This window comes from Vipera ursinii, assembly GCF_947247035.1.
Source record: "Vipera ursinii genome assembly, chromosome: 1".
Classification (NCBI taxonomy): domain Eukaryota; kingdom Metazoa; phylum Chordata; class Lepidosauria; order Squamata; family Viperidae; genus Vipera; species Vipera ursinii.
The window spans coordinates 349329104-349473282 of record NC_139512.1 but is presented as its reverse complement, the minus strand read 5'-3'; the positions used below and the strand labels follow the sequence as shown (position 1 = coordinate 349473282).

Here is a 144179-nt window from a genome sequence, read left to right as displayed (position 1 = left end):
ACTTGAAGGCCTGTCACCAAGAGAACAGGGTTGACTTATTCTCCAAAGCTCCAGAGGGTAGGAAAAAAAAGCAATGGATGGAAACTAATCAAGGAGAGATCTAACCTAGAACTAAGGAGAAATTTCATCACAGTGAAAACAATGGATCAATAGAACACTTGTCTCCTGGAGTTGTGGGTGTTCTGTTGCTGGAGGTTTTAAAGATAAGATTGGACAACCATTTGCACTAGAAGGTCCCTTCCAACTCTATGATTCTGTGATTCTGAGATTCTGCAGCCCTGTCCTAGAGGATAAGAGGCAACCACCGCATGATCTCTTGATTGGTCAGTTGAGGAACCGATTTCAGCAAAACCCATTTATTACCTGTGCTGCAGAAATCACCAGAGATGGTACCAAGAGATATTCTGTGCTTGCTAAAGAAAACTAGTTGGGTTACTTCAAGCTATTTGTCTCCAGGATGAATGGACTCCTTTGTGTCTTTCTTTTATTTTAGGGACAACCTGGATATCTCAAACCTTGCAAAAGGAAATTATGACACCATCCATAATCCTCGAAACCGCCCTACCCCCGACTGGACTGAAATGCCAATATCCTTGCCAATAAAGTGAAGACAAACAAAATGTAAACATGTCAATCCTGTGCCTTTGGTCGTGCCACCCAAGGCTAGATAGGAAGGGGCAAAGGGTGCAGCTAAAACGGATTACCCTTATCACTTAACCATGAGCCAGCAGTGTGCAGCAGCAGCCAAAAAAGCAAATACAATCCTGGGTTATATAAATTAGTGCAGGTTCGCATCCCACCAGGCTCAAGGTTGACTCAGCCTTCCATCCTTCTGAGGTAGGTAAAATGAGGACCCAGATTGTTGGGGGCAATAAGCTGACTTTGTAATAATGCCGCTTGGGCCCCCCCCCCAAAAGCCCTAATAAGCAGGCATATACATAGAATGAAGGCTACTGCTAAGCACATTGGTTTGTGCTTAAATTGTAAGCCGCCCTGACTCTTCGGAGAAGGGCGGGATATAAATGGGATTAAAAATAAAATAAAAAATAAAAAAAACAGAGGCATAGAATCAAGATTATGTGAAGTATTAGTACCACTTTATAAAAACCCTAGTAAGACCACACCTGGAATACTGCAGCCAATTTTGGTCACCATATCACAAAAAAGATGTTAAGAGTTTGGAAAAAAATCAGAGAAGAGCAACTAAGATAATACAAAGACCTGGAGACTAAAACATATGAAGAATGGCTTCAGGACTTGGGTTTGGATATCTAAAGAAAAGAAGAAATAGGGGAGACATGATAGAAGTATTCCAGTATTTGAGGGGCTGCCACAAAGATGAGGGGGTCACGTTATTCTCTAAAGCACAAGAGGGCAGGACAAGAAAAAATAGTTGGAAACTGATCGAAGAGAGAAGCAACCTTGAATTAAGGAGAAACTTCTTGACAGTGAGGACAATCAACCAGTGGAACAGCTTGCCTCCAGAAATTGTGGGCGCTCCATCACTCAAGATTTTAAAGAAGAAGCTAGACAGTGACTTGTCTAAGATGGTTTAGGTTCTCCTGCTTAAGCAGAGGGCTGGACTAGAAGACCTCCAAGGTCCCTTCCAGCTCTATTCTATTCTATTTATCTTGGAAGAACTCCAAGATCTCTTTAGTAAAAGTAAGTCCAACTGCAGTTTAGTTCATACATTGTTATAACCATGATACGTTGAATGAGACACAACCATATTACACAGCCCACAATGGCTGGGCTTGTGCAAACATAATTACAGAATTGCAGAATTGGAAGAGTCTCAAATCAAATAGTAGTAGTAGTAGTAGTAGTAGTAGTAGTAAAAGTTGGAAGGGACCTTGGAGGTCATCTAATCCAACCTCCTGCTCAGGCAGGAAACCCTAAACCATTTCGGACAAATTGCTGTCCAGTCTCTTCTTAAAAACTTCCAGTGTTGGAGCATTCACAGATTCTGGAGGCAGGTTGTTCCACTGGTTAATTGTTATAACTGTCAGGAAGTTTCTCCTTAGTTCTAGGTTGCTTCTCTCTTTGATTAGTTTCCATCCGTTGCTTCTTGTCCTGCCTGCCTGGCTCTTCTCTGTACTCTTTCTAGAGTCTCAACATCTTTTTTACATCGTGGTGACCAAAACTGGATGCAGTATTCCAAGTGTGGCCTTACCAAGGCATTGTAAAGTGGTATTAATAGTTCACGTGATCTTAATTCTATCCCTCTGTTAATGCAGATTAACACTGTGTTGGCTTTTTTGGCAGCTGCAGCGCACTGCTGGCTCATATTTCATTTCATTGCCCTTAAATTTCTCCCAAACTGGCACAGGACAGAATTGTCCAAGGAGAAGGATACAAAAAAAATATCTAGATGGTGGCTGTGTGATAAAAACCCTACTCCTTTTTTGTATAGAAGGAGGGAGAATATTATTACATTGGGTATAAAATTATACCTGCTAAACAAACATTTCTCTCTCTCCTTAACACAAGAAAGCTGGGTGGGCCATCAAATAAAACTGAATCAGGGGAAATTCAGAAAAAAAACACAGCCCAACAAATGGGATTATTTATTGCCTGATATCTATGATATTCAAATGACATGCTACCCATATTGTGGCTTGTCTTATCATGTTCTCCAAACACAATCATTTTGTGACTTGGTGGGAGACAGTTAATCACGATCACAGGAGTGTGTGCAGGATATGGTAAAATATGTCAAGATCGTAGTTGCGATAGTGTGATTGAAGCTCTATTTTTTATGTCTGTTGAGTTTTTTAAAACCACAACCGGGTGAACACCCTTGTACAATCAGAAATTAGAATGTTCTCCTTGGATAATCAGTATCATGTGTAGAAAGACAGCACACACAGAGGGAGAAAAAGAAATATTTGGGGGAATATTAAAAAAGGCAGAATATTATATTTCTCCAAAGGAATAATAAAAAAAAAGCTTAGACAAAACTAGCCCCCAGAAACCAACCCGCCTCTCCCTGCTCCAAGCAGAAACCAGCTTTTAGAAATGCAGATTTAGTAATCCCATTCAGAAAGACTGGAGCCAGGAAGCTTGGAGCTGATAGGATTAGAAAGACAAAGACCCCAAAAAATCTACATCCCTCACCCAAAGTCTAAAGACATGACCTTTAGGAGGATTAACCCACCACCATCAGAATACCAAAAAGGTATTCTGAACCTCACACTGAACCTCAGATCAAAGTTCATGCCACAGGAACAGGAACAACTCCAAACACAAAAGCCCACCACTCCCAGCTCCATGTGGTCAGCTGCCCCAGAGCCACGCTTCTGTCTGGTTCTGCAACTCAGTAAAGAACCTTCTTTCCAAATAGCCTCCATTTTATTTATTCTTGGCTTGGACTGGACCCCGATGAAGATTTTTCTTTCAACACATGTATGCCTTAGTACCCAAATGAATCAGAAGTTTACACTTAAGGTGTCATTAGTCCCCCATGAAATTGATGTAAAGGCAGAAGCACCTGTAAATTAAATGTGCAGGTAGTCCTTGTCTTACAACCACAATTAGGAGGAGAATTTCCATTGCTAAGCAAGTCAGTTGTTAAGTGGGCCACACTCAATTTGACTACCGTTTTGCCATGGTTATTAAACGGATCACTGCAGTTGTGAATTGTGGTCATTAAACAAATCTGGCTTCCCCATTGGTTTTGCTTGTCGGAAGCAGACTGAGAGGGTTGGAAATGTGATCCCGGAATGCTGCAACCATGATAAATTCATGCTGGCTGCCAAGCACCCAAATTTTGGCCGTGAGACCATGGGGAAGCTGCAAGTGCAAGACTGGTTGCAAGTCCCTTTTTTCAGTGCTTTGTAACTTTGAATGGTTGCTAAATGAATGGTTGTAAGTCAAGGACTAGCAACATTATCTATATTGCTGCAGTTATTTTTTGTATCTCCTTTCACGGTGCAAGACTGGGCAGGAGGTAGCATTTCTGGATGCCACTAGTAATAGTTCTGACACCTATCAGGCCATTTCAATGTTTTTGCTATTGTTTTCAAAAGAAAAATAAATTATCATCAGCATCTAGGTTTTATATAATACAGGCAATCCTCAACTTATGACCTACCCGGAACAAGGGAGTTACAACCTGGTTCCACAGTTCTAATGGCCATCACCCCTCCGCAATCAGATGACCGCATTTTGGGCACTTAGCAACACGGTTGCATTTAAAGAGCCCTGGTGACGCAGTGGCTAGAATGCAGCACTGCAGGCTGACTCAGCCCACAGCCAGCAGTTCGATTCTCACTAGCTCAAGGTTGACTAAGCCTTCCATCCCTCCAAGGTCAGTAAAATGAGGACCCAGATTGTTGGGGGCAAATATGCTAACTCTGTACATGGCTTAAAGAGGGCTGTGAAGCAGTATATAAGTTTAAGTACTCATGCTATTGCTATTGTTATTTAGGGCTGATGGCAGTGTACCCTGGTCATGTGATCAACTTTTGCCACCTTCTGACAAGCAATTTATAAACCAGATTCACTGAACAACCGTGTTACTAACTTAACCACTGCAGTGCTTCACTTAACAAGAGTGGCGAGCAAGATCGTAAAATGGGGCAAAGCTCACTTAAGAACTGTCCCACTTAGCAACAGGAATTTGGGGCTCAATGGGGTTCGTAAGTCAAGGACTACCTGTATGTTGTTGCTAGCATGGCTAAGTAACTGGGTCTTGCCCAGAACTCCCCAATTTATGTCCTTATGATTTAATCCCTATTTGAATTGCCTACGTTTAATGCTTTTTAATTGTGCTTTATTGTCACTGTTTGTCATCTCTCTCGATCACCACTTGGTGGGAAGATGGAATAGACATATAAATCAAAAAAGCAGACGCATAAGATTTAAACTCCTTTGGGTGCTGTTCTAATGCTGCAGGCCGAGGAGGAAAGCGGGCCTTGCCATCTGGTTTAAATTCCATCACAAAAGGGATAATTGAGATAGACTTTTATCAAGGAACTCAAGCAGGTTAGATCCACAACCATTCATTTCTCCAGGCCCCCCAAAAAAGCTGTCCGTGGAGGGAACATTAATATATCACGGAAGAAGCTGTACATTTTCAATGCCACGCGCATGCCGGGCCTCTGAGAATAAATACCATCAGTCTTTATTTTGGGGCTATTCCAGCTTAGTTTTATCATCATAATGGATTGGAAGCATCAAAGTCAGCGGTCTTAATACAGAAAAAGAATTTGGAAAAACGTCTTCTCTTGGGCATTCATGCAGCCGTTCTGCTTAAAACTAGACTGAACACCTCTTTTTTTGTCAAAAGCCAGGGTATCGAGGATGGTTTAGCAAGCTATCCGCAATGATGTATTTATTTATTTGTTTGTTTGTTTTATCCACTTAGGTTGCTCCTGGAAATACAGGTTGGTGAGGGATGGTTGAACCCAACAATGCAGCAAAGTATCTTTCTGAAAGAAATTTAAAAAGAATTCCAATATGTTCAGATCTTAAATCCAATCTCTCAGAATTTTCTAACCTTCCAGAGAGAGCTAGAAGTGTTAATACCACTGTATAAAGCCTTGGTAAGACCAAACTTGAATATTGCATCTGGTTTTGGTCGGCACGATGTAAAGAAGATGTTGAGATTCTAGAACGAGTGCAGAGAAGAGCAACAAAGATGATTAGGGGACTGGAGGATAAAACGTATGAAGAACGGTTGCTGGAATTGGGTATGTCTAGTTTAACGAAGAGAAGGGCGATGGGGGACATGATAGCAGTGTTCCAATATCTCAGGGGCTGCCCCAAAGAAGAGGGAGTCAAGCTATTCTCCAAAGCGCCTGAAAGCAGGACAAGAAGCAACGGATGGAAACTAATCAAGGAGAGAAGCAACCTAGAACTAAGGAGAAATTTCCTGACAGTTAGAACAATTAACCAGTGGAACAACCTGTCTCCAGAAGCTGTGAATGCTCCAACACTGGAAGTTTTTAAGAAGAGACTGGACAGCCATTTGTCTGAAATGGTATAGGGTTTCCTGCCTGAGCAAGGGTTAGACTAGAAGACCTCCAAGGACCCTTCCAATTCTGTTATTCTGTTAAGCAAATTAGATAGATCCCTAGTAGTCAGGTCAGAGACCAGGGTACATGGTTGCACTTGTGAATGATCCATGGGACTTATTACATTCACTCACCCACTTCTCACTTCCTAACTGGATTACAGTAATGCATTCTGGAGGCTGAAACATATAAAGAACGGTTGCTGGAATAGGGTATGTCCAGTTTAATGAAGAGAAGGACGAGGAGTGACATGATAGCAGTGTTCCAATATCTCAGGGGCTGCCCCAAAGAAGAGGGAGTCAAGCTATTCTCCAAAGCGCCTGAAGGCAGGACAAGAAGCAACAGATGGAAACTCATAAAAGAGAGAAGCAATCTAGAACTAAGGAGAAACTTCCTGACAGTTAGAACAATTAACCGGTGGAACAACCTGCCTCCAGAAGCTGTGAATGCTCCAACACTGGAAGTTTTTAAGAAGAGACGGGACAGCCATTTGCCTGAAATGGTATAGGGTTTCCTGCCTGAGTAGGAGGTTGGACTAGATGACCTCCAAATTACCTTCCAATATTATATTATTATTATTACCATCATCATCATCACCACCACCATCATTATCATTATTATTGTTCTCCAAGGACCTGCCCCTGTAGAACATTCAGAAGCTACATCTGGTACAGAACATAGCTTCCCAAGCTATAAGGGGATATATCTATGGATATATCATGATGACCTCACTGCTTAAGGAGATGTACTGACTGCTGGCCAGTTTCCTGGTGTTATTCAAGGTGCTGCTGACCGTCACATTCAAAGTTCTGCATGGCTTTAGATTCGATCATCTGAGAAACCACCATCCCATATTTATCTGCCCATCCAACCAATCAAAGAGGATCAATTCCTTCCAGGTCTTATCCCAACATGGTTGCCATCTGGTGGGGCTCCATCTCATGTGGAAGGAATAGACAGCTTAATTGTCTGAAGGGTTGTGCAAGCACATGATTGCTTGTTTTTATTTTTTAATTTTGATTAGTCCTTTTTTTGCGTCTTTTTCTTTTTATTGCTGTTCTTTATTTTACAACAACATTATTGGGTACCTAGTCCTAGACCCTTCCAAGATTGGGTAGCATAATAAACAAACACAAATAAATCCAGGTTTTCCTTCAAATGATGCCAGTTATGTCTAAGCGGTGATTTTAAAAAATGTTTAAAATTAAAACCATCCTTTTCTTCCAATTAAAGCCAACCAACTGCTTGCAGAAAGGTAAAAATTAAGATATAATTTGGTAGAAAAGACAAAATACAGCACAACCACATTACAGCTGTCCATATTAAATAGATTCTTCCTATATTAAAGGTAAATTTAATAGGTTCTTTGTATGAAAGCAGAAACCCAATCATTTTTTTTCTTAAATAAGGTCAAGCTGTAATTTACCCACTGAGCTAGTTCTGAAGCCTGCCAGAAACTGATTTTTCCCCAAAGAATATAAAAGCTGGGCTTTATACGGTTGATTCAAGCTATATTATGAGCATGCAAAAGAAAGAAAAGTTTAGTTTCAAAGACATCAGCAGACAAAATACAGAGTCCAAAATAAAAATAACTACATGATTACTTCCACTCAGTGCAGGAAATGTTGGACCTTCTTAAATATCATCTCAAGCTGCATAGAAAATGGCTTTGAAATGAAATTAAAAAGAAATTAAAAAGCTATTTGTGATAGGTGAAAGAATTTTGCTATAGGAAGGCAGAGAGAGGGCACTGCTTATGTCTTAATTCCAGAGACGAATGTAAGAAGAGTCCTACAGAATTATACCACATGTTTGGGTACCTAGTAACCCATCACCAACTATGGGAAGGCATCGCCAAAAATAAAAAGAGGGCACCTTACTGTATAACAAGGATGACAACCTGAATTCATTGCTGGAAATTTAGAACTGTAATTTAAATACAAGGATCCCTCTCTTTAGGATAGAAATTTGTGTTCAGATGATCTGCATTCCATTTTGTGGACCAATTGTGGCCCTTCTAGATTCTCAGGGTTCTTCTCATAGTCATTCATTCCTTAATTACTGTCAGTCTTGTAAGAGAGGGGAGGGGAGGGGAGGGGAAGGGAAGGGAAGGGAAGGGAAGAGAAGAGAAGAGAAGAGAGGAGAGGAGAGGAGAGGAGAGGAGAGGAGAGGAGAGGAGAGGAGAGGAGAGGAGAGGAGAGGAGAGGAGAGGAGAGGAGAGGAGAGGAGAAGAGGAGAGGAGAAGAGAAGAGAAGAGAAGAGAAGAGAAGAGAAGAGAAGAGAAGAGAAGAGAAGAGAAGAGAAGAGAAGAGAGGAGAGGAGAGGAGAGGAGAGGAGAGGAGAGGAGAGGAGAGGAGAGGAGAAGAGAGGAGAAGAGAAGAGAAGAGAAGAGAAGAGAAGAGAAGAGAAGAGAAGAGAAGAGAAGAGAAGAGATGGTGAGGCGAGGCGAGAGGAGACAAGACAAGACAAGACAAGACAAGATAAGATAAGGAAAGGAAAGGAAAGGCAAGATAAGATAACCTTTATTGTCATTTTTAACGGCACACATTAAAAATGAAATTCTGTTGTCCCTGACAATACTGCAGACCCTGATTAAGCAGCGCTTCTATGCCATGATAGAAGGAAGTGAACTTCCACTAATCTTTTCTTCCATCCCCACCACTCTCTGTACCGCCTTCCTATCCAAAGCAGTATCATCATCGTAACTGAGTCCATCCACTTTGCTGCTGGTTCTCCTCTTCTCTTTCCCGGTGACTTTGCTTATGAGAAGGTCACGAAAGGTGATCACTTGACCCCGGGACACTGTAACCGTCATAAATACAGACCCACTGCCAAGCATCTGAATTTTGATCCCATGACCACAGGGATGCCGCAACTGTCCTAAGTGTGTAAAACACACAAGCCCCCTTTTTAAGTGCCACTGTAACTTTGAATGGTGACTAAACAACGGTTGTAAAGTCAAGGATTGTCTATAAATGTGGCCGTATTGATCAGATCTTCCTTCTGGCACACATGTTTTTAAAAAGCATGTATGGGTTTTCTCAGGGCACAAACCAATTCTGAAAAAAAATAAATCCTCAAGGTATCATTAGGAGAGCAACTGTGGCTTGCACCATTGAAGTTGAGAGTCGCAGATGGGCCAGTCATTTTGGGGAAAGAAAGTTCGAGAAAGTTCTGGATGAAAAAAAGCTCCAGATACTTTGAGGCTCTTCCGTTGTTTCCCAACCCTCTGTGTTCGCTTGCGTTTTTCCCACAAATGGAGTCGTGTGGCATCCAACCTCGCCCTCTCCATTATCTACATCAGCGTGACCAATTGCTCAGAAAAATAATCATGGCATTTAATAAAATAAAAATACCCCCTATTCCATTTTCCCTGCAGCTCCTGGCTGTACTTCTCCTTAATAACAGCACTCACTGAACATTTGTCAGATGCAAAGCGGAGCTGAGTACGAGAGCAAGCAGAGAACAAGACTCTGCAGACCTACCAGCCAATCAATCTTAAGAAGTTGCTAAGTGAGAGATGGGATATAATGTAAGCCATTATTTCTTCCTTATGCATGAAAATGAATTATTCAGTAAAGATTTAGACTCCTTTTTATTACCATGTTGAATTTATGCTGCATACAAACCGTAAAGGCAGACTGGAAATTGCTTTGTGCGCCTTCCCTCTCCTGCTGCTGAGCTTGGCCAAGGCTTACTCTTCCTTTGCACCTGGCTGAGTGCCTTGCCAGGATTAGGGAGGGTCTGCAAGGGGGGGGGGGTGTAAAAAAAATCAAGATGGTGGCTACCACCAAGCAATCTAAGACCCTCCCTCTTTTACAGGGGTTTGATCCCTTCCCTCACAGGCACATCCGCAGAATTGTGGGCCACTCCCTTACTACAACCAGAACGAGATTAAGCCCTACACACCCGAGTACCTGCTCACTCCTCTCCGGGGATCGATGCCTGTTTTTATCTGACACTACTGATTTTTGTTTTCTTTTCATTGTGTTTTCATTATGGATGGATCACTGAGTTTGCATTCTTCTGTATCCAGTGAAATAAAACAACAGTATTTTCCAAGCTGACCTAACTTAATTTTTTTTTAAAAAAAAGAAAATCATTAAAGTTTATTATGATAAAAATATAAAATGAAACAAAAGTTAGAAAGCTAAGAGAAGAAAGAAGAAGGGTGGAAAGAAAGAAAGAAAGAAAGAAAGAAAGAAAGAAAGAAAGGAAGGAAGGAAGGAAGGAAGGAAGGAAGGAAGGAAGGAAGGAAGGAAGGAAGGAAGGGACTTTCAATTTTCTTCAGTGCAATAGAATAAAAAAAAAGAATTAGAACCCCAACCTTTTGCTTTATATTTCTAAACATTTCAGGTGTTTAGAAATCACTTTAACCATCCATTCTTCAACTGTGGGAACAAGCTGACCCAAATGTCTGACCCCACGCCTGGGTGGAAATCCTCTCAGGATATTACAAGTGAAGAGTCCTTCAGTAAAACTGGCTTATGCATTATGGTTTAAGGTTTGAGCTGTGGTCTGAACCCAGCTGATGGTAGCTCACTCAATAAATCACAATGAAGGCTGTTTTTTTTACTAATGCAACTATGGACTCAGGACTGGGGTCAAAGTGTGAGAAATGTGGAGAAAGTCTCAAGAAATTTCTAGAGACTTATATTTTAGAAGGATATTTTGGGTCTAGATTGGCCCAGTGCCCCACTATTTAATGCAGCTTGAATTTGCAGCAAAAATTGGTCAAGTAGAGCAGGGGATTTACCTCAGCTTTGAGATGAATCAAAGCATCACAGAATCAAAAAATGGTTCAAAGTAATATTCAGCAAACTTTGCACCTTCTTGGAAAGAAAAATCTGCCTCAGTTAGCCATTTGTAGCAATTAAGGTAGAGTTGGGTGTAAATTTGCTGAGAAAAATTTCCCCTTTCCTCAACCCAATCCTTCCATTCCTTTCTTTTTCCTCACAACCTTTGAATGACCAATACTCTGTACAGTGGTCTTGTGTTAATAACATCACTGTACAGGTAGTCCTCGACTTATGACCACAACTGGAATTGTACTCTTATTGTTTTAACTAGGGCAACTGTTTAATCTCTTTTTAATGTTTGTATTTGGTATTTTATTCTGCCCTGTGAACCGCCCTGAGTCCTCAGGGAGAAGGGCGGTATATAAATGTTATTAAATTAAAATTAAAATTAAAATTAAAATTAATTAAATTAAAAAACTGAGCCTGAAATTTCTGTTGCTAAGCAAGACATTTGTAAAGTGAGTTTTGCCCCATTTAACGACCTTTTTTTGCTACAGTTGCTAAGTGAATCACTGCAGTGGCAAGTTCATAACATCATAACATGGATGTTAAGTGAATCTGGCTTCCCCATTGACTTTTCTTTACAGAGGTTTGCAAAAGGGGATCATCACGTGATCCTGTACACCGCAACCGTCATAAATATGAGTCGGTTGCCAAGCACCTGAATTTTGATCATATGACCGTGGGATGGCTGCAATCGTCATAAGCGTGAAAAGCGGTCGTAAGTCACTTTTTTCAGTGTCATTGTCATTTCAAGTGATCACTAAATGAACTGTTGTAAGATGAGGACTATCTGTGTGAAGGTGCCAGGGCATCTCTTTTGAAGCTCTTTCCTTGATTGGCAGGAAGAATGTAGAATAATCCTGGTGAGGCCCCTGCCTCCAAGTCCCTAGGCTTCTTCATCTCTTTCTTTCTCCTCAGACCCCCGCAAAGCTTCTTGATAGCCATAAAGAGCCAGGAAAATCTGACTGGAGAGATATTTAAAATGCCGGTAAAGTGAAATAATAAAATCAAATAAATCAAATTCCTTATTGTGCCTGGGCATGCCAACTGAGCTAGGACATAAATCCTGGTTTTCAAACCACAGTGTCTGGATTCCTCCGTTTTATTAAACTAAACACGCATAATGGCTTAAGAGTAGCTTTATTAGGCTGGAGTCCATGTCGTTTGGCAGTTGTCCTTTTGGGGAGGGGGCAGAGGTTATTTCCAACCAAACAGACATCTTTCTGTCCTGAATATTCATAAAACATCTGTGTCAGACTATTGTGACACACACACACACACACACACACACACACACACACACGTTGCCCAGGGATAATTAATCAAAGTTTTAGTTCATTATGTAAAAGTGCAACCAGCTCTGAGTTTTCCAGATTCTTTCTGGTAAGTTGGGACCTGCACATCAATTGTTAAGCAATTTACTCATTAAGTAAGTCATTGTGTGATTGCACCCAATTTTGCAACCTTTTTGCCACGGTCTTTAAGCAAATCATGCAGTTGTTAAGTGAATCTGGCTTACCCCATTGACTTTGTTTGTAAGCCACTTTCTTTGGCACTGTTGTTACTTCAAATTGCTGTTAAACAAATGGTCATAAACTGAGGACTACCTTCAAGCAGTATCCTGAAGAACTGTAGAGATAGAATAGAATAAAGTAGAGTAGAGTAGAGTAGAGTAGAGTAGAGTAGAGTAGAGTAGAGTAGAGTAGAGTAGGACAGGACAGGACAGGACAGGACAGGACAGAACAGAACAGAACAGAACAGAATAGAGCTGGAAGGGACCTTGGAGGTCTTCTAGTCCAGCCCCCTGCTCAAGCAGGAGAACCTGTACCATCTCTTTGAGAACCTAATGGGGCTTTGTGAGAGACTAAGGCAAGAAGAAAAAAAGACCACTCGAATTCAGCCAATCTTTGATCACTCCAATTTTGGGGTTGTGGGAATCTTTTTTTTTAACTAACAAGTTAAAAGTTTGAAAACTTTGGCTATCATCAGACTTTCTAGAGAATGGAAGGGGAACACACAATGTTTCTATGAATGTAACCTTACAATTAAGCTTACTTCCCTTTTCTACCTTTGCAACTGGAAAATAGTTGCAATGGATTAGTGAAAAAACAATAACCACATTTACAGGTAATTCTCTATTTATGACCACAACTGAGTCCATAACTTCCATTCCTAAGCAAGATAGCTGTTAAGTGAGTTTTGCCCCATTTTATGACCTTTCTTGCTATACTTAAGTGAATCGTAGCAGTTGAGACTAGACTAGACTAGATTAGACTAGACTAGACTAGACTAGACTAGACTAGACTAGAACAGAACAGAACAGAATAGAACAGAATGGAGCTGGCAGGGACCTTGGGGGTCTTCTATCTCCAGCCCCCTGCTCAATCTGGCTTCCAGATTGACTCTGCTTGTCCAAAGGTCGCAAAGGGTGATCACATGACTCTGGGACACTGAAATCATCATAAATATGAGCCAGTTCCCAAGCATCTGAAATTTCTATGTTGATCAAATGACCATGGGGGATGCTGCAACAATCATAAGTATGAAAAACCGTCATAAATCACTTTGTTCAATGTGCTGAAACTTTGAACAATTCCTAAACTAATGGTTGTTGGTCCAAGACTAGCAGTATTATTGACTGGAAACCCTTATGGTCTTTTTGTTGAAAAAAGAAAAACGATGATTAGAAAGAAATACTTGGAATACTTGCAGCCGATTTTGGTCAACATATCAGAAAAAAGATGTTGTGTGTCTGGAAAAAATTCAGAGAAGAAAGAGCAACTAAGATGATACAAAGGCCTGGAGACTAAAACATACAAAGAACGGCTGCGGGACTTGGGTTTGGCTAGCCTAAAGAAAAGAAGAAATATATTTATATTTATTAAATTTTTATACCGCCCTTCTCCCAAAGGACTCAGGGCGGTGTACAATAAATATCAAAATATACATACAAAAGTTAAAAAAGAATTAAATAATTATGCCCAATATAAAACAATGATTAAAACAATGTTAAAACCAAATCCAAACCCCAACCCCATCAGACCAGGCCGGATTGTTCAAATAAATAAGTTTAAATAGGGGAGACATGATAGCAGTCCTCCAGTATCTGAGGGGCTGCCACAAGGCAGAGGGGGCCAGGTTGTTCACCAGAGCACCAGAGGGAAGGACGAGAAACAATGGTTGGAAACCAATCAAAGAGAGAAGCAACCTGGAATTAAGAAGAAACTTCCTGACAGTGAGGACAATCAACCAGTGGAACAGTTTGCCCCCAGAAATTGTGGGTGCTCCATCACTGGAGGTTTTTAAGAGGAGACAGGACAGTCACTTGTCTGAGAGGGTATAGGTTCTCCTGCTGGACTAGAAGACCTCCAAGGTCCCTTCCAGTTCTATTCTATTCTATTCTATTCTATTCTATTCTATTCTATTCTATTCTATTCTATTCTATTCTATTCTATTCTATTCTATTCTATTCTATTCTATTCTATTCTATTATTCTATTCTATTCTATTCCATTCCATTCCATTCCATTCCATTCCATTCCATTCCATTCCATTCCATTCTATTCTATTCTATTCTATTCTATTCTATTCTATTCTATTCTATTCTATTCTATTCTATTCTATTCTATTCTATTCTATGGAAAGACTATGGATTTTTTTTTAAATGTTAACTTGAGAGAGAGGCTAGCATATAAATGTACTTGCAACTGCTAAGAATGGAAACCGCTTCTTTATAATTTTTTTTCTTTTCTTTCTCTTTGCACCTGTTTTCATTTATTACTTTTTTACTTTTTTCTTTCAATATTTCTATTATTTTTATTCTCTTAAAATGTTTTATCTAGGGGCAGTGCTTTCTTTCTAAAAGAAAAAGGTGCCGGAACTCACACATGTCATACAACCCGCCTTGCCTACCCTACAAGGTTCCATCCAAAAAAGGTGCCGGAACTCCGTTCTGAGCGTTCTATGAGAAAAAAAGCCCTGTCTAGGGGTAATCTTTTGCTCCTGGAGCGGCTTGCTAGTTGATTTGGCTATTTGAAGGGTGCAAAAATTTATTTCCAAGAATTTTTCTAGGAACTAAGGGACTTGTCACTCTTCTGAGACAGAATATTTAAGCTTGTCTGGTATTAATCCAGGCTTTTTTAAAAAGATGTATTTACATGTTGCCTGTTTCATTACAGTAGATCATATTCCAATGAATCCCACCAAAAAGGTAATTTGGTATTCAGAATAAGTCTGTTCTGTCTGAATGCCAACACAGAGTTTGTTATTAAATCTGAACTGATGAAGTTTCTTTTGAATCAAACTTAGCTTGGTATATTATGGACACACCATGCATTTTTCTCGGCAATAGTAAAAAAATAGTTTGCCATAACCTTCCTTGACAGTTTTCTTACCTTTTTAGTCTACCACTTGTCTTTCTGATATTAGTGTTGATTTGTCATCCAAGGAAAACAAGGTCTGTCTCTGGTTTGGTTTTTTTGAAGTCAGTCAAAGCAGTCTAGGGATTGCTATCTGGGTGGGCCTTGCAGTTGATACCTAGGTTTAAAATGAATTAACAAGCTGTGTGAATTTTAAAAATAATCCATTTGTTATATGTATTCTTGAAAACCACTGAATGTATAATATGGTTTTGATCACTGTTGTGTATTAGGTTTTGGGAAACAGCTATTCACATGTTTGAACTCTAACAGTTCTGGTGGGAGTTTTAGTGGCAGGATTGTTAGGTTCAATCTAATTGGCTGAACGAACGTATATAAGCTTGCTTGTAATCCCTAACCCCTCAGTACTGCTAATGACTGCTAATAAAACATCAGTTTGTTTGTACTCATCTGCCTGGCGTCTTCTCTACGTGGCAGAACCCAATAATGTTAATGTTAATGTTAATTTTATTTATATACCGCCCTTCTCCCGAAGGACTCAGGGCGGTGAACAGGGCACATATAAAATACAGGATACAAAAGTTAAAAAAGAATTAAATACAAGGCCCAAGCTAAAACAATAAATAATAATATAAGAACCACAATAAAATCCCAACCCATCCCCCATCAGGCCAGGCTGGCTTGTTCGAATAAATAGGTCTTCAGATCGCGTCGGAAGGAGCGAAGGTCGGGCGCCGTCCAGAGCTCAACCGGCAACCGATTCCATAAGTCCGGGGCGCCCACAGAGAAGGCCCTCCCCCTGGGGGCCACCAGACAACATTCTCTGACAGGTGGCACTACTTAATAGTGGCGACAAAGGTGGGATCCTGCTTCGCCTGAGAGCTGAAGTCACGTGCTGGAGGAAAGAGGCATCTTTCCCCCCCCCCTTTCTATCGGCCAGCTAGTTCAGCACACTAGCGGCCTCATGCTCAGACAACCCATCTGAGTTGGCAGAGCAGGATCCAAGACCAGAAGAAAGAAGATGCCAAAAGTCGGCCAGCCTTGCGAATTCGACATTCGCCACCCCGAACAGTGGCCATTGCACCTCGGACAAATAGAGAATTACTTGCAGGCGAACCAGATCGCAGAGGACGGCTTGAAAGCAGCGATACTACTCTGCATAAGCGGGCCTGCAACATTCGACCTGGCCGAAAGCTTATTCACCCCAACACCCATAGAAACTGTCTCATTCGTTCAGACGTCCAAACCCAGTAAGCTGGAAGAAACAGTACACCACGAGGCCGTCTCTTACAACGAGAATGAAGAAGAGGAAACAGAAGTGGACGAGATTCGGAAAAAGACAGAGCCACGAGAACGTGGACGCGAGCACAGAGAGAGCAACCAGAAGGCCGTTTTCTTCTCAAGGTGTGGGGGCTGCGGCGGCAACCATGCAAGAATGAACTGCAAGTTCCGGTCGGCCACATGTTGGGCCTGCGGTTGAACGGGACACATCGTGACAGTTTGCCAAAGTCGTTTCAGGGACAGCCAACACAAACTACAATGGGGAAACTCGCCAAGGAAAGGTACCCGGGCTCATAGCCCGAACAGTGTGGGATTTTGTGAAAGCTGAAGGGCTATTTGCTGAACCGGGGCCCACCACCCCTTAAAACCTAAGTTAAAACTTGAAATTCATCTTCAAGGCATTCCTTGTAAGATGGAGATAGATTCTGGATCTGCGGTTTCGATTATTTCATACAAGACCTTTAAATTTGTGTGCGGCCGCAGTAAGCAGTGGGCTAAATTGAGACCCTCTAGCATTGTGTTAACTGATTTTCAAAATGCCCAGGTCAAAACTAAGGAGGAGGCTACACTATCTGTTAAATTCAAAAGGTTTCAGGGGCACCTGGATGTTGTTGTGGTCAAAGGCCAAAGGACTAGCCTAATAGGATTAGACTGGTTTGATGCGTTAGGAATAGCAATCACTGGCATAAACCGTACTCAGGAGGTTAACATCGAATCTGTGTGTGAAGAATTCACAGATGTATTCGATTCCAAGCTTGGTAGATACACTGGGCCCCCTATCTCATTTAAGTTGGACCCGAACGTCTTGCCTATCAGAGTTAAACACAGGAGAGTCCCGTTCGCACTTAAACATAAGATTGAAGCTGAGTTGGATAAATTAGTAGAACAGGGGTTGCTGCAGCCCGTTGAGGGGGGGAATGGAAGACTCCTATAGTCACCCCATTCAAATTGAAAGGAGAAATTCGTATCTGCGCTGATTACAAGTGTACCCTGGAAAAAGCCCTTAATCAGCATGCTTACCTGGTCCCCATGGTCAGCCATGTGCTTGCTTCCCTACAAGGTGGTGCCATTTTTGCAAAGCTCGATCTTGCATAGGCGTACCAGCAGCTGCCTGTTAGCCAGGCTACCTTGGCTGTGCAGACCATAGTAACTCACAGTTCGGCGTGAGTGTGGCACCTGGGATTTTTCAAGAGGTAATGGAACGTACTCTAAAGGGCATTCCGGGCGTCTGCCCATATTTTGACAATGTTTTAATTGCGGGGGAAACCGAGGAAATCTTAGCAAATAGACTCAGAGCTGTGTTAAACAGATTTCACTCAACAGGTCTCAAGCTGAAAAGAGACAAATGTAAAATTGGGGTCACTTCTACAGAGTTTTTAGGATTCAGAATTGATGACAGTGGAATTCACCCTGCAGAGTCAAAAGTCAAGGCAATTAAATTGGCCCCCAGCCCTAAAAACAAGGCAGAGCTTCAGGCATTTTTAGGGTTATTAAATTTTTACCACTCATTTTTGCCTAACAAGGCTGAAATAGCTGAGCCACTTCACAGGCTGCTGGATAAAAAAGTCGCATGGAAGTGGACCACTTTACATGAGAAGAGTTTTCAAAAACTTAAAAGCCTTTTATCTGACAAATCCACTGTCACCCACTATATTGAATCCAAGTCTGTCTGCATCGCTTGTGAGGCTTCCCCTTATGGAGTGGGAGCTGTTTTAAGTCATCTGGGTAGGAATGGGGAACAAGTCCCCATCACGTATTACTCAAGAACCCTATCAAAGGCTGAGAGGAATTATGCTCAGATAGACAAGGAAGCTTTGGCTATTGTTGCTGGGGTCAAAAAATTCCATGATTACCTGTATGGTAGGAATTTCACTGTGTTTACTGACCATAAGCCTCTCTTAGGTTTATTCACAACTGACAAGCAAACCCCTCACATACTCTCACCAAGGATGCTTAGATGGTCCATATTTTTATCTTATAGCTTTAAAATAATTCACAAACCTGGGAAAGAAATGGGCCATGCTGACGGCCTAAGTAGGCTTCCCTTACAATCTATTGATCCAGATCCAGCCCCTGCTGCTCAAATACTGTCCATTCAAGAGTTACCAGAATTTCCCCTTCACACAGGGGACGTAATGGCTGAAACTGCTTCAGATAAGATTCTGAGCAGAGTTCTATCTTGGGTTTTCACAGGGTGGCAAGACAAAAGTCCGGGTCCTGAATTCCAAGCTTATTTTTTAAGAAGGCATGAGTTATCAGCTCACAAAGGGTGTTTACTATGGGGAAATAGGGTTATCATACCATCTGTCTTAAGAGATAGGGTACTACAGTCTCTACATGAGGGACACCCTGGCATAGTGCACATGAAAGCGTTAGCCAGGAGCTACTTGTGGTGGCCTGGGTTAGACAAGGCTGTTGAAGAGCAGGTACATGGGTGTTATATTTGTCAAAGGTCTAGACCCGAGATGCCTCAGGCACCTGTTCACAGATGGGAGCCAACAAACACGCCCTGGTCCAGAGTCCATATCGATTACGCTGGCCCATTTCAGGGGCAGCTCTTTCTAATTGTTGTTGATAGTCATTCAAAATGGCTGGAAGTTGTTCCAGTCTCTAGCATGACTTCGGCCAAAACAATCCAGGTACTCAGGAAACTTTTTGCCACTCATGGGCTTCCTGATGTCATAGTTTATGATAATGGGACTCAATTTACCGCTGCTGAATTTCAGGCCTTCCTGAGAGTAAACATGATTAGACACACCACTTCCGTGCCCTTCCACCCATCGTCCAACGGTCAAGCAGAATGGATGGTGAGAACAACCAAAGACTCACTAAAGCGCATCATCACAGGTGACTGGCATCACAGGCTCACAGACTTCTTACTTTGCCAGCACTCCACACCTTGTACTTCCACGGGGAAAAGCCCTGCGGAGTTGCGCTGGGGCAAATGCCTCATCACCAAACTGGACAGACTACACCCTGATAGAGTGGCACCCGATGCTGCTCAACCCAAGCCCCCAAGGGGACTTCAACCAGGTGACATTGTCTGAGCCAGGGAGGGCGTCTAGTGAGACGGCACATAGATCAATTAAGGAAACGATTTCCAGAACGGTCACTAAGCGTAAGTGACAATCCCTCACATAGCTCTCAAGCTGACACACAGGTTAGCTCCTATGCACCCTACCAGCAATTTCAGCAGTCAGTTGAGTTCCAGCCTGAGGAGGATCCAGAGGAGGCAAAGGTGCAACAGGAACCCCTGCAACAAGTGGATCAACCCATTATCTCGGACCACTGTGCTGATCCTTTGTCAGGACCTGACTCTGGGGTGGGCCTACCAGACACAACCAGCCAGAGAAATTCTTTGGAGTCTCCAACTGAGAGGGACACTGGGTCATGGGGCATTCCAAATGAGTTGGTACACTACAAGGTGAAGGAACCACAGAGACATTCCTCACGCTCTCATAGGCCACCTGCCTATCTCAATGATTATGTGGTCAATTAGAGAAAGAAGTATGTAAAGAATTCTAGTAGGAAAAACATGCCTCTTGTTTTTTTGGATTTTGTTAATTTATCTGTATATTTAATTTTGTAAGGGAACTTACAGGAGAAGTCTATTCATAGACTCATACTGGGTCATTGTGTACCACTTGTCAGTACAAGGATACTGGCAGAACAGCAGAACGGTCTGTTGTGATCTTACAGGCAGCAACCCATAAATACACGTCCGAGAAGGTCGTGTTTGACAAAACCTCTACCTTGAGTGAGGTCAATCACTTAACCAAATACAGGGAAGCTCATAATCCCTGAAAATGGGTGATAAAGATATTACCTTGAGTGGGATCAATCACTCAGAATTAATGTTGGTGGTTGGGAGTGAGTTTTATAATCTTGAGAAAAGATTATAGAAGAATATAACCCTGAATGGGGGCAGTCATTCATTGTATAAAGTTTTAAGTGTAAGATGCCAAAGTTGGAGTGTTATAAAGTATACTGTCTGATCCTTGATAGGGGAAAGGGGTGTTGTGTATTAGGTTTTGGGAAACAGCTATCCACATGTTTGAACTCTAACAGTTCTGGCGGGAGTTTTAGTGGCGGGATTGTTAGGTTCAATCTAATTGGCTGAACAAACGTATATAAGCTTGCTTGTAATCCCTAACCCCTCAGTACTGCTAATGACTGCTAATAAAACGTCAGTTTGTTTGTACTCATCTGCCTGGCGTCTTCTCTATGTGGCAGAACCCAATACTTAATAATCACCATATTATAAAAAAGATGTTGAAACTCTGGAAAGAGAGCAGAAAAAAGCAACAAAGATGATTACGGAGCGGGAAGCTAAAACATCTGAAGAACTGTTGCAGGAATTGGGTATTAATCTAGTGAAAAGATGGACTAGGGGTAACATGTTAGCAGTATTCCAATATTTGAGGGACTGCCACAAAGAAGAAGGGGTCAATTTAGTCTCCAAAGGACCAGAAGGCAAGACAAGAAACAATTTATAGAAGCTAATCAAAGAGAGAAGCAACCTAAAACTAAGGAGAAATTTCCCAACAATGAGAACCATCACCAGTGGAATGACTTGCCTCCAGATATTGTGGGTGCTCCATCACTGGAGGCTTTTAAAAAGAGACAAGACAGCCATTTGTCTCAAATGGTAGGGTCTTCTGCTTGAGCAAGGAGTTGGACTAGAAGACCTTCAAGGTCCCTTCCAACTCTATTATTCTGTTATCCTGTGGTGTGTACTGTAATCTTACAGTTTGCCCTAAGGTTTTGATCTTCCAGTTGTCTGCTCTCTGGATGTCAAATACAACAGACAAAATTTTAGGTTGGATTTTACACACACATACCCTCCAGTCTAAAATAAAAGTGTTGTTCCTGAAGCAGGCCAAATAATTGATGTAATTTCTGTCATTTGCACAATTTGTGGAATAAAGTAATTGACATTTTTATGTTTTTTGCATCGTATGGACTTAAATGGATGCAAATGATGGAGCAGCACCAATTTGGATGTAAAAGGGGGCTTTAATAATGCCCTTTCCCTCCTAATGATTTGTTAAATCAAGATTTCACTATATACGTAATAAAAGCTGCCAAATTATTTCAGAGCACCCAAACTAAACAGTCCAAATATCACCTACCATTTCTAGCCTGCTTTCATCTTCATGGCTTTATTCTGACAAGTTTAGAATCTCAAAATTCAAAATGGACTAAAAGGATGGCCACTGTAATGGGGTTTTTTTTAAAGCATTGCTGGACCAGAGGGACCACAACTGCAGCTCCATCCCCTGTTTTCCATTAGCCTATTACTTGACAGAGCCCAAAATAGTTGCTAAAGCCAAAATCTAGCAGGAAAAAAAAAGGCCACCTTACCAGACAAGGATATCGATCTAAATGTATTTGCTTGTTGCTTCTTAGAACAATAATGGCAGTTTGCAGGAGATTATAGGTATCCTTTTGATTTTTCTGGGTAAACAAACAAGTCCAGGAAAACAAAAAGTTACTTGCTACCCAGAGAGACAATATTTGCAGAACAGGAGAACTTGTTAGCTGAAGTTGAAGCAGGATGAGCACTTCACAACAATTAATTACCACTTTACAGCCGGAAGGAAAAAGTCCATCAGGAGTGACAATAACTTGCTATTTTCCTGGCCATGAAATCTGCAAGTCAAAGGTGAGGAAATAGCTGCACACTGCAGAGTGATAAAGCTGTGCTGGAGAGCAGGTCTATGGATGCAACATAGCAGTACAATAAGAAGCCCTGGCATCAGATATTTTGGAAGCCAGAATAGCTAGTAATTTCTGTATCCCTGCGCTTCAAATTGGAAGAATATGCTGAAATGCAAAAACCGACTGAGCGGATGTGATTTTTGCATCCTGCTATGAAAATATAAGGGTCAGAGAATGAACTGTCCCAATATGTTTGGCAAGCAGCACTCAGTGATGGGAAAGTAATTAGAATGGAAAAGAACAACTAGAACTGAATAGGAGGGGAGGCAGCATGTTGTAGGGGCATGAAATTTGTGGGCACCCTTGTAATCTTGATGTGGAGGTCATGAATTGCATCCAGCTAGAGGAGGAGGAGGAGGAGGAGGAGGAGGAGGAGGAGGAGGAGCAGGAGCAGGAGCAGGAGCAGGAGGAGGACAGAAAACCTGCAAACATCCAACCAACTAATGACATCAGTGAAGGGGACACCAAGTTCAGGGCTTAAGAAGACAGCCCATGCCCCCTTAGATGGCTAACAGGATGGGAACCATATAGTTCTCAAGGGGGACGCCCATTCCAGAAAACCACAACTTTCACAACTTTCTATGCTCTGTCAACAGACAAATTATGATAACAGATGACAAATGCCTTTTGTTTCTGAGAAAAATGTAGGATACAGATTTAACAGGTAAATAAATCTATACATTTTTTTTACAAAAAAACTACCATTACTCTTGGGCTGGGTTCACATATACCCGAAGACTGTATTTGATAGTATGTACGTATGTACGTACGTACGTATCTACCTATCTATCATCCATCTATCTATCTATCTATCTATCTATCTATCTATCTATCTATCTATCTATCTATCTATTTATCTAATTTATTGGCTGGGTTCCTTCTTCACCCATATACAATCACAGCCACCCATTGTTTTTGACCCAGTAGTACAAAGCCAAGTATAATGGCTTCTTAAACATAGTTCATGATCCACATGGTATGCAAACTGAATCAATTGTGGTTTATTGTAATCTGTTGTCTGATTGGCTGACTATCCAGTGACACAGTAATGGCACTAGAGTAGTTTGGTCTTCAGCCAGCATGCATGTGTGGGAAGTCAGCTCCCATCAGAATACCAGAAAGGCACACTCAGACTCAGGTTAAAAGTTTATGACACAGGACATAGCCTCAAACAGAAACAGGAAGCAGCTCCAAACAAAAGGCTCCAGAGCAGACATGTTAAACACAAGGCCCGGGGGCCGGATGCGGCCTGCAAAGTGGTTTCATGTGGCCCGCGAAGCCATCCTGGAAACAGTGAGGGAACGGCCCCCGCTGCCTTGGCCCTGGCCCAGAGACCCTCCTTCTGCCAGAGACCCTCAGATCTGTCCCACTCCTGCCCAGGCCCCCATAGGCACCCTTGATGCGAACGATGTAGAGCTGGCCACGCCCACCCAGTAGGCCATATGCACTCTAGCCACGCCCACCCAGTAGGCCACGCCCACCCTGGCCATACCCACCCGGCCCCCTGAGGGCAACCGCAATGCTGATGCGGCCCTCAATGAAATTGAGTTTGACACCCCTGCTCCAGAGGATATAAAAACCCACTCCCTACATGTGTTCAGTCCTTTTTCCCCTCTTTTCTGTCAGCCATCTTCCTGTCTGTTTCTTCTCTTCAATAAACTACAACCTTCTTCCTAAATCAGTCGCCATGTTTGTTCCCAGCTTGGACTGAACCACGAGGAAGATTTTTCTTCCAACACCTGGCTGAGGAATTCTGGAAGTTGAAGTCCACAAGTCATAAAAGGGCCAACATTGAAGACCCCTGATTTAAGATATCTTTAAAAGTGACAGCATAAGAGACATCAGGTTTGGGGCAGGTATAATAGGGACAATGGTAGTTGCTTCTTGCCAGGGGGGGCCTTCTCCCATTTTCACCCCAGTTTAGGCTGGTGAGAATGGTGGAGGAGGCAAAAAAAAAATCTTGCTGCTGAAATTCAACTATTTTGCCACCCAACTAATGGGAGTTGCTGACCAGGGCTTCTGAAGATCACCAGATTCAAGAAGATTTAAAACCTCATCCTGATAAAGTAGAATTGTATTCCCTTTTCAGGCTTCTCTTTCAGAAACGCAGGAAACAAGGATTGTAAAATCAAATAAAGTCATTCAGAATGCCGTACTCAGTTCAGGCTATAATTCGAAATAAGTCCTGAATATTTTGGAGGGTGTAGACTTGCCTCAGAAGCACAGATGAGAACATCCAGGAGAATTCTGCAAACAGCTAAATTTACTTTCCGGTGATGAAAGTTTGAGCTATATTTGTTGAAAAACAGTTCTTGAGATCAAAGTCCTGTTTAATCCACTCTCTTCCCAAAGAGGAAACTGGAAGGGTGACAGTATTCTTGTATTCTTCTAATGCAACTCCATTAACAAGAGCATGTTGCTTTGATGCTAAAGGTGTCATGATGTTTTATCTCCCTTCCACCATCAAGTTGCTTCTTCTCCTTTTTAAAGGCTGTAGGCCCATCATGATATCTTCGGGACACGCATTTTCAAATATACATTTTGCGCTATGAAACCACGTAATCTGCAGCAGGTAGTCGGGTTTGACTCAATGCTGATTTATCTGCTGGCTGCATGCTTCTCCCTCCAAGTGTTCCATATAAATAAATGCAGATTTAGGTCACCACTCAATCCTGGCATTTGTGTAAGTTTGGACATTTTTTTCACAGCCATACTTTTCTTGTGGGGGTTGTTGCTGTAAGGCAGGGGTCTTTAAATGTGGCCACTTTAAGACTTGTGGACTTCAAGTCCCAGAATTCCTCAGCCAAGCCAAGTTTGAGGACCCAGATTGTTGGGAGCAATAAGCTGACTTTGTAATAATGCCGCTTGGGGTGTGTGTGAAAGCCCTAACAAGCAGGCATATACATAGAATAAAGGCTACTGCTAAGCTTGTAAGCCGTCCTGAGTCTTCGGAGAAGGGCGGGATATAAATGTAACCAAAAAAAAAAAAGTTTGAAGGCCCCTGCTCTAAGGATAAAATAAGGGAAGAATCTCGTTTTTTCTTCTTGGGTCATCTTAGAACGAAGAGGGGAAATGAAAAAAAAGAGAGAAGAAAACAATAAATAAATATGTTCTTTTAATCCAAAAAATGCATGTTTTATTTCAACAGACACAAAGTCCTTTTGATGGGGAACTTCCAATTTGCATGAAAAGGTTAAATCTGATACATCCGCAAAGTTTATAATGCAGAGCGTATTTTCCCAGAAGTCCTATACATACAGTCCTCAAGTTACATTCGTTTAGTGACCATTTGAAGTTACAATGGTGCTGGAAAAAGTGACATATGGGTGGTTCTCACACTGACGATTGTCACAGCCTCCCCATTGTCACATGAACAAAAATCAGGTGCTTGGCAAGTAGCATGTATTTATGACGAGTGCAGCCTCCTGGGGTCACCCGTTTGCCATTTGCGACTTTCCCAGCTGACTTCCAACAAACAAAATCAATAGGAGAGGCCAGATTCTCTTAACAACCATCCAATTCACTTAGCAACTGTGGTGATTCACTTAACGACTGCACCAAGAATGTCACAACATTGGGTGTGATTCACTAAACCATTGTGTCACTTTAGTGACAGGAGTTCTAGGCTCAGCTATGGCTGCAAGTCAATGACTACCTACAGCAGGGGTCTTCAAACTTGGCCCTTTTATGACTTGTGGACTTCAACTCCCAGAATTCCTCAGCCAGGCATGCTGGCTGAGGAATTCTGGGAGTTGAAGTCCACAAGTCATAAAAGGGCCAAGTTTGAAGATCCCTGACCTATAGACAGCAGTGGAGTAACTTGTAGCTAAGCTGAGGTGGAATTGCAGCTTGAACGTTTTTCGGTCTAGCAGAAAGTTCTAGTTGCTTGTTGGCCTCTCTGTTCTTGGAATGACTTTGTAGGAGTTTTGACACTTGGGGGAGATGAGAGCAGAATTATTATTTATATGTTGCTGTTCGGGGTGGACGGAGAAGAGGAAAGCTTGGGGTGAGAAGGGAAGAAGGATTAATGAATCATGCAATAATTTTTTTTCACATAAGGGGGGGAGAGAGAAAACCCCCAATATATCATGTTTTTAGCTCCTTTTCAGAGTGGAGTATCCCATTTGTGAAGAAATAGCTTTGGAGATTTGTGTGTGTTTGTTTGTACACACACTTTTTCTTCTTCTTTTTTACACGCGGAGCATATTTATATATAAATAGGCCTGTAAGAATCGTAGATTAAAGAATCTATTCATCCAAAAAAAGAGTTATGTTCCTGTCATCCTGCATAATGGCTGCCTGGTTCAGAAAGAAAAATGCCTTTTATGAAGATGTGCCAAGTGTCACATGACAAAGGCATTAGCCAAGGCTTCTCTCTGAAATTTCGGAGCTGTTTTCTAAATCTGTCCTGTGAAATTGAGTAAAGGGAGATTGACTTCCCCATTGAGAAAAAACTATAGCAATAACAGACCTTGACGTTTTCCCCAAAATCAGCAACCTGAAGATACGTGGACTTCAATTCCCAGAATTCCCCAGCCAGCCATGGGAATTCTGGGAGTTGAAGTCCACGTATCTTCAGATTGTTGAGGTTGAGAACATTGATCTATATGCAGCCTCCGACTTCCTCTGTATGCCTGTTTCCCAGGAATATCATAAAATTAATCCTGATTATTGCACACCATAAAAGTGGTCCCATTAAATGCTCTTTAGTTACCCATCCTCCCTTTTAAATATTTAATATAGGGATAGATACTCTTCTGGACCACAAGTGCACCTGGAAATGGAGAAGGATTGATGGGTGGTTTTCATAAATGGCTGATGATGGAGGGCGTTGCAGCAATATATCTTTAAATTTTAAAATACTGTACATAACACTACATAATAAAGTTTGGTTTGGGCACTTCCTGAAGGGATTGCACACAGAAATGTGTCTGCAGACAAGTAGCAGTTTAATCGTATTTTAACGCAGTAAATACAAGTAGATTGCTGCACCCCTTGGATTTACCTACAACGTGAACTATGGTTTTACAAATCATTCTTTTTCTCTTCTTTTTCCTTTTCCTCGACTATTTCTTCCCTTCTTCCTGCATTTCTTCCTCCTCTTCACCTCCTTCTGTTCTTCTTCCCCTCTTCCTCCTGTTTTCCTTCTGTTCTTCTTCTTCCCCTCCTCCTCCTCTTCTTCTTCTCCCTTCTTCTTTTCCTCCTCTCCCTCCTCCTCCTCCTGCTCCTCCTCTTCTTCTCCCTTTTTCCCCCTTTCTCCTCCTTCCCCTCTGTTAAGTCGTGGGCTCTTGGGTGCAGGAAGGAAGACACGAGGCTGAGTACAAGATAACACATGCTTTATTCTTGCCAGAACTGTACTGGAACTTGGGCTGCAACCAGCCACAATATATAGTCTAGCCCCTAGGCGGCAGCCGATAGGTTTGAACCCACTCTTGCCGCCTGGGGCTAGCCAATTGCAGGACAAGAGGCAGCTAGTCTGGGTTGCTGGAGAGCCGTTAGCTGCTCCAGCAACGCACGTGGTGTAACACCACAAGCCCAATACATAACACCCTCCATTCTCCTCTCCTTCACTTCTTTCTCCTACTTTTCCTCCTCTTCCTTTTCCTTCTCCTCTTCCTCCTCTTTCCTCCTCTTTCTCCTTCTCTTCTTCCCTTCCGCCTTTTCTTCCTCTTCCTCCTTCTCCCTTCTCTTGTTCTTCCTCCTCCTCTCCTCCTCCTCCTGGTGGCTGATTTTCTGGTTTGTTCTTTCTATTTTTTATTTACTTACTTACCTCTTTGATTTCTACAGCTGCCCAACTCAACCAAGTGACTCTGGTTATGTTGGTCTAACATTATTCCATCAGCTCTCAGCATCCAGTCAAATAAATAGTTAAAATATAAAAGCTCCCTCTCCTGCAGTTTTTGAACTGTTAAATATTTCTTTCTCAATCCGATTTAATTAATTACCTTGGCCCAGTGCAGTTGACCAAATACTGAGCAGCTTAGAGAGCTGCTGCCTTTGAGCTGTCTTTTCATTTGAAGTTCCTATTTGCTATTTCTGTGTTACACTCCTTGAGTTTAGAAAAGACTCAAACAGCAGCCAGCAATGCTCTGAATTGCAGCCACCTCTCGTCCTGTGATCCATATCTTGTTTTACAGTTGCATCTCCTTTGATAGAGGGACTAAACCCAGGGAAAAATGAATTACCTGCTGAAACTGAAAGACCATATAGACCAACACAGCCCAATCAAGATATTCTCCCCACGCCCTGAAAATTATCTTTCCCCATATTCCTTCAAAGATTTCAGACATAATTCTTTGAGAAAGCAGGGCCTGTCTTTTGTTCTTTTGTTTGGAGAGAAGAAGAAACAAAACTTTTAACTGTAATGACCAAAATTCTGGTCTCACCCGACTCGCCTTAGCCAACGAGGCAGAACAGGAGGCTTGATTTGATAAAGCGATGAATATAAAATTTGGAACGCCGGGGTGATGCTGATAGAGGGACCGGTGAAGGCAGGGCATGAGATGGGAATACAGGGGAAACAGCTGTGCTCAAGGAGAGACATATGAGGTGTTAGGGGAAAACAGAAGGTCATCATGATCCATGAAAGTCTCCAAGAAATAATGACTGTAAGAAAAAAGAGCAGAATTGCTGAGGAGACCAGATGTTTCTACACCAAGACAATGATAGAACAGTAATTACCGAAAGACAGAGCATCCTTCAGATTCACAGAGCGGTAGAAGGAAAGAGATGCATGGCAGGAAGCTGAGGCCAAACAGCCCATAATAAGCACATATCCTGGCTATTTATTTCACAAGCAACAAGTCACCCGGGGAAAACAAAACATATATATATATATATATATATATATATATATATATATATATATATATATATATATATATATATATATATATATATATATATATATATATATATATATATATATATATATATATATATTTAACCTAAATGGCAATGTTACTAGGTTAATATTGTTACTACAGGTAGTTCTTGACTTACGACCATAACTGTCCCCAAAATTCCTGTTGTTAAGTGAGACATTTGTTAAGTGAGTTTTGCCCCCATTTTACAACCTTTCTAGCCATAAGTTGGCTAGCTGATAAGTTAGTAAATTGGTTGTTAAGTGAATCTGACTTCCCCATTGATTTTGCTTGTCAAAAGGTGGCAAGAAGGGATCACCTGACCTTGGGACACAGCAACAAATCATAAGTATGAACCAGCTGCCAAGCCTCTGAATTTTGATCACATGATCACGGGGATGCTACAAAGGTTGTATCTGTGAAAAACAGCCATAAGTCACTTTTTTCAGTGCCATTGTAACTTTGCAGTCACTAAACGAATTGTTGTACCTTGAGGACTACTTGTACAGTATCAAAAGTCCTGTGAAACCTAATCAGTGGGTGGGTACATGTCGCCCTCATCATTTTGGATCTGGTGTGATTTTTTTATATAGGTAGTCCTCAACTTAACGACCATAAATGGGAGCAGGATTTCCATTGCTAAACAATGCAAGTGAGTTGCACCTCACTCTACACTCTTTTTTTGCCAGGGTTGTTAAGTGAATAAGTGTAGTTGTTAAGTGAGTCACGCTGTTGTTCAGCGAATCCGGCTTCCCCCATTGACTTTGCTTATCGGAAGCTGGCTGGGAAGGTTGCAAAGGATGAGCGTGTGTTCCTAGGACGCTGTAACCATTGTAAATACACAACAGTTGCCAAATGCCTGAATTCTGATAACATGACTGCAGGGGATGCTGTGATGGTGGCAAGTCACTTTTTCCCCAGGCCGTTGTAACTCTGAATGGTCGCTAAATGAATGGTTGTAGGTTGAGGAATACCTGTAAGTCAAACCATGAGTGAATCCACTCTGTACCCCCAGCTGTCAAAAAGCTTATTTAGCTTTGCTTCGCCACATTGAATAACACTCATCCATTCTTGTTTACAAACATGGATTTTAATTTAGCACCATTTATATATTTACAATTAAATGTTTATCTTGTTTTCCTATTTGGTCCAGTACTCAGGGTAGCTTGCAACAATTTAAAAAAATGAGACTAAAATTAACAGACATTAAAAGGACAAAATTAAAACTAGTCATCACTACTGCTTAGTTTTTAAGGTGTTTTTAACCATCTTCCTGAATGACCCTGACAAGGGTGGCCCGCACAACAAACCATAGTTAAGTGAACTGTGGCTTAACACAATTAAACTGGATTCGTCAGGACAGATTTCCAAACTGGGCCATTTCCTACATCCTTCTGTTACAGAGAATAAACATCATTTTTCACTCCTGAGGAAAGATGAGGATCACATATGAGGAAAGCAGAAAACTGGGATTAAGTCTGCTTTCTCCTTTAAAAGCCAGTACAGAATCTTGTGCTAATCTTTCTGTTAAGGTTGGTCTCATAGTCAGCCAGATGTTTGGACTGGATATGGCATTTTGTCCACCTATCAAGTCTTTCCCAAGATCCTGGGACAGGCAGTTGTCGTTTGATGGCATTAAAACTATTGTCTCAAGATGTCAGCTGTTCCTGGTACAGCTAGCTTACTGTCAAGTTTCTGACGTATGGGCTTTTCAATTGAGTGGTGGTGATTTTGTCTCTGCCAATAATATTCCAGTGGTGCACCAGATATTTGGAATTGCATCAAGGGTGCCTATTACTATTGGTACAATTTTTGCTTTCTTTTGCTGCAGTCATTGCACTTCTAATTGCAGATTTTATAGTCTGTGCAAATAGAAGTAGAAAGACTGTGGCAAAAGGAATCAAACAAAGGACCTTGGGTAAAATTACAAAACTTCTGGAGTACCAATTTAGATTATTATTATTATTACTATTTTAGTTTTATCCTGTCTTTTCCTCTCAAGCAGCAAACATACCTAATACTCCTGCCTCCCCCTATTTTCCCACAACTACAACCTTGCAAAGTGAGTTGGGCTGAGAGAGAGAGAGAGTGACTGGCTCAAAGTCACCACCACCACCACCCCGGCTTTCATGCTTAAGGCAGGATTAGAATTCACAGTCTGTTGATTGGCCCCAAATCACCCAGCCAGTTTTCATGCCTCAGTTTCCTGATTTCTAGACCAACACCTTCACTACTACACCAAAGAAATGATACTGGATACATCATTCCCATCGACCAAATTCTTTCCTTCATGGTGTAGGATGAAGGAGGGATCACCTGGTTACCTACGTTCCATCTCTATTCTGCTACTTTTCTATACATAAAAGGGTTAGGGCCAGTGGTGGGATTCAGCCGGTTTGTACCAGTTCTGCAGAATCGGTAGCTAATTTTTTGTTGCCCAGGCCCAGAATGGACTTCCGGAAGTGGCACCCACACAGAAAACCAGTTGTTCACATATCTGAATCCCACCACTGGTTAGGGCTGAAATAACCAGAGAGTCCTCTCATCGGGATTATCCACGCCTGTTACCCACAGGCAAGATTTCAGGGACTTTGCAAAGTTCTCCATCCTTTTGTTAAAGATATTTAAATACAGTACATTACTGCCTGTGGTTCATGTCTTACTCTCCCTGTTCTTGACTGCCTTTTATTCAGTTTTTGCCACTTAACTATTTTGGATATTTGTTGATGTTTAATAAATAAGCATCCAGCTCTGTTTTTCCTAGCTGCATGGGAAAAGCACCTGGGCTTGCTCTGATTTGGAAATAGGGACTGGCTGGGAATGCACTGATGCAAACAAACTGGAAATTATTCACCATAATTTTTCCAACACCACATTGTACTTTTCATGCTCAAATAGATTTTCATGCTGGCTGTTTGAAAAGGAGAAATTAAACCCAACCATTTCTTGAAGTCCACTTTGCTTTGAAAGAGATTTCTCCTGTGGCTTAATAAAGAAATGATTGGATACCCACAAATCTGCTGAAGAAAACAGAAGGAAATTTGGTTCTTGGATGAAAACACTGCATTAAGAAGCTAAGGGCCATTAGCCCAATATGCTAAGCCTGGCTTAGGCCAAAAGTTACATATAAGCCTAGATTAATGACTATGTGCCATCAAATCCATGCCAACTCTTAGCAAGAAAACCGGTTTTCTCCAGAATGATTGGGAGAACTTAGTCTACAGTCGCATCATCACCATTATAATTGAATCCAACTCTTCTCCTGCTGATCAACCTCTTCTTCCCTTTGTCTGGAGCTGGGTAAAGATAAAGGCTTCCCCTGTCCAGTTGTGTTTGACGCTAGGGGGGCAGTGCTCATCCTTGTTTCTTAACCGAGGGAACCAGGTTTGTCCGAAGACATTTCTATGGTCATGTGGCCAGCATGATTATACACTGAGATGCATGGAACACGGTTACCTTCCCATCAAAGTGGTACCTATTTATCTACTTGCATTTGCATGCTTTCAAACTACTAGGTGAGCAAGGAATGGGAGCTCACCCCATTGTGGACCGCTCGGGTTTCAAACTCAGATGGTCAGTTTTCCAGCTGACGAGCTCAGCATCTTTAACCGCTGAGTCATCATGCCCCCTGGAGATGGGTAAAATTGCAGAGTAAGTGCAGTCCCTTCTGTTTATCTTAGCTTCACAAGGCATCTGATGCTAAACATTTATCCCTTTCTTCGGTCAAATTGTGTTATGTGAACCACTGAAAAGGAGTAAAAGACGATGAGCCAAAGATGTCAGAGACATGAGATAAGAAATGGAAATATCGATAAATCTAGATGGCACCAACACCATTTGCTGTTCCCCTAACTCAATGTTTCTCAACCTCAGCAACATTAAGCTACGTGGACTTCAACTCCCAGAACTCATGCTGGCTGGGAGAAGTCTAGGAGTTGAAGTCTTTTCAATCACAATATTTTTCCAGCCAATCTTTATTTTTAGAAACATATTCTAGTGATAATATAAAATCAACAACACACTTTTCAAATTGCAGCATAGAAACATATGACACACTCCTGAGATCAAACATCTGAAGTGGCTGGATTGAAGCTGAATGTTGGAATCAAGAAATAAATTAAATAATGTAAATTTAGTCCATGTCTGTTGGTGGACAAGGGAAGAAAGAGACAGACAAGAACCAGTTTGGACCAGTGGCCTAGAAATCAGGACACTGTGTTCTAGTCCTGCCTTAGGCACGAAAGCCAGCTGGATAACTTTGGGTCAATCACTAGGAGACTGTGAGTTCTAGTCCCACCTTAGGCATGAAAGCCTGTCACTCTGAGCCCAACCCACCTCATAAGGTTGTTGCTATGGGGAAAATAGGTGGAGGAAGGAATATTAGGTATGTTCACTACCTTAAGTTAAAAATAATGAAGGCAGGATATAAATAAATACATACAGTGAATGAATAAATGTACAAGGTCACAATACATGAAGTTTTCAATGATTTCTGTTGTGAAAATAATCCAAACCACCCCATCACAGGACCCCTAAAAAGCAGGACAATATTTGATTTTAAGGTTATGCCTGCTAGAAAAAGAAGACATGTAACTAACCGTAGCCAAGGAGGCTTCCAAAGTAAGCTTCCTTACCCGGCTGGAAGTTTTCATATCTTCACTCCTTGCAAAGTTGGTCAAGTACAAGGTCTCCATGTTTCTCATTTGAAGGAGAGGGACAAAATGAATTGTTTTGCCTGCGTAAGGGGAAAACAATAGTGGCTGGCTGGGGGACAGACGGAACGCTGCCTTTGTAAGCAACAACCAATATTTGCTTGCACTGCTTAATCAAAGGAAACTGGTACATTGATTTAAGACCTTTAAAATATCCTGTCTATCGAGCAAGTGCAATATTTGCTTTATCTTGATTAATTCATCAATTAAAAGCAGGGCACAATCTGCTTCAGGGGACAAAAGGATTGGTCAAGGGACAGAAAACAAAGCCAAAGGAAGGGCTTATTTTTAACCAGGAATTGAGAGTAATGCCGGGTTAATCAAACAACAGCTTACTCCTGGCATTTTCAAAACATGTGTTATGTGCTAGACATAAAATATGTTGGTTGATTTCTTCCAATAAGTAAAAGTGCAAGGAGCTTTTGGGAAAAAGTGTGGTTGTCTGAATATATAAGGCGCCTGAATAGATTATTATATCAGGTTGTGGAATTGGGTGGGATTAGATCCAACCGAGTTGGAACAGGCCAGGATAGAACAACTCTCCCGGGGTGCTTTGGCTTCGGACCCTGTCTGGAGCCAAATAAAGGTCGAAGCCAGAGGGAATGTTTGGGGGTATCACAAGCTTATAAGGAGAGTGCAGGCAACTGAGGGAGTGGAAGAGGCTAAGGAGGCGACAGCCGAGTTGCTGGTAGGATGGCCCTTAGGCCCAGGAGTGGGAAAGGTGAAGTAGGAGGAGGATCGGTTAACAACGATGCAAGCCCAGATACTGGATTTAACTAACATAATGGCTTCCTGGACAGTAATGGGTGGCCCATCCCCGAACGGAGGCCAGGTTGGGCCAACTGATGGGGGGATGAGCCCGTCTGCCTTGGTTAATAATTCAACAAGACAAGTGATCTGTGTGCACGTACAAAACCATACAGAAGATCCGGGAACCCAGTGCAGTCGGGAATGTCAAGGGCCCCAATGAGGGAGCTAGCTGGTGCCTGGTGATATCAGTCAGCCCCAACAAGAGAGGGTTCCCTTGGAAACCCTCATCAGAAATGGGAGTGACGGGAGTACCCGCTTTAGTGAGACATCTCCATCCCCTTGAATTGACAGAAGCTGGAGCTATGGGACCCCAACAACAGTCTTTGAAGAATCAGGTGCAGGCCGTTGAACCAAACATTGGGTTTCCCACCACTGGGGCTCCTCGGCAGCTGGTGGGCCCTTCTCCAATGGTGTCAGTGCAGGTGGAAGGTATTTACACTAAGGCCTTTCTGGATTTGGGTGCGCAAGTCACATTATTGTATAGGGATTTTTATGACAAATATTTGACATACATGCCCATACAGGAATGTGGTGATCTGAAGATCTGTGGTATTGGGACTGAGAAATTTCCCTATGATGGATATTTACCCATACGGCTGACGTTTGGGCCTTTTATACGGAGACATTTGATACTCTGGCTATTGTGTGCATTCACCCCCCCAGGAGTTAATCAGGGTTCATTGATTGTGAGGACGAACGCCAGTTTGGTTAGGCGGTTACTCACCCCAGTTGTTCCCTTGGGGAATGACCCGATAGCAAGGGATGTTCACACTGTGCTGCAGACAGTATGTCAGAGTTTGGTGCGGGAGCATCAGGCCCCTGCAGAGGGGTTGGGGTGGTTATGGAAATTGGATAGGGAAAAGAGGATAATACAACCAGGGGAAGTGGTGTGTCTGAGGGCTTCTGTTAAGTTAGATTGGGAACAGCCTGGTCTGTATCTCATTCTTGAACGTGGCCCTAAGGGACAGAATGGTGGAGTGGAATTAATTCCAGAGGTAATCTCCATGGGGGTTTTACAGCAGGCAAAAGGGCGGATCTCGGTTGGGGTTCAGAATACAATGGGCATCCCTGTAAGGCTGAGGGATCGGATGTTGTTGGGACAGATGAGCATAGCTACTCCAATTGGATGGTAAGCGAGAGACTGAGGGGGAGGTTTCGATGGATCAGTTCTATCCCAAGAATACACAGCTTTCTCCTAAGTGGCGGGAGAGAGCAAGAGACCAGCTTTGGAAGTGGAAATGTTTATTCTCAAGACATAATTTTGATGTGGGGTGTGCTAGGAGTGCCCAGCATGTAATCCAACTGAGGGAGGATAAACCTTTCAAGGAGAGATCTCGGCGGATACCCTTAAGTGACCTGGATGATCTTGGGGAGCATCTAGTAGAGCTGAAAAAGACTGGGGTCATTAGGGAATCCTGAAGTCCTTATGCTTACCCTATAGTGGTGGTCTGGAAGAACGAGTCCCTGAGGATGTGTATAGGTTACCGCACTCTTAACTGGAGGACTATCCCTGATCAGTATACAATCCCTCAGATTAGAGGATGCCCTGCAGTGTTTGTCAGGGGCGAAGTGGTTTAGTATGCTGGATTTAAGGAGTGGTTACCATCAGGTCCCCATGCATCTGGAGGACAGGGAGAAAACCACGTTCATCTGCCCACTGGGGTTTTACGAATTTAATTGAATGCCCCAGGGGCTGTCAGGGGCTCCAACAACTTTTCAAAGGCTCGTGGAATGGACAGTGGGGGATATGAACCTGATAGAGGTGTTGGTTTACCTAGATGATATTATTGTCTTTGGTGAGACCCTTGAACAGCATGAGGAGCATTTGGAGAAGGTATTGACAAAGCTCCATGAGGAACAGCTGAAACTGTCATTGAAATGCCAATTCTACCAACCATCTGTCACTTATTTAGGTCATGTTGTCTCGGTCGAGGGGGTGGCAACAAACCCTGCCAAGCTTGAGGCAGTTGTTTCTTGGCCCAGGCCCAGAATGTAGCTGAATTGCAATCATTTTGGGGATTTTGTTCACATTACCGGAGGTTTGTGGAAGGGTTTGTGAAGATAGCTCGCCCGCTCAATGAGTTGTTAAAGAATGAAGAAGTAGAGGAAGTGGTGGGTTGTTCGAATCTGATCCATAAAACCAAGAGACCCACGAAGTCTCAGATATCTATTCATGCAGAATGGACCGAGCAAGCTTTTGACCAATTGAAGTGGAGGCTTACAAACACCCCAGTCCTGGCTTATGCCAACCCTAATCAACCGTATGAATTACATGTGAACGCTAGTCGGGACAGCCTTGGGGGGAGGTTGTTATATCAGGAACATGATCAACAGTTGAAGCCCGTTGCATATATCAGCAGCCCAGGAAAAAGAATTATCCCACTCACAAGCTGGAATTTTTGGCACTCAAGTGGACGATTGTGGATAAATTGAAAGATTATTTGTATGGGGCAGAGTTTGAGGTTAAGACAGATGATAATCCACTCACATACTTGCTCACTACCACTAAACTTGATGCCACGGGGTGTAAGGAACACGGATGCAAATGCTTTGTCAAGGAGGCCCCAGGATTCAGAGGCAGGTGTCAGAGTGGATACAATTGCCCCCTGATGGCATTCAAGCACTGTATCGAGGGGGTTGAGCATCGAGCTATGGGAGCAATTGGGGCTGAATTGGTGGGGGTTACTACTGCAGGTGTTCCCAAATTATACTGTAATGGCATGCAGGTCAGAGGGGAGGGGAGGTTTGCCCTAAGAAAGATCTGAGGAGGGACCAGGTGGAAGATCCCCTCTGTGGCCTGGTCAAAAGAGCTTTGGGAAGTGGTCAGCAGGAGGTTCCACTTGCTGATTCGTCGAGAGGAACCCAAGTGCCGTACAAGGAGTGGGATCGCTTACAGCTTCGCAGTGGAGTGGTTTATCAGAGGTGCCCTTCAGATGGGCCTGAAAAAAGGTGGCAACTTTTGCTTCCAGAGAAACACAGAGAAGCAGTGTTGATTGCGCTACACGACGAGCACAGGCATATGGAGCTGGAAAACACTCTTAAGTTAGTAATGGATCGATTCTACTGGCCCTGCATGAAGAAGGAAGTCTGGGACTATTGTAGATGTTGTCTGCGTTGAGTTCAGAGAAAAACCCTACCTTCAAGGACTGCGCTGATGGGCCATTTGCAAAGTTATGGGCCCTTGGATTTTGTTCGCCTTGATTTTCTTTGCCTGGAACCGGATGTAAGTGGTCGTATTGGTCATGACTTCCCAACAAAAGATCAGCGCACTGTTACGGTAGCCAAAATATTGTTGGAGACGTTTTTTGTATATTATGGGCTACCTCAGTGCATACATTCCGACCAAGGGAGGGACTTTGAAAGCAGGCTTGTTAAGCAACTACTGGGCTTACTGGGCATTCAGAAGTCCTGTACCACCCTGTATCATCCACAAGGAGATCCGCAGTCTGAGAGGTTTAATCGTACTCTTTTGGATATGTTGGGGACACTCACTGAAGAACAGAAGCAACACTGGACGCAACATATGTCTACCGTCGTGCATGTGTATAATAGCATGACGAATAATACCACCAGGTATTCCGCGTATCGAATGATGTTTGGTAGGGAAGCCCGCCTGCCAGTAGACATAGTCTTTGGCACCTCAATAGATGAGACCTCAGTTAGGTCACATCGTAATTATGTAGATAGATTGAGGAAGAATTCGAAGGAGGCTTAAGAAAAGGCCGCAGAGACCGCAGGGGTTCAAGAATGGTGAAATAAGAGGAACTATGATCTGAAAGTGAGAGTTCAGGATTTGCAGTCTGGTGATCGGGTGCTGTTAAGGAATTTGGGTCCCTCTGGGAATCACAAACTGGCAGATCGGTGGGGTCCCCAGTTGTGTGTTGTTAATGAGAAGCTGCCGGGACTACCAGTGTATCAGATAAGACCAGAGGGAAGCTCAGGGCCTTTGAATGTGTGGCATCGGAACCATTTATTGCCCTTGAATGAGACAGTACGAGTCACCCAGCCAGTCATCGCAGCTGAGCCCCATATAGTGGGATGAAGGTTAGGAACTAGGGCAAAACCCGATCTGTCTGTAGGAAGGGAAACGGAAGACTCTAAAGAAGAAGAGAGTATAGGTTGGTTGTGGTCATCGGGGGATATTGGGATCACACCCCCCCACTGTGGGTAGTGAGGTGGAATTAGAACAGTCTGGGTCTGACATTTCTGAACCCATGCCTAAAACTTGTGAAGGGGAGAGGACTCCTCAAAGATTTGAGGTAGGGGATCAGCCTGGGGGATTATTGGGACAGGAGGGGTCATTGACCCCAGAGATCACAGAGTTAGGGGAGCCGTTAGAGATGGATCGGGGTACTTCACATGGTCCATGATCACCAGCGTTAGAGGAGTCACCAGGGTACTTCCGGGGGTGGGGAGTTACGGGGAGATGGCGCCCTTGATATTGCTGAGCTTTAAGTGCAGAGACCAAGGCAGGTGATATGCCCGGTGAAGAGATTAACATATGATGCCCCGGGCCATAGCAGAGAGAGAGAGAATGATGCTTACTTGTAATGAAGGTTGATTTGCTTCTGGATAATATAGATGCTTGGCAGAAAGTTCCCTATTCTTTCGGGGACCAAAGAAACTGCTTAGGTGGGGGGAGTGTGTAGCAGGGCTGGCTGAAAGGCTTTGCAGGAGCCTGTCTGAGGAAAGTTGCTGCCAGTTTTGGGCGTGGATCAGGCAGAAGGAAAGAAAAAGGAGGAAAGAAAATGGGTGGGGGTGGTTGTTGTTGCTGTTGAGAGAGACCAGATGAAGTCGAAGAGGGATTTGAGGTTTTAGGTGGTCCCTTTCTGTGAAGAAGGAGAGAGTGAGAGAGAGTGAGAAGGTGGAATTTTACTGCTTTCTTTTGCAGGGCAGATATCCTGACGGAGGCAAGAGAAACAGTGAGGAGAGAGAAAGTTGCTGGGGTTGCTAAATTCAGATTTTTAACAATAAAGGAAAGGGGGGAGACTGACAAGACCTGAGACTGTGAGCGACAACGGAAGAGAAGGAGAGGCTGGTCATTACTGCTTTGGAGACTAGCGGCCATCCGAACTTTGATTATTGTTACTTGTGCAAGTTATAGACATTGTGGGAGTTGCCTTTGCGGGGCAAGCTGTTGCTGCAGAATGCTGACTACCTTCATTCGTGTTCCTATCACTGCCTGGAGCCGGGGTTTTCCCCACCCCACTTGTTTCCAAATGGTCACTGTGAAAACATTGACCATTGCTGCTATGACTGCCTGGGGCTGTTAAACACCATCACGCATTGACTATTGGGGCTAGGGGTTGGTCATCTTTGTTCCCTTTGATGATGAGAGTCTGCCACCTCCTCACTTCGTGTGAGCTTCTGCTAGAAAAGACACTTTGCTAATACCTTGAGAGTGCAGCTGCAGAGCATGATGGAGGGGAGCAGGATTGGGAGGGACTGGGCTTTGGCGGCCTCTGAGGAGGTAACGCTACATATCTATCTATCTATCTATCTATCTATCTATCTATCTATCTATCTATCTATCTATCTATCTATCATCTCTCTCTCTCTCTCTCTCTCTCTCTCTCTCTCTCTCTCTCTCTCTCTCTCTCTCGATATAGATATAGATATAGATATAGATACGCAGAACAGACTGCTTTATTTTTGGTAGACCGAGTGCTCCACCCAACACGTATCTATATCTATATCTGTATCTGTATCTGTATCTGTATCTGTATCTGTATCTGTATCTGTATCTGTATCTGTATCTGTATCTGTATCTATCTGTCAGGACCCACCCCAAACCACGTCTTAGGAAGACAAAACTCTTGGAGCCAATTCTAGTCCAAAAGGAATCTTTACTATGACATGCTTGGCTGTGGGAATACAAGACAGGATCTAATATTGTTCTACAAATTGAAGAGTTCCCTGTTCAACCCCCATTCCCTAACCCCATTTGGTCAGCCCCCCATCATTTACCTCATGTCATCCCTTTCGTGGGAAAAAGGAACTTTGGATTTTTATGGTTATTGCTCTTTTCCTTACAAATTCAAAAGGAGACACAAGCCAGATGCCACCTACCCTAACCCTCCCTTTTGTTCCCCCAGTTCAAAAGGCTTCTCTGAATCTTTGAAATGCCTAAGGCAGGCTGAATCCACATTCGTTCCTTCCTCCTCAGGAGATGGCAGAATCCATGGAATAATGTTTTAAACATACATTTATGAATATGATATAAATGGATTCTGACAATATCTATATCTATATCTATATATCATCTATATCATCCATATCTATATCTATATCATCTATATCTATATCATCTATATCATCCATATCTATCTCTATCTCTATCTCTATATCTGTCTATCTGTCTGTGTATTATATGAATATAACATAGTATATTTTTCCACCTAGCTGGGATGCTCCCTTCTCCTTGTCTTCTTAGCTGACACGTATAAATCAAGCCAGCCTATACATGTCACAGTGCAAAATTGGGGTGATGCATTATGCCTTCACAGCATCAATAGCTTCCCAACAAGCAGAGTTTCTGTCAGTGTCAAAACACAGGGAGGCAAAAAAACTCCTAGAATCTGCCCTGTGTCTGAGATATAACTATGCTGGAGACAGAAAGGAAAAAGGCACCCGTTAATTTATCCTTACTGTTATTTTATGACATTTTGAAAGCATCAGAATGCAAGATCTTTTTGAGTGTTTGATGTCTGTGTGTGTCTTTTGAAAAGCATAAATGCAGCCGGTTGGCCTTTCCCAGCAGAGGGAAAGAATATAGGTACTCCTCGATGTACAGACATTCATTTAGTGACTGTTCAAAGTTATGACGGTGCTGAAAAAGTGACTTACAATTAGTCCTTGCATTTACACATCATAGCATCCCCACATCAGGTGATCAAAATTGGCATCTGGCATGCGTTTACATGTATTTACAGCAGTTGGCAACGGGTTTGTATATTCACTGGCCAACGTTGCCAGTAGGTTTTGCAAAGAGTTGTCAATTGCTTATTGTGAAATATTATTTTATTGCATCTTTCTGCTATGGCTACCTTGACCATGTGCCTTTTATTACAAAGGACAGTCCTTTCTTTCAGAAAGCTGCCCTTTAGATTTCTTTATTTTCCAACAGCTCACTTTTGCCCTTTATTTTGGTCTTTTAACTTTTTGCCATACAAAGGGTGCCACTTCATGTGCAGTCATGTAATTCATCAGTTCACTCAATGCATAGAAACCGAGTGGCCTTTTCAAAATAAATTTATATTTAGGTAGTCCTCAACTTGCAACCACAATTTCCATTGCTAAGCAAGGCAGTTGTTAAGTGAGACATGCCTGATTTTACGCCCTTTTTAAAGCCACGGTTGTTAAGGGAGTCAGTGCATTCATTAAGGGAATCATGTGGTCGTTTAGCGAATTGATTTTGCTTGCAGAAAGCCAGCTGGGAAAGTCTCAAATGGCACTTTTCAGCAAAACCATGCCCATAGTGGACAACGGGTTCACAATTCTGACTGCCACATTTGAGGAGAAGGAGGAGGAGGAGGAGGAGAGGGAGAAGGAGGAGAAGGAGAACGCTGCAGTCATTACTTAATGACAGCAGCCAAAAATGTCATAAAATGATTCTGGAATGTTGCAACTGTCATAAATAACTTGCCAATGGCCAAATCCCCAAATTTTGAACACCTGACTGTGGAGATGCTGTGACGATTGTAAATGTGAGCCCCAGTTATGTTATTTTTTCCCACGCATTGAAATTTCAAACGTTGCTAAATGAATGGTGGTTAAGTCGAGGACCTTAGATATTTTTGTTAGAGCATGCGTTTTTGTAAAGCTTTTCTTGGCATGGCTTTTGAGTTTCCCTTTGTTAAACAAAGTTAAAAATATATAAACTTTTTTTTAATCCTTAGAATTTCTTTCATATTTGCCCTTTTTTCAGCTTTCTTCTTTATCCTTTCCAAGAAAATATAGTCACTGAGGTAACAGCAGATCCTGAACTGGCACTTTCCAGCCCCACTGAGATGTGTTGAGGAATCCCCACAAGAGCATTCAGCCAAAAAGGTTTGCCCTTTCTTGGCTTGTAACGTAGCATGTTGTGTGAACCCACTTGGACTTAGCTACCAGAAATGCTTCAACTACAGTATGGCTGATTCTGAGGTAGGCCTCCATTGCTCATTCCAATGGACCCAGCTGACTGGAGCATGAAATTTTTGCTCTCCTCTGTATCTTTCATCGATATTCAAGATTTAGCAGCATTCTGAAGGTTTTTTCCCCCCATTTCTTCCATGTTTCTGAGGACATAATACCTTAAGTTAAGGAGAATTAAATTAAGGAGAAACTTCCTAGCAGTGAGGACAATTAACCAGTGGAATAGCTTGCCTTCAGAAATCGTGGGTGCTCCATCACTGGAGGTTTTTAAGAAGAGACTAGACCAGAGTTGTCAAACTTGACATGTCACGTGATGTGTCCCGACCTATCACGACTTTTTCTCCACAACAACCCTGTAAAGTGGACTAAGTGGACTAAGAGAGAATGACTGGCCCAATGTCACCCAGCTGGATTTCATAGCTAAGATGGGATTAGAACTCGCAGTCTCCCGTTTTCGACCCTGGTGCCCTAATTGCTAGACCATACTGTTTTTAGGCAACTATGATCATTTTTGAGTTACAGGAGAACTGTCTAATTTGAAGTCCCTTCCCCTCTACACAGGAGTGTCTGCAGGAAGAGAGTCAAAACAGTCAAAATGGCTGCCACAGCCAATTTAGTTGAAGCTCTGTCACTTTTTTCATGCACAGGGGCACCCATAAGAAAAGGCAGAGCTCCAGATTGCCTTTTCTGCTCACCCTGCATGGGTACACCACACTCTCAGTACAAGATGTCCTGCCCCTTGATGCATTTGTGGGTCCATTGGTGGATTTCAAAAATAGTTTTCAAAATTCCAAAAGAGTTCCACATTTTGCATAAGATATTGTCGTGAAAGCTTTATCACTGGAAGCTTTCAAGAAGAGACTGGATTGCCATCTCTCAGAAATGGTGTAGGGTCTCCTGCTTGGGCAGGGTTGGGGTTGGAATAGATGACCTACAAGGTCCCTTCCAACTCTGTTATTCTAACCTAAGCTAAATATATGTAACAACTTTAAATATTAAACTTTCCTTTAAAAATATTTTCAGTACAACCTGCGAAGGCTACTGAAAGAAATAATATAATCTCCCTTTGATGGACGTCAATCCGCAGTGAGTCGAGGACCAGGTAGTTCTTCTGTGTGGTCTTCTAAATTGACTTCACCCCTTTCTAAGGTAGTGACTTGCAATGTCTAGTAGTCCCAGGCCTGATCCTGCTTAACTCTTTTTGAGGTCAGCCAAGGTCAGCCCGGAAAAGTCTTGGAAAATTAAAATTAAATTAGTGTGAAATAGACAGCTACCACAGAGCAATTTTGCAGTGACAAGGAGCTCGTTTGCTCATCCATCTCTGTCTGTTTCATAATCGCACTCAAGGACAATAGAACAAGATGAAACTGTGCTGCTAAAACCATTGATTTTGGGAAACTACTATCTTCTGTTTCAAAAAGAAAGCCAGATCTTCAGCTTTCCAGATTTGCAGATAGGTGTGTATAAATTAGGCATGGCAATCTAACAGAATAAGAGAGTTGGAAGGGACCTTGGAAGTCTTCTATTCCAGGGCTTTTCAACCAGTGATATGGGTACCACCTGTGGTACATTGGTATCCTAGAAAAGTGGTAGTAGGGGAGGGGAATGATATGAACTGGTGGTACCACTGCAGAAGCCTGAGCGAGAGATGGCTGGAGCTGCAAGGCTGTCAGGGCTCAGCAGAAGAGCCAGGATCAGCGCCAGGCTCCAGCTGGAGCTCGGCACTGATCTTGGCGTTTCTGCTGAGCCCAGAAGAAGCACCGATCAGCTGGAATGTTGCACATCTCCAGGTTCTTGTGATTTACATTCAGATGCTCGGCAACTGATTCATAGTTATGATGGTCACAGTGTCCCAGGGTCATGTGAAATGACCAAAACCTGCTGCAACCACCCAGCAAAGGGGGGGGGGAAATAAAAACCAAACACACCCCACCCCCACCTCACCCCTACTGCCAATCCTCAACAGAAATGCTCACAACAATGAAAACCTCGGACAGGAGGAAGAAGCACCACTGGACAAGCAGGCAGGTGTCCTGCTCAGCTGTGGCTTGGGGGACACTTTTTTCAGTGCCATTGTAACTTCAAACAGTCACTAAGCAAACTGTTGAGGACTACCTGTACTTCATCACTTTTTTTCCTTTTTTTTTTGGTCATCAAGTTTTTGACACCTTGCTAGGCGACTGGTGGTACTCGTATGTTGTTATATCCTAAAAGTGGTACAATGGGTGAAAAAGTTGAAAAGCCCTGTTCTAGTCTGCTCAAGCAGGAAAAATTATACCATTTCAGACAAATGGCTAACCAGCTTCTTCTTAAAAACTTCCAGTGTTGGAGCATCCACAACTTCTGGAGTCAAGCCATTCCACTGGAACTCCATCTATGATTAAATGAATCATGGTTTAGCGAATGAAACCAATCCCATTCCATACCCATGTAACCTCACCCAACACTTCTGCGTATTAGACTGACCCTCAAACTATCTGCTTCATTTCAGCTGTACAAATGCTACAGCATTCATACCAGACCTGGTATGAATGACCCCAGGGTCACATGTGACTAGTTGACTGTCTCTGTATGGCCCGCATGAGGTCAGTTGGAAATTAGAAATCAAATGTAAATAACATTTCCCTGTAATTCTTTAATAGTTTTTTATTTTAGTCCAGAAGCCTAGGAGGTCAGCTGGGGCTTGAAAACAAGTCACTCTGAATCTCTATGGCTACCAAGTTGGGAGAACCAAGGCAGATGAAGTATTTTGGATACTTATGGATTCTTCTAGGGACCATCTGCTCCAAGTTGATGGTCCCTAGAAGTGACTCCACCCACTTATATGAATGGGTGGAAAGATCACACTGAATATTTCACCCATCCCAAGATTTCACTTGAAAAAACTGGTTTCCAGGTGTGGGCCTTCTACTTGCCCATTTTGGAGGACAACATAAACATAGACTCCCTTCTAGTACTGATGATGTTACCTAGTTGGGTCATGAAACGTCTACAAGAAAACAATCAAGCTCAGAGAGCACCACAGTTCAACCCTGAGCTACAAATATCCTCTTCTATGGCAGCAGCTTGGAATATGACCAATATTACAGGGCTGTCCAGTCGAAACAGTCAAGATGGCAACTGTGACAGTGTGACTGAAGCTCTGCCTGTTTTTTATGTCATTAAAAATAGGAAGAGCTTTGGTCATATCATGTTGACTGCCACCTTAACGTTTTGTTATTAGAATTTGAAGACACCCCTGGGTTGATATAATGAACATGTATGATGCAGGGCTTTGCTTTTTTCTATGACCTCCAAGCCACCAAGAATCTTTGGATGGGATGCTCTACAAGTATCTATAAAAACGCATAAAAAATTGAATATTGATCATTGGACAGTTAAGACAAAATAAGGTGAAAAGAATACAGAAGGGCCATTTAAATTTTAATATTTGAGTCATTACACACTGAAACACTCTTAACGTAATTTATCCAAGAATATATATTTGGATATTAAATTTGAAAATTTTGAAAAATCATTTACAAGTCACTCCCTCACTGAATTTTCGTGCTGGAAGCTGGCTGGGAAGGTCAGAAAGGGTGATCCTATGATCCTGAGATACTCCTACCATCGTAAATACATGTTGGTTACCAAGTGCCCAAATTTTGATCATGCAACCGTGGGGATGCTGCAACGGTCATAAGTGTGAGGACCACTTGTAAGTCATATTTTTCAGTGCTGTCATAACTTTGAACGCTCGCTAAATGAATAGTTGTAAGTTGGGACTACCTGTAATTAAGAACCCAATTTTGTTTCCGAGCTGATGAAGAAATGCATTTCAGGATGCTTCACTTACTTTTGTGACACTGGGAAAACTCAGCAAAGAAATATACGGTAGTTTGTTATCTTAGGCTGTATTGCCATCTACTGACTGTTTCCTTTTAGTGCTTTAAATTGTCCACATTCTTCAATTGGAAAGGGTTGTTTAGATCAGAGATTTTGCTACTGTTTTTCACGGCACCTTAAAGTTTGATGAGAACTTGTTGGGCTTCCTTGAAAGACCAAAAAATAAAGTTCACTCAAATCTAGGCAATTTTCTATCATTAGAGTTGTGAAAATCATTTGTGCAGGGCAGAATTTTCTCAACCCTGCTGACTTTAAGATGTCTGGACTTCAACTCCCAGAACTTCCCAGCCAGGCATGTCTGGCTGAGGAATTCTGGGAGTTGAGGTCCAGATGTCTTAAGGTCACCAAGGTTAAGAAACATTGGTGTAGAACAGAGGTCTTGAAATTTGGCCCTTTTATGACTTGTGGACTTCAACTCCCAGAATTCCTCAGCCGGAGTTGAAGTCCACAAGTCATAAAAGGACCAAGTTCGAAGACCCTTGGTGCAGAATCTGATCTCCTGTCAATGCAAATGCAAATCCCAGTATCCATGGTGGATAGCTATCCAGCCTCTGCTTGAAAGTAGAGGAAAGCCCATTTTTTCTCCAGTAATGGATTGTTTTGCTATTCTGTTCTTACTATTAGGATTAACATTTAACATCAGCCTTGCTCTTATTGCAGTCCATGCTTTAGTGTCTTCTGCAATCTCTCCAGCCTTCCACCCTTTAAGTCTGCTTTGTACAATATGTCCACATGGTAACTGAATTAATCCAGTCTCTGCATTGAACAATTAAATTACAGGAAAACGTGTTTTGGAGCTGAATTGATAGGTACAAAGCAGTAAGAGAGCATTATGTATAGGTAGTCCTATAGAACAGCCAGGCTGTTCTCCAGAGCACCTGAGAGCAGGTCCTGACAGTTAGAACAATTAATCAGTGGAACAACCTGCCTCCAGAAGTGGTGAATGCTCCAACACTGGAGGTTTTTAAGAAGAGACTGGACAGCCATTTGTCTGAAATGGTATAGGGTTTCCTGCCTTAGCAGGGGGTTGGACTAGATGACCTCCAAGGTCCCTTCCAACTTTATTATTATTATTATTATTATTATTATTATTATTATTATTATTATTATTATTATTATTATTATTATTATTATTAATTATTATTATTATTATTATTATTTACGGCCACAATTGAGCCCAAAATTTCCATTGCTAAGTGAGACACTCTTAAGTAAGTTTTGCCTTATTTTATAGCCATTTTTGCCACAGTGGTTAAGTGAAGAGGATCACATGACCCCAGGACACTGCAACCATCATAATTTTGAGCCAGTTGCCAAGTGTTCAAATTTTGATCAAGTGACCATGGAGGTGCTGCAATAATTGGGTGAAAAACAGTTATGTCACTTTTTTCAGCGCTGTAATATTAATATTACTCTTGTGCGCAAAAATAGATTTCTGGGCAGGGGTTCTGCTGACCCCCGATTATTCAAATAATTACATTTACATGATCTTACCTTTGATCTCTCTTTGGCTAGAGAGAGACGAAAAAAATACCACTACACTTGTTCTTTCCTTAAGAGAAAATCAGGGCTCTTCTCCAGATGAAGGCTTTATCACAAGGGGCCTCATTGGTTTGACCAAAGCACACTATAATAATTACTTTTATTTTAAAAAGCAGGCAGGATTAAGTCTTGGAAGAGGAACTCTGTATTCACTATGTTTCATTGATTACATGCCATCCAGTCATTGTCAACTCTTAGCAACCACATAAATCAGGGGTCTTCAAACTTGGCAACTTTAAGACTTGTGGACTTCCAGAATTCCTCAGCCAGCCGGCTAAGGAATTCTGGGAGTTGAAGTCCACAAGTCTTGAAGTTGCCAAGTTTGAAGACCCCTGACATAGATTTTTCTCAGTAATGACCTGCTCCCCAACCTGGTCTTTCAGATAGCCTGATGGCACACCCATCATCTCTGTAACTGAGTCCCTCCACTTTCCCACTGGTGGTCCTCTTCTTCTCTCACCTTCTTCCATCATTCCCAGCATTACAGGCTTCTCCAGAGAGCTGGGTCTTCGCAGAGTCCAGAATAGGATAATTTCAATCTGTGCCACAAGTGAGGACTCTGGGTTGATTTCACCCAGTTCCAAATGCTGCTTTTGAGCACCAAACGCCTTGTTTTGTGCACCACACTGATCCCAGCGTGTGAAACCAGGTTGTTTGGAAATCGTTTTTTTGAGGTGGTCTCAACTTGACATCAACCTCGTTCTGAAATCAGCTCACACGCCTTACAGGTCCAAACTGATCCATGTCAGTTGATCAGTTTGTCAACTTGGCTGGACTGGTGTAGGGTTTCCTGCTCAAGGAGGGGGTTGGACTAGCAGACCTCCAAGATCCCTTCCAACTCTGTTATTCTGCCAGTCTCATTTTGCACTTGAAACACATGCTGTGTGCACAACATTGAAAGGGCTGTAGGTTGATCTGGAAAATAATTCCCACGTAGAACTTTTAGTTAGCCTAATCATTTTTGCTTGCTAGGATTTTCTCATATGTGCAAAAGCTCACAATCCAGGTTCTTAAGAGCTTAAACTAGCACCATTTTGGCTATACAGGTAGTCCTCAATTTACAACTATTCCTTTAGCAACCATGTGAAATTACAATGGATGAAAAAGTGACATATGACCGGCCCTCTTATGAATGTCATAACAACCCCCTGGTCATGTGTTCAAAATTCAGGAGCTTGGTTAACTAGTCAATATTTATGACAGTTGCAGCATCCCGGGGTCATGTGATCATCTTTTGAGACTTTCCCAGTTGGCTTCTGACAAGCAAAGTCAATGGGGAAGTTAGATTTGCTTAACAGCCCCTTGATTCACTTAACCACTGCAGTGACTCACTTAACACTTAAGATGGCACAAAATGTAGTAAAATCAGGTCACTTAACAACCATCTTGCTTAATAACAGAAATTCTGGTCCCATTTCTGGTTGTAAGTGGAGAACTAACTATAACGTTCTTTCTAGTCCTTCTCAGCCTTTCCTGATTAACCATTGTCAAGGGTGGGGGAAGCAAAACAAGCAGGAAGGCCTTGTACAAGGGATACCTTTGCTATCTGGATCTTCGCTGAGTCACTTCATGGTAGCCATTTTGTGACTGCATTGACTATGTTACTGTTTACATAATTGTAATGGCTGCATTGCATCATGGATGTTTATGTTGACTGACCTTCTGTACACCCTTGATTGATTGTGGCAATTAAAAAAATCAAAATAAAGACTTAAACTCTATTATTAGGTCACTGTTTCTCAACCTCATCACCTTTAAGATATGTGGATTTCAACTCCCAGAATTCCCCAGCCAGGGAATTTTCACAAAAAGTGAAAAATTAGTTCCCTGAAAAAATTTGGCCAAGTCTTTTAGCCAAGCACCTTAATCATACAAAAGAAATTCATGACACTAGTCCCTCACATTTAGAGGCATTTAATTGCTGAAAATCTTAAAGGTTGACTGATTCACACAATATTTTTTTTTCTACATCTTTTGAGGAAGATTTTGCCATACACGCCATGTTCTATATAAGACCAATATTTCAAAAAATCTGTAATAGAATTGACATACATACAAGACATTTTTACATTTTCTCCCTTTGGTAATAACTCCCAACTCAGCAACCATGTTTTAAATTCATTTATATTTTAATAGTATTAAATTAGCTTAAATTACTTGATTCTTTTTTTTTTAAATTCCACATTTGAAACCAATCTAAAAAGGAGCAAAAAAAAGACGCCACTGCAATATTAATTCCAAATGTTACTCGTTTTTCCCCATTCAGTCAGATCTGTACAGCAAAAAAGCAATAAGAATTTGCTGATTACTCTTCCTACCATACAGCAAGCAGGGGAAAGAATCATGCTATACAAGGGTTAGAATTTTTTTTCACACATTCTAGTGTTTTAAGCTGTGTAACCATACACCCCAAACTATTTTTCTACAGAGGACATTTTGGTATGGAAAAAAAATTCATTTTGTTTGAAGTTCCCTTTTTTAATTCTCCAGTTTTTCTTCTCTTATACAAAATATTACAATGATTTTTATATATATTTACATAGGGTTCTTTTTTTCAAACAGCTAGAAAACAGCGATGTCTTACAATCAGGCTTGGTGAACCATTATTCTTTTCTCTGTGTATTCAACATGACTGGGAATTAAAAAACGCCGCAGCTGTTTTTTAAATTCATTGTTTAAGGTGGTCTGCAAAACGAATATAACCTGATTTCTTGCAAACCAAGCCTTAATTAAAAGTGAAGTCACCATCAAACAAGGGGCATGTGGCCTTACCTAGAACCAAAGGGAAGACAGCTAGCTTTTATGGTAAGAAATATGGATATGCCAATTATTTCAGATGTGCTCCCAAGTTTCAAATATTTTATTAATTTTTTTTTTTCGGTGGGGGGTATTTCTGAATCAAATTTATCTCCTACATTTCAAGTCAGTTTAATGTCGAGGCAGCAGTCACTTTAGGAAATTGAGATACGCTCAACACAGCCAACCTGGTGCAAACCTCTTTGCTCTATTATTACAATTATTATTTTCTTTTTCTTTTTTTTTTAAATAACTTGACATTTGACCAAAGGGGAAGAGCCAAGTTTTAAAGCTGTGGTTTGCTTTGTTTAATGGCTTATGGTACAACTCCCTGCCTTTTCAACAAAATGAGGTATGCAATACAAATTGTGGTTTGTCAGATGAATTCATCACAAATCGCTGGTGGAAATAATGACTGATTTGTGGTTGGGAGGGGAAAAGGGCGGGAAGAAGGACTACAAAATCCTAATTTTGAAACAGTGCCAAAAACAGGAAAGAAAGTCAAAGGGGACAGGGGGGAAAAGAGGAAAGAGCAGTCCAGAAGATGGGTTAAGGGGTTTGCTAGTAGTTTTCTGTGCACTGAGCAAATCCTCTTTCCACCAGTGTTCGGTTGATGGACACCAACTGGAAGAGAAAACAAAGAGAAACATTAGAGAGTGTACTTAGCAATAGCAGAAGTGATCTTGCATACTCAGATACATCTTGGCCAAATGTCTATGGAGATTCTCAATCATCTAGGTCAGGGGTCTTCAAACGTGGTCCTTTTATGACTTGTGGACTTCAACTCCCAGAATTCCTCAGCCAGGCATGCTGGCTGAGGAATTCTGGGAGTTGAAGTCCACAATTCAAAGGGCCACGTTTGAAGAACCCTGATCTAGGTCAATGTTTCTCAACCTAGCAATTTGAAGGTGGGTAGACTTCAAATCCCAGAATTCCCCAGCCAGCATGGCTGACTAGGGAATTTTGGGAGTTGAAGTCCACATGACATCAAGTTGCCAAGACTGAGAAACACTGATCTAGGTCATGGTTGTCCCAAAGGTGCTTTTCCAAAAGGCAACTGGATTCTCTTGGGTTTTTGTATTTTTCCATCCAAGAAGCTTCTTCAGTTCCAACTGGTGGGGAATGGAAGGATTTATATTAAATTAATATCACTGTTCATTAGTTCTCTGAGGCCACTTGAGGGTTTATCCGTACCCTCAAGATGGACCCTCAGAGTGCTGAAGAAGCTTGTTGGATGAATGGCTATCTTATGACCCTGAGGCGCTGCAACCATCATAAATATATGCTGGTTGCCAAGAACCCAAATTTTGATCATGTGACCATGGGGACACTGCAATGGCCATAAATGCAAGAACGGATCATAAGTCACTTTTTTTTAGTGATGCTGTAACTTAAAATGGACATTAAACAGTCATACATCGAGCACTACCTGTAGAAGGGTAATATATCTAATTAAAAGATCTTTTAATTTCAGATTTTGCTCTTTACCCAGTGAAAATTTCTGAATTACTACCAAATTAAAGTTGTTTTGAATTATTGAAATTCTAAAGTACATTTTTATATAATTCAGGAGTATTTTTCAAGCACATATCCAAGAATTATGAAACAATGGGCTGGAATATGTTGCATACAGTAATTAAATCAACAATTAAAGATCTTGATTTGGGGAAGAGGAATAGATTCAAACATGATTCAAATGATAAAACTGGATTTTAACAATATAGACCTATGGATATATCAAGCATGGGAAACAGCAGAAAAATGACACTTTGCAACAGAAAAACATTTGAACTGATTATATGTGTTTACTTGCTGATAATTAATTTCTTTATGAACATAATGAAAGAACTGATCAATATTATTCCCTGTGGTCAAGGTTAAATGTTTGGTTTAAAAAGTGAGATTTTATATCTTTATCTGTTTGTCTGTCTCTCTCTCTCCCTCCCTCCCTCGTTCTTACTTAATGACTTATGACTGACCCACAAAAGGTACTTGCAACCTATTTTTGAAATTCCAACTGCCATCTCCACGACTGGCCCACACTTACCGCCATTTGTAGTGTGACCACGAATTTATGTTTTTTTCCTGAAAACTATCATTTATTTCTAGTTTTCTGCAAAAACACCTCATAGTGAACAACAGGCTCACTTAAAAATGGTGGCAGTCACTTAGGGACAGTGGATCTGCTTAACAGCCACCACAAAAACAGGTTATAAAATTGGGTGAGTCACATGGGTGACCTACGACCATATTGGGCAGACTCCATTCCAGCCATAAGTCGAGGACTACATACATATTGTCTTTTTCTTCTTTCCCAAACATATATGTATTTGCAGTATTTACTGAAAGTCACAGGTTACATTAAGATTGCAATCTTTCATTCAGGTATGTAAACCAACTAGCTTAAAAGTGGCCTGTAATTGAAATCCAAACCCGCAGATCACAATCACTGTATAATTCTATTTTTTAATAAACTTTGTTAGCTGGGAAGGATTCTCCCACCTCCTCCGGTACTATGTTCTGAAATGGTGTTCCCACTGAGACTGCCCTTTTGACACTGGGCAATGTTTTAAAAGAAAATTGCAGCTGGCTTTTTGCATTGAAGCTGAGCTGATGCAGAATTCACTTTGAAGCAAGGAGAGAGCTGGTTTGAATTAAACACAATTTCCTCTTTCAGGGGATTCAGCTATTCGGTTTGTTCTTTTTTTGTTGCAACTGAATAATTGTTTAAATCGCCTTGTCAAACGGATTTTGCCCATCTGGTGCAAACTTCCACAAAAGGCATGCTGAAGAACTCAACCATGTCAGTCAATGAACCATACCTTTGTCAGTTGTAGCTCTCATGCTATGGCACATGCTATGCCCGGGTTATGACTGGCATCTGAATCTCATTCAGGAAAATACTTAAATCCATCTTTATCTTTAACAAATCTTCGAATCCCAAGGTGATTGTGGATTATAATTATTGAAGATGTTTTCAAACTGTTTTTGAGATATTCTATTTTGTTTCTACAAATGGTCCTCGACTTACGACCACAATTGAGAGCAAAATTTCTGTTGCTAAATAAGACAGTTTTTAAGTGAGCTCTGCCCCATCTTATGATCTTTCTTGCCACAGTTGTTATAAGTGGATCACTGCAGTTGTTAAGTGAATCTGGCTTCCCCATTCACTTTGCTTGTCAGAAGGTCGTAAAAGGCAATCACATGACCCTGGGACACTGCAACCATCATAAATGTGAGTCACTTGTCAACCATCTGCATTTTGTTCATGTGACCATGGGGATGCTAAAATGGGCATAAACCAGTTGCAAGTCACATTTTTCAGTGCAGCTGTAACTTTGAACGGTCACTAAATGAACAGTTATAAGTCGAGGACTACCTATACTGGCCAGTTTAAATGAGAGAGTATTTTGGGTATGTGTGTGCATATAACTATCTTAAGTGGAAAGACATTCCAGGTAGTTCTCGCTTACTGTCCACTCACTTAGTGACTGTTCAAAGTTACAACAGCAATGAACAAAAAGATTGGTCCTCAAACTTATGGCTGTTTCAGCATCTCCAGAGTCACATGATCGCCGTTCAGGCACTTTGCAACCAGCTTACTTACAGGACAGCTGCCATGTCCCATGGTCATGTGTTTGGCATCTGTACACAGCTGGCTTTTGACAAGCAAAGTCACTGTGAAGGCCAGCAGGAGGCGATAAGTCAGTTATGGGTTGACTCATATAATAACAGTAGTGATTCACTTAACAACTGCAGAGAAAAGTGACACAATGTCTTGTTTAGTGATCATGTTGCTTAGCAACAGAGTTTCCAGTCTGTGGATGTTATGGGAGGACTTCTCATGTACACATGCAGTCCACAAAATGTGAAGTTTATACTTTAAACAAAGTCTCTCTAGTTGAAATAAAAATTTCCCCTTTCTTTTTGCCTATGCTTAATTGACATGCTCTTCCGCTAAAGAATATTGGTAATTTAAAAAAAATATTACTAAATTTATCTGTTGCAATAAAAATTCCAAGGCAGGCAGCTTTAACACGCTACCAAACCATCCCAAAATCCAGTAGACATACTTAGCAGCTTATTTCATTCCAGAATGAGAAGTTATCAGATCAATAAATAATCTCATTGTAAATAAAAGATTTTGCCTTTTGATGAAAAGCCCATCAAGTTAATGATAGAGAAACTCTCACCTGGAAATACTAATCTCCTTTGCAGAAGAGTCTAAAATCTGGAAATTGCCACTCAATTCCTGCCAAACAGGCCCCATTTGGGGGATGAACAGAAAGTCTTACCTTTGCACCTCCTGTTAAAAGTATTAATTTGTGGCTTTTCTCTGTTTTAGCTTTTGGAATGGGCAGGGATTTGAAAAAAACAAAACCAAACCCCAAATGAAGTCTATCATTCCTGGTGTACAGAACAGATGGGTATTTGTATGCGTGTGCACGAACAACATTTTTTTCCAATCGGGCTGGCCCAGTTGCTTTCCTTTCTTTAATGTTTTGCAAAAAATATAATGGGAAAGAATTCCAAGAAAGAGCCAGGCTCCACCAAAGCAGCTGAGATCCTGAAGAGTGAAACAAAGTTGGCTTACTTTTCCCATATTGCTTGGTGCTGTCTGCATGGATTAAGAAGGCTTGGCACATCCTGGGAAGGGGCTTATAGACTCTGTTGCTGTCCACCCAAAGACACGCAAACTAAAAATGAGACCATCTGTCCATCTAACAAACTGGACTGAGAACTGCAGGGGAAAAAACGGTGGTGTCCACCTGCAGCCTGGATGACTGGAACAAGGCCAACCAAGAGCAGGCAGGATGTTCAACTAAGATTTAACATCTCTCCAAAGTTGTTGTTGTTGTTGTTAGTTGCGAAGTCGTGTCCGACCCATCGTGACCCCATGGACAACGTTCCTCCAGGCCTTCCTGTCCTCTACCATCTTCTGGAGTCCATTTAAGCTCACGCCTCCTGCTTCAGTGACTCCATCCAGTCACCTCGTTCTCTGTCGTCCCCTTCTTCTCTTGCCCTCTCCAAAGTACAAAGTCTAGTTTTTCTATATCTACACAACATCCCCAAAGAACAGCACCCTACTAAGAAGTCTACTAATGCACATTTTACAAAGGATCTCTCCAGCTTTCTGTTCAAATCACCCAGGTCATCATAATGAGTGATTCAATTCTGGGATCACTGTGACACATTAAGGACCCAAAATCGATTTGATAGTCTACATACCTCATCTCCTATCATGCTCCACAGTTGTATTAGCGGCAAGCCCGTTGCACTGTCGTAATTTGTAACCTACAAATAGAGAACTCAGTTAATACCTACCAGCAGTAAATGCATGGTTGTTATTAGGCATGAAGAATCAGGAATGTTCATAAGGCTGCAGCATAGAAGACTTGTTCAAACCTATAATCCTAAACTTACAACCACGACTGAGTTCAAAATTTCTGTTGCTAAGCGAGAAATTTGTTAAGTGACTTTTGCTCCATTTTGCAAGCTTTCCTTGCCCTTGAATCACCGCAGCTGTTAAGTTAGTAACACAGTTGTTAAGTGAATCTGGCTTCCCCATTGACCGTGTGAGGTGGCGGCAAAAGGTGATCGATCTCATGACCCAGGGACACTGCAACCGTCATAAATATGAGTCAGTTGCCACACATCTGAATATTGTTCACGTGACCAGGGGGATGCTGCAACAATCCTAAGTGTCAAAAATGGTCGTAAGTCACTTTTTTTAGTGCCGTTGTAACTTCAAACAGTCACTAAACTATTGTAAGTCAAGGACTACCTGTACACAACAATCTGGTCAACCAAAGTTCAACACTAAATTGGCACCAGATAAGGGTCAATGGAATTTAGGAGGGATTGGACTTGAGAGTTTTTGTGGGATCACAACTAAATTGATGATGCATTTAATCCACCCCTCCAGCTCTGCCTGCTCTTCTCCTACATACAGTTATCCCTTTGAGCTACTATGTTATGTTGCACTATGTTGCAATGGATCGAAAATCTTCCTAGAGCAGGGGTGGGGAATCTTGGCTCTTTTATGACTTGTGGACTTCCACTCCCAGAATTTCTCAGCCAGGCATTCTGGCACAGGAATTCTGGGAGCTGAAGTCCACAAGTCATAAAAGAGCCAAGGTTCCCCACCTTTGTCCTAGAGGTTACTAAAATCTTTTCATCAAGCTCTGGACAAGAATTTGCCTGGCTCACAATTTATTTATTCATCATATTTAAGAACCAGCATCTCTCTCACAGAGAGACTGCGGGTGGTGTACAATAAAATATTAAAAGCATAAAAAAGAGTATATAATAATAAACCTTTATTGTCAAAGTACAACATATAAAGTTTTAAAAAGGCAAAGAGTGTAAAAAAAATGAATTAAAAGGCAGGAGGAGGGCTTGCAGGGCGCTAACCAGCCCCAGGATGTGTGGCTCCTTTGTGTGCCCCAAGTCAGGCCACTTGTTTTTATGTCTTTACAGAAGGACGAGAAGCAACGGATGTAAACTAATCAAGAAGAGAAGCAACCTAGAACTAAGGAGAAACTTCCTCACGTGAGAACAATTAACCAGTGGAACAACCTGCCTCCAGAAGCAGTGAATGCTCCAACACTGGAAGTTTTTAAGAAGAGACTGGACAGCCATTTGTCTGAAATGGTATAGGGTTTCCTGCCTGAGCAGGGGGTTGGACTAGATGACCTCCAAGGTACCTTCCAACATTTATTGTTGTTGTTGTTGATGATGATCATCGCACAGTCAGCCAGAGGTTCAGACTGGAGTTGGAATTTTTGTCTACCTATCGAGTCCTTACCAAGGACCTGGGATAGACAGATGTGGATGCTTGATGGTATTATACATATCGTCGCAGGATGGAAGCAGTTCTTAATAAGGCCGCATTATTTATTATTATTGTTGTTGTTGTTGTTATTGTTATTATTATTATTATTATTAAACCTCACCTCTGGAGGGAGAGCGTTCCACGGCAGAAGGCTCTCTTCCTGGACCCTGCCAGTCAAAATGATTTAACTGACAGGGTCCATAAAAAAACCATCCCTGACTGACTGGGTGGGACAGGCTGATGTAATGGGAGGAAAACGGTTCCTAATCCATAGATAACCTGGCCCCATGCTTTATAGACCACAACCCACTCCTTGAATTGGACCCAGAAGCAAACTTGCACCCAATGCAGTTCGTATAGCAAAGTTGTTACATGCGCCATTCTCTGGGCGTCCAAGATATCCCACAAGGCCCAATTTTGTACCAGCTGAAGCTTCTAGATACTTTTCAAGGGTAAAACACGTTGCCATAGTCCAACCAGGGGTCTTCAAACTTGGTCCTTTTATGACTTGTGGACTTCAACTCCCAGAATTCCTCAGCCAGTGTGCCTGGCTGAGGAATTCTGGAACTTGAAGTCCACAAGTCATAAAAGGACCAAGTTTGAAGACCCCTGGGCCAACCAGTAGATTGTGAAGAATAGCTTATTTATTTGCATCCTGTCTTCATTATTTTTTACAAATAGCTCAAGGCGGCAACCCAAACACACCTTTCTCCTCCTATTTTCCTCACAACAATAACTCCATGTGGTGAATTGGGCTGAGAAAAAGGGACTGGACCAATGTCACCTAGCCGGCTTTCATGGCTAAAGTGGGACTAGAACTCGTGTTCTCCTGCTTTCTAGACTGGCGCCTTAATGACAAGACTAAACTGGCTCTCTTATAAAAGATCAAACTGAATTTGAACAAGCCAAGTGCAGGCTTGATGGTGAATCTATGGCTTGTCAAGTCAAATATTGTTGAACATCAGCACTGAGATATCGGGAAGTTTGGATTCTACAACATCGCCATTTCTCACTAGTTTGACATTCCCTTTCTACTTTGTTAATGGAAGGAAAAAGGATTTCTCACCACAAATGCCAGCTTTTCCCCAGGTTTAATCAGCTCAAAAACAGCTATAAGCAACCCACCTGTAGCTGTTACTCTTACCTCTGCAAGTAAGGGTGTATCCCTGGTCATTTCACTAACAACTGTGTCAGCTTCAGATGAGAAGTTATCATCATCTTTAATAGAAAGGAGGGGAGAGAAAGAATAATTATTCAAAGTGGCCCCTGAATCCAGACCAAAATTAAGCACTCCAGAACCTCTCCTGAACCTTTTTCATTGGGTTATTCCTGCCTTTTCTCGGAAGGCAGGAGCAAAAAAATAAGCAGCTTTTTAAAATTGCTCAAATTATAACTGAGCATGAAAATCCCTGAAGGAAGCACAAAAGGTTTGCATTGAGAATGCTGTACTGTATATACTTGCATGTAAGCCCATTTGTGAATAATCTGCCCCTCGAAATTTTCATCTTTTAATTTTCACAATTGGGCTTTTGTGGATAATCTGGTTTTCATGGCATTTTGGTTAAAAATGCAAGGCTCAGCTTATACACAGATTGGTTTATATGCAAGCAGATGCAGATACTTTTTTAAAAAAAATATCATTATTAATTTATTTAATTTAAAGATAAGCCAAACCCAATTTGGAGGTATATTTTGGTACCTAAAATTCTCAGCTTATCTTCAAGTAAGTATGGTAAATTCCTTAGTTAAGTCTGAGAAGAATCCGAAGTGGGCCCTTCCCATCATTTTCCATCAATGCAATGGTTATGCTGCTTGATTGCCATTTCAAATTTTGTATCCTGTACAGGTAGTCTTTGAGTTACAACCGCAATGAAACTTGCCAATCATAGTTGTAACCCATGATGATCATAAAGCAATCAGTTACATGATCAACCTGATTTTACAACCCAAAGGTGATTTTTCATGAGGCAACTGGAATTTCTTTTTTCCTCTTTGAAGACGTTTCGCTTCCCATCCAAGAAGCTTCTTCAGCTCTGACTGGATGGTGGAGTGGAAGGATTTATACTCCTTGCAGACAGCTGGTCATTTGCATTCCTTTAGAGAGTCGTTGAGGCCACTTGGAGGTTTATCAATGACCTTCTAAAGAATGCAAATTTGCAGGATGTTGCAAATGACCAGCTGTCTGCGAGGAATATACATCCTTCCATTCCCCACCATCCAGTCAGAGCTGAAGAAGAAATCATAAAATGGGGCCAAACTCATTTAATTAGCAACAGAAAATTTGGTCTCAATTGTGGTCATAAGTCGAGGACTACCTGTAATAAAATCCCAAACCACAAAGATAGACACATCCCTCTTATGTTTCTTGGGGGTATTACCTGGAAGTGGCACCACGTTGTCCAAAAGAACCTCAGCTCCTTGGAATGGCAGGGTTACAAAGTCAGATCTTTAAAAAAAAAGAGAGATGAATAAGGAAATTTATTAAAAGAACAAACATACACCCAACTTAAGAATTTCTTGCATTGTGAGAAAGATCTTTATTGCTAATAAGGCAATATAACAGAATTTTGAAAGTCACCCAAGCAATTTTCAAGATCAACTTATACATGACTAAGCTAGAGTTTATTTTTTTAGCTGTTTATTTTTTGTCCAAGATCAAGTCACAGAAATTAAAAATGCAGCACACCACTAATACCTATATAAGAATAGGTACAGGTATTCCTCACTTAACAACCACAATTGGGACCAACAATTTTGTCACTAGGCAATACGGTCATTGAGACATCAGGTAATCATGGCTGGCAATTTTATTGCTGGCTTCTCTATCGATTCTGCTTGTTGAGAGATGGCTGTGAAGCATGCAGACGGCGATCACTTGAGCCGAGGGAGCTGTGACTGTTATAAACGCCTGCCGATTGTGAAGCCTCCGGATCTCAATCCCATCACTGAGCGGGTGATTCAACCAAACTACCCACCAAACTAAAGGCCAACATTTTAATTGCTACACTATATTACAATCACATTTTCCAAATGCTTCTTCCAGACCACTGGTGTTCATCTGTAAGGTAAAGGTAAAGGTAAAAGTTCCCCCGCACATGCGTGCTAGTCGTTTCCGACTCTAGGGGCCGGTGCTCATTTCCGTTTCAAAGCCAAAGAGCCAGCGCTTGTCTGAGGACGTCTCCGTGGCCATGTGGCCAGCATGAGTAGACGCCAAAGGCGCACGGAATGCTGTTACCTTCCCACCATAGTGGTCCCTATTTTTCTACTTGCATTTTTACGTGCTTTCGAACTGCTAGATTGGCAGAAGCTGGGATGAGTAACAGGCGCTCATTCTGTTACGCGGCACTCGGGATTCGACCTGCCAAACTGCCGACCTTCTAATCGACAAGCTCAGCGTCCTAACCCACTGAGCCACTGCGTCCCTAATTTCTTACAGTTAACCCACAAGGACAGCTTGCCTTCAGAAGTTGTGGGTGCTCCATCACTGGAGTTTTTTAAGAAGAGACTGGACAGTCACTTGTCTGAAATGGTATAAGATCTCCTGCTTGAGCAGGGGGCTGGACTAGAACAGGGGTCCCCAACCTGTGGGCCATAGCTCACTACTGGGACGTGGGCTGTTGGCCACTAACACTGTGATGTCACACGGGCGCTAGCGATGCCGTGAGCGTTGTGCAGGCGCTAGCGTCGCCATGAGCACGTGCCCCCCCCACTTGCACCAGTTTCACGTTGGCTCTAGTGATGTCTTGAGTCTTGTGTGGGCGCTAGCATCACAAGCGCACACTCCCTCCACTCGTGCTAGTACTGCGACGTTGCACAGGTGCTGTCACTGTGAGCACAAATCCTCACTCCCGCTAGCATTGCAGCAATGCGTGGTTGCTAGCATCACCTGAGCGTTGCACAGGTGCTTGTGGCCCCGTTGACATCACACACGCAATCGCAGCCCCGTTTGTGCGCTTGCGGCCCAGTTCACGTGGGCACTCGCTCGCATGCTTAAAGGCGCCTCCACCCCCATGCCCCAGCCTGCCAACCCAGAAAGGTTGGGGACCGGTGGACTAGAAGACTTCCACGGTCCCTTCCAGTTCTACTCTATTCTGAAATTCTAGTTCAGGGGTGTCCAACATTGGCCACTGTAACACCTGTACATTTCCACTGCCAGAATTTCCCAGCCAGCTAGCTGGGAGTTGAAGTCCACAGGTCCTAAAGTGGCCAGTGTTGGACACCCCTGAACTAGTTTCAAGTGGAGAATCTGGAAAGAGTCTGCAAGGATGAAACAAGGTCCCATCTATTTCAACATTCATAGAATTCAGGATGCCAACCTCTCGGAGACGAATTCCGGGTCACCTCACCTGATTTGTCTAAGCGTATCAATCTTGACTCGTTCGTATCCACCATAATCCACATATCTGATTTCCACTTCGCTGACATCTTTGAAGTAGCCAACCACTTGTGCCCGCCACCAAGCGCCTTCCACACCCGGTGCGGCACAGACAACGCCAACTGCAGAACAGAAAAATTGGGAACAATTCAGTAGGCAATGCAACAGCTTTGGGGGAAATGAAAAAGTGTGTGTGTGTGTATGTGTGTGTTGTAGGACAGGGGTGGGGAACGATGGTCCTTTTATAACTTGTGCACTTCAACTCCCAGAATTCCTGAGCCAGTTGAAGTCCACAAGTCATAAAGGGGCCATCATTCCCCAGCTCTGCTGTAGAAAAACTGGGTCCACCTTAAGTCCTTCCTTTACTAATAGTCTTTCAAGATACAAGTAGTTCTCGACTTATGACCATAAAGCCTGCCCATTAAGATTTTAAGTCATGATGGTCATAAAGCGAGCCATGGTGGTGCAGTGGTTGGAAGGCAGTATTGCAGACTAATTCCAGTGCCAGTAGTTCGATCCTGACCAGCTCAAGGTTGACTACGCCTTCCATCCTTCTGAGGTCAGTAAAATCAGGACCCAGATTGTTGGGGGCAATATGCTGACTCGGTAAACTGCTTAGAGTGGGCTGTAAAGCACTATGAAGTGGTATATAAGTCTAAGTGCGATTGCTATCATGTGACCAATTTTACAACTTTTTTTTGGAGTGGTTGTCCAACAAATCACTTTAATAGTTAAATAAATCTGTGGTCATTAAGTAAACCCACTGTTTGCTATGGCGTGTTTTGAGTGAAAACTGGAAGCAAATGACAGTTTTGGCCCAGAACAGTGTAAATTACAGTCACATGACTGCAGGACACCTCAAATGAGCCTTGGTGGGGCAGTGGGCTAATGCCTCCTTAAGTAACACCAGCTGCCTGCAATTAGTGCAGGTTCGCATCCCACCAGGCTCAAGGTTGACTCAGCCTTCCATCCTTCCGAGGTAGGTAAAATGAGGACCCAGATTGTTGGGGACAATAAGCTGACTTTGTAATAATGCTGCTTGGGGGGGGGGGCGAAAGCCCTAATAAGCAGGTATATACATAGAATGAAGGCTATTGCTAAGCACATTGATTTGTGCTTTAGATTGTAAGCTGCCCTGAGTCTTCGGAGAAGGGCGGGATATAAATGGGATTTAAAAAAAATGGCCATAAATGCGGGCCAACTGCCAAGGAGCCAAAATGCAATCACATGACCATGGGGGAGCAAATGTTAAAATGAATGAACCTTTATTGTCAAAGTACATGTATACATTGAGATTGGCTGAGCCTCCCTTCATGCCTCCACCACCCCAACTCACAGTGACAACAAACCCACCATCTTGTTACACCATGTGCTAATTGGACACAACACACCAGCCTCGCAAGTCAATCATACACAAAGTTATTTCCCGTTCAAGAGCCTGACAGCCCATGGATAGAAGCCTGTTGGTACTGCTGGCTATACTTCTGTATCTCCTACCTGATGGTAGAGAGTAAAGAGGTACCGTCCAGGGTGTGAGTCATCCCTGAGAATATTCCTCACTCTTCCAAGGCAGCAGGCCTTGGCGAGGTCATCCAGTGGTGTCAGGGGACAGCCCACGATGTCTGTGCTGTGCTCACCACCCTCTGTAATACTTTCCTATCCGCAGCTGTCAGGCCAGCATAACAAACCACAATACAGTGCGAGAGGACACTCTCTATAGTAGACCGGTAAAAGAAGCCCTGGCTGGCTGAGGAATTCTGGGAGTTGAAGTCCACAAGTCTTAAAGTTGCCAAGTTTGAAGATGTTTGAATTATGCCCTTAGGCAAGTTACAGATATGATTACCCCAACGACATGAATCAAAGAAACTGGGACTTGTGTGGGTGGGAATGTTGTGAGTTGTTCCTACCATCCTCAGCCAGCAAAAAGCTAGAAGGCTGAAGAATGATTCTTTTCTGCTTCCATTTTGGTGATAAAACAAACATCATCTCCTTTAGCAATGGCGCAAAGGTGCATGGAGACACTGGCCTGAGGAATTCTGGGAGTTGAAGTCCACAAGTCATAAAAGGGCCACATTTGAAGACCCCTGTCTTAACCACTAGACCAAACTGGCTTTCTTATAATAGCAAAAAGCTAGAAGGCTAAAGAATGATTCTTTTCTGCTTCCATTTTGGTGATAAAACAAACATCATCTCCTTTAGCAATGGCACGAAGGTGCATGGAAACTATATCAGAGAAGACTTACCCTCTACTGGGGTTGGCATCGTAGGAATCCCAGGTTGGGAATAGCAGAGATACATCTGCTGGTCTAGGCTACGAAGGACGTGGAAAGTGGGATGCGTGTGTTGTTGTACAAATAAGTGCCCAGCATTGACTTGATTAACCACAATAACTTCTACTGTAACTCCATCAGGAAGCATGAGCTGCCACAGAAGGATGAAGAGAGATGTATTTCCATGCACAAGTTATGGCATTTAATTTCCAAGCTACAGATTATAACACTGTATAGAAATGAGAGCAGAGTTAAGCAAATTGTACCCTGTGTACTGCATAGACTACAACATCCTAAATTAGCGTAGTAACATGGCTCAAAAGGAAGAGATATGGAACATTGTGTAAATCACTTAAAGGAGACAAAGTTGCTCACACCCCCCAAATACACTGATTTTGTCAAGTTGCCACCTTATGCTTGCTTGTGCTTTGCTGCTATGAGACTGGGATGAATTGTGGGGAGGGGGAATGAAGGAGGGGAATGCTTGGGGAAATGAAAGTAAGTGCCGTATCTCCTCGAGAAGCTGCCTCAAGGTCACTCAGCTGAAAGGAGGAGGGAGTCGCATACCAAACTATGCCCGGAGTAACTATTATGAAAACATCTTGCCTGTACCTAATTGGTTACAGAAAGAATGCAAATAGGATAAATTTGCATACAGGCAAACCGCCACTAAGGAACTCTTTCTGTGTGAATGTGTACGACAGCATGTCCTGCCCATCGGTGTCAGAAATAAACCTCCAAAGTAGCACTGATGATGTTACCTAATTAGGTAATGAAACGTCTACCAAAAAAAAAAAAACCACCAAACTCACAGCACACCAAGGATTCTGCAGTTCAACTCTGAACTGCAAACGTTCTCTTCTATTGGTGCCCCCTTTTTCTCACTTCTTAACAGCTCCCTTTTTTCCCCTCTGTGATAGTTTTATCCCCTCTCTTCCCTCCCACTTAAACAGAACAGGCTGTTCATGCTGCGGGTCTACGCCCTGACAGAGTGTTTCTGAAAATAGGGCAAGGGCTGTGGGTGGCTGGTAAGGACTACAAGTTCCCAACCTCTGCTACGCGCAGGCAACTTTCCCAATCTGCATAACTGCATTAGAACCTGACGGTCAGAAGCTCTCAAGGAAATGGTCATGACACATGAAATCAGGGTTCCAACAGAACCCCAGCTCCTTTAGTATATTTGTCTAACTTTATAAAGTAAAGGTAAAGGTTCCCCCGCACATGCGTGCTAGTCGTTTCCGACTCTAGGGGCCGGTGCTCATCTCCGTTTCAAAGCCGAAGAGCCAGCGCTTGTCCGAGGACGTCTCCGTGGTCATGTGGCCGGCATGACTAGACGCCAAAGGCTCCCGGAACGCTGTTACCTTCCCACCGTAGTGGTCCCTATTTTTCTACTTGCATTTTTACGTGCTTTCGAACTGCTAGGTTGGCAGAAGCTGGGACGAGTAACAGGCGCTCACTCTGTTACGCGGCACTCGGGATTCGACCCGCCAAACTGCCGACCTTCTGATCGACAAGCTCAGTGTCCTAACCTACTGAGCCACCGCGTCCCTTGTCTAACTTTATACATATGTGCAAATCAGCTGGAGATTGTTGTGATGGAGCTTTTCACCTTTTGACAAAAGCTCTGGATTCCACAGATGCTTCCACCTCCAGGAAAGAAGTATCACCAAGAAGATATCAGACTAAGATGCTTCGAAACTGTCATTACAGAGATGTGGCAAGAAAGCAAGGGACCATGTCCTACCTAGTGCAACCCAACAACTGATGAATCAAAGTCCTTCCAAAGTCAGACATTTCTCCAGTTTCACTAAGGGTTTTTGAGTTTGTGCTTACCCAGGAGGTCATGGGGAGGGAATGCAATGGCAACGGTTGGGGTAGTGGAGCATAGATATTGGTGAGACTCAAATCCTTGAACTTCTTTCCAATCAGGGCCAGTGCTTTGTCAACGTTTTGCTGAGAGCCTGGGGGGAAGGAAGGGGAGAAGAAAATACAGATTTTAGAAGATGTTTAGGCACAAAGGAAGAATCACGATAGCCCGCCTCAGGAAGATAGGCAAGATCTGCTCATTTAAGCAAGAGAGGAATGCTTTTGCTTCGTATCTTGTAAAGGAGCAGCCAAGCCAATTTCTATGGGAAAGGAAGAATTCAATCCATCGTATTTACACCAAGCTCAATGGTTTTCCATTTGGACCAGTGTTTCTCCACTCGACAATCTTAAGATGGGTGGACTTCAACTCCCAGAATTCCTAAAACCAGTATAGCTGGCTGGGGAATTCTGGGACTTGAAGTCCACCCATCTTAAAGTTGATGAGGTTAATTAACACGGATCTGGACCATTCTTATCTATAGCAGTAGCAATAGCACTTAGACTTACATACAAGTCCAATAGCGCTTTACATCACTCTCAGGGCAGTTTACAAATGTCTACATATTGCCCGCCCCCCACAACAATCTGAGTTCTCAGTTTACCGACCCTGGAAGGATGGAAGGCTGAGTCAACCTTGAGCCAGTCAGGATCGAACTCTAGGCTGTGGGCAGAGTTTGCCTGCAATACTGCATTCTAACCACTGCGCCACCTCCCCACTCTTCCACAAAGTCTTAATACGAGTGTCACTACATATCCAATCAATGTAGAAGGAAGCACCACAGGAGTGGAGAATTCTCCGATTCAGTAAATCCAAATCAAATGTACCATATTTTAAACTTGGGGTGAAATGTCCATTCCACATAGTCCTCCAGCAGGTTCCACTCACCTTCTATATGACAGATCTGGAAGTCCTGGGTGTGAAGTAGTGTGAAAATGTAGATTTTGGCACCAGAGACTTGCTTCAGGAAGTTCACATATCTCCCTTGTTTGCCTATGAGCCGTCCTACTAAGTGCTACGGGGAAAAGAAAAACGGAAAAAAGAATATAATAAATGGAGAAACACATTTGCAGATGTCTCATTCTGTAGATCAGAAAGGACCAAGTGTATCAACTCTGGAACTACATAAACTGATTTATTTTTCAAATTAATATCCAGAAGCTTTTTGGGAAGCATCGACAGTAGATATTTACACTGTATTATGCCTGGCTGCTATTTTATGTTACTTATACATGTAGTCCTCGACTTATGGCCAGTTGCTTAGCAACAAAGGTTATGACAGAATCTCTAAGAGGTACTTATGACCTCAGCTCCAAAGATCTGATGGCTGCCCACCTAATCACATGATGACATTTCGGATACCTGGCAATTGATCTGCACTTACAGCTACAGTATTTGCAGTGCCCCACAGACACATGACTGCAATTTATATTTTCGGGTTGTTTTTTTACTGCAAACTGGTGTTTACTTATGTTTTTTAGCAAAAACGTCCCATAGCAAACAATAGGTCTGCTTAATGACCACTGGGGAAAAAAAGTTTGTAAAATCAGGTCATGATGACCTCCTTCATGACCGTCATGATTTATAACCTAAAGGGCAGGCTCCATTTACAGTCGTAACTCAAGGACTACATGAGTTGCAGCATTGTTTTTATTTTAAACTGTTAGCCACCCAGAGCCATACATCTGAGTTGGGCAGCCCTACAAATTTAATAAATAAATAAAGCTGGCTTTGCAGCAGTTTACAATGCTAAATAACAATAAAATTGTATACATCTAACAAATAAATAACAACAAAACCTATGAAAACCTTAAAAAGACCTTCAGGAGGATAAGGCAAGTTACAAAAACAGGTTTTCAGATTTCATTAAAAACGAGGGTAAAGAGTGTACATCAATGGGTAGGATATATGCTACACAGGAGCCACCACAGAGAAGGCCCGGACTCTAATTCCAATTGGTGACACCCTTGAATGACTCTTGATTGCTGAGTGAAACTCTTGATGAGTTAATACATGGGAATAATTCCTTTAGGCAGGCTGCCTTTGAGATGTAAACTGATTTATCTATTAAAACAAGCCTCTTGAATTTAGCTTAGAAAAAAATAAGAGTCAGTGCAGTTAAACCACAAGTGGTACCACAAGTTTCTGAGACTCTAGAAAGAGTACAGAGAAGAGCTACAAAGTTGATTAGGGGACTGGAGGCTAAAACATTTAAGGAACGGTGGCTGGAATTGGATATGTCTAGTTCAGGGGTTTTCAAACTTGGCCCTTTTATGACTTGTGGACTTCAACTCCCAGACTTCCTCAGCCAGGCACGCTAGCTGAGGAATTCTGGGAGTTCAAGTCCACAAGTCATAAAAGGGCCAACTTTGAAGACCCCTGGTCTAGTTTAATGAAGAGAAGGACGAGGGGGGACATGATAGCAGTGTTCCAATATCTCAGGGGTTGCCACAAAGAAGAGGGAGTCAAGCTATTCTCCAAAGCACCTGAAGGCAGGACAAGAAGCAACGGATGGAAACTAACCAAGGAGAGAAGCAACCTAGAACTAAGGAAAAACTTCCTGACAGAACAATTAACCAGTGAAACAACCTGCCTCCAGAAGCTGTAGATGCTCCAACACTGGAAGTTCTTAAGAAGAGACTAAACAGCCATTTGTCTGAAATGGTATAGGGTTTCCTGCTTGAGCAGGGGGTTGGGCTAGATGTCCTCCCAGTTAGGGTTGTTGTTGTTGTTTTTATTTAACTAAGCAAAAGTTTGGTCTAGTGATTAAGGCACCTGGCTACAAACCAGAAGACTGTGAGTTCTAGTTCCACCCTAGGTTTGAAAGCTAGTTTGGGTGACTTTGGGTCAATCACCAGGAAACAGTGAGTTCTAGTCCTGCCTTAGATATGGAAATCAGTTTGACTGACTTTGGGGCCTGGCCTTCTCTCTCAGCCCAATCTACCGCAGAGCTCCCCAACCTTTCCAGCTTGGCGGCCCAGAAGGAAAGGAAGTAGTAGGGAAATGTGCGTGCACGTGGCCTGCAAATGGGTGCGCGAACAATGGCGACGCTAGTGCGCATGCATGCACAAGCAGGCCACGAACACCCGTGGCAGTGCTCTGGCGCCTGTGTGCATGCACAAATGGGCTGCAGGCACCCACGTGCATGCGCAAATAGGACACTAGTGCCTGTGTGATGCTGGTGGCGGTGCTAGTGCACCCGCGCATGCACAAACAGGGTTGCTAGGCCTCACACAGTGGCACTACCGCAAATGGGGGGAGCTTGCCAGCTATTCCTGCAGCCCGGTGGCCAACAGGCGACGGCCTGGTACCGGGCCGCAGACCGTAGGTTGGAGATCCCTGCTATAGGGGAACTAGGAGGAGGAAGGAATATTATGTTTACCACCTTGAATTATTTATAAAATAATAAAAGGGAATTAAAAAAAATCTTTAAAAATCTTTAAAAAATCCCCTGCTATTCTTTGGACAACTGCCAATTAAGACAGCTCTTCTACCAGCTTGAGGCCTTCCCAGAAAATACTTTTTTGTGAGGATGAGTACTCTTGTCACAATTCAGGGACAAGGAATACAATGCCAGCGGCTACATTGGCTGGGTTCCATGGTTCTTTTATTAAAATGAATAAAACAAGCTGGCATAGGTAAATGCCCTCCAGTTAAGCTCTACTCCTACGGAGACACACCCATGTAGTTACTCCTGACAAAAGTGGTTTGCCACTGACTCCTCCTCAGAATTTTTTGATTCCAAGTCTGGCTGCGGTTCTAGGATGATCTGGCTAACTCCTCTCTAACTACAGGTAGTCCTCGACTTACAACAGCTTATTTAGTGACCATATGAAGTTGCAACGGCACGTTAAAAAGTGACTTATGGCCATTTTTCACACTTACAACCCTTGCAGCATCCCCATGGTCACATGATCAAAATTCAGATCCTTGGAAACTGACTCATATTTACGACAGTTGCAGTGTCCCCAGGGTCATGTGATCACCTTTTGCCACCTTCTGACCAGCAAAGTCAATGGGGGAACGAGCACTTGATGAAGTTACCCAGTTTGGGTAATGAAACGTCTGCAGGAAAACAAGCAAGCTCAGAGAGCACCAAGGCCCCTCAAGCCAGATTGAGTTAACAACTGTGTTGCTAACTTAACAACTGCAGTGATTCACTTAACAACGGCGAGGAAGATTGTAATATCGGGCAACACTCAGTTAACAAATTTCTCACTTAGCAACAGAAATTTTGGGCTCAGTTGTGGTAGTAAATTGAGTACTAACTGTATTAACCAGTAGAGGCCCTGCAGGTTACAATTATGCAGAGTCACCTTATAGAGGAGATGGGTAGTATGAAAGTTGGAAGGAAGGAAGGAAGGAAGGAAGGAAGGAAGGAAGGAAGGAAGGAAGGAAGGAAGGAAGAAGAAAGAAAGAAAGAAAGAAAGAAAGAAAGAAAGAAAGAAAGAAAGAAAGAAAGAAAGAAAGAAAGAAAGAAAGAAAGAAAGAAAGAAAGAAAGAAAGGTAACTTCCAACCTCATTTTCATATCCAAATATCTCTAGGCACTGAATTTTATTTTTTATTTTATTTTTACTTTAAGGTTTTTTTCTCATTCATATCATACTGCACAGGAAAGAACAATGGTAATTCTCTATTTTGCTAAGAAAACATCATGGAAAGGCGAGATACAAATAGTCCTGAACCTACAACTATTTGTTTAGTGACCGTTCAAAGTTACAACAGCACTGAATGTGATTTATAACCACTTTTCAGAGTTACGAGCGTTACAGCATCCCCACGGTCATGTGATCAAAATTTGAGCTCTTGCCAACCAGCATGCATTTATGACACTTATACTGTCCCGAGGTCGTGATCACCACTTCAAAATTTCCCAGCTGGCTTCCGACAAAGTCAACAGGCAAAGCCAGATTTGCTTAACAATTGCATGATTCAGTTAACAACTTCAGTGATTCACTTAACAGCTGTGGCCAAAAAGGATCTATAATGGCTCAAAACTCACTTAACTACTGCCTTGCTCAACAACGAGAATTTGGGGCTCAATTGTGGTTGTAAGTCAAGGACTAGCTATACCAGGGGTAGGCAACCTTGGCTCTTTTATTACTCGTGGACTTCAACTCCCAGAATTCCTGAGCCAGCATGGTTTCCTACCTTATTCTATACTATTTGCTACTCGGTACACAAAAACCAAATATGCAATGCAGCTACTTTTCATAGTCAGGAAAGCTTCAGTAAGGATAGTGCTTGGATGCAGTTAATGTCGAAATAACATAAACCAGATTTCACACACAATCCTTTAATACCGTATGAGGTTTATGCACCAACCACTGATGCAAAAAGAGGAAGGTGATGGGTTTTGTGGTTATAGTTCAATCCAAAATCAACATCATTCATGCAACACAGGAAGAACATGGAAAGCCTTCCAAAAGCCTTCGCTGGAGGCCGAAGGAAGGAACTGGTATTTCCAAAGGGTGCATGGACAGATAGTAAAGGATTCTAAGTAGATCCAACAAAAATGGAAAATGTATGCTGACACTAGGCCAAACTGGCACTATGTCATAAACTATTTTATGATCACTAATGTCATGAAACATTTTATAAAATTTGTCAAAATTCAATTCCATGGGAGCCTAGGTCCCAATTTTTGGATGCATTCTGTAAATTCTGGAATACTGCATCCAGTTTTGGTCAGCACTATGTAAAAAAGATGTTGAGACTCTGGAAAGGGTACAGAGAAGAGCAACAAAGATGATTGGGGGACTGGAGGCTAAAACATATAGGGAACGGTTGCTGGAATTGTGTATGTCTAGTTTAATGAAGAGAAGGGGGAGGGGTGACATGATAGCAGTGTTCCAATATCTCAGGGGCTGCCACAAAGAAGAGGGAGCCAAGCTATTCTCCAAAGCACTTGAAGGCAGGACAAGAAGCAACGGATGGAAACTAGTCAAGGAGAGAAGCAACCTAGAACTAAGGGGAAACTTCCTGACAGTTAGAACAGTTAACCAGTGGAACAACCTGCCGCCAGAGGTGGTGAAAGCTCCAACACTGGAGGTTTTTAAGAAGAGACTGGACAGACTTCCGGTGGCTCCGCGGCGACGGAGGGAGCCTTCCCGGGCTGCCCGCGGCTTAGCTGGTGTTTTTTCGCCCGAAACAGCGCCGATCAGCTGTTCGGGCGAATCTGAAGCCCCCTCCTCGGGAGAAGAGGAGGAGGTGAGCCCCCAGGTGGGGGTTGAGTTCTCCGGGGCCGCCTGAGCTTGGAGCTTGGGCGGCTGAAGGATTGAACTCCCCCGTAGCCTGGGCTGCTCCCAGCTGGCTAGCGTCTCTGCTCCGGACTTCATGGAGCAGAGCCAGGCGTCTGCGACCATCCCTGCTTGAAGGAGAGACTATGAAAGGGAAAGAGCAGGCAGAGCAGTACAAGAGGGAAAGATGAAGAGATGAAGAAGATTTTATTTTACTCTCAAGCTTGATGGACTTTGCTTAAAACTTAAAGTGAAAGTGCGTCACAATTGTAAGTAAAAGATGGCGGCTAAACCTCCCCCTAGAACTTTTCGGAGTGCTGGAAATTCTCCGGTGCAACAACAATCATTGCTGCAGGCGTTGCATTCTCCTGATGTATTGACATCGAAGGATCTTGAAAAACATACCCAGTTAATTTTGGAGTCAATGGGTGTTAAATTTCTACAGATGGAGGAGAAATTGGAGAAATTGGAGCAGAGAATGGAAGAAAGGATGGAACAGAAACTTAGAGAAATGAAGGTAGACATTTTGTCCTCAGTGCAAAAAGTTGCTAAATGTGTGGAGGTGCTGGATGATCAAGTGCAAGATTTGATTCAAAAGAATGCTTTATTAGAAGCAAAAGTATTGGAAATTGAAGATTTAAAAGACAAAATCGACAGTGAACAGAGCTTGGCTCAATTTTACCAGATGCAGTTTGCTGTGAGAATTAGAGGCCTAAAAGAGAATATTAAGGAAGATTTAAAGCAGCTGGTTTCTGAGGCTTTTGAGGGAGTATTGAACCATCCAGCATCTGAATTAAAACAAGGTATGGACAAAGTGTTTCGTGTGAATTCGTGGATTGCTAAACAGAGAAAGTTGCCTAGAGATGTGGTGGTTTATTTTGTAAAAAGGGAAATTAGAGATGAAGTTATACAAGCTGCCTACGATACCAAAGTTGTGATTGCTGGTCAACAAGTTTTGGTTCTAAAAGAAATTCCTCCAAAGATTTTAAAGAGAAGGAAGGATTTTATATTTCTTGTGCAAGAGCTCAAGCAAAGAGATATAAGGTTCAGATGGGAGATCCCAGCTGGGTTGAGCTTCATGTATGATGGCAAAAGGTACTGTTTGAGTAATGTGAAGCAAGCGCATGATTTTTATAATAATGTCTTGAAAGTAACCCCATCAACACTTCTGGAAGCTGCAGAGGGATCTGGAGAAGGAGAACATCAAGAGGATGAAGATGCACAGATAGACGAGAAGGGTACAGGAGGAGTTCAAGCTGCAACTCTTTTGGATGATCTTAGAGAACAGAGGGTGACGCGTGCTGCCTTAAAACGCTCAAAAAAGGAAAAAAAATAAGATCAGTAGAAATCTATGGAACTTCCACAAAATATTTATAGTTAAGTGGTAGTTGTGTTTTTTTTTTTAAAAAAAAAAAAGTTTTGGGATGCTATGTATGGTAATAGATTTTTTTTTTTTAATTTGGAATTAATGGACAACTTACTACAGAGGAAGAGGAAGAAAGTTTTGTGGGTTAATGTGGGTTAATTTGTGTAAGAACTATTTATTAATGTGCAAATGAGAATATGTTAAGGTAATAGTGAATTGTGGAAGAATATAGATGGGAATGATGCTAGTTTTCTTTTATTTTAGTTTTTTATATATATTTAGTATTATTAAGGATTGGTTTACTATATACAAGCTAGAGAGTGATGGATTTTAGAGTTTATAATTGTTAGTATATGATTGTTTATGATTGCCTTTTAGATATATACCTTGTATTTTGCTCTGGGAAGTCGGGGGGGGGGGGGGGGGGGGAGGGGGGAGGAGGGGAAGTGGAGGGGGGGAGGTAGGGGAGGGAGGAGGGGGAGGGGGAGGGGGGGAGATAGGGGGGAGGTAGGGAGGGGAGGAGGGAGGGGGAAGGTGGGTTTTTTTAAAGGAAAATTGTATTTTATAAAACTTTTCAATAAAAAAAAAAAAAAAAAAAAAGAAGAGACTGGACAGCCATTTGTCTGAAATGGTATAGGGTTTCCTGCCTGAGCAGGGGGTTGGACTAGATGACCTCCAAGGTCCCTTCCAACTATATTATTATTATTATTATTATTATTATTATTATTATTATTATTATTATTATTATTATTATTATTATTATTATTATTTATTTATTTATTTATTTATTTATTTATTTATTTATTTATTTAGCTCATTTCAGATAAAGGTTGTTGACCTATGGCAGGGGTGATTTGCACCATTCTGGTCTTTGTAGATCTAGACCAGGGGTAGGCAACCTTGGATCTTCTATGACTCGTGGACTTCAACTCCCAGAATTCCTGAGCCAGCATGGCTCAGCGTGGAAACCTCTCCCTTCCTCCTCAGCCTGGCTGGCTCAGGAATTCTGGGAGTTGAAGTCCACGAGTCATAAAAGAGCCAAGGTTGCCTACCCTTGCCACATGGTGTACTGTTTTGCCCAGTTAATGGCTATGGCAATCAGGGTTTTAGTAGTATGTAGTATATAGTAGTATATAGATATAAATCATCACACAATATCCTTAATTTCATATGCTAGCAAAACATTGGTTAGGATGATTATTCAACGCAGACTGGAATAGGAGATGACAGAAGCTCAAGATGGCCTTAGAAAAGGTTAAGGAACAAGAGACACAATTGAGAAAATGAGAGAAGAAAAATAAGTCAATATGTGCTTCATCAATTATAGAAAGGTCAACGATTGTGTCAACCATGTCAAGCTGTGGAATGTCCTTAGAAAATGAAGAGCTCAGATCAGCTCATTGTCTGCATGCAAAACCTATCCCCAGGACAGGAATTGAGTTCAGATGGAGATAACGAAACTCCAGTTCTGAAAAGGAGTAAGAGAAGCTGTATATGCTCTCCTTACTTCCTCTACCTTTATGAAGAATATAGGGAAGCTGGAAGAAGATGGGCTGCAGATAGAGGTGAATATTTATAGTTCAGGGTTGAAATGAGGAGGGATCCTGGGTGCTCTCTGAGCTTGGCTGTTTTCTTGCAGACGTTTCATTACCAAAATAGGTAACATCATCAGTGCTGGTAGGGAGTAGGGTTGGCTCTCAATTTTTATTCTAGTGGCTTGCCCTATCAAGTGTTGATGGGAGCGGCCTTGGTGGTTCCTTGGTTGTTTATTGTTAGCTTGTTTGGAAGTCCCTTGATTGACATATTGTTTATTTCTTGATTGCTGGTCTGATGTTTATCTTGGTGTCATGCTCTCTGCTCCACTGAGCTCTGAAGATGGGTTGGTTAAAACTAAAGGAAGATATATCAATGTCCTGGACTATGCTGATGACTCTACAGACAGGTAAGAGAGCCCAGGATGTGCAAGCTGTGGCAATAAACTCAAAGACCACGGTGAAAAGAAAACAGGATTAAGATTACAAGGAAGGAAGACCAAAGTGATGACGTTAGGCCTCAGCCTTAGAACTGACAATGAAAACTGGTAAATGGCTTCTCCCTCTTAGGATCCACTATCAAGAGTACAGGAATCAGCAGACAAGAAATATACCACAAAACTACCATTTGGTACAGCAACCACGAAGGCCTTGGAAAAGACATTCAAATACTGTGATCTGTCTAGATCAGGGCTTTTCAACCAGTGGTACGTGTACCACTAGTGGTACATTGGCACCTGGCAGGCGGTGCACGATCCTGCCTAACCTAGACAAGAGTAGCGGGAGAGGGAACGAGCTAAAGCGGTACAGTGCAGGACTCGCCATGAGAGAGTCCTCAGGAGCTGCTGGGCCAAGACAAAGGCCCCAGGATCGGCACTTCCGGCACACCTGGAAGAGAAAGGAGGAAGGGGGGTGGGGGCAGAGACAGGACAGGCTATAAAAGGAGGCAGTTTTGGCTGGAGAGGTAGAGGGGGGGAAAAAGACTCCAGAGAAAGAGACAGAAGAGAAAAGGCTTTTGTTAGAGAAGCAGTGAGAAGAAAGATGGGGGGGAGGAACGCTTTCTGGAAGAAGTGTGTGTGTGTGTGTGAGAGAGAGGGCAAGGGGCTTTTGCGAGCGAAGGGTGAAAGAAAAAAGAAAAAAAAAGTGAGGGGAAGAAGGGAAAAAGAAAAGGCATTGACTTCTGGCTTTCTCTGTTGCAGTAGAAGGAAACACTAATATTGAACCTCAACTTTGTACTTTTCCGTATTATAAACTAGCCATTTCTATAACAACAAATGAATCTAAGAATAAAAACCAACCCCACCCCCCTTTTTTTCAATCAAGTTTTTGACCCCTTGCTAAGCACTGGTGGTACTCGAATATTGTCATGTCCTAAAAGTGGTACAATCTCTGAAAAGGTTGAAAAGCCCTGGTCTAGACCAGGGGTAGGCAAACTTGGCTCTTTTATGACTCGTGGACTTCAACTCCCAGAATTCCTGAGCCAGCACGGCTCAGCTTGGAAACCTCTCCCTTTCCCCTCAGCGTGGCTGGCTCAGGAATTCTGGGAGTTGAAGTCCACGAGTAATAAAAGATCCAAGGTTGCCTACCCCTGGTCTAGATCTACAAAGACCAGAATTGTGCAAATCACGTTAAAAGTAGTCCTCGACTTACGACATTTGAGCACAAAATTTATGTAGCTAAGCAAGACAGTTAAGTGAATTTCCTCCCAATTTATATCCTTTCTTGCCACAGTTGTTAGGTGAATTACTGCAGCCCTTAACTTAGTCACATGGTTGTCAGAAGCTTGCAAAAGATGACCAAATGACCCCGGGACGCTGCAACCGTCACAAATATGCCAACTGCCAAACGTCCAAATTTTGATCACAGGACCACGTGGATGCTACAGGGGTTGTAAGTATTAAAAACTATAAGAAGGCGGCATACAACAAGGAGGCTTAACATAATAGGCATCATAACAGAGTTGGAAATGACCCTAGGCCTTCTAGTCCAACTCCGTGGACTATTTTATCTTAATAAATTTTATCTTTAACTTTATCTTAATAAAATTCCCATAAAGGTAAATGTCCCAAACCTATCATCCCAGGAAAAGATCCCAGTTTTTAAACCACGTATGAAGACCATCAAGATTAGGAGAATGTGGACACTGGAGGAATAACATTAAAGGGCAAGCACTACGACCAAGAAAATGCATAACTGAAAGAAAAACTGGGAATCCCCATTTAAGCAAAATCAAGACCAGGTAGACGATTTTCTGGACTTTACCTTTGGTATTTGAATTTCCCAGATAACAAGCTCTGCCTTATTGCAGTCTGTTCCCATCTTAGCACTAGGGCAGCTGTCATTCTTGCGGAGAGCACAACCGCTGTCCACCGAGTCCATGCTGTTCACGTCAGAGCCTAAAAAAGAAAGCCAGCCACGTTCCTTCACTTACAGGGTGTTGAAATGCTGGGCAACAGTGCTGCAGCAAACTCAAGGTCTGGTCCTGTCATTCCCACTTTCTCCTTTTACATAAGGAGCTACAGAGATGGGTAGAACAAACTTCTCTAGCCAGGTGATGTCCCGTCAGTTAGTCAGTCAGTCAGTCAGTCAGTCAGTCAGTCAGTCAGTCAGTCAGCCAGCCAGCCAGCCAGCCGGTCAGTATCTGTCTGTATGTATCTATCTATCAATCATCTACCTACCTACCTACCTACCTACCTACCTACCAATCAATCAATCATTGGTAGTCTTCAACTTATGACTGTAGAGGAGCCTGGCCGTTATGGTCATAACTAGTGATGGTTGTAAAGGAGATCGCCACATGACTGGACCCATTTTTCTAACCTTTTTTTTTTTTGCAGTAATTGTTAACCAAATGCCACAGTTGTTCATGTGCAGGGCTTTTCAACCAGTGGTACGGGTACCACCTGTGGTACATTGGCACCTGGCAGGTGCTACGCGACCATCCTAGAAAAATTGGTAGCGGGGGAGGGGAATGAGCTGAACCGGTGGCAGCACCGCACAAGCCTGAGCGAGAGACAGCTGGAGCTGCAGGGCTGTCAGGGCTCAGCGGAAGCGCCAGGATCAGCGCCAGGCTCCAGCTGGAGCTTGGCGCTGATCCTGGTGCTTCTGAGCCCAGAAGAAGCGCCGATCAGCTGGAATGTTGCAACATCTCCAGGGTCTTGTGATTTACATTCAGATGCTTGGCAACTGATTCATATTTATGACGGTCCACCCAGCAGACAGAAGGAATAAAAACCAAACACCCCCCAACCCACCCCTGCTGCTAATCCTCAACAGAAATGCTCACAACAATGAAAACCTCGGACAGGAGGAAAAGCGCCGCCGGGCAGGCAGGCAGGTGTCTTGCTCAGCTGTGGCTTGGGGGGGGCACTTTTTTTCAGTGCCATTGTAACTTTAAACAGTCACTAAGCGAACTGTTGTAAGTCGAGAACTACCTGTACTTCATCACTTTTTTCCTTTTTTTTTTTTTTTTTTGGTCTTCAGGTTTTGACACCTTGCTAGGCAACTGGTGGTACTCGGATGTTGCCATATCCTAAAAGTGGTACAATGGGTGAAAAGGTTGAAAAGCCCTGGTTAAGTGAACCCGTTCTTCCCTATGGACCATTTCTGCAAAAAAAACTGGAAGTAAAAACCGATTTTTAACAAATATACTGTATCTTAAATCGTGATTCTGGAACACTCCAAACAGACATATATGCAGGATGATTGCCAAGCACCCAAGACCAGAGGAGGAAACAATAGTCAGAACTTTGGAACTGGGTCACAAATAAGTTTCTGGGCGGTCTGTCTTAACTTCAGTCATAAATCAAGGACTACCTGTACAGTGACGTATGACCGTTTTTCACACTTATGGTTGTTGCAGCATCCCCATGGTTATGTGATCAAAATTTGAACACTTGGCAACTGGCATGTATTTATGACAGTTGCAATGTCCCAGGGTCATATGACCATCTTTTGTGACCTTCTGACAAGCAAAGTGAATGGGGAAGCCAGATTCACTTAACAACCGAGATACTAACTTAACTGCAGTGATTCACTTAACGACTGTGGCAAGAAAGGTCTTAAAAATGGGACAAAATTCACGTAACAAATATTTCACTTAGCAACAGAAATTTTGGGCTCAATTGCGGTTGTAAGTTGAGGACTATCTGTATAAAGCCAGAGATCTGGAAGGTACTAAGATTCAGAAAGGTGCGAAATAACTTGGATAAGAAGCACAGAGGAACAATTCTTTCTCATCTTACACGGGAATCCAAATTCTCCCCAGGCCAGGCAATCTTTCATGGATCTACCTACCTCACAGGGTTGTCACTGGGGAGAAAAGTGGGGAAAATAGCTACGACTGCTGCCTTGACCTTCTAACTGAAAGGCGAATATAAATCTGATTAAAAAATGCATAGACTTGACCAGTTTGTTCATCCTCCAAAAAGGAACACGTATGGACCCACAAGAACCATTATTTATTAAATTTATACATTGCCCATCTTACTATCCAAAGCAACAAAGGTAGCTTGAGATAGAAAAGACTGACATTCTTCTGATTATTATGAGATGGTAAACTAGTTACTATCTCCATCAAGATCCCCAGTGTTTAAGAACAGTATACTATAAAATTTTCTTTCTTTTTCTTTTTCTTTCTTTTTCTTTCTCTCTCCCTTTCTTCCTTTTTCTTTCTCTTTCTCAACCCTCCCTTCTTTCCTATCTATCTATCTATCTATCATCTATCTATCTATCTATCTATCTATCTATCTATCTATCTATCTATCTATCTATCTATCTATCTATCATCTATCTATATCTATCCATCTATCATCTACCTACCTACCTACCTACCTACCTATCATCTATCTATCATCTATCATCTATCTATCATCTATCTATCTATCATCTATCTATCTATCTATAAATGGATATAAATGGAATTAAAATAAAAATTTTAAAAAATAAATATCTATCTATCTATCATTCACATTTTGAAACTACCCATCTGCCTCACAGAGGATCTCTGGGCAGTGTACAGTAAAATATTAAAACACAAAAAAGTATTAAAAAATCAAAATTTAAAAAGAGACAAGGATGATTAAAAGCCACATTAAAATTAATTAAAAAGTGAAGGGAGGGCTTTCAGATCCATGGTTGCATGTTCTTTTGCACTCCCCAAGCAAGACTGAAAGGTTTGGAGATTGGGGGGCTGTCTCACCTGGGGGGGGCGATATTATGAGCCTTAGGAGGAGAGTTGTGGGGGAAAATTCCATTTTTCCAATTACAACTCCTGAATCCAAGCATCTACCAGTAATTCTCATTGAGGCAGCAGAAATTAGAAAAACTGGTATGTTCCGAAAAGAGCATAGACTTTACATATAGAAAATTCATAGTTTGGGCTGGTCTAAACCCAACTTTAGATGCTGTGCCTGGATTCACATTTCTTATTTTAATTTGTAGACCACCTCACTCCCAATAGTCTTGGTTGGTTTAGTTTTTAGTACTTATCAGTATATATTTGATATATTTATAATAAATTATGTATACAATATTTATATGGAAATTATAGATTTATATTTAGTATAGGTTAGACTGTTAGTAAGTATTCTATTAAACCATGGTTTAATAAATAAACCATACTGACACCATTCCAGCCTGAGCCATAAACTCCAGCTTATAAGCCACAAAAGCTCAGTTCATAATTGTATCAAGCCAAAATTAAATAAACCTAATTATGGCTTTAAAAAACCCCTAGCTATAAAGACAGTCTTTGACTTACAACCATTCATTTAGTGACTGTTCAAAGTTACAGCAGCACTGAAAAAAATGAGTGCCGGATGCCCAAATTATGATCATGTGACCATGGCGATGCTGCGTTGGTCATAAGTGGGATGCCCAATCGTGCATCTCATTTATCAGTGTCACTGTAACTTTGAACGGTCACTAAACAAATGGTCATAAGCCGAGAAATACCTGCAGTTCCAACTTCTCCACTCTCCACACACACACACAATTTGATGTTTGCAATCCAGAATCTGGCTCGAAATGGGTTTGGTTGGATTTTTAATTCTGGCTTCTAAGATTGGTCAGTCTTAACAATATCTATTTTTCATTAAAAGTCCCCAAATCAAAGATGGGTGATTAAAGCCACTCCTTTTTTGTAAAAAAAAAAATCAAAATGGTGGCATATGACTGAAGTTCCTTTTCAATATGCATTTACAACCGGGTGGATTCGACCATCCCATATTTTTTTTGACACATACATATACCCAAATTTCCATTTCCCTACAGATTTATTGGTGCTCAGATCCCAATATTTCAAAAAAAATAAAAAGAAATCTCTCTTAAATAACCACCTTTCCAGGGGTATCCTGAGGAAACTATCCTATCTTTTACCACAGAAAAATAAGAGCAGGCCCTACAGGTAGCCCTTGACTTACAACCACAACTGAGCTCAAAATTTCCATTGCTAAGCAAGACCATTGTTAAGTGAGATTTGCCCCATTTTAAGACCTTTTTTGTCACAGTTGTTAAATGAATCACTGCAGTTTTTAAGGTAGCAACACAGTTGTTAAGTGAATCTGGCTTTCCCATTGCCTTTGCTCATCAGAAGGCCGCAAAATGTGATCCCATGACCCCGGGACACAGCAACCATCACAGATACATAACAGTTGCCAAACATTCAAATTTTCATCATGTGAACATGGGGATGCTGCAATAGTTATGTGAAAAAAGTCATAAGTCACTTGTAATGTACAGTGCCCTTGTAATTTGAATGGTCACTAAGTGAATGGTTGTAAGTTGAGGACTACCTATATTTAGTTAAGATGACAGAGAATCCTCACCTCCTGAGTGGTCTGTATCGGCCTCCGCTGGCCACTGCTGTTCGTGGTTCAGAGGTGGAAAGTCCTCCTTCAGCAGGCCATTGCTGTATGGCACCCGGTTTTCCGCTGACGTGGAGGAAGGTGGCTTCTGGCTCGACACGGACTTGTTCTCTGAGTCTTTGATGGTGGACATGTTCAACAGATCCAGGTGTTGTGGAGGTGGAGATGAAGCACTTTTCAAGAGATCCTCAGCACTAGCCCCATCTTCTGAGGTGCAGGCGCTGCACCCAGAATCTTCCATCACCATGTGACCATCCTCAAACTCCTCCTCATGGTTCGTAGCTGCTGTCACACTGCCAACAGACCGCCTGGTGGGACAACTGGAGTCTCTGAGCCGGTTGTGACTTCGGTTGACCAGTCGGCCGTGTGTCAAACAACTTGAATATGTAGCATGGCGGTTGACGTTCTCCTCCAGGAGGGGAGATACTTCGACAGTAGCAACCTTCTGGTTCACACATTCACCACCCTGGCTGGATTCTGCTTGGCCAACGCCTCCGGTGGACATCTTCTCCCGAGGACTATCCACCCGACTTGCTATTTGGCATATCCTCTCTGACACATCACTGACCGACCCTGATAATACTTCCTCGGTAGCTGCCCGGATGACATTAGAAATGATTTGCATGGCCACCTGCTCAATCTTCTCTACTTCTTGTTTGTCCAAACTAATGGCTCCTATCCTCTCTTTTTCCAGATCACCCTTATACCCAACTTCTCTGCATCCATTGTGCTTCAACATGCTACCAATCTTTGAACTGGACGTCATCCCTTCCTCAACCACCTCCAATCTAGCAGGTTCAACACACTTAGTCGGTGTCCCAATTGCAGTCTCTCCTTCGCCACTATTATTATCACTCCCTTCTTCCATTTCAACAGGATCCTTAGGGATCTCACCCGGAACTTCTTCAATTATCTTTCTGGAGCAGGTGATGGGGAAAGAATCAATAGAGGTGGATGCAGAACACTGGTCTTCTTTCAAAGACCTCTCGGATGAACCGATCTGGACCATCACATCTTTTCTACTGTCCTCCCATTTTTCAGAACCAGGAGCTGCCAACAGCCTTTGGTTTGATGCTTGATTGGAATCAGGCTTTCCTTCATCGGCTACCTCGCCAGTTTGGGAGTCATCAACTTTTTGTACATCCAGAAGAGAGGTCTTGGGCGAAGGGGAACCAAGCACACCTTGAGGCCCCATCACTTCCACTTCTCCACTGTCGTCCTGAAGTGAATCCGGTTGGAGGGTTGGTATTGCCCCAACAGGAAGGTCTTCTCTCGACGTTTCCAAGCTTTGGGCTCTGACTTCTGTCAGAGGTATCTGCCATTCTTGAAAGGGTGAATCGCTGCACTGCTTGTCCTGCAGAAGTGGGGAAAGTTCAGTGTTCGACTGCCCAGTTTTCCAAGAGCTTGGCTCCTGAGGAGGAGAACATTTCTGGCACTCGTCCAAGCTAGGAAGATCTTGCCTGTCGTGGTTACTGACACGCTCCTTTTTACGCGAAGAAAACCACCACCAGCCGATGAGTGCCAGCACTCCGGGAATGGTGAACGGCAGCAAATTGCGGAAGTGTAACGCCATTTCATGCACCCTCAGAAATTAAACCTGAAAAAGAGAGAGGAAAAAGGGCCATAATTAAGATTTCAGTTGTCTAACAATATTTAGAAAAGGGTAGCTTTCCATGTCCTATTCAAACTAACATATTTTCTCAATGTTGGCAGCTTGAAGATGAAGCATAGCTGGCTAGGGAATTCTGGGAATTGAAGTCCATACAGCTTCAAACTGCCAATGTTGAGAAATAGTGACTTAAAAAAGCAAAAAAATAACACACAGCACCATTTCCATCAAGAAGCTCATTCTTTAAATTATGTCTTAATTCCTATCGGTTCTGATAACCATAACAAAAGTCACAGCCATTTGAAGGATTGTTCTTCCATCTAAAAGAAATCTCTAGCCCTGTCTTCTTCAACAAATCTTAGTTAAAACAAGCCACAGCATAACACAAGGTGGTAAGGGACAATGGGGAGGGAGGGAGGGAGAGGGAGAGAGAGGGAAAGAGAGAGAATAATACAGGGTAGTCCTCATTTAGTTGAGACCAGAAACTTGGTCATTAAACGAACGTCACTAAGTGAAACTGAAACTCTGCTTACATCCTCACTTCAGCTTCCTTGAGTTTACAGACCTGCAAAGGTTGTACATGCGAGAATGGTCTATAAAGTTACTTTTTCACTGTTGTAACTGTGAACAAACACTAAATGGGGCATTCGCTAAATGAAGATTCCCTCTACTCTCAAAGTCAAATTCAAAACCATTTTGGTAAGTTAAAAAAATTGGCTGAAAGTAATAAATGTGAAGACAAATATAAATTGCGTTAGAAAACAGTAATCAAAGGCAGGGGGTTACTGAGTTTGGTATCAATACTTAAGGAAGATTAATCAATTGCAAACCGAATATAAGCCAGAAATGGGCGAGACAGCAAAAAAACCATCATTTCCAAATGACAATAAATAACTGTTCAACTCTGTTTTGGCTTCCCACATTCAGTCCTATGTCCGCTTAAAGGAGGATTTAGTGAAACTGCAACAGGTTCAAAGAAAGGAAATCAGGATGATCAGAGGATTATGAACTAAGTCAAAGAGGAGAGACAGACAAAAGTGGGTTTAATTTAACCTTGAGGAATGACTGAAGAAGAACATAATAGGCTCTCTTCAAATACACAACAGGATTTCATATTAGAGGCCCAGACCTTTCTCTTATTCCAGAAGGTAGAATACCGGATAGCAGATTTAAACTATAGGAAGCTAAATTCCAAGACAATATCAGAAAAATCTGAACAATAAAAAGTCCCTGGGAGATGATGGTCTTCTCTTTACTGGACCTGTTCAGATAGAGCAGAGGTGGGGAATTATGGCCCTTTTATGACTTGTGGACTTCAACTCCCAGAATTCCTGAGCCAGCTGTCTCAGGAATTCTGGGAGTTGAAGCCCACAAGTCATAAACGGGCCATAGTTCCCCACCTCTGAGGTAGAGGCTAAACAGACACCTGTTGAGAATGGTTTAATTTGGACAGCTGCACTGAACAGGGGGTTAGACTGGATGACCTCTAGGATCCCTGCCAAAAAACTGCTTCTGTATGCAACAATCTCTTCCTCCCTTGGGACATTAAAATATTTAAATGGACAATCAATGGAATGGCTTGTCTTCCAGAGTAGTGGGTGCTCCATAGCTGGAGGTTTTCAAGAAATGATTGGACAGCCATTTACTCAGGGTGGTATAAGGATTCCTGCCTTGGGCAGGGGGTTGGACTGGAAGATCTCGAGGGTCCCTTCCAGCCCTATCATTCTATGATTCTACAATAAATTTGGAAAAGCTCTGGAGGATACACTCACGGCTTTCCAACAACCGTATTCTTATACAGTTGTCACGATTAAGCACACAGACAAACTGGTCACACGTCAGACTTCCACTTGTAGGAACACATTCACAACTTTGCCATTATGTGAGTGGCAAGCTAGATACGTGCTAACATATCTTCAGAGGCTGCTGACCAGGATCACACCAATTTTACAGTACTAGAAATTCCCCAGAAGCTGAATGACTTGAAGTTGCAAAATTGAGCTGCAGATTTTTTTTTAATAGGATTATTGTTGTGGGGAAAATAGAAGGAGGAAGGAGTACCATGTGTGTTTGCCACCTTAAATTACTTATAAAAATAAAAAAGGCAGGATAAAAACAATCTAAAGAAAACCCAAACCATGCAGAGTAGCACCCTCCAAGATCAAACTCATTTTGTCCTAGAATTGTGCAGCAGCTATAGAATCCTAGGAAAAGATGCAACTTCTCAGCCTTTCAAGGTAGACTAGACTAGGAAAATAAAGGCTAATACTATTTTTATGGAATGGGATGGAATGGAATGGGAATGGCAATGGGAATAGGATTAGGGAATAGGAATAGAACAGAATAATATATAATATGACTAGAATAGAATAGAATAGAATAGAATAGAATAGAATAGAATAGAATAGAATAGAATAGAATAGAATAGAAGAACAAGTGTGATTAGATGCACAAGTAATTTGTCTCCAATAAGCCCTCAGTGTACATGTAAAACAACAAAGTAATAATAAAAAGGACAACAACAACAACAACAACAATAATAATAGAAAGACTGTGGCAAAGGCAAGCAAGGGTGGTACCAATAGTAATAGGCGCCTTGAATGCAATTCCAAAACAACTGGAGCACCACTTGAACACCATTGGCATTGACAAATTCGCCATTAGTCAATTGCAAAAGGCGGCCTTACTAGGAACTGCTTCCATCCTGCAACGATATCTACAATATCATCAAAATCCACATCTGCCTATCCCAGGTCCTTGGTAAGGACTCGATAGGTAGACAAAAATGCCAAATCCAGTCTGAACATCTGGCTGACTGTGCGATGAATTAATAATAATAATAATAATAATAATAATAATAATAATAATAATAATAATAATAATAATAATAATAATATCATCATCATCATCATCATCAATAGAGAAGGTAGTGGAACAGATGAGAAGGATAAGAGTAATACAGCCCTATTACATGGGTAAATGTCCATAGACATAAGACAGTGTTGTGGGAATTAGGTGTTCAGCAGAGTGATGGCAAGAGGGAAAATACTGTCTTTGAGTCTAGTTGTTTTAGCATGCAATGCTAAAGGGAGAGAGTTGAAACAGTTTGTGTCCAGGATGTGAAAGGTCTGTAGAGATTTTCTCAGCCCTCTTTCTGTCCCATGCAGTATATTCTACTCTATACACTATTAGTAGAGGGAAGCAGAAGTAGAATAGAATAGAATCTGGAAGGGATCTTGGAGGTCTTCTTGTCAAACCCCCTACTCAAGCAGGAAACCCTATACCATTTCAGACAAATAGTTGTCCAATCTCTTCTTAAAAACTTGTATTGGAGCATTCACAACTTCTGGAGGCAAGTCGTTCCACTGATAAATTGTTGTCGTTCCACTGATAAATTGTTCTAGGTTGCTTCTCTCTTTGGTTAGTTTCCATCCATTGCTTCTTGTCCTGCCCACAGGGGATACAGAACAGTGTCTAGATCACGGGTGTCAAATTCGATCACGTCATGTGACGTATCGTGATATATCGCGATGCTTTTTGCCTTTGCCGAGTTGGGGTGGGTGTGTCCAGCGTGTGACGCATCCGGCCCACGGGCCACCAATTTGACACCCCTGTTATAGATTTATCCAACGGCTGTAATTGTAATTCTTCCTCCTGCCCCCCCCAAAGCCATTCTCAATGTCTCTTATAAGCATCCTCCAAACCTTCTTTTTCCCTTAAATGTGGATCTTTTCAGATCCTTTGGCTAAGCACCAATATACAGCTTAATCACTCAATCAAGGTTTCGTCCAATGAACATCCCAGAAGGTGTTTTAAGATTGAGATATCTGGGATCTGAACAAGAGGATATTCTCAGCATTTATAATCCCCATCTCCCACCCACCCCTTGCCCCCAGAATAAAATCTGAAGCAGCTGTACACATCCATAATCAAGCTACAAAAACCCTTTAAGAAAGAGAACCAGCTACATCACGAATAGCAAGAAACAGTGGCTGGAGCTGACTGCTTTGAAAATTTTTCCTTTTTTTTTTTTGAAGGAAGGAGGAACGAAAGGATGCCTTAAGGTTGCATCCATAAAGCTGAAGGCACCATTTCACCACTTAAAATTCCTCTCCAAACCAGAGAGAGAGCGAGGAGCTTCATCCTTCAGTCTTTAGAACATTGTCTATCGATAGAAGAGAATATTTTGTAGCTCCGGGTTGAACTGTGGGGTCCTTGGGGCTCTCTGAGCCTGGTGGTTTGCTTGCAGATGTTTCATTACCCACCTAGCATTGATGATGTTAACAAGTTTGGTAATGAAACGTCTGCCAGAAAACCACCAAGCTCAGAGAGCACCAAGGACTCTACAATGTTTTCTATTTCAGTGTTTTTCAAGGATGCCACGGGACTTCGAGGAATCCACCAAAACTTAATGAGGTTCCATGTAGCTATTTTTCCAAGGTACAGTTGGAAAGAAGACTGTGAGTCATTAACCTAGTCCTTCCCAAACAAACTTAGATAAATTACAGGTAGTCCTCAACTTACAACCATTCATTTAGCAACTATTCAAAGTTACAAAGCACTGAAAAAAGTGACTTAGATCCAGTCCTCACACTTACAACCACTGCAGCATCCCCATGGTCACATGATCAAAATTCAGGCAGTTGGTAACCAGTATGTTTTTACAAGGGTCCCAGGGTCATGTAACGGTGATTTGTGATCTTCCCAGTCGGCTTCCAACAAGCAAAGTCAATGGGAAAAACCAGATTTGCTTAACAGTCATGAGATCCACTTAGCCACCGTCATGATTTGCTTAACCATCATGACAAAAAAGGTCAAAAAATCTGGCATGACTCGCTTAATAACTGCCTTGCTTAGCAGAAGAAATTCTGGCTCCAGTTATGGTCATTATTGAGGACTATAGGCATCCAAAATTGGATAAAAATAGATTGCCTTTGGGAAATGGCACATAAGCCCATAATCCACTGCAGCAAGGGCATTTATACTGACTTACAGGTTGCAACGTGTATTAAAACAGCGGTCCCCAATTTTTGCCCTTGGCGGCCTGGCCAGGGGGAGGGAGGGGAACTGGGCTGCACGAGTGGTGGGTCGCAAATACACGGATGCAGACACAACTTGACTTTGCATGCACGCTGACCCACCGCCCTTGTGAAATGAACTGCACGCACATGCACGCCAGTCTGCCTCTCACATGGCCCAGTTCCAAATAGACCATGGTCCGGTAACGGGTCACAATGGGCCTGGGGGCTGGGGACCCCTCTACTAAAATATATTCAAAAATCTCCCAAAGTATTCCTGTTAAGATAAAACCTGAAGAAATTGCCAGTGGTAATTGGTTGAAATGACAGAAAAAATCAGTGATGTTTTTATAACAGAGATAGTCCTCAAGTTATGGTCATTCATTCAGCGGAGGTCTGAAGTTACAATCAGGCACAAAGCCAGCTGGGTGACCTTGGCCCAGTCACTCTCTCCCAGCTTTAGGAAGGAGAAGATAAGAGCAACTCTGCTTTTGAAAGTCTTGCCAAGAAAAAACTCCGGCAACTAGTCCACAAAATGGCCAGGAGTCAACAACCAACTCAAAGGCACATACAGGCAATCCTTGACTTATGACCACAATTGAGCCCAAAATGTCTGTTGCAAGGCAGTTAGTTGAATATTTAAATGAATTTTTACCCCCATTTTACAATCTTCCTTGCCAGAGTTGTTAAGGGAATCACTGCAGTTGTTAAGTTAGTAACACAGTTGCTAAGTGAATCTGGCTTCCCCATTGACTTGGCTTCTCGGAAGGTCACAAAAGGGGATCACGTGACCCCAGGACACCGCAACAATCATAAATACATGCCAACTGCCGAGAGGCCAGATTTTGATCACGTGACCACAGGCATTCTGCAACAGTTGTAAGTGTGAAAAGAGCTATAGCACTTAGACCAGGGGTAGGCAACCTGGGCTCTTTTATGACTTGTGGACTTCAACTCCCAGAATTCCTGAGCCAGCCATGCTGAGGAGAAAAGGAGAGGTTTCCATGTTGAGCCATGCTGGCTGAGGAATTCTGGGAGTTGAAGTCCACAAGTCATAAAAGAGCCAAGGTTGCCTACACCTGACTTAGACTTATATACCGCTTCATAGTGTTTTACTCTAAGCCAGAGTTCCCCAACCTTTCTGACTTTATGGACTGGAGGTGGGGGGAAGGTGTTGGTTGCGTGTGAGCAGCTGGAAAGTACACATGGGCAGCTCTGCGTGAGCAGCAGGCACACACGCCTGCCGCTCACGCAAATGGAGTATGTGCAGATGTGCTTGCCCGCTGCTCACGGAGGTGGAGATTCGTGTGCACGCTCACCGCTTCTGCGGCCCAGTTCTGAACAGCTCACAGCCCAGTAGTGGGCCACAGGCCGGGAGTTGGGGACCCCTGTTCTAAGCATTTCACAGAATCAGCATATTGCCCCCAACAATTTGGGTCCCCATTTTATCGACCTCGTAAAGAGGGAAGGCTGAGTTAATCTCGAACCGGTCAGGATCAAACTCCGGGCAGTCAGAAGAATTTGCCTATCATACTGCATTCTAACCACTGTGCCATCACGGCTCATGAAAAATGGTGGTAAGTCAGCACTTGGCACCAGCAAGATTAGCAAGAATGTTTAAAAATATGTCAGATAGATGTTGGAAATTTAAACATAGGTCAGGCAGGTATTATCATATTTGGTGGACACGTGACAAAATAAAGAACTATTGGAAAAAGATACATACTTGGCTAGAGAAGATGTTGGGAGAACATGTAGATTTTAAACCTGAAATTTTTTTATTGGGTATAATGCCAGAAAACACTAACAAACAAAGCCTACAGTGGCAAAAATTTTATTTGCGCAATATTGGAAAAATGAAGGAATACCATTAGATGAAGAAATAATAAAAAAATACTAGAATGTGCAGAGATGGACAGATTGACTATGAGACTGAAAGAAAAAGAAGAAACAGAATATTACCAAACGGGACATTTTATCGATGGCTAGAGGAAAGAATACAGGATTAGGAATTAAAATATGTGTTAGTGAATGTAAACTCAGACAGCACGTTGGTTGAAAAATTATTATTGTACCGTATTTTCCAGCGTATAAGACGACTGGGTGTATAAGACGACCCCCTACATTTCCTGTTAAATTATAGGGTTTGGGCTATACTCGCCGTATAAGACTACCCCTCTTCCAACGCACACCAAATAAAAATTAAAAAAACATCAGATTTGATTTTAATATGGTAATTTTAATTCAAATGCTTATGACATGCAGGTGCTTAGTAGGAAAACTGTCACTTATAAACATAAGGCTGTTTGTCATCAAACATGTAAACATAAAACAGTGCAAGTGGATTAAACTATAATATAATAATAATAATAATAATAATAATAATAATAATAATAATAATAATAATAATAATAATAATAATAAATAATAATAATAATAATAATAATAATAATAATAATAATAATAATGAGGAGGAGGAGGGGGGGACCTTGGAGGTCATCTAGTCCAACCCCCTGCTAAGGCAGGAAACCCTATACCATTTCAGACAAATGGCTGTCCAGTCTCTTCTTAAAATCTTCCAGTGTTGGAGCATTCACCACTTTTGGAGGCAGGTTGTTCCACTGGTTAATTGTTCTAACTGTCAGGAAGTTTCTCCTTAGTTCTAGGTTGCTTCTCTCCTTGACTAGTTTCCATCCATTGCTTCTTGTCCTGCTTTCAGGTGCTTTGGAGAATAGCTTGACTCCCTCTTCTTTGTGGCAGTCCCTGGGATATTGGATCACTGCTATCATGTCACCCCTCACCCTTCTCTTCGTTAAGCTACACATACCCAATTCCAGCAACCGTTCCCTATTTTCCTAATTCACTTTTCCTAATTCACTCTAAAGCTTTCCCTGCGCAGAGCCTTAAATAACACCAGCTGCCTGCAATTAGTGCAGGTTCACATCCCACCAGGCTCAAGGTTGACTCAGCTTTCCATCCTTCCAAGGTAGGTAAAATGAGGACCCAGATTGTTGGGGGCAATAAGCTGACTTTGTAATAATGCTGCTTGGGGGGGTGAAAGCCCTAATAAACAGACATATACACAGAATGAAGGCTATTGCTAAGCACATTGATTTGTGCTTTAAATTGTAAGCCACCCTGAGTCTTCGGAGAAGGGCGGGATATAAATGGGATTTTTTAAAAAAAAGACCAAATGGGAGATCCGCTCCAGGTTTTCCAGCCAGCCCGCCCAGTTCCTGAGTCAAATGTGTCCTTAGAGCTAAGCCACTGCTCTGGCTGCTGCCTTCCCCACCTGCCTTTCAAGTTGGGATATACTACAGCTGCTCTTCAACTTTAGAAGGAAAGACCCCAGACCCCAGCCTGTAAAAAATCACAGACTGCAGCTTCTTCTCCAATTGGTCCCACTTTCCCTGCGCAGACTAATGAAAGATCCACTCCAGGTTTTCCAGCCAGCCCTGTCCCTAAATTTTCAGCACCCAGTGTATAAGACGACCCCTGACTTTTGAGAAGATTTTCATGGGTTAAAAAGTAGTCTTATACGCCAGAAACTACAGTATGTATGGAAAAACTTTTTTTAAAAAAAGAAAAATGGTCATAAGTCACTTTTCCCAGTGCTGTTGTAACTTCAATCATTAAACGAATATTTCTAATTCAAGGACTATCTGTAAATGTATATATTTATAAATAAATATACAAATATTATTAGTGTGTGCTAAAAATTGCACTGATAAGCTTTTACAATAAAAAATGTTTGGAGACCACGGTTTTAAAACCAAAAGAAAAACATAATTTTGCAGGACAAATTTTTTTCTAACAACTGCACGAAACGGAGAAGGATGTCCAGTGCAGTGCAGTGATTGGCTTATTACAAATTTGCCAGAAGTCAAATCAACGTCGGGAAAATTTAAGTGCTTTGGGAAAGTGTTTTATCAGTTGCATGGTTTTTCAGTTCTGGGCAAATTAAGGCCCATTTCTCCAGATCTACAGTCAAGTCCAAGATGAATTTGAGGAGGTTCAAAGAGCCTTCTGCCCAACAGATACTACTGGTGCACAACTCCCGTTGAGTTATAAAAAGACAAGGCTGGCATTCCTTTCCTTGTGGAGAATAGATGGGGCCCTTTTTTGGAATGTTGGAATAAACAGCTGCCCATTCAGACAGCAGCATGTTGCAGAATGCGCTCCTAGTCCTGGCAACAGACAGCACGTGAACATGTCCAAGGCCATAGAGCTGATTTCTCAAGGTTAGAGAGGAACTCTCTAGGAAGTCTTCACAATCTAGTTCTTTCGTCCAGCTTGTAGAAGGAAGACGCTCACTACAATATGTTCCACACAAACAACTTCCCCGCATGTAGAAAAATAGCAATTCAGGTGGAAGGGTAAAGCTTTCATCCCCATCTGCTAGTTGCCCAGCGTTCAGGGAATTATGATGCCCTCAATTCTGGAATAATTTGAGTGGGATAGCTTAAATACCATTTGCCCTGAGTGAGAATGGGCAATGAATCAACGCTTGTGAAGAGGAAGACAAGCACGCATTATGCCATATTGCGTAAAACCAATATAGGGAGCCCTCGAGGTACGATCACAATTGAGCCCAAAGTTTATGTTGCTAAGTGAAACATTTGTTAAGTGAGTTTTGCCCCATTTTACGACCTTTCTTGCTACAGTTGTTAAGTGAACCACTGCATTTATTAAGTTAGTAACACAGTTGTTAAGTGAGTCTGGCTTCCACATTGACTTTGCTTCTCAAAAGGTTGAATAAGGGGATTACATGACCCTGGGACATTGCAACTGTCATAAATATGAGTCAAATATGTCAAGCATCTGAATTTTGATCAGATGATCGTGGGGATGCTGCAACAGTGTGAAAAAGTCCCTTTTTTCAAGTGCCATTGTAACTTTGAACAGTCACTAAGTGAACTGTTGTAAATTGAGGAGTACCTGTCTATGCATGATGGTACAGGTAGTCATTGGGATCAGAATTTCCGTTGCTAACCTTTAGTCTGAAATGGCAAAGGATCTTCCTGCTTGAATAGGGGGGGTTGGACTGGAAGACCTCCAAGGTCCCTTCCAACTCTTGTTATTCTGTTCCCTCATGGTAGCATGAGAGCAGGAAAAAACTTGGGCTGCTTTAATGAAAGAGTGGGAAAGCAGTTCACTCACACTAGATCCAAACCCTTTTTTCTTCATTTTCAAAGCATACTCGGCCCTAATATTTATGATTTTTTTTAAGAGAACCTAGGATGCCAATCTGACACCGTGGAATGAAAATTAAATTAAAAAAAACAACAACACTTCACAAGCTGAAATAGGTTTAAAGCAAGGAACTTATTAAGGGATGCGGTGGCTCAGTGGGTTAGGACGCTGAGCTTGTCGATCAGAAGGTCGGCAGTTTGGCGGGTCGAATCCCGAGTGCCGCGTAACAGAGTGAGCGCCTGTTACTCGTCCCAGCTTCTGCCAACCTAGCAGTTCGAAAGCACATAAAACCGCAAGTAGAAAAATAAGGACCACTACGGTGGGAAGGTAACAGCGTTCCGTGTGCCTTTGGCGTTTAGTCATGCCGGTCACATGACCACGGAGACATCCTCGGACAAACGCTGGCTCTTCGGCTTTGAAACGGAGATGAGCACCGGCCCCTAGAGTCGGAAACGACTAGCACGCATGTGCGGGGGAACCTTTACCTTTTTTATTGGCATCTACCTGTTCCTTTCAAGTTTTTCTGTGAAACAGAAAGACACAGAAAGTGTAAAGCTGAAAAGCTGCTAAACCACTGATCTTCTACTGTAACTTTGGGCAGCAAAGTTATCTCTGTGAATTTAACAAATGCAGAACTGTTCTGAGATAAAAACAAATGTTCTGAGATAAAACGAATCTTGGAAGTGCAAATTGCTTTCATATGGGATGCAAAGCCATAATTAGCTGGATTGTAGATTAGTGGCTTCAGGCAGTATTTTTCAACCTTGGAACTTTAAAATGTCTGGACTTCAGCTCACAGAATTCTCTAGCTAGCACTTCCAGAAACTTCTGGGAGTTGAAGTCCAAACATTTCAAAGTTGCCAAGCTTCAGTAATGCTGCCTTAAGCCACTCAATCCTGCTTTACAAATCAGAATGGTTGGGTTTAATGACTTAACTAAGCCAAAACCCAACCTTAGTGTGATGAATTCATGCAGTTAAGAAGAGGTTATCATGGGACGGGGTGGGTTTGTTATTATGACTTTAATTTTAAATTTGTACTATGGGCATTGTTTAATCATGTTTTAATAATTTTAACTTTTGTATCTGTCTTTTACGTATTGCCCTGTTAACCGCCCTGAGTCTCTTGAGAGAAGGGCGGTATATAAATTAAATAAATAATAAAAAATAATAATGTCTAGTCCTATACCAATTATTATTTTAATTAAGAACATAAACATATGCTACAGCAAAGTGTTCTTTAAAAACAAATTGGCATCTGAAACTCCAATCTGGTAATAATGGCACAATCATCCAGAAATATATATGACATATAGGTAGCCCTCAACTTATGATGAAAATTGAGCCCTGACTTTTAATCATAAGTCAGGTCACCACGTGACAAGACTCGATTTTATGACTGTTTTCATGATGGCCATTGAGTCATCACAGGTGTTAAGCAAAACATATGGTCATAAGTTTGAATCCAGCTTATCCAATGGGTATTTTTTTTCTTGGAAAACAGCACAAAAATAACAAAACTTGACCATATGACCATGGGATACTCTATCCCAGGGGTAGGCAACGTTGGCTCTTTTATGACTCATGGACTTCAACTCCCAGAATTCCTGAATCAGCATAGCTGACTCAGGAATTCTGGGAGTTGAAGTCCATGAGTCATAAAAGAGCCAACGTTGCCTACCCCGGCTCTATCCCATCATAAATGGAAGCTGGTTGCCAATGACTAAACTGATCATATCAAAATCAGAATAGAGCTTGAAGGGACCTTGGAGGTCTTCTAGTCCAGCCCCCTTCTCAAGCAGAAAACCCTAAACCATTTCAGACAAGTGGTTGTCCAGACTCTTCTTAAAAACCACCAGTGATGAAGCACCCACAACTCCTGGAGGCAAGCTGTGCCACTGGTTAATTGCCCTCTATGTTAGGAAGTTTCTCCTTAATTCCAGGTTGCTTCTCTCTTTGATTAGTATAGCAGATCAATGATGGGGCAGAAGTAACTTTTTTTTTACTCTGTTGTAACTTCAAAAAGTCATTAAATGACCGGTTGTAAATTAAGGACTACCTGCATTACCTTGTAATATGCTCACAAACACAGAATACTGCCAGGTGGCAGCACTAGCCATTCTCAGCCAATCTCAAAAGCTAGCTACCACATGGATGGGAGACCACTAGAAAAATCTCAAGAAAGCAGGTTAAACTGGGCAATAAAATGAAACCATCCATGGAAATGACCATGGAAAGTCACATCCATGTGGTTTCCAAAGAAACCGTAGGAATGTCTCTTTGAAGCCATCAGGAGCTGAACTTGTCTTGAAAGAAGATGGATTTCACTTACTAAAAGCAGAAATCCTGGTTGCTAATAAAGAGGGATTGTTGAGTATGCCAAAGCAAGCTTACTTTCAGAGCTGGAACTTTTTTATCTTCATCTGAAATGACTACAGGCAGTCCTTGACTTACAGCCATTAGTTTAATGAACATTTGAAGTTACAACAGCACTGAGAAAAAATGACTTACAACTGGTCCCTTGCACTTACGATCATCACAACATCCCCATGAACATGTGGTCAACATTTGGGTGCATGGCAACCAGGATGTACGTATGACCGTTGCAGCATCTCGGGGGTCATGTGACCTCCATTTGCAACCTTCCCATAAGCAAAGTCAATTGGGGAGGGAGCTGGATTCATTTAACAACCACATAATTTTTAATTTTAAAGCTGACTTTGTAATAATGCCGCTTGGGGTGTGTGTGAAAGCCCTAATAAGCAGGCATATACATAGAATGAAGGCTACTGCTAAGCTTGTAAGCCGCCCTGAGTCTTCGGAGAAGGGCGGGATATAAATGGAATTAAAATAAATAAATAAATAAATTTTTTATTTTAATTTTTTTAACTTTTGTATCTTGTATTTTTGATATTTATTGCCCTGTACACCGCCCTGAGTCCTTCGGGAGAAGGGCGGTATATAAATCAAATAAATATAAATATAAATATAATTCATTTAATTGGGATGATTCACTTAACGTCTGTGTCCAGAAAGGTCGTAGAACTGATCTCGATTCACTTAACAACCACCTTGCTTAACAACAGAGGTTCGACTCCCAATTGTGATCGTAAATCGAGGACTGCCCGAATGGACAGCTTTAGTAAGCAGAATAAAGAACGTCTCCATCCTTAAAAAGTTGAGAAAAGGAAGAGCCAGGAGGCAGATCTGTCTTAAGTCTGGATAAGAAACAGGATCCTGTTTACTGTAACTAGCTCACAGACATGCGTATACATTCGCAAGCAAGTTATAACGCTGCACTTTGGCAGCACTTTTTGGAATCCTGATGCGGTGGCAGGTAATCTAGCGCTTAAATGAATCTCTCTTTGGCAATCTCAGCCCAGGAAAGCCAGAGGAGGCCTTTGTTGGCCTCTCCTCTTCGGGGGGGGGGGGGATCAAGTTGCAGCTAAATTGTTTAACTCTTCCTCCAAAGCTCTCCCCAGTTAAACCAAACCTAGAAGCTTGGGGGATTCCCTTAAGAAGCACCCTTGCTATTTGGCTTTTATTTCAAAAATGAGATTTAAAAATCCACCCTGACCTGAGTTTTAATTTTTTTTTTTTGCAGAACTTATACAATTAGGTACAAGGTAGTCCTCGAATTACAACTATGCAGTTAGTGATTGTTTGAAGCTAAAACAGAACTAAAAAAAGTGATTCACGGCCATTTTTAACACAACCATTGCAGCTTCCCTGTAATCACACGATCAACAGTCAGATGCTTGGCAACCAATTCATATTTATGACGGTTGCTGTGTGACGGGTTCATGTGATCCCCTTTTGCAACCTTCTGACAAGCGAAGTCAATGGGGATTCACTTTACAACTGTGTTACTAACTTAACAACTACAGTGATTCACTTAACAACTTTGGCAAGAAAGACTGTAAAATTGGGCAAACTCTCTTAACTGTCTCGCTTAGCAACATGCAATTCTGAGCTCAGTTGTGGTCGTAAGTCGAGGACCACCATTAATTGCATGCCGCTAGGAAAAAGCAAACTCTGTAGGAACTTAATCCTTGCATAATCTGGCTAGAACAAGGGACATGGAGTGGAAATGAAGTTACCTTTGTGCACTATCGAATGCCAAGCCTGGTGCAGTATATAAATGAATTAATTTACTTCTTCCCTTGAGTAGAGAGTTGCTTGCCGAGTGGTTTTTTTTTTCCTTACATTTTTCATATCATGACAACAAACTCTCCAAATTTCTAGCTGATGCCAAGCTCGGCACACACTCACTCCGGCAATAAAAGCTGGACCAGCAAGTTTGTGGGGTACCAAGAAATAACTAAATGGGATCCCCAATTTAAAAAAAAAACACTCCAACTCTCACCCAAACATAGCAACAGAATTGCACAATGCAACAGAATTAGAAAGATGCAATTAGGCCGCTAGGCAGCCAGCCTGGTGAAGAAGCACACCGGACAAGAACTGGCAGCTTTAAATCCTAAATCAAGGAGGGGGCAAGGAATCTTTTCCCAAGCTAAAAATAGATAAAAGGCACAGGAGCTGCCTTATAAGCCCACACAGAAGGCCGGTGATTTTGGAAGAGAGAAGCCAACTTGGTAGCCTACCTAGAATTAAAAACAAAACAAAACAGGGTACTTTGATTTAGTCTAAAAAGAAATCCAGCTTAATTAAAAGTTCAGCTTGAGGCTTGGAGTTGGATTCTCACCCTCCTATAACGCAGCTCAGTTTAAAATCTGAAATTCATTTGTCTTATCTTTGATCCTGTAAGAAACATTAGTAAATTCAGCTGGTCAGAAACAGTTTTTCCCAATCTATTCCCCCCTCCCCCAATAAGACTTCAACTCCCAGAGGTCCATAGTAGTTAGTGCTGGCTAGGGATTCTGGCAGTTGAAGTTTAATGCAGGGCTTCTCAACCAGTGGTACGGGTACCACCTGTGGTACATTGGCACCTGGCAGGTGGTACGCAACCATCCTAGAAAATTGGTAGCGGGGGAGGGGAATGAGCTGAACCGGTGGCAGCACCGCACAAGCCTGAGCGAGAGACGGCTGGAGCTGCAGGGCTGTCAGGGCTCAGCAGAAGTGCCAGGATCAGCACCAGGCTCCAGCTGGAGCTCGGCACTCATCTTGGCACTTCTGAGCCCAGAAGCGCCGATCAGCTGGAATGTTGCAGCATCTCCAGGGTCTTGGGATTTACATTCAGATGCTCGACAACTGATTCATATTTATGATGGTCACAGTGTCCCAGGGTCACGTGAAGACAACCAAAACCTGCTGCAACCACCCAGCAGAAGGCGTGGTGGGGTGGGGGAATAAAAACCAAACTCCCCCCCACCCCACCCCCGCTGCCAATCCTCAACAAAAATGCTCACAACAATGAAAACCTCGGACAGGAGGAAGAGCGCCGCCGGGCAGGCAGGCAGGCAGGTGTCTTACTCGGCTGTGGCTTGGGGGGCACTTTTTTCAGTGCCATTGTAACTTCGAACAGTCACTAAGCGAACTGTTGCAAGTCGAGGACTACCTGTACTTCATCACTTCCCTCCCCTTTTTTTTTTGGTCATCAAGTGTTTGACACCTTGCTAGGCGACTGGTGGTACTCGGATGTTGCCATATCCTAAAAGTGGTACAAGGGGTGAAAAGGTTGAAAAACCCGGGCTTAATGGAGCTGAGTAGGAGAAAGCTGACTTGAACAGGAAAGAAGAAACTGAACATAAACAAATCAAGAGAACTGCATAAGGCAGAAATTACAAATTAAAACCCAGCATACTAAAATGTTGACAACCTTTGCATTTGGTTTCCAACTTACCACCGTAGATGAGATTGGAACATTTATTGCTAAGCAATACTGTTAAGTAAGTTGCACCTAATTTTAGGACGTTTCTCCTGTGGTTGTTAAGCAGATCACTGCGGCTGTTAAGTGAATCACAGGGTTGTTGAGTGAACCATGCATTGTTAAGTGAAGCTGGGGGATATGGTTTCCCCCCACTGACTTTGCTTATTCAAGCAAAGACCCCTGGGAAGGTCATAAATGGTGATCACATACCAGGACGCTGCAACCATCATATTGCGTCTGTGTGTGTGTGTGTTCATTAAATGAATGGTTGTAAGTCAATGACTACCTGTACCTTAAAAACATTTCCCCAAAGTAAAATTCTGTACAGTCACTCCATTAACTAAGTTTATACAGCCTTGTAAAAATCATGGAGATGACCTGGAAATGGACACATTCCATTCTCAAAAAAGATCATCTCCATACCTCATAAGACTCATTGCACAGAAGAGCTTGCAAGCAATACTAGATGAAGAGTTTTTTTGGGCAGTGAAAGGAAATCTGCACTCAGTTCCTTCATCCTCTCAGCTGTCTTATGAATGCCACCATTATGATCCTCAAACGATGGCTTACAGTTTCGTTGGTTTCATGAATCCAGCCAAATGGGGTTTGATGAGTAAACTATGGTTTAGAGCAGGGGTCTCTGAACCTGGCAACTTTTAAGAGTTGTGGACTTCAATTACCAGAAGACTGGCTGAGGAATTATGGAGGTTGAAGTCCACAAGTCTTAAAAGTTGCCTAGTTTGGAGACCCCTGCTTTAGACTGAAGTCCTAAAAAGCTTCTACACAGACTATTCATCCACTGAGCCTTGGTGGAGCAGTGGGCTAATGCCTCCTTAAGTAACACCAGCTGCCTGCAATTCTTTCTCATCTTACACTGGAATCCAAATTCTCCCCAGGCCAGGCAATCTTTCATGGATCTACCTACCTCACAGGGTTGTCACTGGGGAGAAAAGTGGGGAAAATAGCTATGACTGCTGCCCTGACCTTCTAACTCAGACATGTCAAACACAAGGCCCGGGGGCCGGATCCGGCCCACGAAGTGGTTTCATGTGGCCCGGGAAGCCATCCTGGAAACAGTGAGGGAACGGCCCCCACTGCCTTGGCCCTGGCCCAGAAACCCCCCCCCCTTCTGCCAGAGACCCTCAGGTCTGTCCCACTCTTGCCCAGGTCCCCATAGGCACCCTTGATGCCAACGATGTAGAGCTGGCCACGCCCACCCAGTAGGCCATATGCACTCTAGCCACGCCCACCTAGTAGGCCACACCCACCCTGGCCACACCCACCCGGCCCCCTGAGGGCAACCGCAATGCTGATGCGGCCCTCCCGTGAAATTGAGTTTGACACCCCTGTTCTAACTGAAAGGCGAATATAAATCTGATTAAAAAATGCATAGACTTGACCAGTTTGTTCATCCTCCAAAAAGGAACACGTATGGACCCACAAGAACCATTATTTATTAAATTTATACATTGCCCATCTTGCTATCCAAAGCAACAAAGGTAGCTTGAGATAGAAAAGACTGACATTCTTCTGATTATTATGAGATGGTAAACTAGTTACTATCTCCATCAAGATCCCCAGTGTTTAAGAACAGTATACTATAAAATTTTCTCTTTTTCTTTCTCTTTCTTTTTCTTTCTCTCTCTTTCTTCCTTTTTCTCTCTTTCTCAAGCCTCCCTTCTTTCCTTTTTTCTATCTATCTATCTATTATCTACTGTATCTATCTATCTATCTATCTATCTATCTATCTATCTATCTATCTATCTATCTATCTATCTATCTATCTATCTATCTATCTTGGTGGAGCCTTGGTGGAGCAGTGGGCTAATGCCTCCTTAAGTAACACCAGCTGCCTGCAATTAGTGCAGGTTCGCATCCCACCAGGCTCAAGGTTGACTCAGCCTTCCATCCTTCTGAGGTAGGTAAAATGAGGACCCTGGGGGCAATTAAGCTGACTTTGTAATAATGCCGCTGGGGGGGGGGGCGAAAGCCCTAATAAGCAGGCATATACATAGAATGAAGGCTACTGCTAAGCTTGTAAGCCGCCCTGAGTCTTCGGAGAAGGGCGGGATATAAATGGAATTAAAATAAATAAAAATAAAAATAAATAAGACCTGAATATTTTCCACCAAAATGGTTTCTAATCTAGTTCCCACCAGACATGTTCAAATTACAAATCCCAGAATCCCTAGCTATGCCCAAAATGGCTCCAAATTCTAAAAAATGCAGGAAACACTATGTAATGGTACCAGATTAGTCTTCACTCATTCAGTTAGGCTGTTGCTTAACTTTAACAAGTAGAGATTTGAACTCAGGATTTTCTGCATGTAGAACAGGTATCCAACTCCTAAGCTACGCTACCAAGGGCCTAACCCAAACCTTTGATCTCACTTTAAAGAAGCAATGCTTTATAAGCAGGAGACAGGCATAAGACACCAATGAAATTCTTCATCCATTATATAAACCAGAAAGGATGACAATTTCTGGTCCTGAGAATTGTATCCAGTGTGCAGTCATGGTTTTAAGGTGCTAGACCATTCCCTGGAGAAACCCAGGTTAAATCCACCCTCAGCCATGGAAACTCACTGAATGACTTCTGTACAGCAAGGCAGCTTAACCAAGATGTTGTGGGGGGAAATAAGAAGTACTGTACATGCTGCCTTTTGCTAAAAAGGCAAGATATTAATCTTAGTAAACAAACTAGGGATATAGAAAATGGGCTGATTTGGGAACTCACTATTCTAGAAACTCCAGAACTTTGTTTTGTTCCAAACCATGCTGAGCTGCCTCTGTACTACAGGTAATCCTCAATTTAGGACAGAAATCTCTGAATGTTTTATGAAATGTTTATATCAGTTATTATGCAAATCCAGCTTTCTCAAAGGCCATCTGTGTGTGTGTGTGTGTGTGTGTGTGTGTGTGTGTGTGTGTGTGTGTGTAATACTGACAATCAGTTGTAAATGTGAATCGGTTTTCCAAGCATCCAAACTATGATCACATAACCGTAAGGATGATGCAATGGTCATAAGTGGAAGTACTTTTTCCAAGGCCATCGTAACTTTGAACCGTTGTTAAATGAACGGTTGTTAAGTATAAAATTCTAGGAGTTGGTGATAATTTCTAGAAATAAATCCACCAAACTGGAAGTGGCTCCATATGCAGTGAACACAAAGTTCCAGGAAAAACTCGGCATGCTTCATGAGTGAACCATGCGAAGAAGACTCCAAACCAGGGGAGATACAAGTTATCCTCAACTTACAATAGTTCGTTTAGTGACTGTTAGAACGGCACTGGAAAAAAATGACTCATGACCATTTTTCACACTTACAAGCATTGCAACAGCCTCATGGTCACATGATCAAAATTTAGACGCTTGGCAACTGACTCATATTTATGACGGTTGCAGCATTCTGGGATCACATGACCACATTCCTTGACCTTCTGACAATGGGAAAGTCAGATTTACTTAACCGTGTTATTAACTTAACTGCAGTGATTCACTTAAGAACGGTGGCAAGGAAGGTCGTAAAATGGGGCAAACCTCACATAACAAATATCTGATTCAGCCAATAGAAATGTTGGGCTCAATTGTAGTCGTAAGTCAAGGACTCCCTGTACTCGGTACCACAAGTCACCGAGCTAAAACACTGGAAGGTTTAGGGTGGTCAGGAAAAAAATGGAGCATTCCACAATTCTCCAAAACCATGGTTCCCTAATTGCCATATTTGTCCCTTCCCCCCCAAAAAAGGACAATATAGGATAGGGGTGAGGAACCATATTCCTTTTATGACTTGTGGACTTCAACTCCCAGAGTTCCTGAGCCAGCCAGTTGAAGTCCATAAGTCATAAAAGGAACATGGTTCCTCACCTCTGATATAGGATAATGGTGCACCATGCTGGCTCAGGAATTCTGGGAGTTGAAGTCCACAAGTCATAAAAGGGCCATGGTTCCTCCCCCATATACAGGATAATGGTGCACCACTTTTACCTTCTTCCAACCATCTCCAGCCTTAGCATTAAACAGTGAGTAAATCTCAGATACTTTCAACTACGGCTAGTTTTAGCCAATCAGTTTCATTGATCATTAACAGTTCTAAGTATTCTACAAATATATTTTCTGAGGCTCTCAGCCAAGCAAGTTTTCAAACGCAACCTTTGAGTATTGTTTTGAATAGAAAACCCTCATTTGACAAAGCAGGATGTGAATCTCAGGCTGCAGTTTAAAAATACATAAAAAGCTTACCCAACCACTCAATTGTACCTCAAATGCACTTTGCCCTGAAATATATAAACAAAACCCCAGGCAATGAACAAATATGGCAGAGGAGATGAGGCAGGAAACAAGAAAGCTAATAAATCAGCATGTCTTTTGGTTGCCACCAAATAGCATTTAGGACGTGTAGCAGGAGAGAAATGCAAAAACTTAAAAAGCAAGTTAATTTAAACCCAAGGGAAAATTCCCTTTCCACTCCCATCCCCTTCTCACTGAAATAAAGACATTCCAAGGTGGTCTACAACACCTTGATTTTTTATGTGCTGAGTTGCCACACCCCTAATCCACAGCCAGGACAACCCATCACCACAAATCAACAGAATTAAAGTCCCACAGGGCAGTCTCTATGGCAGTGTTTCCCAGCCTTCCTTATACCTGGCTGGGGAATTGTCAGGCACAAGGAATTAGGACCATACTTTAAGTAAAAGTCAGAAGATTTATTGCTCTGGCCTATACACAAAAATCTAGTCAACTAAAGTTCAATACTAAATTGGCTCCAGATAAGGGTCAACGGAATTCAAGAGGAATTGGATTTAGACCATTTGTGGGAACATAATAATTCTAGGCTGATGACTTATTTAACTCTGCTCTTCCAGCTCCATCTGCTTTCTCCTGTAGGAATTCTGGGAACTGAAATCCATACACCTGGCTGGGGAATTCTGGGAGTTGAAGCCCACCCGCCTTAGAGCTACCAAGGTTGGGAAACACTGCACTATGGGAAATACATGCTAGGTTCAATCAACAGACTAAGCCAGACACTCACTGTTGTGTGAACCCAATCATGCTGTTAGTCTCTGGATTATGGCTGGGCATGTGACGCACAAAGAATGGTCTTCTCTGCCTCTTTGGGAGATACGTATTACTCATCTAGGGAGAAACCAATTCAATCTATTAAATGCACAAACAGGTAATTGGGTTACTACAATGACACCCATTAAAGCGAGTAACATCAGCTCTACCTGTATGTTCCAAATGATTGTGAATAGACAAACTGCACTTAGTACTGGTGGACTGAACCACATAATTTTACGTGGTCAGAGTTTCCTTTCCAATTTAAAAACTGAACTGTAAAACTTTATATACATGCAATATAATAATGCTACTCTGATAGCTAATAATTGTGGTGGGCTTTTTTCTTTTTTGTAATTTCCCCCCCCCCAAAGATGAAATACAAAATACAGGGCGGGGGTGGGGGGTGGAACAGAAGCTCCTGCCTTCTACCCACCCTCCCAAAAAAGTGAAAAATCCACCATTATGTGATGGATATTTTTCATGGTTACTATTTCTTCCCCCCTCTTCTCTATAAGTTTGCATCATCCAGTTTAATTTTTATTACATAGCCTATTTAATAACATTTTAAGTGCAGTGAAATGTATTGGAAATACAGAAGAGGTAAGGAAGACCAACTTCTCTGTCCAAATACCGCTTTATCATCACATTCTAATACAGGTAGTCCTCGACTTACGAATGTAATGGAGCCTGCCCATTCCATTCGTAATTCAAGGATTCACTCCCCGCTTTTGCCCACGCATTTGCTAATTGAATGTGCGGTTTGTTAATTTAATTTAATTTAATTTAATAATTTAATTTGTATACCACCCTTCTCCCGAAGGACTCAGGGCGGTGAACAGGGCAATACATAATAAAAAACAGAATACAAAAATTAAAAAGTAATTAAACCATTATGCCCGTAAAATTAATACATATTAAAATTAAAACTGTTTATAAAAACCCCATCCCATCAGACCAGGCCAGCTTGTTCGAAAAAGAAGGTTTTGAGATCGCGCCGGAAGGAGCGAAGGTCGGGGGCCATCCGGAGCTCGACTGGTACGCGGTTCCAAAGGTCTGGCGCGCCCACAGAGAACGTTCTCCCCCTGGGGGCCACCAATCGGCATTCTTTGATCGGCAGCACCCTGAGGAGGCCCTCTCTGTGGGAGCACACTGGACGGAGGGAAGTTGACGCCGGCCGCAGGTGTTGCCGTAGGTAATCCGTGCGGTTTGTTAAGGGCACATGAGGTATTTCAGGGTGGGGAAGGCCATTGGAGGGGGGTTTAGTGATGGAACAGGCCCCTAAGGCCTCCCTGACCCACCAAGATATCTCATGCTTCCCCCTCCCTTCCTGCCGCGCCGGACTCACTTACTTTGCAAAGATCTGTCTCCTCTCTGCTGCGGTTTCTTTGCCTTTTTGAGGGACAGGAGAGTGGATGGAAGCTCCCGAGTGCCGTAATATCGTGCTAGTTCAGGCACCCATCCTCTTTTGCAGACAAAGCTTCCAGTCTCCGTCAGGTCTCTGTCTGGGCGAAAAGTGAGTACCTATGGAACGCTTGGAAATGGAGCGAATCGCTCCGTTTCCAAGCATCCCATAGGCGCTCAAACACTTTTCACCCGGAGAGAGACCTGACGGGGACTGGAAGCTTCATTTGTGTGCAAATGGGGTGCTTGGAATGGAGCAATCTGGGTGAAAAGTGTTCCGGCGGTGGCGGAAAGGAGTTGGGGGGGGGGAAGAGGAAGAGCAGGAGACAGGCAACGCCAACACTTTTTGCGCTGAGAATGAAAGTTTCTGGGGTCCGCGACTTCAGGCACCCATTGTCTGCAAAAAGAGGATGGGTGCCTGAACTTGCGCGATATTACAGCACCCAGGAACTTCCATCGACTCGACTCTCCCTCAGGGGTAAAGAAACTGCGGCAGCGAGGAGACAGATCTTTGTAAGGAAAGTGAGCCTGGCGTAGCAGGATGGGAAGGGGGGCAGGGAGGGAAACAGGGTGAATGTTGCAGAGCCACTGAGGTCGCTCGTAAGGGTGAACGACTGCCGTGGTGCTGCAATATCCATATTTCGGGACTTGCTTATGAACACTAGGGGGCGCTTATCGCGTAACTTTGAACGGGCACCAAGTGAACGCTCAGGGATTACCTGTATCTATCAAGGTATTGTCCCAAATGCCCATATTTTTTAAAAAGGTGGATTCTCCTTCAGGTTGAACTCAACATCTGGTCTTTTTGGGCAGCCTCAACTAAATCTGGAGTTCTTTTCCCCCCAGTTTTTCACTCTAGTCTAGAACTGGGATTTCATAGTGGTCTCCTGTTCAATACCAGGTCCAATTTGCATATCTGCTGCTGCCTCCACGAGGGGTCAGTTGAGGGGCTACGTTACTCCAATTGTGTTTACACATCACAACTGATCCAGGAGAGACATGCTTTAACTCCCATCTATAGGTAATGCTCGTTTAGTGACTGCCTAATTTAGCAACCGTTTACAGTGATGAAAAGGTACCTCTGTGATCTAATCCTTCAATTTACAATGCAAGGTTTGTAAAGCAAAGGTAAGTGTATATTGGTAGCATAGTTTTTAACCTTTGCTACCATTTACATGTTTATTGGGGAGTTATTATATTGCTTTTTTAACTGCTATTCACTGCCTAAAGTCAACATTGAGACAGAAGTTATAGGAATTGAAATAAATAGAGACACATCCACAATTACCTATTAATGTCTAGCCACATCCCCCAATCTGACCCCAATGCTCCATGTCTGGGCTCCACTGAAAGCAAAGACACAGCTAAGAAACCTATGCATGATTTATAAAAAATGGCCATCCACTAATGCCCACAGCAAGTTAGAAACCTAGTGGGTAACTAAGCAAAGGCTGACAACTTGATAAAAACTCCTTCCTACATGCCACTTTTCTCTAAATTGAGCTCACAGCAACCACAAATCAAAGTAAATAAAGACCACATGAAATTCTGACCTGAAGTAAAACAATGTCACTCAGAAATTTCTTTCTGAATAGCCTGATGCCCAGAAGAGTAGTATTTTCACTCAATGAATGAAAGAGCATGTCCTTGGGATGCAGAAGATCAGAAGTATAACTTCTATCTGTAGATAAGACTTGGAAAAACCCTAACTTGAAATCTGGAAAAGTTATGCCAGTTGGCGACTAAGTTTGTAAAACATGCTTTGTTGAAATGCAGCTAGCTAGTTTGGAACTCAATGCAATCCAAATACATTAGCTCATAGTATTTTATAGTACTTTTGACTTCCCTCTGCCATTACTAGGCATTATCCTAGGAAGAGATACAGCTGCTTTAAAGAGCTGGAGGGCAGCTCACATACCCCTGTGATTCACATACCTCTGTGCAACAAAGCAGTGTGTTGGTAACCAATCCTAGTATTGCACAACTTCTAATTTGGCTAATCATGTCTTAGGGCTACTCATATTTCCACAACTCTCTTGAGCCACGAAGTAGCTAACCCCATTGAAGCTCAGGGTACTCTGCAAACTCAGTGAGGCAGGTAGCTTATGATTCAATGTATTGCAAAAATGTAGGCAACTGGCTTGCCTCAATAAACCATAGTTTATTTAAAGCATGGGGTGTGATGGCTCCGCAGTTAAGATGGTGGGCTTGTCAGCTGGAAATTCGACAGCCCAGGTTTGATATATAAGCATTGCACAACACAGTGAGCTCCTGTTACTTGTCCCAGCTCCTGCTCGCCTAACAGTTTGAAAGCATGCAAACGCAAGTAGATAAATAGGTACCACTTCGTGGGAAGGTAACAGTCATCCGTACGTCTTGGCATATAGCCATGCTGGCCACAGGACCATGGAAAACATCTTCAGACAACACTGGCTGCCTTGGCAAAGAAACGGAGATAAGCACCACCCCTTTAGAGTCGGACACAACTGGACAGGGGAAGTTTTTACTTTTACCTTTATTTAAAGCATGGGCAGATCTGTTGGACATGGTCCACAATAATATTTTTAGACAACCCAAGGAGCTGTCCCAGATTTAATAAGATGTAGTTTGCGTGCCAGCATCACTATAGGACGTCCTCGGCTTACAACATTGATGGGGTCTGCCCGCTATGGTTTTAAGTCATAACAGACGTAAAGCACAACTGATCCAATTTTATGACTTTTTTTTAACAGCAGTCATTAAACAAATCACTATGATTAAGTGAATCCACAGTCATTAAGCAAACCCATTGTTTGCCATTGGGCATTTTTGCAGAAAAACCGGATGTAAACACCAGTTTTCGTTAAACATATTATAAGTTGTAGTCATGTGACTGTAGGATACTGCAAAGTGTTGTAAATCAGGGACGGTCGCCAAGTGCCTAAAATGCAGTTATGTGACTGCGTGCGTGTGTCTGTGAACAACCAGCCACTGGAACATAGGAACCACATCATAAATACATTTTGGGGGGTTTCAGTCACTAAACAACCGATTGTAATTTGAGGACTGCCCCTACATTTGTTTTCTTTAGGTAGTGCTAATAAATCACAATTCCTGCAACAAAATGCATTTCTGCCTTAGACATGGGAACCTGGGGGAAGGTGATTTTTCGAGACTTCCACATGGCAGAACATGCCAGTGCTGGAAAATATCCTTAGGCTGCCTCCACATGATGTTTGAAAGAGTTTAGTGGTGAAAGAAAACCAGGCTGCCAAAGAACATGGTGGCTGGAAACCATCAAAGCTGGTGCTTTTGCAGGAAGCAACTGGACTTTGTTTTTCTTTGAAGACCTTTCGCTTCTCATCCAAGAAACTTTGTCGGCTCTGACTGGAAGAAGCTTCTTAGAGGAGAAGCGAAACGTCTTCAAAGAAAAACAAGAAAGTCCAGTTGTCACCTGAAAAAGCATCTTTGGGACAACCATGACCTGGATGGCTGAGAATCTCCATAGACATGAAAGCTGATACCAGCCGCAGCATAGAACAACTCAAAGCAGTAGTGCAGACATGGAGTGACCTGGCTCACAGAATTGCCGAGAATCCAGCGCGAATGAATGGATATCAAACTTCTGTTGATTAACTTTTTGATGCTTAGGAATTCTGATTATTTGCACACTTGACTTTCTATCTAGTGTTTTCAGTTTGATGTCTGAATGATTTTAAACTCTCCCAAAAGAAAAACCCCGTCTAGTTTGAAGGACATTATTTCTAAAAAAAGAATGTTTTTATATAAATCATATTCCTGTATGCATTTATGAAGCTTTTAATAGTTTCTTGTGTTCACCCCAAAACATCAAGTACAAGGAGCTTGCAAAATTGGGAGATTTCTAAATTCAAATGTAGAAATGCATCTTCTTCAAATATTAATACTATTGGGACTGAGAGAAGAAACTCTATCTTTGTCCTAGCCTGAAACTGTTTCTGAATTAAACTGGCTGGTTAAAGATGAGAAGGACATCGGAATGAGGAGTTTTTAAAATGTTTTTTCCAATATTTGATTCCAGTCCACAGAATTGTTCCTACTGTGTTATTTCCTATTTCAATTCATTTCTGTTATGTACCAGTAGTCCTAGACTTGCTACCACAGTTGGGATCAGAATTTATGTCATTAAGTCATTACAATTGTAAATAGAATTCACCATTCTTACGACCATTTTTATGGTGGGCATTAAGCAAATCACAGGGTCGTTAAGTGAATCACACAGTAATTAAATGAATCTGTCTTCCCAGGTGTTTTGTTTTGCAGCTGATCTCGCAAAGTTGGGATTGACTGATTGAACTTTTTAGTCCCACCTAGTCTGCTGTTACCACCACAGCCATGCCTACCCAATGGGCCACGCCCACCCAATGGCCCACACCCACCCGGCACCCGACAATACATAAGTGGGTTTTGGGTTGCAGTTTGGGCACTTGGTCTCTAAAAGGTTCACCATCACTGATCTAGGGTCTGTAATCTGCGCTCTTCAGGCAGAAATTAGGTGTCCAGTTCAGCCCTTCTACTCAACTGAGCCTCCGCGCTATCAGCCCCCTCCCACCACAAAGATCCTGCAGGAGAAGGGCAGTGTAGACAACCGTAGGATCTGGCAGGGTGAGAGCTGTGAACCATATACACCAGGAATGTCAAACTCAATTTCATTGGGTGGGTGTGGCTAGAGTGCGTTTGGCCTACTGGGTGGGCATGGCCAGCTCTACATCGTTCGCATCAAGGGTGCCTATGGGGGCCTGGGCAGGAGTGGGACAGATCTGAGGGTCTCTGGCAAAATGTCTGATATACACAAAGCTTTCGCTGTGTCCCTGCATAACAGATACAATGCCCTTGCTGACCTTAACAGGGACATTAAGGAGACAAGTCAAGGTAGCTGTGATGATAACTCAAATAAGCAGGGGATCGTGGTCCGAGATGAAGAACTTGTTTTTCATAGGGAGAAGTGCGAATCAGGTATTACACATCAGTCATGCAAGAAGAGAAAGACATCCCAAAAGAGAAGCCACCTTCTGGTTGGTGACTCAATTATAAGGGATGTAAATTTAGGAAAGCACACAGAGGTTTCGAAAGAGATCAGGTGTTTTCCAGGTGCTACTGCCAGTAGGGGGAAAAAGCGTATTTTTAAAATAGTCAAGAATGTCAGCAAGGACTGTGATGTGGAGGCTACTGTACATCTTAGCACTAACAATCTGTCCCAAAAAGTTGTACTCTCTGTGCAGAATGATTTCCAGAGCTTGGGGCAGAAACTCAGCAGAATAGGCTGTAGGCTTACTTTTTCAGAGGTTTTACCAGTGTATAAAGAGCAAAATGGAAAAGGCCAGCGTACAGCAGAATTCAATATGCAGTGGTGTAAAGGGGAAGGCTTTGGTTATATTAGTCACGATGCTTGTAGCTGGTCCAATGAAAAAATGTACAATGATGGTTTGCATCCATCAAAGAAAGGGACTGAGCTACTCGGCAATAAATTCACAGATTTTCTGGAGGAATATTTAAACTAAACAACGGGGACAGCGAGTTAATTGATACAGAACATCCCTGTCCCCGGCAATCTCAAAACTATATGGCTATCAGGGCATGTAACATAGATGTGTGTGTGGACAAGAATATCTACCTTGCTGTCGAGCAAAATCAAGCTTTTAATAGCACACAAAGTGCACTAACCAAACAGGTGGTAAGAAAATAGGGAAGTCAGACACCACACAGGTTATGTAGAAAGTAAACACAGGGTCAGTCATAAAGGACTCAAATGTCTATACACCAATGCGCAGAGTATGAACAATAAGCAGGCTGAACTAGAAATTCAGGCTAACGACGGCAGATATGATATTGTTGCCATTACGGAAACATGGTGGGATAAAACCCACAAACGGAACACACAGCTAGAGGGATTTAAATTATTGAAAAGAAACAGACCAAATAAAAGAGGAGGTGGAGTTGCTCTCTATAAAAGAAATAACTTTATCTCTACAGAAATAGAGCACAACAATGATGAAAACTGTCTTGAATGCACTTGGGTCAATATAAAAGGGGTAAAAAATGACATTGCCATAGGTGTATACTATAGGACACCCAACCAAACAGAGGAAATAGATGAACTTTTTGCTAGTCAGCTAACTAAGGTATGTAGGAAGCACATCACAATAGTAATGGGGGACTTTAATTACCCTGACATCAACTGGGAGACAAACTCTGCATCAAGTGGAAGATCAAACAGATTCCTGACAAACCTAGCAGACAACTTTGTCTCCCAAAAAGTAGAGAAGTGAACTAGGGGATTAGCCATATTGGATCTAATTCTCAGAGATGAAATGTTGAAGCCACAGGAACCTTGAGAAGCGATCATAAAATATTGGAATTCAACATTATGGAAGCACAAGCAATAGAACACAGTTAAATTAGAGTCTTGGACTTTAAGAAAGCTAATTTCAATAAACTTAAAGAGAGCTTGGGAAGGATTCCATGGATGAGAATCCTCAAGGGGAAAACAACTCTAGAAGCTTGGGAAATTTTGAAAAGTGAGATAATAAAAGCCCAGTCTAGCACAATACCAACAAAGAAGAAAAATAAGAGGTCTCAAAAGAAACCAGCATGGCTGCATAAAAAACTCTCTAATAAATTGAAAGATAAAAAGGACAAGTATAAAAAGTGGAAAGAGGGGCACATAACTAAGGCAGAATATCAGCAAATAGCCCGAGCCTGCAAAGATGAAGTGAGGAAAGCTAAGGCTCAAAATGAAGTAAGGCTTGCAACAAAAGTCAAAAACAACAAAAAGGCTTCTTTCAACATGTAAAAAAACAAGAAAAAAAGTCAAGGAAATGATTAGTCCATTAGTGGGTGAAAGTGGCAAGAAGGTGACAAACAACAGGGAGAAAGCAGAACTCGTTTTTTGCATCTGTCTTTACACAAAGGGAAAAAACAGACCAACCTAAAAAATTATGTTGTTGTTAGTTGCGAAGTCGTGTCCGACCCATCGCGACCCTATGGACAATGTTCCTCCAGGCCTTCCTGTCCTCTACCATCTTCTGGAGTCCATTTAAGCTCACGCCTACTGCTTCAGTGACTCCATCCAGCCACCTCATTCTCTGTCGTCCCCTTCTTCTCTTGCCCTCAATCTTTCCCAGCATTAGGCTCTTCTCCAGTGAGTCCTCCCTTCTTATTAGGTGGCCAAAGTATTTGAGTTTTAGCTTCAGGATCTGGCCTTCTAAAGAGCAGTCAGGGTTGATTTCCTCTAGGACTGACCGGTTTGATCGCCTTGCAGTCCAAGGAACTCGCAGGAGTCTTCTCCAGCAGCATAGTTCAAAGGCCTCAATTCTTTGGCGCTCAGCCTTTCTTATGGTCCAACTTTCACTGCCATACATTGCAACTGGGAAGACCGTAGCCTTGACTATACGCACTTTTGTTGACAGGGTGATGTCTCTGCTTTTTAGTGTGCTGTCTAGATTTGACATGGCTTTCCTCCCCAGGAGCAAGCGTCTTTTAATTTCTTGGCTACAGTCCCCATCTGCAGTGATCTTGGAGTCCAGGAAAATAAAATCTGTCACTACCTCCATTTCTTCCCCATCTATTTGCCAGGAATTGAGAGGGCCGGATGCCATGATCTTAGTTTTCTTAATGTTTAGTTTCAACCCAAGTTTTGCACTCTCCTTCTTCATTCGCAACAAGAGGCTCTTTAGTTCCTCTTCACTTTCTGCCACTAGAGTGGTATCATCTGCATATCTTAGGTTGTTGATGTTTCTTCCGGCAATCTTAATTCCAACTTTTGATTCATCTAGCCCTGCCTTTCTCATGATGTGCTCTGCATATAAGTTAAATAGGCAAGGCGACACTATACAGCCTTGCCGGACTCCTTTCCCAATTTGGAACCAATCAGTGGTTCCGTGTCCAGTTCTCACTGTTGCTTCTTGGCCCGCATATAGGTTTCTCAAGAGACAAATAAGATGGTCTAGTATGCCCATCTCTTTAAGGACTTGCCACAGTTTGTTATGATCCACACAATCAAAGGCTTTAGCATAGTCAATGAAGCAGAAGTAGATGTTTTTCTGGAACTCTCTAGCTTTCTCCATGATCCAGTGTATGTTAGCAATTTGATCTCTAGTTCCTCTGCCTCTTCGAAATCCTGCCTGTACTTCTGGTAGTTCTCGATCCACATACTGCTGGAGTCTAGCTTGTAGAATTTTAAGCATAACTTTACTAGCATGAGAAATGAGTGCAATGGTGCGATAGTTTGAACATTCTTTGGCACTGCCTTTCTTTGGAATTGGAATGTAAACTGATCTTTTCCAATCCTGTGGCCACTGTTGAGTTTTCCAAATTTGCTGGCAAATTGAGTGTAGCACTTTTACTGCATCGTCTTTTAAGATTTTGAATAGCTCAGCTGGAATACTGTCACCTCCACTAGCTATGTTGTTGCTCAGCTTTTCTAAGGCCCACTTCACTTCACATTCTAGGATGTCTGGTTCGAAGTCAGTGACCACCTCATTGTGAGTATCAGGGACGTTAAGCTCATTCTTGTATAGTTCTTCTGTGTAATTTTGCCATCTCTTCTTAATCTCTTCTGCCTCTCTTAGGTCCCTGCCATTTTGATCCTTTATCATGCCCATTTTTGCATGAAACGTTCCTTTCATCTCTCCAATTTTCTTGAAAAGATCTCTGGTCCTCCCTATTCTATTGTTTTCTTCTATTTCTTTGCATTGTTCATTTAAGAAGGCATTCTTATCTCTTCTAGCTATTCTCTGGAATTCTGCATTTAATTGGGTATATCTTTCTTTTTCTCCCTTGCCTTTCGCTTCCCTCCTTTCCTCAGTTATTTGCAAAGCTTCCTCAGACAGCCATTTTGCTTTCTTGCATTTCTTTTTCTTTGGGATGGTTTTGGTTGCTACCTGTTGTACAATGTTGCAAACCTCTGTCCATAGTTCTTCAGGCACTCTGTCTATCAGATCTAATTCCTTAAATCTATTTGTCACCTCTACTGTATATTGAACAGGGATATGATTTAATTCATACCTGACTGGCCTAGCGCTTTTCCTTACTTTCTTTAATTTAAGCCTAAACTTTGCAACAAGAAGCTCATGGTCTGAGCCACAGTCAGCTCCTCGTCTTGTTTTTACTGACTGTATAGAGCTTCTCCATCTTTGGCTGCAGAGCATATAGTCAATCTGATTTCTGTGTTGACTGTCTGGTGATGTCCATGTATAGAGCCGTCTCTTGGGTTGTTGGAAAAGAGTGTTTGCTATGACCATCGTATTCTCTTGACAAAATTCTATCAGCCTGTGCCCTGCTTCATTTTGTACTCCAAGGCCAAACTTGCCTGTTATTCCAGTTATCTTTTGGCTTCCTACTTTAGCATTCCAATCCCCCATGATGATAAGGACATCATTTTTTGGTGTTAGTTCTATAAGGTGCTGTAGGGCTTCATAGAACTGGTCAATTTCATCCTCTTCAGCACCGGTGGTTGGGGCATAGACTTGGACTACTGTGATATTGAATGGTTTGCCTTGGATTCGAACTGAGATCATTCTGTCATTTTGAGGATTGTATCCCAGTATTGCTTTTCCTACTCTTTTATTGACTATGAAGGCTACTCCATTTCTTCTGAGGGATTCTTGCCCGCAGTAGTATACCTGATGGTCATTGAATTAAATTCACCCATTCCTGTCCATTTTAGTTCGCTGATACCTAAGATGTCGATGTTTAGTCTTGTCATCTCTTGTTTGACCACGTCCAGCTTTCCTTGATTCATGGATCTTACATTCCAGGTTCTTATGGAGAAAAAATCTTTACAGCATCGGACTTTCCTTTCACCACCAGACATATCCACAGCTGAGCGTCCTTTCAGCTTTGGCCCAGTCGCTTCATTCTTTCTGGCGCTACTAGTACTAACCCTCTGCTCTTCCCCAGTAGTATATTGGACGCCTTCCGACTTCAGGGGCTCATCTTCCAGCGTTATATCGTTTTGCCTTTTGGAACTGTCCATAGGGTTTTCATGGCAAAGATACTGGAGTGGTTTGCCATTTCCTTCTCCAGTGGATCATGTTTTGTCAGAACTCTCTGCTATGACCTTTCCGTCTTGGGTGGCCCTGCACGGCATAGCTCATAGCTTCATTGAATTACACAAGCCCCTTCGCCACGACAAGGCAGTAATCCATGAAGGGATTAGTGCCATAAAAAACAGAATAGAAACACAACTTAAGATAAGCAAGAGAATGCTAAGTGAGCACCTGTCCAGCCTAGATGAATTCAAATCACCAGGACCAGATGGATTACACCCCAAGGTTCTCAAAGAACTGGCAGATGTGATCTCAGAGCCACTGAACTATATTTTTCAAAGATCCTGGAGCACTGGGGAACTACCAGAGGACTGGAACAGAGCTGATGTAGTTCCCATCTTCAAAAAAGGGAAAAAATGGATCCAGGAAATTACAGATCTATCAGCCTGACCTCAATACCTGGGAAGATTCTGGAAAAGATAATCAAACAATGAATCAGCGAACACCTAGAGCAGACATGTCAAACTCGCAACGTCACATGACATCGTGCAACGTATCGGAGCCTTTTCACCATTGCCGGCAATGGGGTGGGTGTGGCTTCCGGATGACGCATCCAGTCCACAGGCCGGCAGTTTGACACATCTGACCTAGAGGCAAACAAAGTCATTACTAAAAGCCAACATGGGTTTGTCAAAAACAGATCATGCCGGATAAATATTATTGCATTCTTTGACCAAGTGACAAAATTAGTGGACCAGAAGAATGCTGTGGACATAATTTACTTGGACTTCAGTAAGGCATTTGATAAAGTAGATCACAACCTACTACTTGATAAGATAGAAAAATGTGGGTTAGACAGCACAGAAGGATTCATAGCTGGCAGACCGGCCGTACTCATCATGTGATCCTCAATGGAACTGCATGTATATGGAGGGAAGTGTGTAGTGGGGTGCCCCAGGGCTCTGTTGTGGGCCCAGTGCTCTTCAACATCTTCATCAATGATTTGGATGAGGGGATAGATGGGGAACTCATCAAATTTGCAGACAACACCAAGCTGGCAGGAATAGCCAACACTCTAGAAGACAGGCTTAAGATACAGGAGGATCTGGACAGACTGGGCGCTATTTAACAAAATGAAATTCAATGGTGAAAAAAGTAAGGTTCTACATTTAGGCAAAAAAAACCAAATGTACAAGTATAGTAGGTGATACCTTGCTCAATAGTAGTAACTGTGAGAGGGATCTTGGAGTCCTAAATAGGAGCCAGCAGTGTGCTGCAGCTGACAAAAAAGCCAACGCAGTGCTAGGCTGCATTAACAAAGGGATAGAATCAAGATCACGTGAAGTGTTAATACCACTTTACAATGCCTTGGTAAGGCCACACTTGGAATACTGCATCCAGTTTTGGTCACCACAATGTAAAAAAGATGTTGAGACTCTAGAAAGAGTACAGAGAAGAGGAACAAAGATGATTAGGGGATTGGGGGCTAAAACTTATAAGGAACGGTTGCTGGAATTGGGTGGGTCTAGTTTAATGAAGAGAAGGATGAGGGGTGACATGACAGCAGTGTTCCAGTATCTCAGGGGCTGCCACAAAGAAGAGGGAGTCAAGCTATGCTCCAAAGCGCCTGAAGGCAGGACAAGAAGCAACAGATGGAAACTAGTCAAGGAGAGAAGCAACCTAGAACTAAGGAGAAACTTCCTGACAGTTAGAACAATTAACCAGTGGAACAACCTGCCTCCAGAAGTGGTGAATGCTCCAACACTGGAAGTTTTTAAGAAGAGACTGGACAGACATTTGTCTGAAATGGTATAGGGTTTCCTGCCTGAGCAGGGGTTGGACTAGATGACCGCCAAGACCCCTTCCAATTATTATTATTATTATTATTATTATTATTATTATTATTATTATTATTATTATTATTATTCCGTATTTTCCGGCGTATAAGACGACTGGGCGTATAAGACGACCCCCTACATTTCCTGTTAAATTATAGGGTTTGGGCTATACTCGCCGTATAAGACTACCCCTCTTCCAACGCACACCAAATAAAAATTAAAAAACATCAGATTTGATTTTAATATGGTAATTTTAATTCAAATGCTTATGACATGCAGGTGCTTAGTAGGAAAACTGTCACTTATAAATATAAGGCTGTTTGTCATCAAACATGTAATCATAAAACAGTGCAAGTGGATTAAACTATAATAATAATAATAATAATAATAAGAAGAAGAAGAAGAAGAAGAAGCAGAAGCAGAAGAAGAAGCAGAAGAAGCAGAAGAAGCAGAAGAAGCAGAAGAAGCAGAAGCAGAAGCAGAAGAAGAAGAAGAAGAAGAAGAAGAAGAAGAAGAAGAAGAAGAAGAAGAAGAAGAAGAAGAAGAAGAAGAAGAAGAAGTTGGAAGGGACCTTGGAGGTCATCTAGTCCAACCCTCTGCTCAGGCAGGAAACCCTATACCATTTCAGACAAATGGCTGTCCAGTCTCTTCTTAAAAACTTCCAGTGTTGGAGCATTCACAGCTTCTGGAGGCAGGTTGTTCCACTGGTTAATTGTTCTAACTGTCAGGAAGTTTCTCCTTAGTTCTAGGTTGCTTCTCTCCTTGATTAGTTTCCATCCATTACTTCTTGTCCTGCTTTCAGGTGCTTTGGAGAATAGCTTGACTCCCTCTTCTTTGTGGCAGCCCCTGATTCCAGCAACTATTCCCTATTTTCTTAATTCACTTTTTCACTTTTCCTAATTCACTCTAAAGCATTCCCTGTGCAGAGCCTTAAGTAACACAAGCTGCCTGCAATTAGTGCAGGTTCCCATCCCACCAGGCTCAAGGTTGACTCAGCTTTCCATCCTTCCAAGGTAGGTAAAATGAGGACCCAGATTGTTGGGGGCAATAAGCTGACTTTGTAATAATGCTGCTTGGTGTGTGTGTGAAAGCCCTAATAAACAGGCATATACACAGAATGAAGGCTATTGCCAAGCACATTGATTTGTGCTTTAAATTGTAAGCCACCCTGAGTCTTTGGAGAAGGGCAGGATATAAATGGGATTTTAAAAAAAAAGACCAAATGGGAGATCCGCTCCAGGTTTTCCAGCCAGCCCGCCCAGTTCCTGAGTCAAATGTGTCCTTAGAGCTAAGCCACTGCTCTGGCTGCTGCCTTCCCCACCTGCCTTTCAAGTTGGGATATACTACAGCTGCTCTTCAACTTTAGAAGAAAAGACGCCCAGACCCCAGCCTGTAAAAAATCACAGACTGCAGCTTCTTCTCCAATTGGTCCCGCTTTCCCTGCGCAGACTAAATGGGAGATCCGCTCCAGGTTTTCCAGCCAGCCCTGTCCCTAAATTTTCAGCACCCGCGTATAAAACAACCCCTGACTTTTGAGAAGATTTTCATGGGTTAAAAAGTAGTCTTATATGCCGGAAACTACGGTACATAATAATAGTTCTGGCAGATTTTAATCTACTACTCGTTGCTCATCTCTGTTTCAAGGCCATTGAGCCAGCGCTGTCTGAAGACATTTCCGCAGTCAGGTGGCCAGCATGATGTCACGGAACACTGTTCCCTTCCCACCAAAATGGTACCTATTTATCTACTCACATCTGCATGCTTTCGAACTCCTAGGTTGACAGGAGCTGGGGCAAGGAACGGGAGCTCACCCAGTTGTATGACGCTTGGGTCTCAAACCTGGGCTGCCAGCTTTCCAGCCAACAAAAGCCCAGTGCCTTAACCACTGAGCCACTGCACTACCTAGTATTTATTTTAATCCAAATTATACGGTGTATGTGGGAGTTGTACACCACTCCAAGGCCAATGGAGTGGCCTCTAAGCCCTGTGCAGAAATAAAATAAGACAAGTTTGCTGAGCTGTCAGCACCACAAAAAGCTGAGCCTTCAAACAGCTAAAAACATCATCAAATTTTCTGGACAACAATGATTTGCTTGACATCATTCCTCCTTGTTTTAATCCTAAACCTTACAAGACCAATAAAGACACACAACTTCACCAGGCTGGGAACCATAAAGCTCTGCCATGTATTGTCACATATACACCTATTATTAGTTGGTTGGAGATAATGGGAACTGTAGTCAAACTCCCTCCCCTTGGAAGACACTAGGGCAGACATGTCAAACTCGCGATGTCACGTGACGTCGCGTGTATTGGAACTTTTCCCCCATTGCTGGCAATGGGGTGGGCGCGGTTTCTTTGTGACACATCCGGCCCGCAGGCTGGCAGTTTGACACCCCTGCACTAGGGCAAGGGTAGGCAACCTTGGCTCTTTTATGACTCATTGACTTCAACTTCCAGAATTCCTGAAAGAGAAAGGGAGAGGTTTCCATGCTTAGCCATGCTAGCTCAGGAATTCTGGGAGTTGAAGTCCACGAGTCATAAAAGAGCCAAGGTTGCCTACCCCTGCACTAGGGAGAAGATGGATATTTATTATGCTTCTACAAAGCCAAACATAAGAAAGTGTTAAACTCAGCAGGTTATACACATAGTCATTTACATGATGTCCCATTTCAAAATTCAAGGCTGTTTACGATGAACATTTTTTATAAGTTGATAAACCAAATCGAATAAAAACGGCAGCTTGGCATTGTCCATTAAGGACCAAATGTTTGCTGGAACAGGATTCTCTTCAAAATTTTGAAGAGCTTCCTACTGTTTGAAAAATCAGATAAGATCCAAACAGCCTGTACTACTTGCAAATTAAAACTAAACAAGATCAACATATCATGGATTTTACTGACAGTCAAAACTAACTGAACCGAACATTTTGATCATTAAAAAAAACTTCATATAAATAATATTGCAAGCTAGTATGTGAGGGCATATCAAGATTAAAGAGTTATGCCCCCTACTCAAATTAAACATGTACATTTAATATAATGTTTAAGACAGCCAGTTTGGTTTAGTGGTTAAGGCATCAGGCTAGAAAGCTGATCCCGAGTTCTAGTCCTACCTTAGCCATGAAAGCCGGCTGGGTGACCTTGGACCAGTCAGTCTCTCTCAGCCCAACTCACCTCACAGGGTTGTTGTTATGGGGAAAATAGGAGGAGGAAGTGTGTGGACCTGTTCACCATCTTGAGTTATTTGTAAAAAGACAGAATATAAATAAATTAAATAAATAAAAAATTGCAATAACAAGGTGGATTATTTATATACCAAAACAATTTAAAGTTTAGAAACTATTGTTTTCTGAAATAGCTATAAGTAATTTTAGACATATCAACTAGACATATGTTTATTTTTTTCTCAAAGTCAAATGTAAAACCAGAGATACTGCTTGTGAATTGAGCAGGCCTAAAAACCTATGTACTGCACTTTTCTGGTTGATTCCTAGAAAGACTTCTTGAAAAAAGTTTGTACATTGTATTTCTAGTTTTGAGCACCTCTACTTACCTATTTTGCATAGCAGCACATACATCCTGTTAAACTATGTCTTTCAAAATTGTGTATTTCTAAAAATGAGAACATCCAGTAGAAAAATGTAATGGAAAATATTCTGGAATAGAGGTTTTTTTTGGGGGGGGGGGATTCACTTCCCCCCTTTCTTCACTAACTCGCCAAAAAACTGGCATTCAGCTTTAAGACCCACCACCCACCCCCAAAATATATCTTTGTAACACACTATACAGATTTTATTTCTCTTGCCCTTCCAGTGAAAAAAAAACCAAGTCAGTTACATTGCCAAAAAAGTCATGAGTAGTAAGTAACAGATAAACTGATTTAAAGCATTTAACACTTTTATATGCTTTCTTGCATTAGGAAGCTGGCACAGGAAGGGGCTTAGCTTCATCTGTGGGGATCATAATAGATTAAAAACTAACACAAACCAAATTTACATTTTTCATGCCATACCATGATTTCTTTAACTGCAGTTAACCGTAGAAATTAGGCCTTGTCAAGTTCATACAACATGGTAGACTCAAATGGAACAAACCATATGGCATAACCACAAAATGCCTGTACTTGTAAACGTAGTCCACATGGCTATTTTAAGATTCTGCATATTGTGGGAAGCCAAAAAATCTGGTTGTGTAAAAACCACAGTAATGTTAACAGTGGATAAGCATATTGTGTAACCCTCAGTCTAGCATACTGAGGGAGGGAAGCACGTTGCATAAAACCTAACTTTCATATAATAGTACAATTGAGGAAGCATTAATCAGACAAACAAGCAACATAATCACCCATATACATGGAAGGAGAACATGCACAAAATAGACAAGATTCCTGCCCTAAATCTTAACCATGATCTCAGCCCTTCCCACTGTAGTTAAAACTATAAATTACACTGTGGCTTACTACAATGTTTCTCAAGTTTGTCAACTTTAAGACATGTGGACTTCAACTCCCAGAATTCCTCAACAAGCATGGCTGGTCATGAGTGGGATTCAGATCTGAATAAAAAAGGGAATCTGCCTATCCAGAAGATCGAAAGAGGACAACTGAAGTCCTATGTCCAATGAACTCCATTTGCAGTGACAAATATATTCAGGCCTTCTCTAAATGGCCTTAATCTCCTTTGGAACAACTTGGCCTGTACCAACAGACAGCCATTCTTCTGGATGACTACCCACATGTTCTATCTAGGGTACAGCATTTTGAGGATGTCACATTTGGCCCTGCTCCAGTGGATGGCACTATTATTCCAATGTTATCTGGATTTTAATTCCTTTTACAACACACTGTACACTGCAGGTAGTCCTCAGTTGTTAAGTGAATTTTGCTTCACTTAATAACTGTGACAAGAAAAGTTATAAAGTGAATCACTGCAGTTCTTAAGTTAATAACTTGGTTAAGTGAATCTGGCTTCCCCCTTGACTTTGCTTGTCAGGTGGTGGCAAAAAAATGTGATCACATGACCTCGGGACACTGCAACGGTCATAAACACAAGCATCTGAATTTTGATCATGTGACCATGGGGAAGCTGCAACAGTCACAAGTGTGAAATTTTTTATTTATTTCATTTGTCAAATTCATTGGCCACTTAGCTTACCTCAAGGTAAAAATGCTCATGCGTCACTTTTTTCAATGCTGTATAACTTCAAATGGTCACTAAACAAATGGATGTAAGGTCGAGGACTACCTGCACTCTGAACCAGATGGAATGCAGCAGTATGGATATGTTATTAACCATTAAAAACTAAGTTTTCTTAGCAGAAAATTAGGAGGCCAGGAAATTCACCTCCTTTCTATAAATCCAGAATCCAGCATGTTTTGGCACACTAGACCATAACTTGATCCAGCCTCGAGATTATAAATGAGGGGAATGGACTTTAAAAGTTTCCAACTTGGCGGAAATGGCAAAGATTTCAGCGTACTTGAAAGACCAGTCGCAACAGAGATATATTGTGGAGTGGAGAAGATGGATTGATTACATCCAAAATAAATATGGGACTAAAAAGTTTCACCTAGCATTTGAATAAGTATTGGATTTATGTGATATATAAATTACTTGTAGTTATTTTAATAAGAGTTAAAGTGCGATAGAATTTAATATTTTATTGTTGTTTGCATATGGTAGATTATGATTGTTTGTATTTTTATACCCTGTATTTTGCTCTGGGAAGTCGGGGAGGGGGAGGGGAGGGAAGGGTTGGGGAGGTTTGGGGAGAGGGTTGGGAGGGGTTTTGTTTTTTAAAAAATGTACTGTAAAACTTTTCAATAAAAAAAAGAGATTATAAATGAGGGCAAGAGTCAGCCAAGAACCCAGGTGTACTGAATCATGTTTTACAAAATAAACTTTCCACCCATCTTAGCTGCAGAGAGGAGAGGCCTGCTCGCTCTCCTCTAAAGCACTCTGGTAATTTTTATTTACTGATAGCCTCTACTCCAGGTGAAAAAGAACTGTTTGGTGGAGCAAATGGTTATCTTGGCTACTGGAAGTCCATTTTTGCAGAAGGGAGCCAAGACTGCACAGTCTGGACCAAGGGGAAGTCATGTGTTTCTTTGGCCACAACTTCCCACATGGCTTTGCATTCAACAAAACACACCCCCTTGTCCAAGGTGAATCAAAGTCACTTTCTCCCTATCTCAGAAAGATAACTTGCAAATTAGTCATGTGAATGTGTTAGAGCGGTCCATACTTGGGTGTCTCTGCCAGCTTCTTGATGCCACTGGCAGACCTATTTACAATATACCCAATACCCTAAACAAAAAACTACCCACTCAGACAAACAATTAAATAATACGTAACAGACTTATCAAGGAATTATAAAAAAGAAAACAACACGTACCAACACTGACAGGGCAAGCCATTTGTATGTAAGGGAGCAAACCCCATTTCCTTCTAACACTGATGATGTTACCTAGTTGGGTAATGAAATGTCTGCAAGAAAACAACCAACCTCAAAGAGCACCAAGGTCTTATAATGCAAAATTATAGGGGAAATGTGGCTTTTATCCCCAACCACTATCTGACGGCCTATCCCAAGACCAAGCATAAACCAGAAAATAGCCTCAGCATTACAGTGTCTCTAATTCTTATTGGTCAGCTGCTCTGATATCATAGAAAGCTGAACAATCCTTACACCAGAGCGAGAATGAAGATTAAAACCGACGAAAGTGTTTCTGTCCAGTTGGGGAAATAGTTTTGCTGCTTTTTGCTCCCAAACATAAGGCAAGATATAAATGTAACACATAAACAACAATAGTCACAATGTGAGACACAGATTTGCAACCACTTCTAACCAAAATTATTCCCAAATATATTTAATCATCTAATACACCTGCATCAAATGTTAAATTCAGAACATAAATAATAAAATCTATATTAAAAGACTCAAAACTTTTTTTTCTCCCTGAGAATAGACACTGAAACGTTGTAGTGCAGGCATATCAAACTGCCGGCCCACGGGCCAGATGCGTCACGCCGAAACCACGCCCACCCCATTGCCGGCAATGTGGGAAAAGTCGTAATATGTTGTGTGACGTCACATGACATCGCGAGTTTGACATGCCTGTTGTAGTGCAAGGATTTCCAAACTTGGCAAGTTTAAGACTTGTGACTGAGGAATTCTGGGAGTTGAAGTCCATAAATTTTAAAAGTTGCCAAATTTGGAGTGTAGTGGATTAATAACTTAGATTGGAGACCCATGTTCAAATCCTTAACTGGCTAAATAAGTCACTTTGGGTCCAACAACCAAGCCTGATATTTCTACAGAATATTTGTGAAGCTATAACGGGACAGTGACATAACCCACCTTGAAGGAAGAAAGCTTCAAAAATCTATACAACACAACCTATTGCTTTGAAAATCCTGGAGCACTTTGAACAGTACTATGCTTGTAGAAACCAATAGCTAAAATGCATTTGAGAAACAACTATCCAAGTCCTGAAACAACTGTGTCCTTCCTGGTTATCTGTCTTAAATGCATCCTCGGTCTGTAAAATTTAATAATTTTGTCCTCAGTCTGTAAAATGGAATAATTTATAGCATAAAATGATAATAAGTCAAATATAGTACTCTGTTGTAACACTCAAAGTTTGCCTACTAACTTTATATGGGCTGACCTGAATTCTTCTCCCACAATCTGTAAAATGGGAATAGCAGTCAATTACATTAAAAGTGTGCGGATAGGTGGAGAATTAGAGAGCATATTCACTGTGTAAGAGCAATTGTCTTTCAGAGAGTCTGTCTCTCGGATGTCTAGAATAAGTGGTTACAGCGTGGAGTTGACCCTGGCCAACCAAATTCTGAAATACAGATTCCTTTGGGCCAGTAACTATCTTTCAATCAAGTCAACTCAACAGGGTTGATGTGAAGCGTATTATGGACATAATAGATGAAAAAATAAACATGTTGCACTGTTAAGCATACATGCTAAGTCTAGCACAGAAGATTGGTTCACACATACTACTAAAACACAACATGGTTTATTTTGGTTAATACATTATATGAACCTAGCCACTGTGATTTGACACCTAACATAATGCAGGAAACACTCCAGATGCCTCCACAAAACCTGGATTAGCAGAATATATAAACTTAGCAGGCGAATCAACACCCAGAATTTCCTTCTCCGATGGCATTATTCTCCATAAAGCCTGGGAAAACAAGTAATCACCATTGAGCTGTGCCTACTAGGAGGTGATTAAAATGTGCACGCTGAACACACCTGGAGGCTGGGGGAGACATACCAAAGCATTATTACTTAGCACAGTCCTTCAAACATTGTCAGAAGTGTCTTAAAGGAACCTTGCTCTTTTTGCACACCCGAGAGAGCTGGTACATGGTTAAGACTTGGCTTAATCAAATCCGCCAAATGCAACTGTTGTTTGCTAAGAGTTCATTTAAAGGAGGAGGGAGGGGGGACAGGGAGGGAGGTTACCAAAGCAGCAGAACTTGCTCAGCCAAACCAAAACGGGGCTTTCCTCTCTCCCCCCCCCCCGCCCCCCCTGCTCCACGTCACCGCTGTGCCCTTGCAAGATGAAGCAGGCACATGGCAAAACCTACGGATGGGCTCTCCTTCCTCAGTCCCAGGCTTGCTCTAGCAAAACAGCCCCCAGTAGGCATGGAGGGTGACCTCTACCCACCTCACGATGCTTTCGGGAGCAAGAGCAAACTAGGCCTGGCTGGAGGACCCAGGATCCGCCTCTTTCTAGCCGCTGAAGCCCAGGCACCAGATCCTCTTGAAAGAGAAACCCAACAAGGTGGTGTGTGACCTTGTTGCAAGGAAGTTTTAGCTTTCGCGCTGCAGAGGTGGCCTGTGGCTTTAAGATGGGGGCAAAAGGCAATTTAACTGCAGTTGGAAGCTGGCGACATTAGTTGAAAAAGAAGGGGCGGGGGTGTTTGCAGGGACATCAATCCAAGCACATGCTCCCCCAAATTATACATTTCAGACATGAATAAGCAGCTAGCAAGCATGTGGGTACCTTTCAAATGCAATTCTAGCTCATACCTGACACATTGAAAGGACAAACCAGGGAGTGGCTTTTACTCCAGAGAAATTAGCACAGCTCTCATGAACTCTTGCACTAGACCCACTTCAAAACACACCCATGCCCACGTGCGTTTCTTCCCAAGTGGAGATACTTTACATCCAGAGAGTTTTCCAACTCTCATTTCTTTCCTCAGGCGTGTACTATTCATCCCACATCAGGCTGAATCCCCGTCAATCAGTTTCTCTGCATTCCTTGACAACTCCGCAATTACCTTGGCCTTTCTCTCTCCCACACACAACAACCCTGCAGGGTAAGCTAACATCAAGTTTACAGTATGCCTTACGTGGAAGAACCAAGAAAGTGGGGGAGAGCCTTTTAAATACAAGCTGAACAGCAAATTATACTCTTTCCTTGATTGATAACACATGTTCTGAATATGCCACAGCCACCCCACACCAGATTTGTTACCACTCTCTGAATTTGCAAGCCAGGTTGTTGTAGCCTCAACACATCTGGAGGATGACCCGGTGGGAAGGACTACGGTCCTAAATCTGAATTTTAAGCAAGGAAATATTGGCTGTCCCCCACGTTTGAAGGTGTTTTTCAAACGTCCTAGAAATGCAGGACATTTCAAACAAACCTCGACCTCCATTCACAAGCCACAACTCCTTAACAGCCTTGACAGATTCAGCTATTCGGTCTGGTGTGTCTTCCAGAGTTCCAGGTAGGCCTTAACAGCCTCCAATTCTACCCACGGGCAAAGAGCTAGAAAGGGGCACCTGCCTAGGGAGAATCTTTTAAACTTGTACAGCACCCAGCACCCCACTTGGGGTGCAAATGCAGAGCACCAAATAGGCCGACTCTGCAAAAAAGAAAAAAGAAAAAAAAGGGCAGGTATCACCCGCCGGAGAAAGTGGCAGGAAGAAACACGTTTCCCAGGCAGACGTGTCGAAAACGCCATAAAAGTGCAAGTCCAAGGCGCCTGGAAAGCAGAGGAACGAAGGACGGGTAAATGACAAGAGTTCCGCGGTGTGTGTGGGGGGGGGGTGGTTGTGTGAAAGGGAAAGGACGGAACCGCCGCTACCCGCGTCCCTCCGGAGCCTTAAGTCGTACACGGAAGGGTCCAGGAGCCCATTGGAGAAGACCCCTCCCGTTAGGGCTCCGGGTGGGAGAGAGCCGCTTTCAAGTCGAAGACGAGCAAGGGGAGGTCAGATGCAAGCCGGAGGGGAGAGGGGGGAGGCCGGTCATCGGACCCGGGAGAGCCGCGTTCTTACCTGCCAATTAGTGTACCGCAGAGCAATCGTCGGAACGCTAGCCGAGTATGGCTTCGGGGAGGTGGGCTAGCGGAGAAGTTAGCAAACATACGCGCGGCAAGGGAAGAGAAATTCCCCCTTTGGGAACAACCGACGGGGGTTTATACGATCCCCCGGAAGCGCCAGCAACCATTGTCACCCTCACCTCCGCTGCCCACGCCGGTTTACTCTCCGGAAAGCCCCTCCCTCGCAAACTTGGCGCATGAGGACTGGCGCCTTAAGCCTCCGGTCAAATCCGCTACTCACGATGCGTCTGCTGGAGCCGGCTGGTGCGGCCGCCTCTCCTCGCTGTCCCACCCCCGATGCTGGTGCCAAGCTCCCGTGCGCTACCTCCGCGCCCAGCCCTGCCACCCGCCGCGGGCTGCTCAATTGTCCCCCCACGTGCTGCCGGACCGGGCCTTTCGGAACGCTGAGACATTCGAGCGATATACACAACGCTCCACTCGCCCCGCCCACCGCCGGCCGAGCGTTTCCCTTGGCCCCGCCCTTCCTACCACTGTCTCGGCCGCAGCTCGCGCGAGAAGGCTAAGGAGGCCACGCCCCCCCTGCCTCAGCCTGGCCGGGAGGGGGAAAGAAAGGGGAAAGGAGGGGAGGGAAGGGAGGAAGAAAAAAAAAAAGGCTTAGCTGGCGCACGCGCAGTCAAGCGAATCCGGTTCTATTTGCAACGTAATGGTATACTGTAAAGCAGGGGGGTCCTCAACCTGGGCTGACTTTAAGACTTGTGGACTTCAACTCCCAGAGTTACCGTATTTTCCGGCGTATAAGACGACTGGGCATATAAGACGACCCCCTACATTTCCTGTTAAATTATATAGGGTTTGGGCTATACTCGCCGTATAAGACTACCCCTCTTCCAACGCGCACCAAATAAAAATTAAAAAACATCAGATTTGATTTTAATATGGTAATTTTAATTCAAATGCTTATGACATGCAGGTACTTAGTAGGAAAACTGTCACTTATAAACATAAGGCTGTTTGTCATCAAACATGTAAACATAAAACAGTGCAAGTGGATTAAACTTATAATAATAATAATTTGGAAGGGATCTTGAAGGTCATCTAGTCCAACCCCTTGCTCAGGCAGGAAACCCTATACCATTTCAGACAAATGGCTGTCCAGTCTCTTCTTAAAAACTTCCAGTGTTGGAGCATTCACCACTTTTGGAGGCAGGTTGTTCCACTGGTTAATTGTTCTGTCAGGAAGTTTCTCCTTAGTTCTAGGTTGCTTCTCTCCTTGACTAGTTTCCATCCATTGCTTCTTGTCCTGCTTTCAGGTGCTTTGCAGAATAGCTTGGCTCCCTCTTCTTTGTGGCAGCCCGTGAGATATTGGATCACTGCTATCATGTCACCCTTCACCCTTCTCTTCGTTAAACTACACATACCCAATTCCAGCAACTGTTTCCTATTTTCCTAATTCACTTTTTCACTTTTCCTAATTCACTCTAAAGCTTTCCCTGCGCAGAGCCTTAAGTAACACCAGCTGCCTGCAATTAGTGCAGGTTCTCATCCCACCAGGCTCAAGGTTAAGTCAGCCTTCAATCCTTCCGAGGTAGGTAAAATGAGGACTCAGATTGTTGGGAGCAATAAGCTGAATTTGTAATAATGCTGCTTGTGGGGGGGGGGGTGAAAGCTCTAATAAGCAGGCATATACATAGAATGAAGGCTATTGCTAAGCACATTGATTTGTGCTTTAAATTGTAAGCCGCCCTGAGTCTTCGGAGAAGGGCGGGATATAAATGGGATTAAAAAAAAAAGACCAAATGGGAGATCCGCTCCAGGTTTTCCAGCCAGCCCACCCAGTTCCTGAGTCAAATGTGTCCTTAGAGCTAAGCAGCTGCTCTGGCTATGGCATTCCCCACCTGCCTTTCAAGTTGCTCTTGCATTCCCCAACTGCCTACAGCTGCTCTTCAACTTTAGAAGGAAAGACGCCCAGACCCCAGCCTGTAAAAAATCACAGACTGCAGCTTCTACTCCAATTGGTCCCGCTTTCCCTGCGCAGACTAAATGGAAGATCCGCTCCAGGTTTTCCAGCCAGCCCTGTCCCTAAAGTTTCAGCACCCGGCGTATAAGACGACCCCTGACCTTTGAGAAGATTTTCATGGGTTAAAAAATCGTCTTATACGCCGGAAACTACAGTACTGTGCTTTGCTTTGCTGGCTGAGGGATTCTGGGAGTTGAAGTCCACAAGACTTAAAGTCGCCAAGGTTGAGGATCCCTGCTGTAAAGGGAGGAGTCACGAACGGGGAGTTTTGTTTATAAATAACCCAACCAGAGCAACTTTTTGCAAAATCTGCTTACAAAGAAATGGAGACTGTTACCACGATAGATTTGAATACTTTTAAAATGCGCTGCTGAAGTTAAAACTCAAATACTTTGGCCACCTAATGAGAAGGAAGGACTCACTGGAGAAGAGCCTCATGCTGGGAAAGATGGAGGGCAAGAGAAGAATGGGACGAGAGAGAATGAGGTGGCTGGATGGAGTCACTGAAGCAGTAGGCGTGAGCTTAAATGGACTCCAGAAGATGGTAGAGGACAGGAAGGCCTGGAGGAACGCTGTCCATGGGGTCGCGATGGGTCGGACACGACTTCGCAGCTAACAACAACAACAAAAATGCGCTGGTTTATTGATTGGTTCTGTAAATGTGGAAGAAATTCAAAGAACAGTTGAGCTTCTTGGGTCTTAAAAGGATGCATTCATGTGTAACTTGATTGTAACTTCCCATAAAAGAGTTGCTTTGATTCAATTTTTTTAAAAAAAAAACCTAAAAATCTCGATTTAACTTCTTGAAGGCTGAAGCATCATTCTTGCTAGCTTCATGATGACTCATAGCATTTTATTTTGCAAAGAGCATCCGTGTTTAGCATTCATTGTAGAGTTTGTCTGAAAATCAATGGGAGAATCATAGAGGCTTAAGATTTTTGGGGAGTCCCCAAATGTCTTCCTGCACGGTTCAGGTTTAATTTGCTAACATTTGGAAGCCAAAAACCTGTGCAAGTCTAAAACAGAATAAAATTCTACAAAGTCAAAAACAGGCTAATGGCAGATTTAAAGAAAAAGCATTCTCTTTCTATGGCTAAATATCTAGAGTAGGGGTAGGCAACCTCAGCTCTTTTATGACTCATGGACTTCAACTCCCAGAATTCCTGAGTCAGCTGACTCAGGAATTCTGGGAGTTGAAGTCCATCAGTCATAAAAGAGCCGAGGTTGCCTACCCCTGATCTAGAGAAATAGAGATGACAGACAGATAGATAATGTATAAAATTTGATAAAAATACAGATAAAAACAGGTTCTCACGTATGATAAGCCTCTCCTACTTGACTATAACAAGTAGTTTTCGACTTACGACCACAGTTGTGCCCAAAATTTCTGTTGCTAAGTGAGACATTTGTGAAATGAGCTTTGCCCCATTTTACAACCTTTCTTGCCCCAGTTGTTAAGTGAATCACTTCACTTCTTAAATTAGTTACGTGGCTGTTAAGTAAATCTGACTTCCCCAATGACTTTGCTTGTCAGAAGGTGATTCCTTGGCCCTGAGGCTCAACTATCATAAATAACGAGTCAGTTGCCAAGTGTTTGAATTTTGATTACACCACCCTTGGTATGCTGCAATAGTTGTAAGTGTAAACAATGGTGATGTCACTTTTTTCAGTACTGTTGTAACTTTGAACAGTCACTAAATGAACTGTTGTAAGTCGAGGACTATCTGTATGGCCTTTTCTGACCACTAAGGAGAGTTCAGCCTTTATCATTTAAGAAATTGCATCTTTTAATATGGATCTTGTAAAACCTTTGAACAGGTCGCTCTTTCTTAGCCTGGTCTACCTTACAGGGTTCTTGGGTGGTAGAGCAGTAACTCTCAGTGATTGGCCGTATAAGTGTGGCACAGGGTAAGCCCTTGAATTTTAAACAAGCCTGATCACCAATGACGAATATATAAGCGGCCTTTTTTGGAAAAAGAGGTCCTTTCATGCTTCCATCTGGATAGGACCCTGCTTCTTTGCCAGAGTAATCGGTAGGACATGAAATGAAAGACTGAGAAACAGACTGTAACCAAGGACAGGAATCCTGTCTGAATTTATCTAGGAATCTCATTTAATTCAACATCGAAAATTCCACAGGTTCAGCTACGTTTAAGTCTGATTTATGCCCAATTATGAAAGCGCTGAACTTGAAAACAGAAACTTGAAAATAAAAATGTATATTTTTAAAAATCTACTCACAAACAGAACCACGAACTACACTTTGAGACTATACAGAGTAAATACAAATAGTCCTCAATTTATGACGAGTCATTCAGGAAACGTTTGACGTTGTAGAGATGCTGAATAAATGGTCCAGTCCCCAAAGTTATGGCTGCTGCAGTGCCCCGGCAGTCATATGATTAAAATTAGGGTGCTTAGCAGTCTGCTGCATTTATAACTGCAGGGGTGCTTCAATACCACCCACCTCTCCCCATCTCTTCCCTTTTGTCTGTCCTGCACACTGGCACTCCTAGGTGGTGGTGGGTTGAAGTGGAGGCCTGGGACCTTCAGTCTCATCCAGCCATCACCAACCTGGGGCTTCTACTTCAGCCCCACCACGGCTGAGTGCTGCCTCAAGCCCCACATCATGGCCAGCTCCTACAACACAAAGCCACAACCACCCAGCGCCTGGCAGGCCTTGCTGCACCTAGCTGACCTTTGGGGTCTTCCATTGCTTTTTTTTTCTATTCAAACTTTTATTGGTTTAGAGTCTTCCATTGCTGATGCCGCATGTCCATCTTGACCCTGTAAGTCTATAAAGTCCTAAATCTATACGGTAAACTTGATGTCTTATAGTTGGCACTTGCCACCAAGAAGATTAGCAAAAATGTTTAAAAATATGTCAGAGAAATGTTGGAAATGTAAGCATAAACCAGGTACTTATTATCATATGTGGTGGACATGTGTTAAAGCAAGGAGATATTGGACAAAAATTCACGCTTGGTTAGAAAAAATGTTAGAGAACACATACACTATAAACCTGATTTTTTTTTAAAATTAGGTATAATGCCAGAAAAACATGATAAGCAAAGTACATATTTGATTTTACATGTGATAACAGCAGCGAGATTATATTTGCGCAATACTGAAGAATGAAGAAACACCACCAGAAGAAGAAATAATTTAAAAAATACTACACTGTGCAGAAATGGACAGACTTATTTTAAGGTTGAAAGAAGAAGAAACAGAATATTCCCAAACTTGGGACTTATTTTATCTATGGTTAGAGATTCCGAGGAGTTCAGCCAGCATCTGGCGGACAAAATTGCTCAGATTCGGACCGGGTTGGACTCTGACTGGGCAGAGTCTGACGGGGAGGAATCGAGCGGTCTTGAGAGTAGTATTATCTGGACTGAGTTTGATCCTGTGACTCCTGAGGAGGTGGACAGGATTATGGGGAGGCTGAGCTCTACCACCTGTTTATTGGACCCGTGCCCCTCCTGGCTGGTTTATTCAGCTCGGGAGGAGACACGAGGCTGGTTCCAGGCAGTGATATCTGCCTTTTTGAGTGAGGGTGTCTTTCCTGCTGCCTTGAAGGAGGCGGTGGTGAGACCCCTCCTCAAGAAGCCTGCCCTGGACCCGGCTGTTTTAAATAACTACCGTCCGGTCTCCAACCTTCGCTTTCTGGTGAAGGTTGTTGAGAGTGTGGTGGCGCATCAGCTTCCTCTGTTCCTGGAGGAAACTGATTATCTGGACCCGTACCAATCGGGTTGCAGGCCCGGGTATGATAGGTTCAGACATGACTCAGTGAGGGTTTAACAGCAAAAGGTTTATTAATACACATAGGTCAACTGACAACTGTCAAAATAACTCCGGCTTATATACTCGAGCCGTTTGAACTGTATCCAATCCCTAGCCCGGACTTTCCCGCCTTTACAACGTTAGCCAATAATTGCACCCAGGCTTCCCGCTTCGAAGGAACCTTCTTTGCAATAAAGCTACTGACATAACACCCCTTCCCCCCCAGTTGATGTTATTTGTTGACGTAATCTCTCAAGTATTTGGGTGGCTTATGGACCCTAGATGGGTATCTATTGGACTTGCCTCTTACGTCATTGTTAACTGACTGGCTGATTGACTGGCTGATAGTTATGGGTCTGGAATTTTGGGTTACAGGCTCTGAAGATTCACTACTGATTGTAATTGCTGTTGTGGCTGTTGTTGTTGTTGCTCAGGTACTGCTGGCCTGTCCATAGGGAACAGCTCCCAATCAATTTGACAATGTTGTGGGGTTGCTACTGCTATACTGGGTTGAGTTTCCACTTCTCCTCCACTATCTGACAAGTCGTTTTGATTAAGCCAAGATGCAGTATCACCCCTGTGTACGATTTGACCCCCATTGACTGACACACTTTCGGAAACCCTCTTCCTTAGTTGATCAATATGTCTTTTACTTACTCTATTCCCTTCCCCCTCAATGGTGTAAGACAACGGCCCTGTTAGGCATATGGTGTTAGCCTACAATGTTGGGTTGAAAATATATTAACCATAATGCTATGTCTTTAAGTTGTTAATTGGCCAATGGGTGTGTAAGTGTTCTCATGGCCATAAGAGGAAGCTAGGAACGTAGCTTCTCTCTCTCTCTGAATTCACTGATATCTACTGTTACTGTTTTTGCTCTGCTGTTAGTTTACTACTGTTGTAACCTAAACTGTGTATTGACCTCTGGACCGGTAAGAAGACTTTGTAGCTTTGGACTGTTGCTATTGTGTATGATCTTGGACTGTTTATTTTTTGACTGTGCATTTTTGTTCTTACACCACCTCAAAAGTAAACTACTTTTTGCTTTTAGAACTCAGTGTATTTCTGTGTGTGACTTTTACTACTCTCAGTACCCTTCCTTGTCTGTGCAACTCTTTGGTAGCACAAGGAGACCCTGCACAACAAATTTCTTAACACTGGTTATGGGCCCAGGCCTGTACTGAGAGTAAGTTCACACAGTATTCCTAGCTGAGTTTGTGTTAGCTATTTTGGTGTAAAATGGCACAGGAACTGTTGTCAGGCATCTCCTGGATAACCCGGTTGGATGGGACAAACTATGTTTCCTGGTCCACAAAATGCTGCTTGCTTTTGCGCAAGGAAGGACTATGGACTGTTGTAAATAACCCACCAGATACTACTGCTTGGGATCCAGATAATGAAGAGGATGCAAAGAAGTTAGACGACTTTAAACGAAGCAATGAGAAAGCTCTTTGCATTATTGGACTAACACTGAATGACCAGCAGCTTGTCCATATTCGTGGTGAGGAGTCTGCTGCTAGGTGTTGGGATGTTTTGCGAAGGCTTTATGTTCGAGATAGTGTGGGTGCACATATACACCTTACACGTAAGCTGTTTAGGGCTCGTCTGCAGAAGAATGGAGATATGCTGACCCATTTAAATTACATGAAGGCAACTTTTCAAGAGCTTCATGAAAAGGAGCTGATTTTTTCAGAGTTGCATCAGGTCTACATTATTCTGTCATCTTTGGATGAGAGTTATGATGGGTATGTTTCTTCTTTGGAAGTCCTGACCAGAGAGGAACTGACATTGACTAACATTACTGGGAGACTGCTGGAAGAGTCCAGAAGGAGGTGTGACAGAGACCACCTGAGAGAGACACAGCCACAAGAGGAGCAGCCATTCACCACTGCTTACAACGTCAAGAAATGTTATTCTTGTGGGGCTAGAGGGCATATAGCCAAATTCTGTAGAAAGGGTAAAAAACAGAATGTAAATAGCAGTGGGAAGGCTAAGAAGGGCATTGGTTTGGCTGTTTCTGGTGAACCAACATCCAGAAATAATGAATTGTGGGTTGTTGATAGTGGGGCTTCACAATGCATTACTAAAGTGAAAAAGAGGTTTGTTAATATGAAAAACAGCAACCAATATGTTTCACTGGCAAACGGTTGGAGGATGAAGGCCTCTGGTGAAGGTAATTCCTATTGTCCATGCATTGATGAACAGTTACCTATGTTATATATACCTAAACTAAGATTCAACCTGTTATCTGTAAGGGAATTGGTTAAAGTTGGGTTTGTGGTAACATTCAGTGGGGAGCAATGCACTATTGAGAGGAATGGAACCTGTGTAACAGCTAATTTGAAAAATGGTTTATTCTTTCTCACAAGTAACCAGGTTAGTACAGTTAAAGCTAACTCAATATGTGAGAACAAGAAGCCACATGATGAGTGTATACATTTATTGCATAGGCGGTTAGGTCATGTAAATTTTAACTCACTACGTAAAACAGTTGAATTAGCAGAGGGAGTTAAACTGAAGCCATGTAGTAAGTATTTGAATTGCAATGCCTGTAATCAGGAAAAGAGTAAGGCAACTCCTGCAAACAGGTCAAACAGTTTCAAAACAACTGTACCTTTGGAAGTTGTGTTTGCTGATTTAATTGGACCCATGAAGCCAAGTTTAGGAGGGTCATGTTATATTTTAAGTATATTGGACCACTACTCTCATTATGGTTTTTGTTATCTGCTTAAGTCAAAGGCAGACACTTTCCAACAATTTGCAAACTGGCTGAAGTTTGTAGAGAGAAAAACAAAGAGAAAGGTTCAGTGTATAATTACTGATAATGGTACTGAATTTACAAACAAGCATTTTGTTGATATGCTAGAATCTGCTGGCATTGAGCATAAACGTTCAGCTCCTTATAGGGCTCAACATAATGCATTTGTTGAGAGACGTGGGCAAACGTTACAAGCCATGATGAGAACCATGTTAAGAGATTCTGGCTTAACAGATAGACTGTGGGGGGAGGCAGCAAAATGTGCAAACCATGTTCTGAATATAGTTGTTAATACTTCTACTGGTAAAATACCATATACAATATGGCATGGTAGAAGGCCAAACCTTGATTACCTGCACACGTTTGGCACTCCAGCTTGGGTCCACATTCCTGCACAACTCAGGAGTAAAGGCCAACATAGGGCTAGGCAATTATACTTCATAGGATACGAAGCTAACCACAGATCATATCGTTTCTGGGAACGAGGCACAACTAATGTATATAACAGTGCGTGTGCAAAATTCCTTGAGCACGTTGGTTGGGATAGGTTAGAGCAAGTAACTGTTAATACTGATCCTCTAGTGTTTGAGGACTCCTCTGATAATGTAAGTAGTAATGATAATACATCTCCTGTAAATATAAAAGATGAAGAGGAGATAGGGGAGATTAAAGATGAATCAGAGGAAGGAAAGGAGTCAGAAATTCAAAGCCCTGTAATTCCTTGGCGTTCAATGCGCATCAGACATCCACCTGATCGCTATGAAGCTAGTATATGTCAAGTTAGTGTAGAGCCTTCTAACTATGATGAGATCAGGATGTATCCTGAAAAGGAACAGGCATCATGGAAAGCTGCAATGAACAGGGAGTTGAAGTCTTTGCAGGATCTTAAAGTTTATGTGAAAGCAAAACTGCCACCTGGTGAGCAAGCTATAGGTTGTAAATGGATATATAAAATAAAGAAGGGTATAGATGGAACTATAACCCATAAGGCACGTTTGGTTGCACAAGGTTTTGCCCAAACTACTGAGGATTATGACGAGGTGTTTGCACCCAGTCTTAGGGCAACTACTTTAAGAGCAGCTTTAGTATGGGCGGCTAAAAACCAATATATGGTTAACCATGTAGATGTTGAAACTGCATATTTACATGCTCCATTGCAACATACTATTTATTTAAGAATTCCACCAGGATTGACCAATGATAGAGACCATGATTGTTGGGAGTTAAAGAAAAGCCTCTATGGATTGAAACAATCAGGCTATGAGTGGAACAAATGTATAGTTAATGAGTTAAGTGCATTAGGTTTTGTAGCCAGTAATGCTGATCCTTGTTTGTTTAGAAGAGAACACAATGGAGTGTTATCTTTTCTTTTATTATTCACAGATGATATTGCAATAATAACAAAAACTGAGTTAGAAGCACAAACTATCATTTCAAGATTGCAAAATAAATTCACAATTAGGAATCTTGGGAAAATAAGCCACTATTTGGGGTTAGATATTGTGAAAACAAATAGGGGTTTTAAGGTGTCGCAAGCCAGTAAAATATCTCAGTTATTAAAGAGATACAATATGGAAATGTGTAAACCATCAAAAACTCCGATGGCTATGGATTTTAAGGACACTAATGTTGAGAGTCCTGTATTTGATAAGACTATGTACCAATCTTTGATAGGAAGTCTTATGTATCTGAGTAATTGGACTAGACCTGATATTTCTTACTGTGTAAACCAATTAGCCAGGTACAACAATAATCCAACTGTTAGACACTGGCAATCAGCTAAACGAGTATTAAGGTATCTGAAGCAGACTATTCACTACTCGTTATATTTAGAGCCAAATCGTGAGTTAATCCTTACAGCATATGCAGATGCGAGTTTTGCCTCTGATACAAACACTCGTAAATCTACTTCAGGGTTGGCTATATTGTTGGGTGATTCTTTGATTGGATGGAAGTCCATTAGACAAAAACACATAAGCTTGTCTACAATGGAGGCTGAATTTTCATGTCTATCAGTGTTATGTACAGAACTGCTAGTGTACAAACAATTATTGTTAGATATGGGTTTAAATGTAAATGATCCATTCATTGTATATGAGGACAATCAAGCTGCGATAAAGATGGCTAATAATGCTGCAGTAAGAACAAGATCTAAACATACTGATCTTTGTTATTTGAATGTCAGACAATGTGTCAAGGATAAATTAATACAGCTAGAGTATTGTCCATCTGATGTAAATATTGCAGACCATTTTATGAAGGTACAAAGTGCTGTGAAACACAATGCTAATTGTGAAAGAATGTGCATAAGATTGTAAGAGTTATATATTATTCTACCCAAAGGGGAGAATGTTAGGCATATGGTGTTAGCCTACAATGTTGGGTTGAAAATATATTAACCATAATACTATGTCTTTAAGTTGTTAATTGGCCAATGGGTGTGTAAGTGTTCTCATGGCCATAAGAGGAAGCTAGGAACGTAGCTTCTCTCTCTCTCTGAATTCACTGATATCTACTGTTACTGTTTTTGCTCTGCTGTTAGTTTACTACTGTTGTAACCTAAACTGTGTATTGACCTCTGGACCGGTAAGAAGACTTTGTAGCTTTGGACTGTTGCTATTGTGTATGATCTTGGACTGTTTATTTTTTGACTGTGCATTTTTGTTCTTACACCACCTCAAATGTAAACTACTTTTTGCTTTTAGAACTCAGTGTATTTCTGTGTGTGACTTTTACTACTCTCAGTACCCTTCCTTGTCTGTGCAACTCTTTGGTAGCACAAGGAGACCCTGCACAACAAATTTCTTAACAGGCCCCATTATGTCAGTGACTACCCCTGGAACCCATTTGTCCCCCTGTCCATAGTTTCTGGCCCAAACTAAGTCTCCAATGTTGAAGGACCTGTTTGGGATGTCAGGTTCAGCACTTGAGGGTAGTTTGTCAGGATGTAACCTGTCCAGTTTAGTGGTTAGCCGTTTGCCCCACCTCATTTCCGCAGGGCTTTTCCCGGTAGCCGTGCAAGGGGTTGTGTGTTGAGTCAGCAAAAAGTCTGCAAGTCTTTGGTGCCAGTCGCCACGGATGATTTGCTTCAAGGCGTCTTTGGTGGTTCTCACGTTGCGTTCAGCCAAGCCATTGGTGGATGGGTGGAAGGGTGCTGATGTTGCATGTCTAATCGAGTTGGCCTTGAGGAAACCCTGAAATTCAGCAGAGGTGAATTGGGGCCCATTATCAGATACTATCACATCAGGTAACCCGTGAGTGGCAAAGAGGCCCCTTAAAACCTGTATTGTTCTACCAGATGACATTGAATTAACAGGCACAACCTCCAGCCACCGAGAGAAGCTGTCCACCACAACTAGGAAGGTTAGGCCTTGAAATGGCCCTGCAAAATCAATGTGAATCCTAGACCATGGATTCCTGGCCAATTCCCACTTATGCGTGTGTGCGTGTGCCTGCTCAGGCCTAGATCGCTGACACAGATAACACCCTGAAACACATTCTTCAATAGCCTTATCTAGCCCCGGCCACCACAAATGACTTCTGGCTAATGCCTTCATTCGGACAATCCCGGGGTGACTTTCATGTAATTCAGTTAAAATTGTATTCCTGTGAAGTTCAGGAATAACAACACGGTTACCCCACAATATACACCCCAAATGGGATGATAGTTCATCCTTTCTCCTAAAATATGGGATGTACTTGGAGTCAGGGTTACTACTTGGCCAACCCCCTAGTACCCAGGTCATAATCCTATTGAGAATAAGGTCTCTTTTAGTGGCCTCAGCTATTTCTCTAGCTGTTAAGGGGCATTCAGGAATTTCATGTAGTGACATAATTTGTCCTACCGGGGCAGGGTCCCCCTCGGTGTTGGTTAAAGGCAGTCTGCTAAGGGCATCCGCATGGCCCATTTCCTTACCTGGTCTATGTTGCAGTGAAAATGAATATGCTGAGAAGAAAATTGACCACCTCAGCATTCTGGGAGACATTATTTGGGGTGTCTGTTTATCAGTGGTAAACAGTCCCAGTAACGGTTTGTGGTCAGTGAGTATGGTAAAGTTCCTACCATAAAGGTAATCATGGAACTTTTTTACTCCTGCCACAATAGCTAATGCTTCTCTATCAATTTGTGCATAATTCCGTTCAGCTTTAGTAAGCGTCCTGGAATAGTATGCAATTGGCTTTTGAATGCCCTGACTATCCATGTGGCTGATAACAGCCCCCACACCGTAAGGTGAAGCATCACAAGCTAAATAGATCGGTTTGTTCTCAATAAAATGAGTAACTGTGGATTGGCTTGATAGAATATCTTTTAAGGTTTGAAAACTGACTCTATGTTTTTCTTGCCACTGCCATGGGGTTTTTCTATCTAATAGTCTGTGTAATGGTTCCGCGATGGCAGCTTTATGTGGCAAGAATGTGTGATAGAAATTGATTAATCCTAAAAAGGCTTGTAATTCAGCCTTGTTTTTTGGTTCTGGTGCCAATTTAATTGCTTTAATTTTTTCAGCTGTAGGGTGAATTCCTTTTTCATCTATTCTAAATCCTAAGAATTCAGTGGATTTAACTCCTATACAGCATTTTTCCCTTTTTAATTTAAGTCCAGCCTCCCTAAATCTTCCCAATACCTGTTCCAGACACTCAGCTAAAATTTCTTCATTTCTTCCAGCTATTAGAACATCATCAAAGTAAGGGCATACACCAGGTATGCCCTTTAAAGTCCTCTCCATCACCTCCTGGAAGATGCCTGGAGCTGCTGCAATACCAAATTGCAGTCTGTGGACTCAGAACGCCCCCTTGTGGGTGACTATAGTTTGAGCTTCAGCAGCTTCCCTGGAAACAGTAAGTTGCAAATACGCCTGCGCCAAGTCGAGCTTGGCAAATATGGCGCCGTCCTGGATCGTGGCGAGGACCTGTTTCACCGTCGGGACCGGGTAAGCATGCTTTTTCATTCCGAGGTTCAGGGTGGCCTTGTAATCAGCACAAATCCTCACATCCCCATTAGGTTTTAGGGGTGTGACGATTGGTGTTTCCCACAAGCCACCCTCGACCGGTTCTAATACGCCTTGGCCTACAAGCTTATCGAGCTCGGCCTCGATTTTTTGCTTCAGGGCGAAAGGCACCCGTCGGGCCTTAAGCCTGATGGGCTTAACTGATGGGTCTAGGTTAAAGTTAATTGGGGGCCCCTTATACTTCCCTAAAGATCCATCAAATACGTCTGCGAATTCATCGCAGACTGATTTGAGGGTCTTATTGTTATTAATGGTATTTATTCCCCCAACCCAAATTCCCAGAGCTGGGAACCAATTAAGCCCAACTAAACTGGTTCTATGGCCTTCTGTGACTAATAAGTCTAAGAAGCCATTAAACCCTTTATACTTAACTTTTAAACTGACCTTCCCTTTAATATTTATTGGGGTTTTTTGGAAATCAGCTAATTGAATTTTTGTTGAACTGAGTAGAATTCTTTGGCCACTTTTGCGTTCGATAAATTTAAGGGTCTCGTTGGAAATTATGGATACCGAGGCCCCGGAATCAACTTCCATTTTGCAAGGAATTCCTTGCAGATGGACTAAATTTTTTAATTTTGGTCTTAAAATGTGATTTACTTTAGGCTTTCCTATGTGGTTGACTCGCGCCACCTCCCCGCGGTTGGGGTACTGTGCCAAAGGTCTAGGGGTCTCATTGCCACTATAGTTAGGGGTTACCTTACCTTCGGCCCAAACGTCGATTTCGTGTAGACGATTGTCGCGTGGACGACCCCGGCAAATGGCTTGAATGTGGCCGGTCTTTCCGCACATTCTGCACTTAGCAGAGTGGAATCTGCATGTTGCTCTAGGGTGGTTGCCCCCGCAGCTTCCACATCTGATGTCGCTGTCGCGCGGTCTTGTTGGATTGTCTCTCGATTGTCGTTGTGGTGCTGTTGTTTGGAATCGGCGGCTCGGTTCTGGTCCTTCACTTCGGAATGGTTTTGCCGCCATTTTGCCAAACCTTCTGGTGACTTCGGCTATGTCGGCTTCCCATTGTTGATCCACCTCCCCACTGTCCACACGGCTTCCTAGGTTTATTTCGGATGGAGCAGCCATGCTATTGCGGGGGGGGGGGTCGCGGCTTCCAGTGGATTCATACGTCAAAAGTTCGTCAAGGACTTCCTGTAAGTTGCCGGTGGGCTTAGCGATGATTCGATTTTGTAACTGTTCATCTCTCAAGTCCAGCACCACTCTATCGCGAATCCTTATTTCTAGGTTGTCATATTTACAACGTAATGCTGCTTCTCTGACTGCAGCAACGAATTTTGTGATTGACTCGCCCGGTCTCTGATTGCGTTTTTCAAAAATGCGCCTCCAATAGAGTTCTGATCTTTTTGGCGTAAAGTGTACTTTTAATTTGGCCAGCAAATCAGCGTACGAAACGCTTGATACTGGCAATGGTTGACAGAGTCCAACGGCAATCCGGTACACGGGTGTGCCGCTGATAGTTAATAAGGCAGCCGCCTTTTTACGGTCGTGGGTTATGCCGTTCACGAGCAAAAACCCTTCGACCTGTCCAACATATTCTTCCCAGTCCTCTGGGTAGTTTGGATCAAATTCTTTTAAAGAGCCAAGTTGCACCATTCGGAGGCTTGCCGATTCCGCCGCGGCCGCTTGCGGTTGACTGTGTATTTTAAAATTTACCGCCTTATGCTCAGCTGGTTCACGCCGATCCTTCACTAGTCCGCCGTCGATCCCACCTTCGTCGCCACTTGTTAGGTTCAGACAGACGAATGACTCAGTGAGGGTTTAACAGCAAAAGGTTTATTAATACACATAGGTCAACTGACAACTGTCAAAATAACTCCGGCTTCTATACTCGAGCCGTTTGAACTGTATCCAATCCCTAGCCCGGACTTTCCCGCCTTTACAATGTTAGCCAATAATTGCACCCAGGCTTCCCGCTTCAAAGGAACCTTCTTTGCAATAAAGCTACTGACATAACAGGGTACAGCACGGAGACGGCATTGGTCGTGCTGATGAATGATCTCTGGCGGGCTTGGGACAGGGGCTGCTCCTC

The 144179-nt window shown here is 42.4% G+C and overlaps 1 protein-coding gene across 6 annotated transcripts; it reads right to left on the bottom strand.

Annotated features, from left to right (window-relative positions):
• Positions 1-48589: 48589 nt before the first annotated feature.
• On the bottom strand, positions 48590-129068 carry AKAP1 (A-kinase anchoring protein 1). Of its 6 annotated transcripts, XM_083379702.1 has the most exons (13): positions 128855-129045; positions 121430-121489; positions 104979-105082; positions 82253-83888; positions 77688-77821; positions 67176-67302; positions 66257-66384; positions 64397-64574; positions 62125-62275; positions 60157-60224; positions 58923-58996; positions 56173-56238; positions 48590-51567 (listed from the first exon to the last, which is right to left on the bottom strand). In XM_083379702.1, exons 4-13 carry the CDS (start codon positions 83862-83864, stop codon positions 51505-51507), a joined length of 2601 nt encoding a protein of 866 aa, XP_083235828.1. In that variant the 5' UTR covers positions 83865-83888; positions 104979-105082; positions 121430-121489; positions 128855-129045; the 3' UTR covers positions 48590-51504. The 6 variants fall into 6 exon arrangements, with proteins under 6 accessions (XP_083235828.1, XP_083235826.1, XP_083235829.1 ...); XM_083379700.1 differs by lacking the exon at positions 104979-105082 and having other exon boundaries at positions 121369-121489; XM_083379703.1 differs by lacking the exon at positions 104979-105082.
• Between the last annotated feature and the right edge of the window lie 15111 nt (positions 129069-144179).

What these genes read in the sequence shown, in the direction of transcription:
- AKAP1 (XM_083379699.1), bottom strand. Translation starts at nt 83,864, where the DNA reads ATGGCGTTACACTTCCGCAATTTGCTGCCGTTCACCATTCCCGGAGTG. An exon ending in GGGAAATTCAAATACCAAAG is followed by an intron (nt 67,303 to 77,687) that starts GTAAAGTCCAGA and finishes TTTTCCCCGTAG; the next exon opens with CACTTAGTAGGACGGCTCAT. An exon ending in CCCTCCCCATGACCTCCTGG is followed by an intron (nt 64,575 to 66,256) that starts GTAAGCACAAAC and finishes CTTCTGTGGCAG; the next exon opens with CTCATGCTTCCTGATGGAGT.